Genomic DNA, 144179 nt, shown 5'->3' with positions numbered 1-144179 from the left:
AATCAGAGAAGGGTGGCTGGAGAAGGAGATCCGATGAGTTCCTTGGGCAGCAACTTGAGAGAGGAGAGAGGGAAAAAGAAGTACACGGGATGAATGGGTAAGGGGGGAAAGAACCGCCGCGTGCCGTAAAAAACCCGTGAGGTCGTGGCGGCGCGGTAGTACCACTGTCATTGCGGTAGTACCGCTTGGCCAGCGATAGTACCACTCGCCCAGCGATAGTAAAAATTTACTACCGTGCTGGGGGCGGTAGTACCACTGGTAGAGCGGTAGTACCACTCGCCCAACGGTAGTAAAATTTTACTACCGTGCCGGGGGTGGTAGTACCGTGCCCCAATCGACAAAACAACCCAGAAAACTTGCTCTACTCTCCTCAACAATAAAGAGGACTAGAAATTGGCTAGTGGATGAGAAAAAACACGGAAAACCCAAACGAAGACAAGAAGAGATGCGTATGCATTGGAACACAGAATCAAAACTTCTGATGAAGAGAGGGCGGTGGCCGAAGCCACCAATGTTTGAGACAAATGGCATGAAACCGTGAAGAACTATCCTTGGGTTCATGACCACATCTCGTCTTTCAAGCACAAGTGCCATCAACAATTGCTAATGTGAAAGACTAGATTAATTTATGCATAATAGGGGGAGGAGGAGTTCATTGAGATAACAACACACCCCCTATATCCATGCCTACACCTAGAGCCAAATATAATGATGAGTGAGGTGTGGTGTGCTTGGTTTCAATCTACATGCCTTAACTCGCGAAACCTTGCTTCATCTAGAGGTTTGGTGAATATATCTGCAAGTTGCTCTTGAGTGTTGATGAAGAGGACCTCAATATCTCCGTAACTGATATGATCTTGAATGAAATGATGACGTATATCAATATGCTTGGTCTTGCTATGTTGCACCGGATTAAGAGATATCTTGATGGCACTCTCATTGTCACGCAGAAGAAGCACTTTGTCAGAAGTGACACCGTAATCCTTTAAAGTTTGCCTCATCCATAATAATTGAGCACAACAACTTGCGGCAGCTACATACTCAGCCTCGGTGGAAGAAAGTGACACACAGTTTTGCTTCTTCGAAGACCATCTTACCAAAGAACGACCAAGGAATTGGCATCCTCCAGAGGTTGACTCCGTTCCAACACAGTCTCCAGCCCAATCAGAGTCAGAGTAACCTACTAAACAAAGCTTGCTCCTTTGGGGTACCATAAGCCAAAGTTTGGGGTATGAGACAAATATTGAAAGATTCGTTTCACTGCCGCATAGTGTCTTTCCTTTGGTGCGGATTGAAACCGTGCACAGATTCCCACACTCAGCATGATATCAGATCTAGATGCACAAAGGTAAAGCAAGGATCCAATGATGGAGCAATATACCTTTTGATCCACGGCTTTACCATTGGAATCACTGTCGAGCTTGCATTTGGTTGGCATGGGAAATTTGAATAGCTTGACGTCCTCGAGCTCGAACCTCTTGAGCATGTATTGAGTGTACTTGGCTTGTTTGATGAAGGTTCCTTCTCTTCCTTGTTTTATTTCAAACCCGAGAAAGAACTTCAACTCTCCCATCATCGACATCTCAAACTTCATGGTCATTAGTGCAGCAAACGCTTCATTGAAAGATTTGTTAGGAGAACCAACTATAATATCATCAACATATAGTTTGCATATGAACAAGTCCCCTTTGACCTTCTTGGTAAAAAAAGTGGGATCAATTTTCCAATCTCAAACCCACGATCTTGTAACAACTCGATTAGGTATTCAAACCAAGCACATGGGGCTTATTTAAGACCCTAGAGTGCCTTCCTGAATTTGTATACATGAGTGGGGAACTTGGGATCCTCGAATCCCGGGGGTTGTTTAACATATACCAACTCATTTAATGGACCATTAGGAAAATAACTCTTCACATCCATTTGTTGCAATTTAAAGTCATGATGAGAAGCAAAATCAAGTAACATGCGAATAGATTCAAGATGAGCGACAGGAGCAAAGGTTTCACCGTAATCGATAACCTCGACTTGGGAGTAGCCTTGCGCCACCAGTCTTGCCTTGTCTCGAATGACAACACCATTTGCATCATGCTTGTTCTTGAAGATCCATGTGGTTCCAATGACATTATGTTCCTCTGTTGCTCTTGGCACTAATTCCCAGACTTGATTGCGCTCGAAGTTGTTAAGTTCATCATGCATAGCTTCAAGCCAATCCTCATCATCGAGCGCATCATGTACCTTTTGGGGTTCCAAGCATGAAACAAACGTGTGATGCATACAAAAGTTTGATAATTGTTGAGAAGTGGATACCCCTCTATTGAAGTTGCCAAGCACATTCTTGAAGATATGTTGTCGAACTCGGAGCCTGTTGGCTATCTTGGCAGCACGACGCTTCATGACTTCCCGACTTGATAATTTAGGGGTTTCTACTTGAACACTTTGGGCACTGTCTTGAGCTTGCTCACTAGATTGCCCTTGATCTTGTGGTTGCACTTGATCTTAGGGTTCCACTAGATCTTGAGCAGGCTCAGAATCTGGAGCATGATCTTGGAAATCATTTGGTACGACACCATCTTCATGAGGTTGATCTTGTCGTTGATCAGTTTCATCAAGTTGAGGACTTTCACGTTGTTCTTCGGAAGCGTGTGGGCCTAGAGAGAGTGATGGCTCCACTTGATTAGAGCATTGACCTTCTCCTTCGGACACAAGGGGTTCCTCAAAGGGGAGCATTTGATCAATCCCCATTCATCTTATGGCTGGAGGAGGAATTTCATCACCTACATCACAAATACCACTTTGCTCCACTTGGGAGCCATTATTTTCATCAAAGTCCATGTTACACATCTCCTCAATGAATTCGGTGGACTTGTTGAGAACACGGTAAGCATGAGAATTTGTAGCATAACCAATAAATATGCCCTCTTGAGCTCTAGCTTCAAATTTGGACAAACGAAAACTTTTCTTGAGTACGAAAGACTTACAACCAAACACCGGGAAGTACTTGAGATTTGGCTTGTTCCCGGTAAGAATCCCATATGGAGTCTTGTTCAAGCCTTTGCGGAGGTAGAGGTGATTGGATGCATGACACATACTACTAATGGCTTCGGCTCGAAAGTTGTACAAAGATTTTAATTCCGCCATCATGGTTCTTGCCGCATCCATCAATGTCCGGTTCTTCCTTTTCGCAACACCGTTTTGTTGGGGGTATAAGGTGCTAAATATTGATGCTTGATCCCCTCGTCACTAAGGAACTCATTTAAGGTGTAGTTCTTGAACTCAGTGTTGTTGTCACTTCTAATCATCAATATCTTTGCTTCATGTTGACGTTGAACTTCATTAGCAAAGTCGATGACAATTTGTTGAGTCTCACTCTTCCTCTTGAAGAAACATACCCAAGTGTATCTTGAGTAGTCATCCACAATCACCAAGAAATAATTTCTTCCCCCAAGACTATCAAAAGAAGGAGTACCAAAGAGATCCACGTGAAGGAGCTCCAAAGGCCTTTTAGAGTAGATGACAGTTTGTGGGACGTTGAGTTGTTTCAAGAAGCTTTCCTTCAATACAAGCACTACAAGCATGGTCTCTGGAAAAACTCACATTTGTTAGTCCACAAACATGGTCCCCTTTTAGGAGACTTTGCAAAGATCTCACATTGACATGGGCTAGTCTGTGATGCCATAGCCAACCCACATCAACCTTAGCCATTAGACAATTCGCGATCTTAGTAGGTCACTCCGAAAAGTTCACTACATAGAGACCGTTCTCGACATATCCAACAAAGGCTACTTTAAGAGTCTTGCTCCACAAAAGGGCCACGGTATCAAGATTAAAGAATGTGGAAAATCCCATAATTGCAAGCTGACGAACGGAAAGCAAATTGTATGCAAGGGACTCAACAAGCATGACCTTATCTATAGATAAATCTTGAGAGATGACCACCTTATCAAATCCCGTTACCTTAGATGTTGAAGCATCAACAAATTGGACATGGGTGGGAATAGAGGGTATTGGATGCACATCCACTACCAAGTCCTTGCTCCCGGTCATATGATTTGTTGCTCCACTATCGAGCAACCATGACACTCCACCGGAAGCAAACTCCTGCAAGAGATCAATGCTTGGATTTAGGTACCCATTTTTGAATGGGTCCTTTGATGTTAGAAACAAGGGTCTTAGGAACCCAAATAGCCCACTCACTGTACTCATAATAAGAACCTACAAATTTTGCATAAACATGTCCATCACTAGCACGGCATAAAATATAAGAGGGGTTAAAATCGCCGACAGTGTTGGTGGGAGTAGTTTTGCCCTTCTTGGCATTGTCACCCCCTTCCTTGTTCTTCATCTTCTTATGAGTACTCTCACCCTCTTTGACAAAGATGTCCTTGAGAGAGGAAGATAGCTTGGTCTTGTTTTTCTTTTTCTTCTTAGACTTGGGTGCAAACCCAAGTCTTTCCTTTCCTGCAACTTCCTTTTGATTACTCAAAATATCATTTAGATTTTTATCGCCTTGGATGCACGTCACAAGGCTCTTTTCAAGCTGTTCTTTCAACTTGGCATTCTCCTCCACAAGATGCACATGCTCACAACAAGGGTTAGTAGCACAAGCATTATCAATTAAAACAAAAGGAGGACAAGTAGAAATCTCCTTGGTTAGTTTTACTTGGAGTTGGGCATGAGACTCCTTAAGGGAGGAATGAGCACTCTTCAGGACCTTGTGGGCCTTGTCAAGTATGTCAAATTCTTCCTTGAGTCTATCATGACCAACCCCAAGTGCAACCTTCTCAGATTTAAGCACACGAGTAAGAACACAAGCATGACCAAGATATTTTTGTAACTTAGCATGATCAACGTTGTGTGACTCCTCAAGAGCCAAACGAAGACCACACTCTTCTTCTAGAGCAAAGGATAGTTCTGCTATCTCATCAGCGTAATCACGGCTATGTTCTTGCAGCTTGGAGATAGTATCCTTATGGGTCTCAATGAGATCATTGGCTTCACCAAGTTGTTCCAAAAGAGCAACAAAGTGTCTTTTGGTTTCACCTTTGATATTACACAAGAATTTATCAAACTCATTTTCATCAAGTTCCACTACCTCACTATTATCAACACAGTCTAACAAAGAAGGAGAGGTAATGAGAGTGGTCTTGATGGTCGGGGTTACCTTAATGATACCTTTGTCCATGAGGCACTTGGAGATATGGTTCTCGTTGGTGGCGCCGAAGAGAGATACCTTGGGGGAGGAAGTGGCCATGGCGACGGTAGCCGTTGCCATCCCCTCACGGCTTGTATCGTATTCATCATCATTGGAGGTGTACTCTTCATGGGCCACCAAGCCCCTTGTATGAGTCTTCTTGGTGAAGGTGTTCTTGCTAGGTAAATACTTGCGCCTGTCCTTGCGAATGAGCTTGCCCCCATTGTCTTCTCTCTTCTCATAAGGACAATCTGCCACAAAGTGACTCACATTGCCGCACTTGTAGCCTGTTCGTACTCATTGTTTGTTATTGAACCCACTTGAGTTGTCATTGGAGAAGTTGGGCCTTGAGTTTATTTTGTTTCCCCAAAACTTCCTTGAAGCAAGAGCCATGTTCTCATGATAAGCGTATTTTGTGTCTTCGGGGCAGCCATCTTCTTCCTCTTCTTCTTCATCAACAATGGCCTTGGTATTTAAGACAAGGTTGGGTGATATTGTTTTCGACTGAACACGAGCAAGGGCATTGTCAGCGGTCTTGTTCATAATATCCATAGCAATGAATTCATCCAACACTTCGCCTGAGGTAAAGGAGTGGAAATCTGGTCTTTGCCGAATGACGGGAGACATGGCTTTGTTGAAAGGCATGATGGCCTTGAGAAACTTGCACTTGATCCAAGTGTCATTCGTATCTTTGCTCCCATGGTCTTGGACATCAACAGTGAGGGCAGTCACCCTTCGATAGAGATCACGGGGGTCATCATCTTCTAACATCACAAACTCATCCGCGTGATCAAGGACCACTTCAAAGTTAGATTGTTGAATGATTGAGCTCCCCTTGTACAGCACCATGATGTGCTCCCAACAATCCTTCGCACGATTGAAGGGGCACAAGTGTGCGAGATATTCTAGTGGAACCGCGGATTGAAGGATGAACAATGTTGAATGATTGTATTGGTTGTCCACCTCTTCTCTTGGAGCAACGCTCTGTGGATCATGAGGGTAATAGCCTTGTTCGATGATTCTCCAAAGATTTGTTGAGCTGTGATTCAAATGAGAATTGATAGAAAAAAACTCAACTAGCGAAATCACCTTTAACAAGTTTTGGAGGAGGTCCTAGGTTATTAATATGCGGTGTAGGAACCGGTTCTCCATAGAGCGGGGGAGGGGGAACCGAGGCAAAAGCACCCGTCCCATTCATGTCATGAGGGGAGGAAGTTTGAGTACCTTTGGCCGCTTCCTTGTCAGAATTGGCCTCCGAGACCGATGAGGTGGGTTTAACCACAAGCAACGGGTCGGGAGAATTTTTCATCCCCTCAAGTAATTCTTTAAGCATGGATTTGACTTCGGTCGTCACGGACGTCTTGAGTGAAGCCACGTCATCATTCAATTTGTGTTGTGTGACCGAAACCAACTCCACAGCCTTGGACCCTTCGGGCCGAACCTCACCATCGTCAACCGTACTCTTCGGGTGGCGAAGCCCTTAATAAAGAGACGTGGCTCTGATACCAATTGAAAGGATCGATATGGTTGACTAGAGGGGGTGTGAATAGGCAACTACCAACTCTTAGCTTGTCTTAACAAACTAGCATTAGCAAAAAAAAGTTTCTCTATGTGGACAACTAGGTGAGCAACCTATATGATGCTAACCACAAAGATAACAAGAGCATGCAAACAATACACCACAACAATAACAAGTACAAAGTAAAAGTCAGAGATAACCGGAAGTCGAACCGGTGGACACGAGGATGTGTTACCAAAGTTCCTTCCCTTTGACAGGAAGTACGTCTCCGTTGGAGCGGTGTGGAGGCACAATGCTCCCCAAGAAGGCACTAGGGCCACCGTATTCTCCTCACGCCCTTACATAATGTGAGATTCCGTGATTCCACTATTGGTACCCTTGAAGGCGGCGATCGGACCTTTACAAACAAGGTTGGGGCTATCTCCACACAAAGCTTGGAGGCTCCCAACAAGACCACGAAGCTTCACCATAATGGAATGTGGCTCCAAGGTGACCTCAACCGTCTAGGGTGCTAAAACACCCAATAGTAACAAGATCCGCGAGGGATTAGTGGGGGTAATCAAATATCTCTTGGTGGAAGTGTAGATCAAGGCCCTCTCAAGAAATACCTAGAAAATCAACAAGTTTGATTGGCTAGGGAGAGAGATCGGGCAAGAATAAGCTTAAGGAGCAACAATGGAGCTTGGAGAGATAAGAGGTGAGCTTCTAGAGCATGAAGACACCTATATATAGTGGGGTTAAAAACCAACCATTACCCACCCATCACAGCAATAGCCAAGCGGTACTACTGCTGTGGGAGAGGTACTACCGCTGCTAAGAGCGGTACTGCCGCTCTGCATCTCACCAACCATGGTAGTAATAAAATACCACCGTGCTTACTACTGTGGGGGAAAAGTATGCGAAAAAGTCCGACGGAGCGGTTGTAAAAAACTACTACACCCCAAGGGTGGTACTACCGCTTATGGAGCGGTAGTAAAATATTACGACCGCTCATAGAGCGGTACTACCATTGTGCTAGCGGTACTACCGCTGACACCAGTGGTACTACCGCTGGCCCTTTTGCATAAACATGAAAGATAAGGATGGAGCTCCATAGTAGCAAGGGAAAGATGGTGCACTAAATGTGTACCTCATGATTCCACCCAAACCTTTCCGACGCGGACCCACTCTTAATAGTATGGCTTTCCTACGACTCAAGTCCACCAAAGAGAAACATAGAAAGCAACCGTCTTCGAGAGATTTCGAGGGGCATCGAATCGTATTGTGCCTAGACATGAATTATCTGAAATGCTCGATGCACATGATTAGTCTGCACATGCATTGTCATCAAAAACTAAAATCACTTAGGGAGAAATATGCCCTAACACAGGGGCGCCGCTGCCGGCAAGCTACCTAGGCATGACCGACCATGTCAGTGCGTACAGCCCCGCCGCGAGCGCTCGAAGGTACAGGTCGTGGGCAGCATGCTGGAGGTGTAGCTTCCGGCAAGGTGTCATAGCGCGGTCAGTACAACCGATAAACTTTTGTTGAGCGGACTCAAAACAAAGCAAGGGTGCAACCGACCGGGACAAGCTTCCTCTTGCGTGCATGTATTTCGTATCGAAAAGGGTGAAACCTACCAAGGAAAACATCCGCTTCACTGGGACCTTCCGACGCGGCTAGTCCTGCCACGAGCGCTTTGAGGAGCGGATCCTCGGCTACCTGCTGGAGGTGCCGCTGCCGGCAAGACTACTTGGCACATCCAACGCTGCCGCTTAACTTGTCGAGCGGTCTCGAAGCAAAGCAAGGGCACGCTGGATCACGCCAAGTTTACCTCGCGAGCAAGTCTCCAAAACTAGGTGGTTCGTCGACCCTTGTCGGAGAAAATCGGCAAGAACTACGAAATGCTTAACTCTTATTATGTTGTGCACAGGATTGTGCTTGGCTTTATGCCAAGGTTTACATGCCTAGCTGGCAAGACTTGCGCAAAGGGTGGTTGCCGGGAGCCCCCGACAACTATACTTCATGGTCCGCCAGCAAGGGTCCTGTCGACTTGGAAGAATCTAGGGTGGTGCTGGGCATCCAAGGGAGAGGCGAGCCCTAGCAAGGATGCAACGTCTTGCTGAGGGAGCTCCCCACATCTCCTCGATAGCTACGCTACACTCCGAGGAGGAGCGCTTGCCGGAGCGAGCGCCTGGGGTCTTGCCGGAGCCCCCTGGCACACCCTCGACAGCGGTGCGTCACTCCTGGGTAGGTGCACATGCTGGAGCCGGTGCCAGAGGTCTTGCTGGAGCCCCTGGCGTGCACTCGACAGCAACGCTGCACTCTGGAGGGAGGTGCGTCCGTTGGAGTGTGTGGAAGCCTGGGGCACTTGCCTCCTTTGCCTTCGTCCGAACCACCGCCGGTCTACATAGTTCCGGGCACGGTGGTCGCGGATAGATTAGCCGCCACTGCTGCTCTTCCCTTGAAGGCCGCGGAGGTGGTGTGATGACAAAACTGATGCCCTGATCTCCTTATCATGTTAGCGCACCCTCTGTCTCCCCTACCTAGCGTGTCGGAGATGTCGGGAACGACACCTATGGGACCTGGAGGGGTACATTGTGGTTCGGCGGGGGACACGGATGCACCAAGGGCAGACCAAATGATCGGGGCGATTAACCCAGGTTCAGGCCGCTATTCAAGCGTAATACCCTACTCCTGCTTTGCGTGTATTAATCTGGTGAAAGGTGATGAACTCTTAGTTGTGTCCTGGCTGAGTGACTAGCTATCCTTTTTGGCTGAGTGACAAAAAAACCTTTTGTGCATGCCCAGGGCCTCCTTTTATAGGTAAAAGGGGTCACAAACAGCGGCATCACATGGTTCTCACGGGGTGCACAATGAAATAGTGCTCCCACGAGATATATAGTGGATTACAGTGTTCCTGGCGTCTTAGCAAACACATTTAAAGTTTCGTCAGGTGCCACAGAGATGGGACAGGGGTGCGTCCTTCGGCATTGTTCTCCCCATATACCACTCAACATGCATCGCGTGAGCCGACACATATCAAGTGGCGAGGGGCAGCTGGCCGCTGTGCTGGCACACCGGCGCGTCGTGATCTTGTCAGGGGCGAACCGCACTGGATTGCTGCCGACTCTCCCGACAAGGGTCTTGTCGGGACTTCGCTGGCTTCCCTCGACGAAGGGGCTTGCCGGGGGTTACAAATTCGGTCTTTTGGCTCGTGGCTTTGGGTGCCTTTGTGGTAGTCTCCCGTGGGCTCCGGCAAGGCTTGCGAAGGATATGGCTCTGAATGCCCGATCATTGTCTTGATGGGGGACTCTGTATGCCCCCGCCCCGACTTTGCTGGGGCTCTTCCCTTCTGGTCGCCCTACCTGCTGTCGAGGCGATTTTCCGAGGGCCTCACGTCTGCTTCCCGTCGTCCCCGGCAGGGCTTGTCACGGGCATGCCTACTACCGTCCATGCACAAGTCATGGGTGATAAAGGCCCATTCTTTAGCGCACCAACAGTAACCTACACGTGGAGAGCAAATAAGGTTGATGGTGGAAGTGGGGCATGGGCAGGGGTGGCGACTATGATGAGCTAGCTTCGGTTCGAGCAAGGGAGGAGTTGTGTGGGGGGAGGGGGGCTAGGTGGTCTTTGAGAAAATGTCGTGGCTACTGAAATTTTACTTGAACGGAGTGAAAAGCCGGGTTAACTGAAATTTATATGAAAGGGTTGAAGTTGCTCCGGAGGAGCAAACATCGCACGCACCCCAAACATAATACTTGTGTACAATTCAAAGAGAAAAACTCATGAAAATTCCAATGTTTAAATTGATCAAGGCGGGTAGCTATTTTTACGATTTCTCTAGGTGGGTTGGTGCAAAGGTAGAAACGAGTGCCTTACATTATGGTTAATCGCACACGATACACTGTGTGCATATGCACACTCCGTTTAAAGATGACAGTCGTTGTGGTGTTTGTCATGTTTTCATTGTACACATGGCCCAATTACAGTGGTTTGCGCTTGCGAGGGAAGCCCCATGTTAGCCTGGCCCATTGTGTTTGTATACCAACTCCATTGGTTGGTCTGTGAGAATCATGTATACTGCCTCCACCACCCCACATGATTGTCTCATTCGACCCGTTTTCTATTCATATAACAACATTGAAAAAAGCAAGAAAGGGTCGTCTACTTCTAAACTACGTTGGGATTTTCCCCGAAGAGGAGGGGAGATGCAGGACAATAGAAATAAGTATTTCCCTTAGTGAGAACTAAGGTTACCAAACCAATAGGAGAACCACGCAAGTTACTGTTTTCCTCGCCTATACACAAAAGAGCACACACTTGCACCTAACGCGGGCAAGAGGGTTCTCAATCCCAATGAACTCGTTACTTGCAAGCAATAAGTCGTGATAGATACATAATATAAATGTAAAATAAAATAACATTTAATAAGAGGCAACAATATTTTTGGTGGTTTTGTAATATGATTTGTAAATATCCGGGGGCCATAGCTTTCACTAGAGGATTCTCTCTCGAAGAAAGCATTCAGTGGGTAAACAAATTACTGTGTGGCGATTGATAGAAAAATGCATACTTACGCAATATTTATTCACGACAATGATCATATATATAGGAATTTATACTTGCGAACTTTGTTGGGATTTTCACCAAAGAGGAGGGGATGATGCAGCACGGTAAAATTAAGTATTTCCCTCAGCGAGAACCTATGTTATCGAACGAATAGGAGGACACAATGCGCACAGGAGGGTTGTCAATTCCCTAGAACTCGTTACTTGCAAGCTATAAGTAGTGATAGATAGATCATTTGATCAATATAAATTGAAAATAAAAGGAAAGTAAATAATGGCAACAACGTATTTAGAGTTTCTATAATTATATTTTTGAAGAGACCCGGGGGCCATTGTTTTCGCTAGAGCTTCTCTCTCAAAGAAAGCATACGATGGGTACACAAATTGTTGTTAGGCAATTAATAAAAAGTGCATAGTTATGCAATATTTATTCACATCAATGACCATGGATATAGGCATCATGTCCATAAGCAAGTAGTCCGACTCCTGTCTGCATCTACTACTATTACTCCACCCATCAAACATTATCCAACATGCATCTAGAGTATTAACTAAAAACATAGTAAGCCTGGAGGATGATGGCATCATCGACACAAAGTAAATCTGATTAACTTGAATGAACCACATCGTTTTACCCTTAAAGGCAGCAATACAATACGTGCCAAGTCCCTTTCTGTCATTGGGATTGAGCACCGCAAGATTGAACCCACTACAATGCACCTCTCTCACTCAAGATAAATCAATCTAGTTGAACAAACAAAACCGATAGATCAGAGAGAATTACGCATCAATAACAATCATGCATACAATAATTGATATAAAACAAAAATATTTATTCATGAATAATCTGAACATAAACCCATAAGTCATCGGATCCCAACAAAAACACTGTAAAAAGTGATTACATAAGATAGATCACCACATGAACCTTGGTGATCTTGGCCATGAAGAACATAGGGAGAGAGATAGCCATCTAGGTACTAACTACGGACCCGTAGGTCTATGGTGAACTACTCACACATCACCATCGGAGCAGCAAGGTTGATGTAGAGGCCCTCCGTGATCCATCCCCACTCCAATAGGGCACCGAAAAAGGGCAGCAAATGGCCACATGGAGGAATAGAGACTTGCGATGGTGGAAAAAGTGTTTGGGCGGGCTCTCTAGGGTTTTGAGGATATATGAGAATTTATAGCAAGGAGATTAGGGCTAGGAGGGTTGGGAGGTGGCCTCAAGCCATCAGGTCATGACCACCCACGTGGGCGCGTCCTGTTAGCTTGGCCGCACCTCGTGTGCCCTCTTGTCTTCCTCTGAAGCTTCCAGGTCTTAATTTTGTCCAAAAACAATTATCAAAAAGTTTAAGGTATTTGGACTTTGTTTGGTCCAGTATTCCTGAAAGGCCAAAAACATGCAGAAAATAACAAGTGGCACTTGGCACCGGGATAATAGGTTAGTGTTCAAAAATAACATAAAACAACAAATAGACGCTTAAAAAGTATCCTAGAATGATAATAAAATAGAATGGAACAATCAAAAATTATAGATACGTTGGAGACGTATCAGCATCCCCAAGCTTAATTCCTGCTCGTCATAGAGTAGGTAAATGACAAAAACAGAATTTTTGATGTGACATGATACCCAACATGTAATCTTTTTTAGGTATGATCATTGAGAAACGATGAATCACCAAACATCGACATAGTAGTATCCATAAACATGAGTAAGACAATCATCAACTTTCAAAATATATGATCCTTAAAAAATGTTTACCCCCATTCATTTTTTATCATATTAGCATGGCATTGCTTCGTCTTCACCACATAAATACAAATGTTAAGCAATACGATGTTAAGCCAAGCAATTGGATCATACTTTTTAATGTGCTTCAGCATTTTATACCTCACCCAATACATGAGCATGAACCATGGACATAGCATATAGGTGGAATAGAATATGATTATAGGTTTCAAAGGGGGTAAAAGTGGAGAAGAAAGTCTTGCATCAAGTAGGCGGATCAACGGGCTATGGAGATGTCCATCAATCGATATCAATGCGAGCAGTAGGGATTGCCATGCAACGGATGCACTAGAGCTATAAGTGTATGAAAGCTCAACTCAAGCTAAGTGGGTGTGCATCCAACTTGCTTGCTCATGAAGACCTCGGGCAATCGAGGAAGCCCGTCATCGGAATAAACAAGACAATTTCTATAATGAAAAATTCCAACTAGCATATGAAAGTGACAAAACATGAGACTCTCTATATGAAAAACATGGTGCTACTTTGAAGCATATTTGTGGAAAAGGAGATTGTGGCACTCTCCCTTCTCTATTTTCTCTCATTTATTTTTATTTTTCTTCTTTTTTCTTTCTTTCTTTTTTTCTTTTTTCATCTAGAATCTTATACCGACCTGTGGGGGAATTGTTATCTCCATCATACTTTACTCACCGAGAGGGTGCTCAAACAATTAAAAACATCACGCTTCTATTTACTTACAACTCGATATGAAAAACTACTAAACAAGATGACTATACGAATGCCTCCGGTAGTGTACCAGGATGTGCAATGATCTAGCATAACATGTAAACAATGATGAATGGTGGCTTTGCCAAAAATACTATGTGCGCTACATGATCATGCGAAGCAATATAACTATGAACACTCAAGTCATGAGACGTAACGGTGGGAGTTGCATGGGAATATATCTCGAAATGGATATGAAAACGCCATGATAGGTTCTGGGGACCCTGACTTACGAGTAGAGATCGTCGAATGAACGTGCTGAGTGATCCCAGAAATGAATGCTCACCGAACACACAAATGTTTAATATTAAGAGTCTTACATCCAAGTACCGAATTATTGCAACACACGACCGAATGGTCAATTTCACAAGGTAGGGCATATAAGGCCAAATCACACTGATACGACTAGTAGAGGAAATCTTAGGGCTAAGCGGGTGCCCATGCCATCAACCTACACCAACAGGCATTCTGACTGGGAAGCGTCCTAGTTCGCAGGGCCGTCTCCGAAGACATACTCTTCTCCAAACTCCGGTCCTTCCATGTCTGGTCAATAATATAACCAGTGAAAAGCCAATGAGTACTTTGAATGTACTCGCAAACAGCCCATGATATGAACAATGCAATTGGTAGAATAACAAGTGATATGCAGCTTTCGTGGATAGCAACTTAACTGTAAATAAACATGTTCATGGATATGCAACATAAGCTAGATGTGTTTAGAAGAACAGGTTACAGATATCAATATATCTGTTAAGGGTTGAACACTCTGGGTTCACCCGATATGCCAAGTCACCAAACTTAGTCATATCAACTCTTTCATATTAACACTATTAAAGACACACACACTTGGTTTAAGCGCAAACGACTGGACGTAGTTTAAGCAGAACCACCAACTGTCCTTGACCGTGGACACGGCTATTCGAATAGTTTTACACTCTGCAGAGGTTGTACGCTGTACCCACGAGATCCAGGAAATTTCCGTGTCATCCATGACTCGCGGTATATAACATACCCAAGGTAAGTACCAGATCAATGCCTTTCCCCTGACGATACTAGACAAAGAGGTCCACTCGATTGGTACCCAACCCACATGTTGTACGTCTTACGAGCACCAACTTTGGATAGTAGCAACCATGCGGGGACCAACGGTGTGCCCGGAACACGTAAAAACGGCATAGTCGTCCTACCTAGCTGTTGGAATTATGCCCTAGAGGCAATGATAAATAAGTTATTACTATAATTCCTGTATCAGGAAAATCGTTTATTATCCATGCTATAATTGTATTAAATGAAGACTTAAATACATGTGTGGATACATAGACAAAACATTGTCCCTAGCAAGCATCTAGTTGGCTAGCCGGTTGATCAAGGATAGTCAAGGTCTTCTGACTATGTACAAGATGTTGTTGCTTGATAACTGGATCACATCATTGAGTGAATCATGTGATGGACTAGACCCAATCAAGAATATTACGGAACGAGTAAAGATACTTGCCTGTAAACGAGATTGAAATAGGTGTGCGGATACTGACGATGGAATTTCGGGCAAGTAACATACCGAAGGACAAAGGGAATGACATACGGGATTATATGAATCCTTGGCACTGAGGTTCAATCGATAAGATCTTCGTAGAATATGTAGGATCCAATATGGGCATCCAGGTCCCGCTATTGGATATTGACCGAGGAGTCCCTCGGGTAATGTCTACATAGTTCTCAAATCCGCATGGTCTGCACACTTAAGGTTCGGCGATGTTTTATGCGTATTTGAGTTATATGGTTGGTTACCGAATGTTGTTCGGAGTACCGGATGGGATCACGGACGTCATGAGGGTTTACGGAATGGTTCGCAAACAAAGATTGATATATAGGATGACCTCATTTGATTATGGGAAAGTTTTCCGACATTACCGGGAATGTACCGGGAGTGGCGAATGGGATCCGGATGTTCACCGGGGGGCAGCCCACCCAAGGAAAGCCCATAGGCCTTAGGGGTGCCGCACCAGCCCTTAGTGGGCTGGTGGGACAGCCCAAGAGGCCGTATGCACAGGAGATAAAGAAATCAAAGGAAAAGATAAAAAAAAGGGAGGTGGGAAGGAAGGGAAGGACTCCACCTTCCAATCCTAGTTGGACTAGGATTGGAGGTGGACTCCTCCACCCTTGGTTCGGCTGACCCCTTGGGGCTCTCTTGAGCCTGAAGGCAGGACCCTCCCCCTCCCTCCTATATACTGGGGTATTAGGGCTGATTTGAGGCAACTTTGCCACGGCAGCCCGACCACATACCTCCACGGTTTTTCCTCTAGGTCGTATTTGTACGGAGCTCGGGCGGAGCCCTGCTGGGATAGATCACCACCAACATCCGGAGCGCCGTCACACTGCCGGAGAACTCATCTACCTCTCCGTCTCTCTTGCTGGATCAAGAAGGCCAATATCATCGTCGCGTTGTACGTGTGCTGAACGCGGAGGTACCGTTGGTTCAGCACTAGATCGGAGTGGATCGTGGGACGGATCGCCGGACGGTTCGTGGGGCGGTTCGCAGGGCGGATCGAGGGACGTGAGGATGTTCCACTACATCAACCGCATTTCTTAACGCTTCCTGCTCTGCGATCTACAAGGGTACGTAGATCGGAAATCCCCTCTCGTAGATGGACATCACCATGATAGGTATTGCGTGTGCGTAGAAATTTTTTTGTTTCCCGTACCACGTTCCCCAACAGTGGCATCATGAGCTAGGTTCATGCGTAGATGCCATCTCGAGTAGAACACAAAAGTTTTTGTGGGCGGTGATGTGCGATTTGCTGACCTCCTTAGTCTTTTCTTGATTCCGCGGTATTGTTGGATCGAAGCGGCTCGGACCGACATTACTCGTACGCTTACGAGAGACTGGTTTCATCGCTAAGAGCAACCCCATTGCTCAAAGATGATTGGTGAGTGGTTGAATCGGATTTGACCGAGGAGGTCCTTGGAGGAAGGTTAAATAACAATTCATACATCCCCGTTGTGTTGTTTGCGTAAGTAAGATGTGATCCTACTAGATATCCATGGCCACCACATAAAACATGCAACAACAATTAGAGGATGTCTAACTTGTTTTTGCAGGGTATGCTTGTGATGTGATATGGCCGACGATGTGATGTGATATATTGGATGTATTAGATGATCATGTTGTAATAGTTAATATTGACTTGCACGTCGATGGCACGGCAACCGGTAGGAGCCATAGGGTTGTCTTTAAACTAATGTTTGTGCCTGCATATGCGTTTACTATATTTCTAGGACGTAGCTTTAGTAGTAATAGCATGAGTAGCACGACAACCCCGATGGAGAAACGTTGATGGAGATCATGGTGTGGCGCCGGTGACAAGAAGATCGAGCCGGTGCTTTGGTGATGGAGATCAAGAAGCACATGATGATGGCCATATCATGTCACTTATGAATTGCATGTGATGTTAATACTTTCATGCACCTTATTTTGCTTAGAACGACGGTAGCATTATGAGGTGATCTCTCACTAAAATTTCAAGACGAAATTGTGTTCTCCCCGACTGTGCACCATTGCTACAGTTCGTCGTTTCGAGACACCACGTGATGATCGGGTGTGATAGACTCAACGTTCACATACAACGGGTGGAGAACAGTTGCACACGCGGAACACTTGGGTTAAGCTTGACGAACCTAGCATGTGCAGACATGGCCTTGGAACACATGATATCGAAAGGTCGATCGTGAATCATATAGGTGATATGATTAGCATAGGGATGCTTACCACTTAAACTATCCTCAACTCATGTGATGATTGGACTTGAGCTAGTGGAATTGGATCATGAACCACTAAAATGACTAGAGACATGTACTTTTTGAGTGGGAGTTTAGCAAGTAATTTTATTAGTTAAACTCTAATTATCTTGAACATAGTCTAAGTCCACTTTGAAAATATTTGTGTTGTAGATCAATGGCTCACGCGACAGTCACCTTGAATTTAAATACGTTCCTAGAGAAAGCTAAGTTGAAAGATGATGGAAGAAACTTTGTAGACTGGGCTCGTAATCTTAAGTTGCTCCTGCAAGCTGAGAAGAAGGATTATGTCCTTAATGCTGCGCTAGGAGATGAACCACCCGCCGGAGCTGACCAAGATGCTAAGAACGCTTGGTTAGCACGCAAGGAGGACTACTCAGTAGTTCAATGTGCAGTCTTGTATGGCTTAGAGCCGGGACTTCAACATCGCTTTGAGCATCATAGAACATATGAGATGTTCCAGGAGTTGAAGTTTATCTTTCAGAAGAACGCCCGGATCGAGAGGTATCAGACCTCTGATAAATTCTATGCTTGCAAAATGGAGGAGAACTCGTCTGTCAGTGAACATGTGCTCAAAATGTTTGGGTACTCAAACCGTCTAGCTGAGCTGGGGATTCAACTCCCGCAAGAGGCTATCACTGACAGAATTCTTCAATCACTGCCATCAAGCTATAAGAGCTTCGTGTTGAACTATAACATGCAAGGGATGAACAAGTCACCCGGTGAGTTATTCGCGATACTGAAAGTCGCTGAGTCAGAACTCCGTAAAGAGCATCAAGTGTTCATGGTGAATAAGACCACTAGTTTCAAGAGAAACGGCAAAGGAAAGAAGGGTAATTCAAAGAAGAGCGGCAAGCCTGTTGCCAATCCGATGAAGAAGCCCAAAGTTGGACCTAAGACTGAAACGTAGTGCTATTATTGCAAGGGTATGGGTCACTGGAAGCGCAACTGCCCCAAGTATCTGGCTAATAAGAAGGTGGCCAAGGAAAAATCTGGTATATTCGATATACATGTTATTGATGTGTACTTAACCAGCTCTCGTAGTAGTGCCTGGTATTCGATACCGATTCTGTTGCTCATATTTGCAACTCGAAACAGGAACTACGAAATAAGCGAAGGCTGGCGAAGGATGAAGTGACGATGCGCGTGGGAAATGGTTCCAAGGTTGATGCAATCGCCGTCGGCACAGTTTCACTTCAGTTACCATCAGGATTAGTTATGAACTTAAATAAATGTTATTTAGTGCCTGCGTTAAGCATGAACATTATATCTGGATCTTGTTTATTGCGAGACGGTTACTCGTTTAAGTCAGAGAATAATGGTTGTTCTATTTCTATGAGTAATATCTTTTATGGTCATGCACCGAATGTGAGAGGATTGTTCATATTGAATCTTGATAGTGATAATACACATATACATAATATTGAGACCAAAAGAGTTAGAGTTAACAATGATAGCGCCATGTTTTTATGGCACTGCCGCTTAGGTCATATTGGTGTAAAGCACATGATGAAACTCCATACTGATGGACTTTTGGAGTCACTTGACTTTGATTCACTTGACATGTGCGAACCATGCCTCATGGGCAAGATGACTAAAACTCCGTTCTCCGGAACAATGGAGCGTGCAAGTGACTTGTTGGAAATCATACATACCGATGTGTGTGGTCCGATGAGTGTCGAGGCACACGGCGGATATCGTCATTTTCTCACCTTCACTCACAATTTCAGTAGATATGGTTATGTCTACTTGATGAAGCACAAGTCTGAAACATTTGAAAAAGTTCAAACAATTTCAGAGTGAAGTTGAAAATCATTGTAACAAGAAGATCAAGTTCTTGCGGTCTGATCGTGGGGGTGAATATCTGAGTTTTGAGTTTGGTGCTCACTTAAGACAATGTGGAATTGTTTCACAGTTGACACCGCCTGGAACACCACATCGTAATGGTGTGTCCGAACGTCGTAATAGTACTTTATTAGAGATGGTGCGATCTATGATGTGTCTTACCGATTTGCCGTTATCGTTTTGGGGTTATGCATTAGAAACAGTTGCATTCACTTTAAATAGGGCACCATCGAAATCCATTGAGATGACACCATATCATCTGTGATATGGCAAAAGACCAAAGTTGTCGTTTCTTAAAGTTTGGGGATGTGATGCTCATGTCAAAAAGCTTCAGCCTGGAAAGTTGGAACCCAAAGCAGGAAAGTGCGTCTTCATAGGTTACCCAAAAGAGACAGTTGGGTATACCTTCTATCTCAAATCCGAGGGCAAATTGTTTGTTGCTAAGAACGGAGCTTTTCTGGAGAAGGAGTTTCTCTCGAGAGAATTGAGTGAGAGGAAGATAGAACTTGATGAGGTTGTTGAACCTCTCATCCCTCTGGATGGTGGCGCGGGGAAAGGGGAAAGCCATGTCGTTGCGACGCCGGTTGAGGAGGAAGTTAATGATGATGATCATGAAACTTCAGATCAAGTTCCTGTCGGACCTCGCAGGTCGACGAGACCGCGTACTGCTCTAGAGTGGTACGGTAATCCCGTCTTAGCAATTATGTTGCTGGAGAACAATGAGCCTGCAAATTATGAAGAAGCAATGGTGGGCCCGGATTCCAACAAATAGCTGGAGGCCATGAAATCCGAGATAGGATCTATGTATGAAAACAAAGTGTGGACTTTGGAAGTACTACCTAAAGGCCGCAAGGCTATTCAGAACAAATGGATCTTTAAGAATAAGACGAACGCTGACGGTAATGTGACCGTTTATAAAGCTCGACTTGTGGCAAAGGGTTTTTCACAAGTTCAAGGAATTGACTATGATGAGACATTCTCACCCGTAGTGATGCTTAAGTCCGTCCGAATCATGTTAGCGATAACTGCATTTTTTGATTATGAAATCTGGCAGATGGATGTCAAAACAGCGTTCCTTAACGGTTTCCTTAAGGAAGAGTTGTATATGATGCAACCCGAAGGTTTTGGTGATCCTAAAAATGCTAACAAAGTGTGCAAGCTCCAGCGATCCATTTATGGACTGGTGCAAGCATCTCGGAGTTGGAATAAACGCTTTGATGAGGTGATCAAAGCATTTGGGTTTATACAGGTGATTGGAGAATCATGTATTTACAAGAAAGTGAGTGGGAGCTCGGTGGCGTTCTTAATACTAAATGTGGACGACATATTACTGATTGGAAACGGCGTGGAGCTTTTGGAGAGCATAAAGGATTACTTGAATAAAAGTTTATCTATGAAGGACCTAGGAGAAGCTGCTTACATTCTAGGCATAAAGATCTATAGGGATAGATCAAAACGCCTGATAGGACTTTCGCAAAGCACGTACCTTGATAAAGTTTTGAAGAGGTTCAAAATGGAATAGTCCAAGAAGGGGTTCTTGCCAGTTTTACAAGGTACGAGATTGAGTAAGACCCAGTGCCCAGCAACTGATAAAGATAGAGAGCATACGAGTACCATCCCCTATGCTTTAGCCATAGGTTCTAGAATGTATGCAATGTTGTGCACTAGACCAGATGTTATCCTGGCCATAAGTATGGCGGGAAGGTTCTAGAGTAATCCAGGAGTGGATCACTGGACGGCGGTCAAGAATATCCTGAAGTACCTGAAAAGGACTAAGGATATGTTTCTCGTATATGGAGGTGACAAAGAGCTCGCCATAAAAGGTTACGTCGATGCAAGCTTTGACACAGATCTGGACGACTCTAAGTCGCAGACCGGATACGTACTTATTCTTAATGGGGGTGCGGTAAGCTGGTGCAGTTCCAAGCAACGCGTCGTAGTTGATTGTACATGTGAAGCGGAGTACATGACTGCCTCGGAGGCAGGTAAGGAGGGTGTCTGGATGAAGGAGTTCATGACGGATCTTGGAGTGGTGCCGAGTGCACTGAATCCAATAACCCTGTTTTGTGACAACACTGGTGCCATTGCCTTAGCAAAGGTAACACGGTTTCACACGAGGACCACACACATCAAACGACGCTTCAACCTCATCCGCGACTACGTCGAGGAGGAGGACGTGAATATCTGCAAAGTTCACACGGATCTGAATGAGGCAGACCCGGTGACTAAACCTCTTCCACGGGCAAAGCATGATCAACACCAGAACTGTATGGGTGTTAGATTTATTACAATGTAATTCGCATGACGATGTGAGGACTAGATTATTGACTCTAGTACAAGTGGGAGACTGTTGGAATTATGCCCTAGAGGCAATGATAAATAAGTTATTATTATAATTCCTGTATCAAGATAATCGTTTATTATCCATGCTATAATTGTATTAAATGAAGACTTAGATACATGTGTGGATACATAGACAAAACACTGTACCTAGCAAGCCTCTAGTTGGCTAGCCAGTTGATCAAGGACAGTCAAGGTCTTCTGACTATGTACAAGATGTTGTTGCTTGATAACTAGATCACATCATTGAGTGAATCATGTGATGGACTAGACCCGAACAAATGAACGTAGCATGTTGATTGTGTCATTTTGTTGCTACTATTTTCTGCGTGTCAAGTATTTGTTCCTATGACAATGAGATCATATAACTCACTGGCACCAAAGGAATGCCTTTTGTGTATCAAACGTCACAACGTAACTGTGTGACTATAAATATGATCTACAGGTATCTCCGAAGGTGTCCGTTGAGTTAGTATGGATCAAGACTGGGATTTGTCACTCCGTGTGACGGAGAGGTATCTTGGGGCCCACTCGGTAATAGAACATCACACACAAGCCTTGCAAGCAATGTGACTTAAGGTAAATCACGGGATCTTGTATTATGAAACGAGTAAAGAGACTTGCCGACAAACGACATTGAAATTGGTATGCGGATACTGACGATCGAATCTCGGGAAAGTAACATATCGAAGGACAAAGGGAATGACATACGGGATTATATGAATCCTTGGCACTGAGGTTCAATCGATAAGATCTTCGTAGAATATGTAGGATCCGATATGGGCATCCAGGTCCCGGTATTGGATATTGACCGAGGAGTCCCTCGGGTCATGTCTACATAGTTCTCGAACCCGCAGGGTATGCACACTTAAGGTTCAGCGATGTTTTATGAGTATTTGAGTTATATGGTTGGTTACCGTATGTTGTTCGGAGTCCCGGATGGGATCACGGACGTCACGAGGGTTTCTGGAATGGTTCGAAAACGAAGATTGATATATAGGATGACCTCAATAGATTATTGGAAAGTTTTTGGACATTACCAGGAATGTACCGGGAGTGACGAATGGGTTCCGGATGTTCACCGGGGGGGGGGGGGGGGCAGCCCACCCGGGGGAAGCCCATAGGCCTTAGGGGTGCCGCACCAGCCCTTAGTGGGCTGGTGGGACAGCCCAAGAGGCCCTATGCGCAGGAGATAAAGAAAGTGAAGGAAAAGAGAAAAAAAAGGGAGGTCGGAAGGAAGGGAAGGATTCCACCTTCCAATCCTAGTTGGATTAGAATTGGAGGTGGACTCCTCCACCCTTGGTTCAGCCGACCCCTTGGGGCTCTCTTGAGACTCAAGGCAGGTCCCTCCCCTCCCTCCTATATATACTTGGGTATTAGGGCTGATTTGAGACAACTTTGCCATGGCAGCCCGACCACATGCCTCCAGGGTTTTTCCTCTAGATCGTACTCCTGCGGAGCTCGGGCGGAGCCCTGCTGGGATAGATCACCACCAACTTCCGGACCACCGTCACGCTGCCGGAGAACTCATCTACCTCTCCGTCTCTCTTGCTGGATCAAGAAGGCCGAGATCAACATCGTGTTGTACGTGTGCTAAACGCGGAGGTGCCGTCCGTTCGGCACTAGATCGGAGCGGATCGTGGGACGGATCGTGGGACGGTTCGCGGGGCCGATCGAGGGACGTGAGGACGTTCTACTACACCAACCCCATTTCTTAACGCTTCCTGCTGTGCGATCTACAAGGGTACGTAGATCGGAAATCCCCTCTCGTAGATGGACATTACCATGATAGGTATTGCGCGTGCGTAGGAAATTTTTTGTTTCCCGTACCACGTTCCCCAACACTAGCACGACCCCGTCACGAGAGTGACCACACATCACTCCCCCCACTAGTAATGTGGCTCTTTGCTAGCAATGACCAGAGTAATCAACAAAGCCACGTCCCATAAAGGGTTAACGTGGTAGCACGTGTAAGGTTGGGATAGTCGACACATCATAACTCTAATCCCATTTCTGAAACTATACAAACACAAATTACCCGGTGCACCACTTCACCAAAAGTGGGCACCTAACTCATCATCATCCTCTGCAATTATTGGCACCCGACGGATTTTTCATAAACCTTTGATTATACCATCATCATGTTCATGCTTCTACTATGCTTAGCTCTACTTGTCAACATGATATTAGCGTGACCCTCATAGGTGGTAGGATCATGCTCAAAATGTAAGTTCTTCGGAGGAGCCATCGGTAACATCACTTCAATGATTTACCAATACTTATGATCACATGCGACGGAAATATTTGCTACACTAGCATGCAATATAACATATGCTCAAACATGGTCAAAGGGCTGCTTGACTAGATCAGCTAAGTATCCGGGGTCTTCGGGGTCTTCAAGTCCAACTCCTTCGTCAAATTGGGTTTCTATCGTCGTAGTAAATAAAAATCAATAAGTAGCTCACTCAAAAACAGATCACAAAGTCATTTTCAAAATCTTGTTTAATTCTGATAAATCCATATTGTTATTTTAAAAATATTTGTCTCCGGTTTTAGTGAAAGAAATATTTTTAAAATCAATTTAAGAGAAGCAAAACTATTCCAAATGGTATTTTAGTTATTATATAACAAATAAGTTATCCTAAAAATTTGTCTAACCTCATTTTTAGAAGAATAATGGTGGAAGAGTCATTAATTTCCAATGGTTCAATCTTTTTGTAAATATATTTTAAAACCATGTTTTAAAAATAAAAGAAAAAGGGCAACAACCGTAGCCTAGCTCGGCCTGGGGCTGGGCTGGCCCATATGGCCAGCCAACCAGCCTGCCCAGGCGCGCGCGCCGTCAAGTTTGAACCTGACACGTGGGCCCCTATGGTCAGCGGCTGCGGGGAGCGAGGGAGAGGTGGATGGGCCACTGACAGGTAGGGCACACCTGTCGAGGTCGTCTCCTACCTATGGACAGAGAGGAGGAGGAACACGTCGGCGTGGCTACTGACGTCCTCCGGCACTAACAACGGGGCGAATGGGTCCGGCGTGTCGTTGCCTACCAGCTGGTGGTCCAGTCGACGACGGGGGGGGGGGGGGTGGGGGGTCCTGGTTCACCGGCGACGAGGTGTCCACGACGGAGCAGTTTCGGTGAACGGTTGAGATGGTGGCTACGGGCACGGAATCGCTCGGGGAAGTGAGGGGAAAGGATTCTGGGGTCATGGGGATCTCGACCAACGGGGCTCTTCTTGCTCAATAGGGTGGCTAGGGAGCTGATTGGGGTCTAGGTGGAGTTGAGTGAGGGGTGCTGGAGCGAGGGGTGGCCTTATATAGGCCCGCGACGGTGCACCGAGCGGGAAGTTCTGGTGGTTTCACCGTGGCATGCAGAGGGGCACACAGAGAGGCTGGGTTCGAAACCATGGTTTCAGGACGTGGTTTTGGACCTCCCAGCTTACTGCGAGAGAGGGGAAGTGAGGAGTGGTGTGCCTGTGTGGCCGCGTTCCTTTGGCCGTTCCTGGTGCGCACGGGCACGCGTCGTACCAGCTCTTAGCGCGGGAAAGGAGGGGCCCTGGGGGCTGCCTGATGGAGAGGAGCTGTCAGGGGGAGAGGAGAGACACCGTGGGGAGGCTGGAACTGGCCGTGGGAGGTCGCCCCCACTCGGTTGCTCTCTGTAGCGCGCCCAGAGCGCAGCTTTGGTATGCCACGGCATGCTGGCGCGCTCTGGGGCGCCTTGGACGCATCTGGCGTGTCCTGGGCCCTTGCTTGGAGATGCCTAGCCATTTTAATCCCGTGGGAGCATCGGCTGATCAAAGGAGGGGTGGAAACCAGATGCTGTCAGCCTTGGGCTGAAGCTTAGATTGGGTTTTTTTTTGGATTTTCTACTTAGAACCAGAGAAGAGCCACTTGACTGGAGTTGGGCATTGGTGCTGGCCACCTAATCTAGGAGTTTGTGAGAAAGGGAATGGGTGTAGCTGGGGTTAAGAGGGGTTCTGCAAAACTATCAGAAGGTGCTCTATAGTGGTTTAGGGTGGTTGCACCCCACCACTGGCTAGGAAACTTAGCAGGACTAGGTTCGGTGCAAAAAACATGAGACTACACCAAGTTTGGGCTCCATTGAACAAGTTGAGCTATGTAATCTTGAAATTACTCCTAAATGGCCAGATCCGTCCCTTCCAAAGGGAGTGTGGGCAAATCAAGTCCCACAAATCCCATTCTTGGCATCGAGTACTCATTTGAGGTATTAGGCACTCTTGCGGCTCCATTGGATAAACTTTGCTATGTAGAGTTGCTCTAACTTCATACTAGACAGAAAGGGTTTTCGAATTATTTTGTGACCCTAACCACCTTGGATCAAGGTGAAACTTTATATGGGCACCAAATATGGCTTAGGGGGGTCACTCGAATTTCCTAGGAATTTATTGAGAATATTTCGTTTGGAAATATTCTAAAAGGTCAAAACAGACAGAATAGGTTTTTAGGGTTTCACTCAATTATATATAATATAAATAGGGGTTGAAAATCTTATGTATGGAAAATATATGTCCTCTGAGTAACTCCAAATTTTCTCAGATTTTTCTAAGGCAGAAAAGTATTTTTTCCATATAGGAATATCATTTCTGGCCTAAGAAATGGACATGCAATTAAAATAGGAAACTAATTTATAAAATAAATATTTTATGGTTTTGGTAAACTAAAATAGTTTTAGAACCAAGTCACCAACATTGGGTAAGTGCACTCTCTTGCCATCAAGGACTTGTAGTGCAACCCAAAGCAGGGTTTTGAAATTAACAGAAATAAGAAAAAGGATTTTGAGAACATTTAAATTATGAAAAAACATGGTTTTGATAAGACACAATCAAGCATACCAGCATACAATGACAACCATGGCACTCACATCATTGATTTTGGAAAAGTTTTAATAAACTCAGATTTTTGAATTACATTAAAAGTGACGTGAAAACAGGGTGTGACACACCTATCCCCCTTACAAGAATCTCGTCCCCGAGATTCCTCACCTAGGTGCTAAAAAGGTACGGAAATTCAGATCGGAGATAGTCTTCATGCTCCCATGTTGCTTTTGCTTCGGTGTGGTTGCTGCACTGAACCTTGAAATACTTGATGGTGCGGCTTCTGGTGCAACATTGTGCTTCATCCAGGATGCGGATTGGTCTCTCACGATGAGTGAGATCTCCCTGGAGGTCGATGGCTTGATGGTCAATGTCGTTATGAAGATCTGGACGGTTCGGCGCTTGCACACACTTCGAGAGTTGTGACACGTGGAAAAAGTTGTGCACTCCCGAAAGTTCCGGAGATAGATCTAAGTGGTAAGCAACTTCTCCACGCCTTGTCGTGATCTTAAAAGGTCCAATGAACCTTGGAGCAAGTTTCCCCTTGATGTGGAAACGCATGGTTCTTTGAGAGGTGTGACACGGAAGTACACCTGGTCTCCAGGAACGAACTCCACTTCTCTGCGGTGAGAATCCGCATAGATCTTTTGTCGTGACTTGGCTGCCTTCAAGTTTTCTCAGACAAGCTCCACCTTATCTTGTGCCTCTTGCAGACTTTTCGGCCCGAAAATCAACCCTTCGCCGGTTTCGGACCAGTTGAGAGGGGTGCGGCACTTTCGTCTATACAACACTTCAAATGGGGCCATCTAGAGACTGGACTGGTAGTTGTTGTTGTATGAGAACTCAGGGAACGGCAAAGAGTCTTCCCATTTGGCACCATGTGCCAAGACACAAGCGCACAACATATCTTCGAGTATCTGATTTAACCTCTCCGTCTGTCCGCCCGTTTGCGGGTGGAAAGTGGTGCTGAAGGAGAGATTGGTTCCGATGGCTTCTTGGAACTTCTTCCAGAATTTTGAGGTGAACTGCGTGCCTCGGTCAGATACAATCTCCTTGGGGACTTTGTAGAGACTCACAATACGATGGATATACAGACTAGCCAACTGGCTTCCATCATAAGTGGTGTTAACTGGAATGAAATGGGCCACCTTGGTCAGGTGGTCGACAATGACGCATATGGAATTGTGCCCCTTGCTTGATCTGGGCAACCCAGTGATGAAGTCCATGCCGACATTTCCCCACTTCCATTCAGGCACTTAGAGAGGTTGTAGCAGTCCAACAGGTCGTTGATGTTCAGCCTTGACCCTTTAGCACACGTCACACTTGGCAACATAAGTCGCTATTTCACTCTTCATGCCATGCCACCAGAATTTCTCTCTTGGTGCCACCAGGGTGAATAGAGTAGGGTGTATCATGGTATTCTTGTAGGATCAAATCCTTGAGTTCTACCTTGTTGGGTGCGCATAAACGTTTCCCAAACCAAACTACTCCTTGCTCATCCACCGAGAATTCTCGGGCCTTGCCTTCCTGGATCTTCTTCTTGATGCCTTCAATGCTCTTGTGGCCCTTCTAGGCCTCCTTGATGTCGCCTGCTAGCGTTTGTTTGACTTCGAGGTTAGCCAGGAATTCTGGTTCAACTAGCTCCAACCCGACGCTTTCCATTTCTTCATATAAGGCGGGTAGCCTTTCCTTGAACATAACATTCAAGGTGCTGGCCTTCCGTCTTAAGGCATCGGCCACCACATAGGCCTTACCGACGTGATATTGAATGCTCAGGTCGTAGTCTTTGATTAACTCCAATGATCTTCGCTGCCTCATATACAATTCTCTTTGAGTAAAGATATACTTCATACTCTTCTGGTGTGTGTATATTTCACATCGCTTCCCCAAAAGGCAATGTCGCCATGTCTTCAATGCATGCACTACTGCTGCCAACTTGATATCATGGGTGGCATAGTTCTCCTCATGTGGGCGCAGTTACAGTGACAAATATGCCACGACCCTGCCGTCTTGCATTAGGACTCCACCGAGCCCGGTTCTGGAGGCATCACAATATATCACAAACTCTTTCATGATATCTGGAGTAGCTGATACCGAGGCGGTAGTAAATCTATTCTTAAACTCCTGGAAGCTTGCTTCACACTCCGGCGTCCATTCGAGCTTCTTGCCTTTCTTAAAGAGCTGAGTCATGGGTCGAGTGATGTGGGAGAATCCTTCTACAAACATGAGGTAATATCTGGCGAGCCCGAGGAAGCTCTTGACATCCTTCACATCGATTGGCGACTCCCAATTGGTTACAATAGTAATCTTGGAAGGATCCACCGCCAATCCGTTTGTCGTCATGGTATGACCCATGAATCCAACTACGTGCAGCCAGAATTGGCATTTGCCGAACTTGGCATAAAATTGGTGCTCTCGAAGCTTTTCCAACACAAACCTCAAGTGTTTCTCATGCTCTTCTTCAGACTAGGAGAAGATTAATATGTCATCGATGAATACGACGACAAACTTATCCAGGTATTCCATGAAGACCTTGTTCATGAGGTACATGAAGTATGCTGGGGCATGATACGTCCATTTTGCATCATGTTTTTATGTCAATATTTATCTCTTTATGGGATGTTATTGCACATCACGGTACAATACTTATGCCTTTTCTCTCTTATTTTATAAGGTTTACATGAAGAGGGAGAATGCCGGCAGCTGGAATTCTAGGCTGGAAAAGGAGCAAGTTTCAGATACCTATTCCGCACAACTCCAAAAGCCGTGAAAATCAACAAGGAATTATTTTGGATTTTATAAATAATACTGGGCGGAAGAAGTACTGGAGGGGAGCCACTAGGAGGCCACAAGCCTGCGAGGCGTGGCCCACCCCCCTGGCCGCGCCTGGGTGGCTTGTGGGACCCCTGTTGCCCTCCAGCTCCCATCTTCTGCTATAAGGAGGGTTTCGTCCCAGAAAAAATCGGAGGAGGCTTTCGGGAGGAATCTCCGCCGCCACGAGGTGGAACTTGAGCAGAACCAATCTAGAGCTCCGGCAGGGCCGTCCTGCCAGGGAAACTTCCCTCCCGGAGGGGGAAATCGTCGCCATCGTCATCACCAACACTCCTCTCATTGGAGGGGACTCATCTCCATCAACATCTTCATCAGCACCATCTCAATTCCAAACCCTAGTTCATCTCTTGTACCCAATCTCCGTCTCACGACTCCGATTAGTACTTGTAAGGTTGCTAGTTGTTAATTACTCTCTATAGTTGATGATAGTTGGATTACTCGGTGGAAGATCATATGTTCAGATCCTTAATGCTATTCAATACCTATCTGGTCATGAACATAATTATGCTTTGTGAGTAGTCACTTTTGTTCCTGAGGACATGGGATAAGTCTTGCTATAAGTAGTCATGTGAATTTGGTATTCGTTCGATATTTTGATGCGATGTATGTTGTCTTTCCTATAGTGGTGTTATGTGAACGTCGACTACATGAAACTTCACCATTATTTGGGCCTAGAGGAAGGCATTGGGAAGTAATAATTAGATGATGGGTTGCTAGAGTGACACAAGCTTAAACCCTATTTTATGCGTTGCTTCGTAAGGGGCTTATTTGGATCCACTAGTTTAATGCTATGCTTAGACTTTGTCTTAATTCTTCTTTCGTAGTTGCGAATTCTTGCGAGAGGGGTTAATCATAAGTGGGAGGTTTTTCCAAGTAAGGAGAGCACCCAAGCACTGGTCCACTGGCATATCAAACTATCAAAGTAGCGAACGCGAATCATATGAACTTGATGAAATCTAGCTTGATAGAAATTCCCATGTGTCCTAGGGAGCGCTTTACCCCACATAAGAGTTCGTCCAGGCTTGTCCCAAAGTACAGAAGCTATTGGCCCATCTTGCTGCACCTTTGTTACTATTATGACTTGCTACTCGCTACGAATTATCTTTTCACACAACTATCTGTTACCAATAATTTCGGTGCTTGCAGAGAATACCTTGCTGAAAACCAGTTGTCACTTCCTTCTGCTCCTCGTTGGGTTCGACACTCTTACTTATCAAAAGGACTACGATAGATCGCCTACACTTGTGGGTCATTAAGACTCTTTTCTGGCGCCGTTGCCGAGGAGTGAAGCGCCTTTGGTAAGTGGAATTTGGTAAGGAAACATTTATGTAGTGTGCTGAAATATATTATCACTTGTCACTATGGAAACTAATCCTTTGAGGAGTTTGTTCGGGGTATCTTCACCTCGACCGGAAGCACAAGGAGTTGCTCCTCAACCTACTGGACGTACTGAAAATATTTATTATGAAATTTCTTCGGGTATGCTAGAGAAACTGTGGGCTAATCCTTTTACAGGAGATGGAACATCACATCCCGACTTGCATCTAATCTATGTAGATGAAGTTTGTGGTTTATTTAAGCTTGCAGGTTTGCCCGAGGATGAGGTCATGAAGAAGGTCTTTCCCTTATCTTTCAGGGATAAAGCATTGACATGGTATAGTCTATGTGATGATACTGGATCATGGGACTACAACGGATTGAAATTGGAATTTCATCAAAAGTTTTATCCTATGCATTTGGTACATCGTGATCGGAATTATATCTATAATTTTTGGCCTCGTGATAGAGAAATTATCGCTCAAGCTTGGGGGAGGCTTAAGTCAATGTTATATTCATGCCCCAACCATGAGCTCTCAAGAGAAATTATTATTCAGAACTTATATGCTCGGCTTTCTCATGATAATCGCACCATGCTTGACACTTCTTGTACCGGTTCTTTTATGAAGAGAGATATTGACTTCAAATGGAATTTATTGGAAAGGATTAAACGCAACTCTGAAGATTGGGAGTTTGACGAAGGTAAGGAGTCAGGTATGAATCTTAAGTTCGATTGCGTTAAATCCTTCGTTGAAACAAATACTTGTTGTGATTTTAGCGCTAAACATGGACTTGACTCTGAGATAGTAGCTTCATTATGTGAATCATTTTCTGCTCATATTAATCTCCCTAAAGAGAATTGGTTTAAATATCATCCTCCCATAGAAGTCAATGTAGTTAAAGCCAATCCAGTTGAAGAGAAAGTCATTGCTTATAATGATCCTATTGTTCCTAGTGCTTACATTGAGAAACCACCTTTCCCTGTTAGAATAAAGGATCATGCTAAAGTTTCAACTGTGATACGTAAGGGCTACATTACAACACCTACACCCCCTGAGCAAATTAAAGTTCAACCTAGCATTGCTATTATCAAAGATCTCTTGTCCCACAATGTTGATGGGCATGTTATTCACTTCTGTGAAGTTTCAGCTAGAATTGCTAAGCCTCATGCTAGAGACAAACATAAGCCTGTTGTTGGCATGTCTGCTGTTTCTGTTAAGATAGGAGATCATTGTTATCATGGTTTATGTGATGTGGGTGCTAGTGTTAGTGCAATACCTCGATCTTTATATGATGAAATTGAAGATGAGATTGCACCTGTCGAGATGGAATCTATTGATGTTACCATTCAGCTTGCCAATAGGGATACTATATGCCCTTTGGGAATTGTTAGAGATGTTGAAGTCTTGTGTGGTAAAACTAAGTATCCTACTGATTTTCTCGTTCTTGCTACCACACAAGATAGCTTTTGTCCCATCATATTTCGCAAACCTTTCCTCAATAGTGTCAATGCTCATATTGACTGTGAGAAGCAAACTATCACTGTTGGCTTTGAAGGTGTGTCACATGAATTCAATTTCTCCAAGTTTGGTAGACAACCTCATGAAAAATAATTGTCTAGTAAGGATAAAATTATTGCCCTAGCTTCTATTGTTGTGCCTCCTACTGATCGTTTAGAGCAATACTTGCTTGAGCATGAAAATGATATGCATATGGATGAAAGGAGTAAGATAGATAGAGTTATCTTTGAACAACAACCTATCCTTAAGAATAATTTGCGTGTTGAACTACTTGGAGATCCACCCCCACGAAAGGGTGATCATGTGTTTGAGCTTAAACAGTTACCTGATACTCTTGAGTATGCTTATCTCGATGAAAAAGAGATATATCCTATAATTATTAGTGCTAGCCTATCGGAGCATGAAGAAAAGAAATTATTGAAAACTCTGAGGAAGCACCATGCTGCTATTGGATATACTCTTGATGATCTTAAGGGCATTAGTCCCACTCTATGCCAGCATAAAATCAAAACTGATCCTGATTCCAAACCAGTTGCCGATCATCAACAAAGATTAAATCCTAAGATGAAAGAGGTGGTAAGAAAAGAAATACTAAAGCTCTTGGAAGTAGGTATTATCTATCATGTTGCTCATAGTGACTGGGTAAGTCCAGTGCATTGCGTCCCTAAGAAGGGAGGTATTACCGTTGTCCCCAATGGTAAAGATGAATTGATCCCACAGAGAATTGTTACTGGCTGTAGGATGGTAATTGATTTTAGGAAATTGAATAAAGCCACTAGGAAAGATCATTACCCTTTGCCTTTTATTGACCAAATGCTAGAAAGATTGTCTAAACACACATACTTTTGCTTTCTAGATGGTTATTCTGGTTTCTCCCAAATACCAGTTGCACAATCTGATCAGGAGAAAACCACTTGTACCTGCCCTTTCGGTACCTTTGCTTATAGATGTATGCCTTTTGGCTTATGTAATGCACCTGCTACATTTCAAAGATGTATGATGGCTATATTCTCTGACCTTTGTGAAAAGATTGTTGAGGTTTTCATGGTTGATTTCTCCGTTTACGGGTCTTCTTTGGATGATTGCCTGAGCAACCTTGATCGAGTTTTGTAGAGATGTAAAGATACCAACCTTGTCTTGAATTGGGAGAAGTGCCACTTTATGGTTAAGGAAGGCATCGTCTTAGGACATAAAATTTCTGAAAGAGGTATTGAAGTCGATAAGGCTAAAGTTGGTGCAATTGAGAAAATGCCATGCCCTACAGACATTAAAGGTATAAGAAGTTTCCTTGGTCATGCTGGTTTCTATAGAAGGCTCATTAAGGACTTCTCTAAGATTTCTAGGCCTCTTACCAATCTCTTGCAAAGAGATATTCCTTTTGTTTTTGACGATTATTGTGAGGAAGCATTTAAAATACTTAAGAAGGCCTTGATAACTGCACCTATTGTTCAACCACCAGATTGGAACCTACCTTTTGAAATTATTTGTGGTGCTAGTGATTATGTTGTTGGTGCTATTCTAGGACAAAGAGTTGACAAGAAATTGAATGTTATTCATTATGCTAGTAAAACTCTAGACAGTGCCCAAAGAAACTATGCTACTACTGAAATGGAATTTTTAGCAGTCGTGTTTGCATGTGAAAAGTTCACATCTTATATTGTTGATTCCAAGGTTACTATTCACACTGATCATGCTGCTATTAAGTATCTCATGGAAAAGAAAGATGCTAAACCTAGACTTATCAGATGGGTTCTGTTGGTACAAGAATTTGATTTGCATGTTGTTGATAGGAAGGGTGGTGAGAACCCCCTAGCAGATAACTTGTCTAGGTTGCAGAATGTTCTTGATGACCCACAACCTATTGATGATAGCCTTCCTGATGAGCAATTGAATCTCATTAATGTTGTAGTACACCATGGTATGCTGATTATGCAAATTATATTGTTGCTAAGTATTTACCACCTAGTTTCACATACCAACAAAAGAAGAAATTCTTCTTTTATTTGAGGCATTACTTTTGGGATGATCCTCACCTTTAAAAAGAAGAAGTAGATGGTGTTATTTGACGTTGTGTACCTGAGCAGGAACAGGGACAGATCCTACAGAAGTGTCACTCCGAGGCTTACAGAGGACACCATGCGGGAGATAGAACTACACACAAGGTATTGCAATCCGGTTTCTATTGGCCTACTCTCTTCAAGGATGCCCGTAAGTTTGTCTTTTCTTGTGATGAATGTCAAAGAATAGGTAATATCTGTAAACGTCAGGAAATGCCTATGAATTATTCACTTGTCATTGAACCATTTGATGTTTGTAGTTTTGATTATATGGGACGTTTTCCAAAGTATAACGGGTATACTCATATTCTAGTTGCTGTTGATTACGTTACCAAGTGGGTAGAAGCTATCCCAACTAGTAGTGCTGATCATAACGCCTCTATTAGGACGCTTAAAGAAGTTATTTTCCCTAGATTTGGAGTCCCTAGATATTTAATGACTGATGGTAGTTCACATTTTATTCATGGTGCTTTCCGTAAAACGCTTGCTAAGTATGACATCAACCATAGAATTGCATGTCCCTATCATCCTCAGTCCAGTGGTCAAGTAGAGCTAAGTAATAGAGAAATTAAACTAATTCTGCAAAAGACTATTAATAGGTCTGGAAAGAATTGCTCTAAGAAGCTTGATGATGAACTATGGGCTTATAGAACTGCTTATAAGAATCCCAAGGGCATGTTCCGTACAAAATGGTTTACGGTAAAGCATGCCATTTACCTCTTGAGCTATATCATAAGTCTTATTGGGCAATCAAAGAGCTCAACTTTGATTTCAAACTTGCTGGTGAGAAGAGGTTATTCGATATTAGCTCACTTGATGAATGGAGAACTCAGGCATATGAAAATGCCAACTTGTTTAAAGAAAAAGTTAAGAGGTGGCATGATAAAAGGATACAAAAACGTGAGTTCAATATAGGTGATTATGTCTTGCTATACAATTCTCGTTTAAGATTTTTTGCAAGCAAGCTTCTCTCTAAATGAGAAGGTCCTTACATTGTTGAGGAAGTATATCGTTCTAGTGCCATAAAGATCAACAACACGGGAGGTAATTTTCCGAGAGTTCTAAATGGGGAAAGAATCAAACATTATATCTCACGTACTGCCATAAATGTTGAAAGCAATATTATTAATACCATAACTCCGGAGGAGTACATAAGGGATATTTATCAGCCTGTTTCAGACTCCAAAAACGAAGAGGTATGTGATTGAGTAAGTAAACCGACTCCAAAACTTTTCCAGTAGCAATTTTTTCCGTTTTGGAATTTTTAGAAAAACAGAAAAATTAAAAGTAGTCCAGAAAGCGCACGAGGAGGCGACAAGCCTGCCACGCGCGACCTACCCCCTGGCCGCCCCTGGGGGGCTTGTGAGCACCTCGTGTGCCTCTCGGACTCCGTTTTCTTGTGGAATACTCCTTTTTGGTTGGGAAAAATTCATTATATATTCTCTCGAAAGGTCTGACCCTCGTATCACGCAAATATCCTCTGTTTTCGTTTCGAGCTGCCGTGCACACAGATCTAGATCGCTATGGCGTCCCCAACAGTTCTGAAGGACAAGTTCTTCGAGAAAGTCATCAATCCCTACCTCGCGGAAGGGCTATAACACCCTTAATCTATCGAGATGCATGAGGGTGTGCTGCACATCCGTGATGTTGAGGGGCCCAAGAAGACCGGAAGCATGGAGGCGAGGCTCGAAACAATGGAGCAGCAAGTCTTCAAGTGCCAAGGGATGGTGGAACGCGGACTCAACGCCAACCACATGATGATCATGGAGTTCACCAACAAACACAATATTGATGCCAATGACATCGGGAAGCACCTCTCCGGGCTCTATGATGGAATTGATCACCTCCAAGCCCAGATCTACGACCTGTAGAACCAAAACTGTGAGTATGAGTATAGATTTAAATCAATACGGTTGGCTGCAAATTTGAGGATTCCGGAGACTCGATCATCTTTCCATGATGGAGCACCGATGCCTTGGAAGACGAAGAATCAACCCGAGATTGCAACAACTCCACCACCAACACCTTCGAAGGAAGACAATTAAGAACGGGTATGGGCACTCCTCTTGGCTTGTACCAAGCTTGGGGGAGTTATCCCGGTATCGTATCACCATCACATCTTTTGCCTTTACCTTTTTCTTAGTTCGATCCTTTTTGGTTATATATTTTTCTAGTAGAATAAAGTTCTTAGTATGATCTAGGCTTGAGTTTAGCTTTGTGTTACCCCCAATGTATTCGAGTTCGTGAGTCATATAATAAAGATTGTTTTAGTTAAGGGCCTTGCTTCATGCCATGATCTAAAGAAAAGAATAATAAAAGAACAAAAGCATGAATGATCATGTAATGATCTTATGGGAAGTGATGGCTTCACATATAAAAAGAATGTTGATTGAAACTTGTTGTGGGTGGATAAACGTAGACCTTGGCCATTGTTGCAATTAATAGGAAGTAATAAAGAAAGAGATGTTCACGTATAAATATATCATCTTTGGCACCGTCAATGATTGTGAACACTCATTAAACTATTACATGCTTAGAAGTAGATGTTGGACAAGGAAGACAACATAATGAATTATGCTTGCTTGGTTCCGAACAATGTTATATGACTAGAGATCCCTTAGCATATGACGCTTGCTTCCACCTCATGTCAGCCAAAACTTCCGCACTAAGTAGAGATACTACTTGTGCATCCATAAACCTTCAACCTAGTTTTGCCACGAGAGTCCACCATACCTACCTATGGATTGAATAAGATCCCTCAAGTAAGTTGTCATCGGTGCAAGCAATAAAAATGGCTCCCTAAATGTGTATGATCTATTAGTGTGTGGAAAATAAGCTTTGTACGAACCGATGATGAGGAAGACATAAAAGCGACAAACTGCATAATAAAGTACTTTATCACAGGAGGCAATATAAAGTGATGTTCCTTCACATTAAGAGGTCACACGTCCAAACCTCAAAAGCGCATGACAACCTCTGCTTCCCTCTGCGAAGGGCCTATCTTGTACATTTACTTTTTATCGTTAAAAGAGTCGTGGTGATCAACACCAATTCCTTATTTCTCCATTATCTTGGCTAGCGTCATGTGCTAGGGAAAGGTCTATATTCATATGTCAACTTGGAAGTAAGTATTCACGAGTTATTATTGTTGACATTACCCTTGAGGTAAATAGTTGGGAGGTGAAACTATAAGTCCCGATCTTTCTTTGTGTCCAACTAAAACTTTGATCTCATGAGTACCACGTGATTTTTAGCAATTGTAGAAGACTAAAAGATGATTGAGTATGTGGATTTGCTTTACAAGCTCTTATTTGACTCTTTCCAATGTTATAATAAATTGCAATTGCTTCAATGACTAAAGGCTATTGGTTGTTAATTCTCAATAAGGTTCTTGATCCATACTATACTTTGTGAAGGAATTGTCACTTTAGCATAAGAGATTATATGACGCTATTGTTGTTCTAAATATGATCATGATGCGTGCATGTCCGTATTTTGTTTTATCGACACCTCTATATCTAAACATGTGGGCATATTTATTTATCTCGGCTTCCGCTTGAGGACAAGCGAGGTCTAAGCTTGGGGGAGTTGATACGTCCATTTTATATCATGCTTTTATGTCGACTTTATCGCTTTATGGGCTGTTATTACACATTACGGTACAATACTTATGCCTTTTCTCTCTTATTTTATAAGGTTTACACGAAGAGGGAGAATGCCGACAGCTGGAATTCTGGGCTGGAAAAGGAGCAAGTTTGAGATACCTATTTTGGACAACTCCAAAATCCGTGAAAATCAATGAGGAATAAATTTGGATTTTATAAAAAATACTCGGCGGAAGAAGTACTGGAGCGGAGCCACGAGGAGGCCACAAGCCTGCCAGGCGCGGCCCACCCCCTAGCCGTGCGTGGGTGGCTTGTGGGCCCCCTGTTGCCCCTCCGTCTCCCATCTTCTGCTATAAGGAGGGTTTCATCCCAAAAAAATAAGGAGGAGGCTTTCGGGAGGAATCGCCGCCGCCACGAGGCGGAACTTGAGCAGAACCAATCTAGAGCTCCGGAGGGCCGTCCTGCCGGGGAAACTTCCCTCCCGGAGGGGGAAATCGTCGCCATCATCATTACCAACACACCTCTCATCGGAGGGAACTCATCTTCATCATCACCATCTCATCTCCAAACCCTAGTTGATCTCTTGTACCCAATCTCCGTCTCACGACTCCGATTGGTACTTGTAAGGTTGCTAGTAGTGTTAATTACTCTTTGTAGTTGATGCTAGTTTGATTACTCGGTGGAAGATCATATGTTTAGATCCTTAATTCTATTCAATACCTCTCTGGTCATGAACATAATTATGCTTTGTGAGTAGTCACTTTTGTTCCTGAGGACATGGGATAAGTCTGGCTATAAGTAGTCATGTGAATTTGGTATTCGTTCTATATTTTGATGCGATGTATGTTGTCTTTCCTCTAGTGGTGTTATGTGAACGTCGACTACATGACACTTCACCATTATTTGGACCTAGAGGAAGGCATTGGGAAGTAATAAGTAGATGATGGGTTGTTAGAGTGACAGAAGCTTAAACCCTAGTTTATGCGTTGCTTCGTAAGGGGATGATTTGGATCCACTAGTTTAATGCTATGGTTAGACTTTGTCTTAATTCTTCTTTTGTAGTTGCGGATGCTTGCGAGAGGGGTTAATCATAAGTGGGAGGTTTTTCCAAGTAAGGACAGCACCCAAGCACCGCTCCACCCACATATCAAACTATCAAAGTAGCGAACGCGAATCATATGAACATGACGAAAACTAGCTTGACAGAAATTCCCATGTGTCCTCGGGAGCGCTTTCCCTCACATAAGAGTTCGTCCAGGCTTGTCCCTTGCTACAAAAGGGATTGGGCCATCTTGATGCACCTTTGTTACTATTGTTACTTGCTACTCGCTACGAATTATCTTTTCACACAACTATCTGTTACCGATAATTTCGGTGCCTGCACAGAATACCTTGCTGAAAACCACTTGTCAATTCCTTCTGCTCCTCGTTTGGTTCGACACTCTTACTTATCGAAAGGACTATGATAGATCCCCTACACTTGTGGGTCATCAGGGTATTCGTCAACCCAAATGATATGATAGTGCACTCGTATAGACCGTGCCGGGTCATGAATGTAGTCTTGGGTATGTCTTCAGGTCGGATCTTCAGTTGGTAATATCCAGATCTAAGATCGATCTTGGAAAATATCTTGGCTCCATTTAACTGGTCAAACAAGTCTTTAATCTTGGGGAGTGGGTACTTATTCTTGATCGTGACTTCATTGAGAGAACGGTAATCGACGTAGAGTCTGATAGTCCCATCCTTCTTGGACACGAGCAGAATAGGTGATCCCCATGGTGATGCACTCAAACGAATGAATCCCTTCCTGAGTTACTCATCCAGCTGCTTCTTCCGCTCTGCTGGCTCTTCGGATCCCATCCTATAAGGCTTCTTATAGATAGGCCTCGACCCGGGCATGAGCTCAATGATGAACGCGATGTCTCAATCGGGAGGCATCCCTGGTAGCTGATCAGGAAAGACGTCCGGGTATTCACAGACTATCGGCACTTGGTCCACCTCTTCTCCCGATAGGCTATTAACCTGCGGGACTCGAGCGGATACAGGCTCAGAGACATACTTGACTTTGACCCCTTGGTCGCTTGTCATGGTAATAGTCATGTTGGCACAGTCCAAGATTCTCTGGTGTTTGGCCAACCAATCCATTCCAAGGAGTACTTCTAAACCTTGCGGCTTAATGACGATGAGATCTGCTGAGAAGCTTATCCCATTAATATTGATCCCGACTACTCTACATCTTAGGTTGGTCCTTAGCACTACTCCCGGGGTATGTACTGCCATTTGCGTGTTAAGTAGCGTAGGCTTCAAACCACATTTTTCGCAAACTTATGAGTAACAAAAGAATGTGAAGCACCACAATCAAACAATATTGTTGCTGGGGTGGAGTTGACGAGGAACATACCCAGAAAGCAGTCCGGGTCGTCCTGTGCCTCTTGTGCGGAGATGTGATTAATACGTCCCCTGCTGTGGTACTGCTGATTGCGGGGAGCTTGGTTCCTTCCTGGTGCTCATTGACCTTGATTTGGCGCATTGGGGCGTGGTGCGTCGGGCTTCTTGTTGGGGCATTGCATGGAATGGTGCCCAGTTTTTCCACATCCAAAACATGTAACCTATCCCGTGATGTTGGTCTTGACTCCACTATTGTTCGGTGGGTTGAATGCTGGCTTGGTGCTGACTTGCTGCTGAGGCTAGTAGTTCTGGTGGAATGTTGGAGCCTCATACTGCTGCTGCTGATAACTGGGTCTTGCTGGAGATGACTGCCATGGGCGTGGCTTCGGATTACTGGGTCCTCCACTACCCATCAGCTTGCGATTACGGGTGTCGTCCATTGCACAACTCTTATCCTCCAACATGAGGGCCTTGTTAACCAGATCGCATAAGGTCCCGCATTCAGAAACTACCAGTTGCTAGAGTGACTGCTGCAGTCCTTCCATAAAGCGTTCCACTTTTGCGGCCTCAGTGTTGACGTCCTCTGGTGCATATCACGACAGGAGGTTAAACTTCTGCACATACTCCTTGACGGTTCCACTGCCTTGACTTAAAGCTCGGAATTCCCGCTTCTTAATGGTCATCATTCTGGGAGGAATGCGAGCAGCGCAGAATCCTTCCTTGAAGATTGCCCAAGTGATAACTGGCCCTACTCGCATGATCTGGAACCCGTCCCACCAAGATCTGGTCGTGCCTTCGAGACAGTCAGAAGCATAAAGGACTTTCTCGCGATCATCGGTGCACTTGACCAGTGTTCTGAGGTCTTCGATAGTGCGGATCTAGTCATCGGCTTCCAATGGTTCAATCGTGTCCGTGAATATAGGAGGTGTAGTCCGCATAAACTCAGATAGAGTAGAGCGACCGTTTCCATTTCCGTTTTGCGGTGGATTGTTCACCAGGACTTGAACCAGCTTTTGGATGGAAGCATTATTGGCTTGGCGTTCCTCTCGGAGAGATTGGAGGAACTGAGCCATAGTCAAGCTTTTCGGAGGAGGCGGTGGTGGTGGAATATTGCCTGGCTGCTGCTCGTGGTGATCTCCAGCTTGAGTGTCCCCTCCGATTCCCTGCTGCTGGCCAGAAGAGGCAGAGTTGGGTTTGCGAAGGTGCTGGTGTGAGTTGAAATCACCATCCTGTCGGGGGAGTAGACAGGTCAATCTGCCGAATTGGCCGTGGATCATAAGGAATGATGCTCTAATAAGGGGGTTGGTGTCGTGCTAGTGTGAGATTTTTAAACAAAGGTTTTTGGAAAAGGCGAATGCATTAAATTTAAAACAAGTGATGTACTCGCCTACAAGCTGCCTAAGGCAGAAGTGCGGCTTGCATTGTACATGTTCACACAACACACATGGTTCACATGAGCCGATACATGGACTCACTACGCTTGGGGAAGACTCCTAATTGCCTAAGTCATACTCCTAAGCGGCGGAATGCTCGGTCTCGTAGGCAGGTTCTATAGGGTCTTCGTCTTCATCTTCATCGGTACTTTCCTCCTTCAGGGGTGTGGGAGATGGATGGGGTCCATCACGGCGTCTCTTAGTTGGTGAAGCAGTGAGGAGCTAAGTGTACTCTTCCTCGGAATAGGAGTGGCCTGAAGCGGTGGTACTCCTCCTCGGAAGGCAATGGTTGACTGCCCTCCGGGTGCTCCTTCCTTCATGACCTTGCACGTCTTCATCTTCTCCAAGTGAAGTAAGTCCTTGACTTGGTGCAGTTCTTGGCGAAGCTTCATCGACTCCTTGACCAGAAGGTGAGTCAAAGTGTCGGAGGAGAGGCTGAAGTAGGTCTAAACCTTAGTGGTGTCCCGTCCTCTAAAGATGGGTTGAGTGTCCAACTCCCGTCAATCTCGTCCTTAATAAAAGGCAGATGACAAGTAGCTGGCCCGTGAGCTATCTCGGGAAGGATCTCATGGAGACGCACGAGCGCCTCTCGTGCGGCTATCTCCACTGCCAACATCAGGTCCTCCATTTGTGGTTCTTCAAAGAACCAACTAGTTGGGGGGTCGTTAGCCTTCACTATCACGTCCACGTGATATTCCTTGGTGTCGTCGTTGACCCAGTGCTCGTGGTAGAGGAAGATGGGCGTGCGGCGTACTTGACACTTCTCGAGGCTATCCCCCAAAAGTAGGGGAAAGCCCGTCTCCAGAAGCATCTCAGGTACGACGGCCATCTACAAGGTTGTAGGAGATAGTTAGAAAGTTTTTGGTGGGTGCAAAAATCTCAAGTGTAAAGGTTGAGTGTACTAATCATCTTGGCTATCATCCATGCTACCTAAGGCTTCCCACAGTCAGGATGGCTCTGATACCAGCTCTATGGGGACCCCGACTTTCTAGTTGAGGTCATCGAATGATCATGTTCAGTGATCCTAGAGATCAGTGCTGAATATTAAGAGTCTTACATCCAGGTACCAAATTATTACAACACATGACGGAATGGTCAAGTTCAAAAGGTAGGGCCTATAAGGCCAAATCACACTGATACAACTAGTAGCAGAATTCTTAGGGCTAAGCGAGTGCCCATGCCATCAGCCTACACCAACAGGCATTCACACTGGGAAGCATCCTAGTTCGCAGGCCCGTCTCCGAAGACGTACTCTTCTCCAAACTCCGGTCCTTCCATGTCTGGTCAATAATATAACCAGTGGCAAGCCAACAAGTACTTTGAATTTACTCGCAAACTGCCCATGATATGAAAAATGCAATTGGTAGAAGAACAAGTGATATGCAGCTTTGGTGGATATCAACTTAACTGTAAATAAACATGTTCATAGATATGCAACATAAGCTAGATGTGTTTAGAAGAACAGGTTACACATATCAATATATCTGTTAAGGGCTGAACACTCTGGGTTCACCCGATATGCCAAGTCACCAAACTTGGTCATATCAACTCTTTCATATTAATACTATTAAACACACACACACTTGGTTTATGCGGAAATGACTGGACGTAGTTTAAGCAGCACCACCAACTGTCTTTGACCGTGGTCACGGCTATTCGAATATTTTTACACTCTGTAGAGGTTGTACGCTATACCCACGAGATCCGGGAAACTTCTGTGTCATCCATGACTCGTTGTATATAACACACCCGAGGTAAGTACCCGATCAACGCCTTTCCCCTGACGATACTAGACAAAGAGATCCACTCGATTAGTACCGAGCAAACATGTTGTATGTATTACGAGCACCGACTCAGGACAGTAGCAACCATGCGGGGACCAATGGTGTGCCCGGAACACGTAAAAACGGCATAGTCCTCCTACCTGGCACGACCCCATGACGAGAGTGACCAGACATCACTCCCACCACTAGTAATGCAGCTCTTTGCTAGCACCGACCAGAGTAATAAACAAAGCCCCGTCCCATAAAGGGGTAACGTGGTTGCACATCTAAGGCTGGGACGGTCAACACATCATAAATCTAATCCCATTTCCGAAACCATACACATACAAATTACACTATGCACCACTTCACCAAAAGTGGCCACCGTTGGGGATATTACCTGCGGTATGACCCACCCTATTGGGCCGGGTCAGGAAAGTAGCGACTCATACATGCGTAGTCAATATAAGTCTTGGCCCAGGCCTAGGGCGTGTTAAGAGATCTTTGCCAGAAGGCCGCCAGGGTCCATGAGCCGGATGGCGGTTCAGGATTAATGAACAGGATAAGTCGCCGAGGAGTCTCTCTGGCTTGGCAAACACGGCGACTTAGAGATATGGAAGGCCACAATTTGTAACGTGGCCACGACTTTGGAAAACCTAGGGCCTCGACGTGTATATAAAGGCGAGCCTCTGGGGCAGATAGATCCGGTTACAAATCATCGACGGCTAGGTCAGGCGTTGTATGCCCTCCTTGTAATTGAATCCACCGTCAATATACACAAAGCAGGACGTAGGCTTTTACCTCCACACGAGGGGCCGAACCTGGGTAAATCTGAGTCTCTCTTCCGCTCACCCCCTTTGAGTCGCCACCAAGGTGCAATGGCTCCTTCACTAAGTCCTTTCACGAAAACACCTACCATGACAAAGCCACGACAGTTGGCGCCCACCGTGGGGCCCGCGCACGGTGGAGTTGAGTTCTCAAAGGGAGCCCTTCCAGGGTCAGGAAGCTACGCGTTCGGCATCATGACGCAGAGCCGCCGTGGAAAATACTACATCGACAACTCGCAGTGGGGACCAGAGGTCGATTCAATCGAAGCTGGATACAGGGTCCCCTTCGGCAAGATCCGCGTTTTCATCGGCAAGATTGGGGCACCCGTACCTGAGTCGAACACCTTCACCGACATTGTCGAGCTGGCCCGGTACGCCCATACCACCAAACATCAGGTCACGGGACGCCACGTTTTCTTTGGTTTGACGCAGGGAACCGACCTACCGGACGGGTCGGTAATCCAGGAGATCACACCCGTCAACTCGGATGGCGAGTCATCCATGGGCGACACAGATTCAATCTACCCTCTCCACGAGGGACAGCTCGGAGGGTTACCATAGGCAGTAACCTCTGAGGACTTTGAGGGGATGCACCAACAAGTCGCCATCTACATGGCGGGGGCAGTGCCGCCTCAACCAAACCCGGCAGGCAACAATGAAGCTGGCGGGTCGGGGAAGACTCGGGCTCAAGCCATGGCAGACCTGGCAGCACAGACAACCAAGCTCATGGCAGTCACTGTGATGGCAGAGAATCAGGAAACGGTCAACGCCGAACTAAAGAAACTAAGGGTGGAGATGGCCAAGATTCAGCGGGACGTAGAAGCGGAAGCCTCCAGGATGGCAACACAGCAGGTTCAGATCGCCACACAGACAGAATGTTTGTATACTGAAGGCTAGCGGCTTCAGGGACAGCAGCGTGCCTCCGATGTGATCCACCAGAGGAGACATCATGGCCGCTCTCCGGCCAATCTAAACCCAACTCGCCTCTTAGAGAGCCCGCATACCCCCGGGATGGAACCCAATCGTCCTTGGCAGGCCGCCCCAGGAGGTGATCCGGCTAGGCCACCACTTAACCCGCAGCCGCCTCAGCCAACGGAGGCTCGTGCACCCCGTTTCCAAACACCACGGGGTCACTTCTCGAACCCCGTGGATAATGTGTTGGCGGCAACCCGCCACCTGGAATCTCTCCCAACTCATGGAAACTCCCCGGCTGAGGTGGAGGCGAGAAATGCCATCGAGATGCTGAAAACGACGATGGTACAACATGCGCAATATTCACATAGCCGCGAGCGGCTACACTCCACGCCCGAGGCGAGTCACACCAGGAGTCGCCATGATGACCTGACTGCGGTGACCAGCGACCAACGGCGCTTACCGCAGACCAATCCGCCCGGGATGCCCGATAGACGGGCTCAAGATCTTGTGGATGCGGCGCGAGTCGCCCGCTTGATGGAAACGACAAATGTGGCGGGTCAAGGCTATCCGGCTTACACCCTGCCTCCTCCCACGTTGATCGAGTCAGGCGGCAGGCACGTCGGGGTGCCCTGTCTAACGCCCGCACTTCGCAACGAGCGTATGCCGAAAGATTTCAAAGGACCGCGAAAGGTACCCAATTACACACCAGATCTCGAGCCAGGGTCGTGGATCGAAAGTTACGAGCTTGCAATGTATATGCTCGACGTGAACGAGGCAGTCTGTGCTAAGTATTTCACCATGATGCTCGAAGGAACGGCGCGCACAAGGCTGAAGAACTTGGCGCCCAATTCCATCAACACCTGGGCCGAGTTGAAGGAACGCTTCGTCAAAAGTTTCCGAGGAACCTGTAAGCACCCGATGACCATCATTAACCTACAGCACTGCATGCAACGCCCAGCTGAGTTGGCCCATCATTGGACGCGGCGAGTTGCAGAAGTCATCCATTCATTAGATGGCATCTCGGTGGCCTAGGCCGTGCTAATTCTGGAGAAAAATTGTCATTACGAGCCTTTGGTGCTGAAGCTTCGGCGACTCAAACGTAAGGTGCAAGACATGGGCGAGTTGATGGACACCCTGACCAGGTACGCCGAGTCAAATGACACTGAAGATCCCGGGGAAGATGACGACAAAGTTAGCACCGCCAGGAGAGGCGAGTCGTCAAAAGGCCACTCCCAATTCCAACGGCGGAGAAACCACAACCACGCGAGACAAAGTTAAAGGAGGCAGCAGGAAGGCATCACGGGCTTCGTCGCTAACACTAACGCTGTCAACGGGAACCAACGCCACAGGAAAAGGGGCTTTAGCGGGAAGAAACCATGCAACTATCACGAGATGCTCAAAGGCCCTTGCCCACAACACGCCACAGCCGAAGGTCCGTCCACCCACTCTTGCGAGGATTGCTCTGTGATGTAGGAGTTCCGAGCTGAGGCGCTCAAAAAAGGTCAAGGAGGTAACCAAGGAGGACATCAGGAACAGTTTGGCACGCCCGGATCACACCGAAGCCCGTTCGGTGGGTTTCCTAACCCGAGCCCGCAGGGCGGGTCACAGTACAATGCCGGGCTGTACCACGTTCACAACAATCAGTGGTACAACACACAGGGCGTGTTTCAGCAACCGCCCCCGCAAGGTGATCCCCTGCGGCAGGATGACAATGGTAGCTTTCAGAATAATCCTAAGCAGCTGAATAGTGGGCAATATCACGTGTTCACCACCAGCACTTGCAAACGGGACCGAAAGGTGAAACACAGAGCTTTTAGCGTGGTTGAGCCGGTGCTCCCTAGGTACCTCAATTGGTCTGAACAACCCGTTATCTGGAGTAGGGAGAATCAGCCGCCCCGGGTTGATAATACCTTCGACTTGGTTTTGGTTGTGGCTCCCAGGTCGAGGGTTACACCCTTTCCGAAGTCCTTATGGATGGCGGTAGCAGCATTAACATCTTATATTTCGATACCTTTCGGCGGATGAATTTCTCAGAAAGCGACTTCATGCCATCCTACACGGTCTTTCATGGCATTGTTCCGGGTAAGTCGGCATACCCTGTTGGCCGAATCAAACTTAACGTAGCTTTTGGCACGGAGTCCAATTACATGAGCGAATCCCTCATGTTTGAGGTGGTCAAGATCAAGAGCCCTTACCACGCGCTGTTTGGACGGCCGGCTTACGCTCGGTTCATGGCCCGGCCATGTTATGTTTACCTCAAGCTCAAAATGCCTGGCCCTAAGGGGACTATCACGATCAACGGGGATAGGAAGATAGCTCAAGAATGTGAGGAAGGAGACGCGGCTTATGCCGAGTCGGCCTGCGCGGCCGAGGAGCTCAAGTTTCACCAAGCCAATGTTGACCCAGCAGATATGACACCACTCAAGAGACCCACAATCGACTTCGAGCCTCCCCTCAAGTTTAAGCCGACGGATGACAAGAAGGTGATAGATTTCACGCTTGGCGACCCAACCAAGCAGTTCAGCATTGGGACGGGTCTGGATCCCAAATAGGAAACTGTGTGCATCAAATTCATCCATAAGAATCGGGACATCTTCGCATGGAAGCCATCAGACATGCCGGGTGTACCGAGAGAATTCGTTGAGCACCATCTTAATATTGACCCTAAAATAAAGCCGGTTTGGCAGTATCTTCGTTGGTTTAATGAAGAACGACGTAGCGCAATTCGGGAGGAAGTCGCCTGGCTTTTGGCCGCTGGGTTCATCATTGAGGTTTTCCATCCTGAATGGTTGGCTAACCCGGTCTTGGTGCTCAAGAAGAATGGCACTTTCCGCATGTGTATGGACTACACCGACCTGAACAGGGCCTGCCCAAAGGACCCTTTCGCCCTCCCTTGCATTGAGCAAATCATTGACTCTACGGTGGGTTGCAAGCGATTGTGTTTCCTAGATGCTTACTCAGGATACCGCCAGATCAAGATGGCTGTGGGGGATCAGAAGAAAACGTCATTCATAACCCCCTTTGGAGCTTTTTGTTACGTGTCCATGCCGTTCGGGATCAAGAGAGCGCGAGCGACTTATCAACGTTGCATCCAGAATTTCCTGCACAGCCAGATCGGGTGCAATGTTCACGCCTACGTTGACGATATCGTGGTCAGATCCCAGAAGAACGAATCACTTTTGGAGAACCTCAATGAGACTTTTGACAATTTGTGTGTGTACCAGATGAGACTTAACCCTACCAAGTGTGTTTTTGGTGTTCCCGCAGGAAAGCTATTGGGTTTCCTGGTGTCAGAACGAGGCATCGAATCTAACCCGGATAAAATTGAAGCGATCACTTCGCTAGGCAAGCCGGTCAATATCAATCAAGTTTAGCGCATGGCGGGTCACATTGCGGATCTAAGTCGGTTCTTAAGTCGCCTTGGGAAGAAGGCCATCCCTCTTTATCAGCTGCTCAAGAAAACTGATCGCTTTGTTTGGACGGATGAAGCCAACGAAGATTTCGAAGCCTTGAAGCAACAGATTGCTAAGCCGCATGTATTGGCTGCTCCAACTGACAAATAGCCTATGATCCTGTACATCGCGGCCAATTCTAAAGCGGTAATCGTGGCAGTGGTCGTCGAGCACAAAGAAGAAGGGAAGAAATACCTCATTCAACGACCAGTCTATTTTATCAGCGAAGTCCTAACCCTCTCCAAACAACGCTATCGACATTCGCAGAAGCTGGTCTTCGGGGTCTTTATGGCAAGTCAGAAGTTGTAACACTACTTTCAAGAGCATCCTTTCGACATTGGTGAGTCGCCGGATGAAGGAGGTGAGACCTGATGAACAAGGTTTCAAGGATTGAATAAATTGCGAGAATATCTTACACAAGAAGGAAAGGATGCTTGAGGAAACATACCTCGCTTTGTCATTTTCGACCAATTGTTCTTTTAGGTAAGCAGGACACTAGGTCTCGAGAATGGCTTCGAGTATGAAATTTACGTGTGTAACTCGCCTTCTTCAAAAGGAAATTTGGGCCAGATGAGCATCCGGGTGAGACATGGGTACTTTCTTATAAATTCGCCTGGCCGCCTTGGGGAGAGAAGAAGTTGAGTCGAAAGAAATGGAAATTACCTCGACATCTACATCTTGGCTCTCATAGTCATCATCCTGTAAACAAAGGCGGTAAAGCATAAGTGCAAGTCAGAATGAAGCAATAAAGATGATAAATTTTACCTCTGGCCCCTCCTCAATGGCCCGAGACTCGCCAACGACGGATGACTCTTCGACTATAGCTTTGCCTTTGCTCTTCTTCTTTTTTGTCTTGGAGTTAGGTTTTGTTGTCTTCTTGACAATCGTCTTGGTTCTCTGGGTCCAGAACGCCGAATCCCTATGGTTAAACATGATGAAAGGCTCAAGACTTGAAACATGAATGAGTATATGAAAAAGATACATTTTGGAGCCGAGTTGTTTATCTCTAGAGCCGGGTTGGTGATGCAAAAGGGTTTAAGCCCAATTTTGGAGCAATTTTCAATAGGCTCGCCACATAGTGTCTTTATGATATCAACAATGTCTTTTTCCAAAAGCCTCACATTGTAAAAGAATTGGGGGTGGTTCAATTCGCCATCATACTCGCACATCAAACCATTTCCACAGCTTAAGGGCAGAATCCTCCATTCTACCCAACAGCGGATTAGATCCATCCCGTTGAGACCATTAGTGGTAAGGGCCCTCAGCTTTCCAAAGATAGGGACGGATGTGACTTCCTCCTCTTCAGTCAACTCTTCGGGCAACTCGAAGTCCATAGGTAGGCGATCTTCCCTAAAGCCTGGCAGAGGGTTCTCGTTGGATGGAGAAGTGTTGCGGCAATAGAACCAAGTCTTTGCCCATCCTTTGGGATGACTAGGTAATGTGACAACCGGAAACCCGCATTCGCGACGCCGTTGAATATTAACTCCACCTAGCTCTAAGCTAGGTCCGTGGACAAACTCTGTCTGGCGGTTCAGATAGAAAAACTTCTGGAACAACAACATGGTGGGTTCTATTTGCAGATAAGCTTCACACAAAACTTGAAACTAGCAAAGGTTACTAATGGAATTTGGTCCCAAGTCTTGAGGATGAATGTGACACCCCGAGGCCGATGCTCCAAAAGATTCCCCTTTTATTCCGTTCTCGTCGTGTGGTTCGTATGTCTGTCGCTTACATAATCACATCATGCGCATCATCTGCATTGCATCTGAACTTTGTTGCCGCCAGTTTTCAAAACCTGCATCCGTTATTAGTTGTTGGTTCTCTCCGTTCTCGTCGTTGCTCGTTTTGAGCCCGACCACACTCGCACGCGCCCGCGGCATCGTCAAACCTTGTTTTTAAAAGGGCATTGAAAATATTCGCGGATTGATATGAAACTTGGTGTGCGGTCTTATTTTGATATAGATAGGTCGCCTGCCAATTTTCGTCGCAATTGGAGTCTGTCTGGTACCCGAACAGTCGACCTTAGCGGCACCCTCTTCGGTTATTCGTTGGACGTGTTTCGGTGTTTTAAATCACGTTGCCGGTGTGGGGACCCCGACTTACCAGTCGAGATCGCCAAATGATCGTGCTCAGTGATCTAGAGATCAATGCTCACCGAACACACACAAACTGAATGATAAGAGTCTTACATCCATACATATTGTTTGATACAATAAATGATCCTTACGGTCGAGTATTACATACGTAGGGCCTTAAAGGCCAACACTCCAAACTGGACCAATAGCGGAATTATTGGTTGAAAGCGTGAACCCATGACATCATCCTTAACCTACACACATTCTGACTCGAAAGCGTCCTAGCTCGCAAGAACGTCACCGAGTTACTCTTCACCATATCCTGTTCTTTTATACCTGGTCAATGAAATAACCAGTGGCAAGCCAATGAGTACTTTTGATTATACTCGCAAATAGCCCATGACATGAACAATGAAGGTGAAGGATAACAATAACATGTATCTTTTGTGGATGTCTCTTGGTGGTAAATAAACCTGATCACAGGTATGCATCAAGTTAAAGAATTACTTTTGAAGAACAGGCTACATATATCAAAATATCTGTCGAGGGCTGAACCTTCCGGGTTCACCCTATATGCCAAGTCACCAAATTTGGTCATATCATTACTATCATAATAACTCCTTTTTCAACACAACTCACACACACTTGGTTTATGCAGAACCAACTGGACGTAGTTTAAGCAGGATTACCCAACTATCCTTGACCGTGGACACGGCTATTCGAATAGTTTTACACTCTGCAGAGGTAGTACGCTGGACCCACGAGATCCAGGAAACTTCCGTGTCATCCACAACTCGTGGTATATAACATACCCGAGGTAAGTACCCGAACAATGCCTTTCCCCTGAAGATACTAGACAAAGAGGTCCACTCGATTGGTACCCATCCCACATGTTGTACGTCTTACGAGCACCGACTCTGGACAGTATCAACCATGCGGGGACCAACGGTGTGCCTAGAACTCATAAAAATGACATAGTCATCCTACCTGGCACGGCCCCATCACGAGAGTGACCACACATCACTTCCGCCAGTAGTAATGTGGCTCTTTGCTAGCACTGACCAGAGTAATTAACATAGCCCCATCCCATATGGGGTAACATGGTCATACTGGTATGGTTGGGATGGTCGACACATCATAAATCTAATTCCATTTCCGAAACCACACTCACTCAAAATACCCGGTGCACCACTTCACCAAAAGTGGCCACCTAACTCATCATCACCCTCGGGCATTAGTGGCACCCGATGGGTTTTCATAAATCTTTGTTTGAACCAACAACATGCTCATGCTATATACTCTAGCATTACTTGTCAACATGATAATAGCGTGACCCTCAAAGGGGTAGGATCAAGCTCAATGCATGTGCTTCGGGGGAGCCTTAAGTAAAAATCACCTGAGTGATTTACCGGCACTTATGATCATATGCAACGGAAATACTTGTTATCTTAACATGCAATATAACATATGCTCAGACATGGTCAAAGGGCTGCTTGCCTTTTCTCACATAAGTCCTTGGGTCTTCGAGGTCTTCCGCTCCAACTCCGAGTACTCCTTCTACCCGTCAACTACCGTAGGAAACAACCACGGTAAGCCATACAGCACGCAGAAACAAAAGTGCTACAAAAATAGAAGTTGTATTTTTCTTGGACCTCTCTGGTCATAAGAAAAATACCTGAAGCTTGCCATTGGAGGTTTGGATCATTAGGGATTTTTGAATGGAGGAAAGGAGGAGTAGGGGATTCTTTATGAAGCCCACAGAAAATATTATGATAAAAATGAGTGGAGGCACTCATTTAATAGAGAACAACTTTCGAAATATTTAGGAAGTTGTTTCACTGGATTTGGAGTTGAAATGAATATTCTAGGAATTTTCTAATATCGAATAAATAGCAATAGGAAGCTATTTATTTAATACAACATAATAAAGCCTGATAAAAATGTTGAACAAGGCTTCAAAAATAGGGCATGATATTAGAAGGCTCTGGAATTTGGATCCACTCCATTTGGAGTTGATTGGAAACCTATAAGAATTTACAAAGGTGGTGCTTGGAATATCCAGATTTGGATTTAAATAAAAACACCACATAAAGGTTGGTTCGAAAAATGTGCAAGGCACGTATTTGAATAGGTTTTTAATTTAGGAACCTGTAGAAATTTGAATCATTAGAACCGGAGCTAAAATGAATTTATAATGGATTCTTGAAGTTTAAGCAAAAACAGAAAAGAAAAGAAAAGGAGCTCATCACTCGGGGCTATCCTGCGCTTAGGGCGCAGAACAGTCACTGGGCCGGCCCGACTGCGCGGACGCTGAGACGTTGGTGGCGCACTTCAAGAAATACGCCTTCCGAGTGGGAAGGCGGCAAGAGGGAGGTGCGCCTCCACTTACGGGCTGGCCCGACCTCGCTGCCACTAACGGTTGGGGCCTACCCGCCAGGTTCTTCCTCTACCTCGCGCAGGCAGAGGAGAACCATGGGGAGGTAGTCAACCACGCCGACATTTTCTCCCGACGGTTCAGGACGTTGCTGGCGCCACTCCGGCCGCCAGCACCTTCCGGGAAGAGCGCCGCACCGGCCTGGGATCCCATCCCCGCCGGCAGAACGAGGGCGAGCAGGCCCTGGCCGCGGTGGTCGGCCGACGGCGACCTTGGCTGCAGCCTCAGCCGAGGGAAGGAGGAGGAGGGAGGAAGAATTAGGAGAGGCCCGGGGCCCTTTGGTGGCTGAGGAAGCCTCAATGGAGAGGGGAAGCGCCCCTGGATTGGATCCCAGGAGATGGCCGGCGGGGGCATTCGGCCATTTGAGGACGGAGAAGCTTGGCGTTGCTCTGGGAGGCGCTCTGTAGATGCTCTGGGGAAGAGACAAGCAAGGGAGGCTCGGGTAGACCATATGGAGAGGGGGAAAGAGAAGGGAGAGCTCGGGAGCCCTCTCGAGCTCTTTGTGCATGGATGCCACACACCCCACACGGAGCTTGGAGGCTAGGTGATAGATGGAGATGCTTGGAACGGTCAAAATAAGATGTTGAGACATGCTTAGAGAAGCTGGTTCGACAAGAAATGGTCTGGAGGAAAGCAAGAAGGTGTAGAGCACCCATATTGCAGTCCAGATTGGTGGACACCACGGGCACCAGTGCCAACAGGGCCCTAATGACCAGTCAAAGTTGTCTGGGAGGTGGGGCATGCTATCTGGAAGATGAGTGAGGAGTTTGGTCTCTAGCGGAGTTGATTTGAATGGTTGTTGACTAAGGTTAAGTTTGCAGCAGCAAACTTAGGGCTAATGGTGAGGGCAACTACCTGAGAGGTAAAGGGGTAAAATCATGTCTAGCGGTCTTAGGCACGGAAGGACTACATTCCTGCAAAGTTTCAGCTCAAGCAAGGAAGTGTAGCTAGCGCTTGCTGTACAAAGCTACCTTTCCTCCAACAGAGAGGGTTTTGAGGGGCTTGGGACAAGTTCCTCTATTCTCCTTGATGCACCACTTGGTGTGGATGCATTATTGGAGTATCAGAACATGTCCACCAAATTTGAGCATAATTGGAGACACTTGACAATGAAGAGTTTTTGAAATTTGAATCTGGACAGATAGGGTTTTAGAATAATTAGGGGAGTCAAATCAACTTGGATTGAGGTGAAACTTGCCAAGATCATCAAACATATCATAGGTGATATGCTGGAATTTTACAGGAATTTATTGAGTATATTTCTTATAGAAATATTTCAAAAGCTTGAATTGGCAGGAAGGGTTTTGGAGGGGTTTGCCCAATAATTTGAACATGACCATGTGTTGAAACTCATATATATGGAATAAATATATCCACTGAGTTTCCCTAAAATTTCCTAAATATTTTGAAAGCAATAAAAATAACTTTCCTTCATAAGAGGCCATTTCTCGCCTGAGAGAAAGACATTTAAATAAAATAATAAAATAACTTTTAAAATATTAATACGGTGGTTTTTGGAAGACATTTTGATAATAGGTTTTAAATAAAATAATTGGTGCAAAATAAATTCCCTAATTTGAGGACTGGTAGTACAAACCTCATCTCATGGGTTTTGAAGGCTTAATTCAAAGAAATGCATTTTGGTAAAAATAATATTTGGTAAAGATAGTTTCTGGTCCTAAACACATGGCATGATCATTAGGCAGGAGATCATGATCAAGGAGGTGAGTTGAGGAATAGCAAGAATTACTGGGGAGCAACCACATGAATACAAGCAAGCAGGCAAACAAAAGTCACTTAAAGCATCACAAGCATTCACAAAAAAAATTGGTCCTAATTTTTGAAATAAGTTAATTACTCACGAAAGCTAAACATAGGGTGTTACACCCGGGCACGCTATTTCCTTCTCATCTCCGCCTAAGCCACCTTACACGGTCTAACCTAACCTTAGGCATTTCCGGAGCGTCCGATCGGGATCGGAGGGTCCAAAAACGCCCCATTTGGCAAACCCTAGCCCCAATTGCCTATAAATGGACACCCCGCGTCCAAAAATGGCCTTCTCCCACCTCTGCCTCGAAATCCGTGCCCCACCTAACCCTAGCCGCCTCCACCGTGTCTCCCTCCTCCAGCCGCCGGCCCGCGGGGCCTACTCTAAGCCCGCCCAAGCCCATCTGGGCCTGAGGCAACCGCAACCCCCGGCTCCCTGAGCTCCTACCCATGGAGTCCGACGCAGAGCCTCCTCCCGCGGCTCGCCGACGCCGCGCGCCGCCTTGCCCCGGAACCGCGAGCAGCCGTCGCGCCGGCTAGAGCCCGCCAGACCCCTCCTTCCTCTTCCCTTTCCTCTGCTCCCCATCTCCCTTCACCTCGCCCGCCCTCTCTCCCCACATGTCACCGGCGCCATGGACGCCCAGCTCGCCGCATAGAGCTTCGTCCTCACCGGAAATGGATGGATCGAGCGCTGCCGATCCAGATCTGCCCATTCCCCGTTGGGTCCCGTCGATGGGCTCGCTCGCCGGAGCCCCGAAGGACTATCGCCGCCGGCCTCCATGCTCGAATAGAACTTTAGGAGCCCGTGCCCTGCTCCAACGCGTCGTTCCCATAGCACTAGTGGGCCGCGCCCCGCCACCTGCTTGCTGCAGCCCATGGGCCGCGCCTGGCCAGCGCCCGGGCCAGGCCCACTCGCCTGAGGAGGCTGTTGGCCTCCTCACTGAGCCGGCCCAGGCCAGGTCGTCCCCTCCGAGTCGGCCAAGAGGCCCAAGGTGAGCAGCCTCTGAGACCCCTCTATCCCCCGCCTAGGCGTATCTTAGCTATTTGCGCCAACAGTTTCGGCCCATTAGTTTTTCCCATTTATCCGACAATTTAATATTTCCGGAAAGTGCTATATTTTCAAATGCCCGTAGTTTCCAAACCGTGCATCGAATCGGAACGAATTATATATGTAAGTCGTGTAGAATTTTGCATAGATTATGATCTTACAACTTGCATGCATGTTTGAAGTGGTTTGACCCGCCCTATGCCTAGATTTGCGTGTTGTCCTAATATGCTAATTATTCCGTAGCTATTTTCGTGTGTGTCCGGAGTGCTCAAACCCCGTAGTTTAAATGTTCATGTTGTTCAGGGCCCTTTGCCATGTATTTTAGAGTAGTTGTTTGCATTTTTGCATGTAGGTTCCGTCGCTAGTTGGTTATGTCGTGTGTAGGACATATTCTCGCATATACGTGTGGCGATATTTTTTATTTTGCAACCCCCTCATATTATACATGTTTTCGGGGTAGAAAAATCCATAGAATTTAACTATGCATTTAGTTTTAGCTTTTGAGCAAGTTAGTGCGTGTGATATTTTGCTATGTTGCCCTTTTGTTTATTTCGTGGAATTTATTCCGTGCATGATATGCATGAGTTCTCAACTACAGATATGCCCTTGGATGTGTAGGCTAGCCTCTAGTAATTCTGGTTGCAATAGAAATCCATGTTTAGGTGTTGTTTGCTTGTTTTCGACATGCTAGAAAAATAGTGCTGATTTGGAGGTGCTGAAATATTTTTAAGTCTGAAATCTATTATATTTTGTTGCTGTCTTGGCACGAGTTTTTCTGGTGATCTATAACTCTTTTGAGGTTGGTGCAATGGACTTAGTTGTAGTCCTTTAGATTCTCTAGCATGCCTTTAATTTTCATGCCATTTGATGCCCTGTAGCATATAGTTTTGCTGCTGTCAATATGTCTTCAGATCAAAAACTGCACAGTCAAAAACTGATATTTTCACTAAGTCTGAAACTGTGTGTGAGATGCCATTTTGTCAGTTCTTTTCCTAGTGAACCATGCTTCCATGCTAGATGTTATTAGTAGGGTGTTGAAGTGCATCTTGACCACTATTGCCTCATGTCTTGTTTGTGCATTTTGGATTTATGTAGGTTGTCGTTTTGGGGTGTAGAAAATGCCATGTTGCTGTTTTGGGCAGATTGTAGTGATTTCTTGTTTAGCTTATAGTTGTTGAACCATTGCTCCATTTTGATCATGTCCTACATGAAACTTGATTAGAATGTCGTGTAGTTTCTTATTAGGTTGCTGCCTTCTTGGGTTGGGATGCTTGTGACTGTCGTTGCACACATATTGCATTCATGCCATAATATCTTGTTGTGGCCGTATCTTTGGAACCGTAGCTCCGTTGGAGATGTTCCCTATGTGTAAATTGATTGGAACGACACGTAGAATCACGTGAACCTATTTATTTTTCTGTTTAACAAATATTAAAACGTGTTAGTTCAGATCTGGATAGAAATCTAAATTAACGTATGAGGTCATCTCGGAGATGATATATGTCGTTTCCGACCTCATTTAAAATGCTTAGATAAGTAGCTTATTTACGCTTCACCTCTTGCCATGTTTAACCAACATTTAATATTGTCGTGTACCTAATCGGGATAGAACTAAATAATTCGTATGTGGAGTTTCGTCAATATGCAACCTGTTGCATATTGAACTTCACTTAATGTGTAGTGTTTGATTGTTGTGAATTGCCATGTCATGTCTTGTATATATTCAACTGATCATGCATCATATGTGGGTTGCATCTTCTCATGCATGTGCCGTGGTGAATATCATGTGTTGATTCTTGTTTCGGTTTGCTTCGTCTCGATAGAGTTCCGCAAGCGTGTCGGGAAGTGAGGACACGTTCGACTACATCGGTTCGTCTGCTTCACGAGACATTCTTCTTTCAAGCGGGATCTCAGGCAAGATGACCATTTCCCTAGACACCATTACTATCATTGCCATGCTAGTTTTATCGTTTCTATCGTTATGTCTCGCTGCCTACCACCTGTTAAATATCAGCCTCCCAACATTGCCATGAAAACCTTCAACCTGTTGACGACCTAGCAAACCACTGATTAGCTATGTTACTGCTTGCTTAACCATGTGTTCGCGTTGCTAGTTACAGGTGCAGTTGCTTCCATGCGATAACATGGGTTTCTTGTTATATCACCATATTACTGCTAATTAATTTAATGCATCTATATACTTGGTAAAAGGTGGAAGGCTCGACCTTTCTAGCCTGGTGTTTTGTTCCATCTTTGCCCCTTAGTTTTGGCTACCGGTGTTATGTTCCATAAATGAGCGCTCCTAACATGTTTGGAGTTGTTATGGGGACCCCCTGGATTCTCGTTTTAGGTTAAAGCTCATATGGCAAGGCCCAACATTGGTTCTATATTTGCCCAACATATTAATTCTGTTAATACTAAAAAGCATAGGGAGTTAGCGCCACTCGAGGAGTAATTCAACATAATACAGGGGGGGCAGTGCTGATGGTGTTGGTCCCAAATGGTTTTCCTGCGGGGCAACCGTGAGGAAACTCGAGGTTTGGTTCTCGTAGCTAGTTCCATCCGGTCGTGTCCTGAGATTGAGATACGCGGCTCCTATCGGGTTCGTCGACACGCCGGCCGGCCTTGCTGAACTTGTTTTACCTTATTCGAACGTCTCGCGCGAGGGATTCCTAGGATGCTTTGAGCTAACTCGAGGTTGAGGTTTTTCCAATAGGGATCCGAGGAGATCACGGGTTTCCCTGATCGAGGTCATTCCGTCCCACCGTGTGGTAGTTTGTGATGGACTAGTTGGAGCACCCCTGTAGTGTTAAATCTTTCGGAAAGCCGTGCTCGTGGTTATGTGGCAACGTGGAAACTAACATCCGGTTCTAGATAACTTGAAATTAATTTAATAAAAATATGCCAACTGAGTGAGTAACCGTGAATGTCTCCTTCGTGAGTTCCTTCTCCGATCTAGGACACAATGGGGTTATGTCTGACGTAAGTAGGTGTTCAGGATCATTCATTTGATCATTAGTAGTTCACGTCCGTTATGCGTAGATCATCCCCCTCTTTTATTCTTGTACTCGTAAGTTAGCCACTAAATAATGCTTAGTCGCTTGTTGCAGCCTCACCACTTAACCATACCTCACCCATTATGCTTCGCTAGTCTTGATACCTTTGGAAATGAGATTGCTGAGTCCCCTGTGACTCACAGATTACTACAACACCAGTTGCAGGTATAGGTGAAGGCTTATTTGACGTGAGCGCGTTGATGGTTCATTTGGAGTTTCTTCTACTTCTTCATTGATCTAGGATGGGTTCCAGGCCGACAGCCTGGGATAGCAAGGATGGACGTCTTTCTTTTCTCGTTTGTTTTTGTCCGTAGTCGGACCCTGCTCTTCTTCGTGATATTTATGTATTCTACTGCTATGACTCTGATGTAACTAGTGGCGATTGTAACTCAATTCCATATTCTCTTCTATTCAGTACATGTACTTGTAAAGATATCCATTCTTGCAAAACGACGAGATGTGTTTCTATCCCCTTCGAGGCCTTCGCGCCAAAATAAGGATAGGATCGCAGCTTGGGCGTTACAAGTTGATATCAGAGCAGTACCGACCTAGGAGCCCCTTGATTGCGAGTCGAGTCTAGTGAAAAATTGCTTTGAGTCTAGTTATATATCGGAGAGTAGGATTCTTTTTTCTCCTCTTCTATGCTCTGGTGAGGATTCTTGACGTAAGATTTTAATTCTACTCCTCTTATCACTCAATTTTTTTAGTATCACGCGGATATTTTTGGAATCTATATGATGCCGATGCGACGGAGTTCTGTCTTGGTGCCTCCTGTCTGACTTGATTTCTTCCGGGGAGTTGAGCTCTAGGGGATTCTTGAGGACGTCGTTATCATTCAGATTTCTTAGTATCTCAGGACGAAGGATGTTCGAAATTGCTTCAATGCTAGTGGTGGCGAGAGGAGTCCGGCTTCCCCAGTACTGGTGCAGAGAGTTCTGGATGTATTGCCATACTTAGTATCACTGTGATTACGAGGATTTGAGATAGACTTGCTTTCGTCCGTAGTCGGACCGTGCTCTTCTTCGTGATATTTATGTATTCTACTCATATGACTCTGATCTAGTGTAATGCCCCAAGTGTAGAACCTACCCTTTTTGGACCTACTTCATGTGGGACCACCTTGTCAGAGATCATGATGTTAAGTTGGTACCATGTTTGCATGTGTGTTCCTTGCTATTTCCTTCTCATGCATGCATGCATAGCATATCATATCATTTCATGTGTTAGGTGTTGGTGCATGTGGTCATATGATTATGTGCTTCTTTTAATCTTGTGGTCATGTACATTGTGATTTCATGTGTTGATGCATAGGTGTTGTTGTGGTGTGAAGCAATGAGGGTGTGGTGCTTAGCATCAAATACAAACCCCCTTGTGTAGTTCCAAACCTTTTTATTTATTCTTTTTCCCAAGTTCAAATCCTTTTGCTCCTATGTTGTTGTAAAAATGTTGCACCTTTAGAGCATTTTGGTTGGTATATGGGTATGTAGCAGAGGGGTTTTTATACTTATCTCGTTTGGGGTTTCTCCTTTATTTTCAGATTATTTTAATCTGATTGACAATTATTTTTTAGTTGTAAAAATATTATTTTGGTATTTTAGAAATTTGGGCATAAATCCCTTGTGCCCAGGGGTATTTGTTTTTTTCTAAGGCCTTAGTTTTTCTTGGTGTATTATTTGCTGTGGTGGCATTTATATATATGAGAGGGCCAGATCCCTTTTTATTTTCGCCCTGGCGTTTGAGGCCCAATTCCTCCCGGGCCTAAGTCCCTCGCGCCAGCAGCCCGCTCGTCACACGTCGTCTTCCTCCCTCGATGTCACGTTGTACGAACAGCGCTCCACCACCGATCTCCCTTCCCGTTGATCTGGTGGTTCCAAGCTCGCCTCCCGAGACGATATAAGGAGCCCCGGTCCTCCTCCTCCTCCCTAGGGTTCCCTCTCCTTCTCCCCAGCGCCGCCACCTCCCTCCTTTCCTCTTCCCTCTCCCTGGTAAGCCTCTGTAGGAGTTAGCAGAGAGAGAGAGAGAGCAGTCACGCCACCGTCTACCCCGCCGTTTCCGTCGAGCAGCGCCGGTGGTCATGTCCAGCGGCACGAGGATGGTGCACGCGCCCCATTTTTGTCCTCGGTGAGGCCGAGGAGCGCCCTCACCTTCGACTAGGAGCCCGTCTTCGCCGCGGACCCGGAGCCCCTTTGTTCTGCTTCGGTTTTGCATCCAGGAGCGTCATCTTCGCCAACCTTCTTCCTCTCTGGTCTTCCTCCTCCTCCGATCGGTTCCTCCTTCCGTTCCAAGGTGAGCAGATCACCTCCCCTACCTTCTTCCTCCTCGGTTCCGTCTTGGATCCGCCGTGGTGGTGCGCCGTGCTTCTCTGGCAGGTAGCTGGCAGTAGGTGCAGGTGGTGTTCGTAGCGGTAGATCAGCAGCAGGTCGTGTAGGGTTTGTTGTGATTTCGGTGTCGCAGGTAGCATGGCTCCCTCCCCGCGTAGCTGTCGGCTAGTAGCAGCGTGCAACCACAGCAGGTTCAGGTCCGACCGGCGAGCTGTGTTGCCGGGCGTCCCTGTCCCGAGCAGTACAGTGGAGTTTGACGTGTGTTGTGCCTTGTCGTGCTCGTGATGTAGCTAGGTGGAGAGAGCTAGCGCTGAGCAGCAGCAGACAGTAGCGTAGAGGAGGTGTCCGAGTTGCCTCAGTGACGCAGCAGAGAGCCCCGGCGTCTTCTCTGTCGCCGGCGAGCAGAAGTTTTCGCGCACGGCATAGCAAGTCAGTTGGGAGTGTAGCTTACATGTTCCAGTTTCTCCCCTCTATCAGACGTCGTAGCTTAGCGCAGTGGCAAGTGCGTGGGATTGTCCTCGTGAGATCCAGGGTTCGAGTCCCAGCGGCGCAATCCCCCTTTTTTTCTAATTTTTTCCCTTTGTTTGCACCACATCACCAGGCAATTCCCTCTGTTCTGTCTAAAAGTTGGCAAGCAGCAGGGTGGATTCGGCCTTGGGGTTTATCCAGGGGATCCTGGGTTCGACCCCCCCCTTCCCCATTATTTTTTTTACATTCCTTTTTATTGCTCCTATTTTATTTCCTGTTTTAAGTGGGCTTTCTCTATAGCAAGTGAGGTGGGTGTTTTGGCTTAGCAGTAGTGTTCTTGACCTTAATGCTTTAACTTGTATAGGAAACCATGCATGTATTTTGAGAGCACTTATGTTGAGTGTGTGTAAGAAGCAAGGGGATGTGTGTCTAGATGAGAGTGTGTAGATATTTGCAAGGTAGTGTATGTGCATGTGTGTGTTCATTGGAGTGGTGTATGTGTATTCTCATGGGGTTGGCCACATGTGAGTGTGTGGTATAGTGATGCTTCTTAGTAGATGATCCTAGGAACGTATTAGTTAAGAGTAGATATAGCATGTGAAGATTCTTCTTTGTAGTAGGTTCTAGTAATTGTTGACTGCAATAGGTTGTGTGTGGGGGGGGTAGTGTGTTGAAATGTGTGTGTGTGGACCTTCCCCCTTTTTGCAAGTTGAACACCTCCTCATGTTTAATATGAGAGAGAGCATGTTGTGTGTGTGGGGTTGGCTTGTGACAAGCATTGGTGTTGTTGATGTGCATGACACAAACATGGGGTTCAAACCCCCATGTCACTTTGCCATTGTGCACATGAACTCTACCTTGGAAGTGGTTGTCTTAGTAGGGTGTTTTATGGAGTTGCAGATTCAGTTTTGTTGCAAGTTGGGTCTTTGATTCCATGGAATAGGTGGAGCCCAAGGGCATGAGTATTTGTGTGATAGTAGTAGGGGTTTTGCTCTACACCATAGTGGTGTCAATTACCTCTTGGTGTTATGTGTGTGCAAACTATGCCTAGACAAAGTGGGCATGTGGCTGAAAAGATTAGTGAACTCTGAAATTTCACCAAGTTTGGGATTCTGATAACATTTTCTTCCCCTGTAGATGAGGATGTGCTGGTCATTCTGTTGAGAACTGGCCTTAGATCAGTGCTAGGATTTTGAACCTGATGTGTTTGTCAAACTCCCTGTCAAATTTCAAGTCATTTGGAGTCCAGTAGGTTGTGTTTTGATTTCTGTCAAAAAGCTTTAGAACAGAGACAGAAACTCAGGTGCAGGAATTTTCACTAATGTCCGTGAGATCTGATGGTTTTGGGAAAGTTTGTGGCCTTGTATCTTCTAGAGTTTAATTCCTTTTGCTGTGATTCTTGCTGGTGCTTGTAGTGTTCCTGGTTGTCAACAACCACATATATTATTTGTCATGTTTGAAGACCTGTAGCTATGTTGCATGCAGCTCCCAAAGAGCTAAGATGTAGATTATGGCAGATTATGTAGTTTTGTCATTTTGATCAAAGTATGTGCTTAATTGATGTTGTGGTGTTCTACCTTGCTCCAATTCATTCATGTTGGGTTGTTACATGTCTTGGCATTTTCCATGTTTTGTAGTCCGTATCGGAACTACCTTGATTGTATCTGTGTTGTACTCTGAGTTTAATAAGAAGACAGTTGAATCCCGAATTGTCTACTTTTATTATTATAGCGCTATGTTACTTGCTTGCGAAACGCTTAGATGCGCTTCTTTCCTATTCGGGGGCCTCGACCCCCAGATCGGAAAGGACCGCGTCTTGGTTGTTACAAGGTGGTAATCAGAGCCTTACGACCATAGGAGCCTTTGTGTGATCGTATTTGGCCGAGTCGAGTCTAGAAAATGTTTTGAGTCTTAGTTATATCGGAGAGTAGGTTTACTTTTTCTCCTCTTCTATGCTCTGGTGAGGTTCCCGTATTAGGAAATCTTTAACTCCACTCCTTTTCTCGCTCAAATTTTTTTTTAGGATCACGCGGGTATTTGTGAAATCTATATGATTTCGATGTGACGGAATCATGTCATGGTGCCTCCTATCTGCTCTAAGTATCAGGGGAGTTGAGCTCCAGGGATTATCGCGCACATCGCCATCATTCAGATTTCTGAGTATCTAAGAACGGAGGGTGTTCGTTATTGCTTCAATACGGGAAGTGGTGAGATAACCCCGATGTCCCCAGTACTGGTGTAGATTGTTCGGGGGTACTACCACACTTTGTATCGTTGTGATCACGAGGATCTGTTGTAGATGAAGGTCCGAGATGCTAGTCGTGTGTTGAAGGATGTGATACAGGTGATGGGTTAGTTTAGGAGTTGTGTGAAATACTCCTTGTATCCGTGTGCGTGATTGCATGACCAGTTATTTCGGGAATTGATAGGTGGGAATTCAAGTAGTTACTTATAGGACAATCTTCCAACAAATGCTTGATGTTAGGTTGGGGTTCGACATCTAGTGGATTCGTTTGTTCACGGTCGACTTACAGCGGTACACGTTGTGTCTTAAAGAGTCCTTGTAGCTTGCTACGACTCAGGGACGCTTCGTATGTCGGGTGCACTGCCTTGCACTTGATGGCTACTGTAAAATCGAGCCCGTGCGATCATGTCCATGAAAATATCGGACGAAATCTTTCTCATAAGTTTGTTCTGGCTAATTGCAAGCCGCACCCTTTGTTTTGTTGAACTAGGTGGGATATCTAGTAGTATCTTATAGGACTATCTTCCTACAGACGCTTGATTGAGGTTTGGGGAAATCTTGATCATATGTTTGTTCCGAGCAGTTTAGCTCACACTTGTTTGCAGTGGCCCTTATCAGAATTTTGTCGTCTGTTACTTTGAGGATGCACTCTTGCTATGTTGTTCGAGTGCAATGATAAATTCTATTCAGATATTCTGTCTTTTGATTCAGCAATATCTTCAATTATTCTGTGGACTAATATGCTGTCCGTCTTCAGGATGGCTCCACCAACTCGTCAGACCCCAGCACGTGAGGATATGCCGCCTCCACCTCCTCCTCCTCCGCCGCCGCCGCCACCTCCTGCAGAGGCCTGGCAGGCGGTGATGGAAGCTACTAATGCGAACACTCAGATGCTGTTGCAGTTGATCCAGGAGAGAGCAAATCATCAGCAGGGCAATTTCCAGCAAAGTGGCATTCACTTCGCCAGTCTGGGTCAGTTCCTGTCAAACCAGCCTAAGACGTTCACTTCTTGCGACCAGCCGTTTGATGCGGAAGATTGGATCCGTGATATGAACAAGCATTTCGAGTGTAGCAATGTGCGTCCGGAGGACTATGTCAAGTTTGCAACGTTTCAGTTGAAGGGGCAGGCTTCTATTTGGTGGCAGCATCTTAAGGACTCCAGAGGTGGCAGGGCCATGACTTGGGATGAGTTTTGTCGTGACTTCAGGTCCCACTACATCCCTTCCAGCTTTGTTGAGGAGATGCGTGAGAAGTTCAGGCGTTTGAAGCAGGGCAGCAATTCTGTGTACAAGTACAATGTTGAGTTCCACGAGCTGGCCCGTTACGTGCTGCAGGATGTTCCGGATCAGAAGAGCAAGATCTATCAGTTCAGGGGTGGCTTAAAGGAGGATTTGCAGTTAGCACTTGCTTTGCACGATCCTAAGGAGTTTGACATATTCTACAACTTAGCTCTCAGAGCAGAGGCAGCCTTGCTCAGGGTGGAGAACTCCAAGAAGCGTTTCAGAGATTCCAGTTCTTCCTCGACTCAGGTGGTTCAGAAGCAACAGAGGTTTTGGGTTTCTCCTCCTCCTCCTCGGCACTCTCAGCAGCCGAAACACTCAGGTGGACGTGGTTCTTCCCACCTACCCAACCCTGGCTTCCAGCAGAGATACCAGCATCAGAAGCAAGGGCCTCCTCAGATTCAGTTCCGACAGCCAGCAGATGTCACTTGTCACAAATGTGGACAGAAGGGTCACTATGCCAACAAATGCACTTCTCAGCTCCGTCTGCTGCCTCCTCCTCCAGGCAAGCCTCCAAGCAACGCAATCGTGAAGTTCAACCCCAGATCAGCTCGAGTCAACATGGTGAATGCAGCTGAGGCAGAAAATTCATCAGATGTGATCATGGGTAACCTCCCCGTCAATGATATTCCTGCTAAAGTCTTGTTTGATTCTGGTGCTTCGCATTCCTTCATGTCTTACCCCTTTGCATTTGGTAATAATTTTGCGACCGAGTTCCTTCCCAAGTCATTGCAAGTTGTGTCTCCCGGTATGCGGATGAGCTCTCAGTTGTTCGTCCCAGATGTTTCTGTCAAAATGGGCAATTATGCTTTTCTGGCATCTCCGATTGTCTTGGGCAAGTTCGACATTGATTTGATGCTTGGTATGGACTGGTTGGCCATGAACAAGGCATCAATTGATTGTGAAGCTAAAGAAGTGAAACTGACCCACTCTTCGGAGGATGTGATTATATTCGCGGCGCGCGATGACACAATCCGCTTGTTCTCCTTGAATTAAAAGGGTGAGATCACTCCCATTGAGCAAGTTCCAGTAGTCTGCGAATATCAAGACGTGTTTCCTGAAGAGCTGCCAAGCATGCCTCCGCACCGCGAAGTGGAGTTCGTCATTGAGCTTGAGCCAGGCACAGAGCCAGTGTGTAAACGGCCGTACAAGCTGGGTCCAGAAGAGTTGACGGAACTCAAGAGGCAACTCGACGAGCAGGAGCATTTGGGTCTGATTAGACCAAGCTCGTCTCCGTGGGGATGTGGTGTTCTGTTTGTCAAGAAGAAAGATGGTTCGGACCGGCTGTGTGTCGATTACCGCCCATTGAACAAGAAGACAATCAAGAAAAAATATCCACTTCCGAACATAAATGAGTTGTTCGAACAGCTGAAAGGTGCTAAAGTATTCTCCAAGCTTGATCTCAGAATGGGCTATCATCAGATTCGCATTCGCGAGGAAGACATTCCGAAGACGGCATTCAGGACCAGTTTTGGCTCGTATGAGTATACGGTCATGTCTTTTGGTCTGGCTAATGCTCCTCCGACTTTTTGCCGATTGATGAACTATATTTTCTCGCCATTCAAGCATGAGTTTGTCTTGCTCTATCTCGATAACATTCTGGTCTTCTCTGAGGATGAGGAAGAACATGAGAAACATCTCAGGTTGGTGCTTGATAAACTGAGAGAATACAAGTTGTATGCCAAGTTTTCCAAGTGCGAGTTCTGGCTGAAAGAAGTGGTTTATCTGGGGCATATTATCTCTACCGGGGGCATTAAGGTTGACCCGTCCAAGGTTCAAGCCATTGTTGAATGGGAACCTCCGCAGAATGTGAAGCAGCTTCGAAGCTTTCTCGGTCTTGCCGGATATTGCAGAAGATTCATTGAGAACTTCTCCAAAATCGCCAAGCCGCTCTCTAGTCTTCTTCAGAAGGGTGTCAAGTATGTTTGGTCTCCAGAGTGTCAACTGGCTTTCGATACACTCAAAGAGAAGCTTACCTCCACTCCGGTATTGGCCCCTCCGGATGATTCCAAGCCGTACCGGGTCTTTTGCGATGCTTCTCTCCAGGGTTTCGGTGCAGTCTTGATGCAAGATAGGAAGGTGGTTGCTTATACCTCCAGGCAGCTGAAGCCTGCGGAGAAGAACTATCCTGTGCGTGATCTCGAGCTAGCAGCTGTTGTGCACGCCTTGATGACTTGGAGACATCTCTTGTTGGAACGTAAGGTTGAAGTTTTCACCGATCACAAGAGCCTCAACTATATCTTCACTCAGCCTAACTTGAATCTTCGGCAAACACGTTGGGTGGAAATGCTCCAGGATTTTAATCCGAGTGTTGAGTACACGGCAGGCAAGGCAAATGTTGTGGCAGATGCATTGAGCAGGAAGGCATATTGGAACAGTCTGATTCTGCAACCTCTCCAGCCGGGTCTTTCTGAGTCTTTCAGGAAGCTCAATCTTCAGCTGGTTCCTCAGGGTTTTCTTGCGAACCTTCAGATCTCTCCTACCTTGGAAGATCAGGTCAGAGCAGCTCACCTACTTGACGCTATGGTGAAGAAGGTCAAGATTGGTGTGGGAAAGAGCCTTCCCAAGTATAAGTGTTTCACTGTTGATGCCAAGGACACTTTGTTTTTCGAGGACCGCCTTGTCGTCCCGAAAGGTGATCCCAGGAAGGTGATCATGGAAGAAGCTCATAACTCTCTGCTTTCTATTCATCCTGGAAGTTCCAAAATGTAATATGACTTGAAGCAGACTTTCTGGTGGACCTGTATGAAACGTGAAATTGCACAATTCGTAAACGAGTGTGATGTATGTCGAAGGGTGAAAGCAGAACATCAAAGACCAGCGGGTCTCTTGCAGCCTTTGCCGATTCCCGAGTGGAAGTTCGATCACATTGAGATGGACTTCGTCACAGGGTTTCCGAAGTCCAAGAAGGTCAATGATGCTATCTTCGTCGTCATCGACAAATTGAGTAAAGTGGCGCATTTCCTTCCAGTCAAGGAGTCCATTTCAGCAGCTCAGCTGGCAGAGTTGTACACCTCGAGGATTGTCTCGTTGCACGGTGTACCTATGATGATCTCGTCAGATCGCGGAAGTATCTTCACTTCCAAGTTCTGGGACTCCTTTCAGTCTGCTATGGGCACGAAGATCCGTTTCACCACAGCGTTCCATCCTCAGACTAGTGGTCAAGTGGAGAGAGTGAATCAAGTTCTTGAGGACATGCTGAGAGCCTATGTTATCTCTTTTGGCATGAAGTGGGAGGATTGTCTACCTTTCGCGGAGTTCTCGTATAACAACAGTTATCAAGCTAGTTCTGGCAAGGCTCCGTTTGAAATTCTCTATGGCAGGAAGTGTCGTACTCCGCTCAACTGGTCCCAGACAGGCGAGCGTCAGATCCTTTGCAATGATATGATAGAAGAAGGTGAGGAGATATGTCGGGTCATTTGCGACAACCTCAGAGCAGCTGAGTCTCGTCAGAAGAGCTATTACGATAGCAAGCACCGTGACATGTCGTATGAGCTTGATGATTTTGTCTATCTCAAGGTGTCGCCTATGAAGGGTATGCAGCGTTTTGGCATCAAAGGCAAGCTTGCGCCTCGTTTCGTTGGTCCGTTCAGAGTGGTTGGAAAGAAGGGCCACCTCGCGTACCAGCTCGAGCTTCCGTCAACCATTGCAAATGTCCATGATGTGTTCCATGTTTCTCAGCTCCGGAGGTGTTTCAAGACCCCTGAGCGCACTGTGCATCTTCAAGATATCGATCTTCAGCCTGACCTTTCTTATCATGAGCATCTAGTTGCGGTTTTCGAGGCGACTGAGCGCAAGACCCGTAACAAGTCTGTCAAGTTTCTCAAAGTGCAGTGGTCACACCATTCCGATAAAGAGGCTACGTGGGAACGCGAGGATCACCTACGTTCCGAATTTCCCGATTTCTTTCAGTCTTAGATCTCGAGGGCGAGATCTTCTTTGTAGTGTGGGAGAGTTTGTAATGCCCCAAGTGTAGAACCTACCCTTTTTGGACCTACTTCATGTGGGACCACCTTGTCAGAGATCATGATGTTAAGTTGGTACCATGTTTGCATGTGTGTTCCTTGCTATTTCCTTCTCATGCATGCATGCATAGCATATCATATCATTTCATGTGTTAGGTGTTGGTGCATGTGGTCATATGATTTCATGTGCTGCTTTTAATCTTGTGGTCATGTACATTGTGATTTCATGTGTTGATGCATAGGTGTTGTTGTGGTGTGAAGCAATGAGGGTGTGGTGCTTAGCATCAAATACAAACCCCCTTGTGTAGTTCCAAACCTTTTTATTTATTCTTTTTCCCAAGTTCAAATCCTTTTGCTCCTATGTTGTTGTAAAAATGTTGCACCTTTAGAGCATTTTAGTTGGTATATGGGTATGTAGCAGAGGGGTTTTTATACTTATCTCGTTTGGGGTTTCTCCTTTATTTTCAGATTATTTTAATCAGATTGACAATTATATTTTAGTTGTAAAAATATTATTTTGGTATTTTAGAAATTTGGGCATAAATCCCTTGTGCCCAGAGGTATTTGTTTTTTTTCTAAGCCCTTAGATTTTCTTGGTGTATTATTTGTTGTGGTGGCATTTATATATATGAGAGGGCCAGATCCCTTTTTATTTTCGCCCTGGCGTTTGAGGCCCAATTCCTCCCGGGCCCAAGTCCCTCGCGCCAGCAGCCCGCTCGTCACACGTCGTCTTCCTCCCTCGACGTCACGCTGTACGAACAGCGCTCCACCACCGATCTCCCTTCCCGTTGATCTGGTGGTTCCAAGCTCGCCTCCCGAGACGATATAAGGAGCCCCGGTCCTCCTCCCCCTCCCTAGGGTTCCCTCTCCTTCTCCCCAGCGCCGCCACCTCCCTCCTTTCCTCTTCCCTCTCCCTGGTAAGCCTTTGTAGGAGTTAGCAGAGAGAGAGAGAGCAGTCACGCCACCGTCTACCCCGTCGTTTCCGTCGAGCAGCGCCGGTGGTCATGTCCAGCGGCACGGGGATGGTGCACGCGCCCCATTTTTGTCCTTCGTGAGGCCGAGGAGCGCCCTTACCTTCGACTAGGAGCCCGTCTTCGCCGCGGACCTGGAGCCCCTTTGTTCTGCTTCGGTTCTGCATCCAGGAGCGTCATCTTCGCCGACCTTCTTCCTCTCCGGTCTTCCTCCTCCTCTGATCTATTCCTCCTTCCGTTCCAAGGTGAGCAGATCACCTCCCCTACCTTCTTCCTCCTCGGTTCCGTCTTGGATCCGCCGTGGTGGTGCGTCGTGCTTCTCTGGCAGGTAGCCGGCAGCAGGTGCAGGTGGTGTTCGTAGCGGTAGATCAGCAGCAGGTCGTGTAGGGTTTGTGGTGATTTCGGTGTCGCAGGTAGCATGGCTCCCTCCCCGTGTAGCTGTCGGCTAGTAGCAGCGTGCAACCACAGCAGGTTCAGGTCCGGCCGGCGAGCTGTGTTGCCGGGCGTTCCTGTCCCGAGCAGTATAGTGGAGTTTGACGTGTGTTGTGCCTTGTCGTTCTCGTGATGTAGCTAGGTGGAGAGAGCTAGCGCTGAGCAGCTGCAGGCAGTAGCGTAGAGGAGGTGTACGAGTTGCCTCAGTGACGCAGCAGAGAGCCCCGGCGTCTTCTCTGTCGCCGGCGAGCAGCAGTTTTCGCGCAGGGCATAGCAAGTCAGTTGGGAGTGTAGCTTACCTGTTCCAGTTTCTCCCCTCTGTCGGACGTCGTAGCTTAGCGGAGTGGCAAGTGCGTGGGATTGTCCTTGTGAGATCCAGGGTTCGAGTCCCAGCGGCGCAAGCCCCTTTTTTCTAATTTTTTTCCCTTTGTTTGCACCACATCATAGTAACTGCAGTTAGCAGCCATACCAGGCAATTCCCTCTGTTCTGTCTAAAAGTTGGCAAGCAGCAGGGTGGATTCGGCCTTGGGGTTTATCCAGGGGATCCTGGGTTCGACCCCCCCTTCCCCATTATTTTTTTACATTCCTTTTGATTGCTCCTATTTTATTTCCTGTTTTAAGTGGGCTTGCTCTATAGCAAGTGAGGTGGGTGTTTTGTCTTAGCAGTAGTGTTCTTGACCTTAATGCTTTAACTTGTATAGGAAAGCATGCATGTATTTTGAGAGCACTTACGTTGAGTGTGTGTAAGAAGCAAGGGGATGTGTGTCTAGATGAGAGTGTGTAGATATTTGCAAGGTAATGTATGTGCATGTGTGTGTTCATTGGAGTGGTGTATGTGTATTATCATAGGGTTGGCCACATGTGAGTGTGTGGTATAGTGATGCTTCTTAGTAGATGATCCTAGGAACGTATTAGTTAGAGTAGATATAGCATGTGAAGATTCTTCTTTGTAGTAGGTTCTAGTAATTGTTGACTGCAATAGGTTGTGTGTGTGGGGGTAGTGTGTTGAAATATGTGTGCGTGGACCTTCCCCTTTTTGCAAGTTGAACACCTCCTCATGTTTAATATGAGAGAGAGCATGTTGTGTGTGTGGGGTTGGCTTGTGACAAGCATTGGTGTTGTTGATGTGCATGACACAAACATGGGGTTCAAACCCCCATGTCACATTGTCATTGTGCACATGAACTCTACCTTGTAAGTGGTTGTCTTAGTAGGGTATTTTATGGAGTTGCATATTCAGTTTTGTTGCAAGTTGGGTCTTTGATTCCATGGAATAGGTGGAGCCCAAGGGCATGAGTATTTGTGTGATAGTAGTAGGGGTTTTGCTCTATACCATAGTGGTGTCAATTACCTCTTGGTGTTATGTGTGTGCAAACTATGACTAGACAAAGTGGGCATGTGGCTGAAAAATTCCAGATTTGTGAACTCTGAAATTTCACTAAGTCTGGGATTCTGATAACATTTTCTTCCCCTGTAGATGAGGATGTTCTGGTTATTCTATTGAGAACTGGCCTTAGATCAGTGCTAGGATTTTGAACCTGATGTGTTTGTGAAACTCCCTGTAAAATTTCAAGTCATTTGGAGTCCAGTAGGTTGTGTTTTGATTGCTGTCAAAAAGCTTCAGAACAGAGACAGAAACTCAGGTGCAGGAATTTTCACAAAGTCCCTGAGATCTGATGGTTTTGGGAAAGTTTGTGGCCTTGTATCTTCTAGAGTTTAATTCCTTTTGCCGTGATTCTTGCTGGTGCTTGTAGTGTTCTTGGTTGGCAACAGCCACATATACTATTTGTCATGTTTGAAGACCTGTAGCTATGTTGCATGCAGCTCCCAAAGAGCTAAGATGCAGATTATGTAGTTTTGTCATTTTGATCAAAGTATGTGCTTAATTGATGTTGTGGTGTTCTACCTTGCTCCAATTCATTCATGTTGGGTTGTTACATGTCTTGGCAACCTGGGAATACCAGATTTGTGCCAATTGTGAGTGTGGTGTTGAATCTTTCACGTAGAGCTTCATATCTTGTTCCGTTGTTTCCCGTTGATCCGTAGCTTCGTTTGCAATGTTCTTTATATGGTTTTGCACCGTTTTCACGAGCCGCATCTGTTCATGTCATTCCCATGCATGTCAAAATAGCTTAGTGTTCAGTTCTGTCCAGAAACTTGCAGTAGTTTATTTTGCTTGTGCTAGTGATAGAATAGTGGTGCATGTTCAAATTTCATCTCATGCATCATGTGATTGTTGCATATTGTGGTGCTGATGTTCATTGGCTGTTATTTTTATGTTGGGTAGCACTGGGATCGGAGAACGAATACGTGGAGTCAGGAGAGTACGTGCAGGACGAACCAGAACCATTCCAAGCTGAGGATATCACAGGCAAGATGATATGACCTTGATTCCATCTCTAGACTTGTTATGTTAGTTTCATTTCCATGTCATATTGCTCGCTGCCTACCACTGAAATTAAATTGCCTCTTCATATGCCATAAGCCCAAACACCGTACTCCTTCCTAGCAAACTTGTATGGCTAAGTAGGCTTGCTCAGCTTCTAATGTTAGCTTTGATAGTTGCAGGTATTTGACTCATGTGATAACATGAGCTTGATATCATTATTTTAAATTCTGCTATTTATTTGATGCACCTATATACTTGGTAAATGACGGGAGGCCAGCCTTTTGTCGGGTTCTTTGTTCCGTTATTGCCGCCTTAGTTACCGGTTACCGGTGTTTGATTCCATAATGATCGCTCCTAACACGTTCGGGGTTGTTATGGGGACCCCCTTGATAAATCGCGTAGTGCTAAGGCTTGTCCGGTAGGACCCAACATTGGTGTTAATTCGCTAATAACTTAATAATAATCTGCATAGGGAGTAGCTACCCCGAGGATCTTTAATCAACAAACCCGGGCCAGTGCTCCTCATGAGTGTTGGTCCAAACTGGTCTGCCTGCGGGGCCACCACAAGGAAACTTGAGGTTTGGTACCTGTAGCTAGTTCCATCCGGCGTGTCCCGAGACTGAGATACGCAGCTCTTACCGGGGTCGTCGACACGTCGGGAGGTCCTGCTAGCCTTGCCTTACCTTAGCGGTATATCTTGCGTATAGGAATCCCAGTGAAGCTTTGGGTTCCCCTAGAGTTGAGGTTTTCCCCTAAGGAATCCGACGAGATCATGAGTTTCGTGATAGAGGATGCCTTTGTGGCCTGTGTTTGTTTGTGATGGACTAGTTGGAGCACCCCTGCAGGGTTTAATCTTTCGGAAAGCCGTGCCCGCGGTTATGTGTCAACTTGGAATGTATTGTTAACATCCGGTATTAGAGAATTTAAACATAAATAAATCAAATTGCCAACTGTGTACATAACCGTGACTGTCCCTACGAAGATCTCTCTTCGATCGGGAACACGGTGGGCTTATGAATGCCGTAGGTAGGTTTTCAGGATCACCTAGTGATCAAGTAAATCCGACCGCTAGAGTAGACCACCTTTACTTCTATTTTGCGTAAGTTAGCCACTTAATCAAACATAGGTTGCTGCAGCCGGATACACTTCATCCCTACCTTACCCAATAACATGACTAGTTCTGGCACCAAGGTCTTAGATTGCTGAGTCCCCGTGGCTCACGGATTCCTCCGAAACTCCCAGCAGGTACAGGTACCCCAGAGACAGATGATCCCGACGTCACCCATCTGGCGTGGCAGTACGACGAAGAGACAGACCGCCTCTACGTGAACTATCCAGAGGACTGAGGCGTGGTCGTGATCGTGGGCCTGCAGCAGGGTAGCATAGCATTTTCCATGTTTTGTAGTCCGTATCGGAACTACCTTGATTGTATCTGTGTTGTACTCTGAGTTTAATAAGAGGACAGTTGAATCCCGAATTGTCTACTTTTATTATTATAGTGCTATGTTACTTTCTTGCGAAACGCTTAGATGCGCTTCTTTCCTATTCGGGGGCCTCGACCCCCAGATCGGAAAGGACCGCATCTTGGTCGTTACATGTAGCTTGTGGCAAGTGTAAGCAATTCCATATACTCTTCTCTTCAGTACATGTACTTGTAACGATATCCATTCTTGCGAAACGACGAGATGCGTTTCTATCCCTGTCGAGGCCTTCGCGCCAAAATAAGGATATGATCGCATCTTGGGCATTACAATGAAGGTGGAAGAAGTGCAGGGCGTCTCTAAAACACTTTGAGTCAGGCGGCTTGAAACCTCGCTCCAGGTGATCAGCAAATACGACTACCTCTCCTTCAGCAGGTTGAGGAATTGTTTACCCGAAGGCAGTTCGCCACCCAATGACTTCCTTGGGATCTAGATTACCCCTTTTCACAAATTTAGCAAGATAGGCATCGTTAACCTCTGTTGGCAGCCAGTTGCATTTCGAGATAGTGCCCATAACTACAAAAAGAAAGTGCAGGGCGGGTTGTCAGGAACTACAGAGTGGCAACTCGCCAGCTAAGTGATCGAAGATGTGTCTAGAAGGATATTATAACTCGCCATGGCGAGAGGAGGCGGGTTACGGCTCTAAAAGGTTTCCTTAGGAAAATTCTCGGTTGAAGGACAAACAGGTTTTCAACATCAAGCGATAGTTTATGGATCTACGGGTGATTCTGAGGGAGAAAATAATGTTGGCCGAAGGATCAAACACTAAAAACATGAAAGGACACTACGAAGAATAATGTGATGATCCATGAGCAACGGCGGAGGAACGACGAATCACTGGGAATATCTCAATAACTACCGCGACTATAATTACATATATGGATCTACAATGCCATATCCGGATGGGTTAAAAGGCAAGGGGATACGATTTTCGTGGAGTTCTGCCGCTGCCCTAAGAAGTACACAGGTTCGGGATCTACTCCTAATGGTGGAAGGATACTTACCTAAAGGAAGGGGGATATGTCATGTCGGGCGAAGATTGAGGAAGTCCTGCGATGGCGGTCGCACCCTCGATCGGCCCGGGAAGCAGCTGGACCACGACGACCTGCGACGGGGCTTCAGAGGCGATGAGATGGTCGAGCTACGGGCTTGAAGAAGAAGATACGGCCGAGGGGAAGAAATGGGGGTAGGTGGCGGTGCCCTCCCACTCCCCTGCGGCTATTTAAAGGCCTAGGCCAAAAGAGAAAATGACAGGCGCGGGAATCGAGGCGACAGATTGAAAACCGAAGATAATGGTGCCTAAATTTTTGGGATGACAGGATAAGGACGAAAAAAGATCCATTGGAAAGTGATGTCACTGAAATTCCGGGAATAGTGGAGAAGGTGACGTCACCGGCAAATGGCCTCGTGACTCAAGCAAATTGAGGAAGCTGGCGGCTTGTCACTCTTTGAAGGAAAGACGGAGGTAGCATGAGTCATCGAAGATAAGAGTAAAGGTTTGTTGGCGTGAATAAATTCAAGTCAAACTGCGGCCTAATGTTTTGGATATTACCTGTGGTATGACCTGCCCTATTGAGTCGGGTCAGGAAAGCGACAACTCATGCATACATAGTCAATATAAGTTTTGGCCCAGGCCTGGGGCGTGTTAAAAGATCTTTGCCAGAAGGCCACCAGGGTCCATGAGCTGGATGGCGGTTCAGGATTAATGAAGAGGATAAGTCGTCGAGGAGTCTCTTTGGCTTGGCAAACACGGCGACTTTGCGATATGGAAGGCCACGATTTGTAACGTGGCCAGGACTTTGTAAAACCTAGGGCCTCGACCTGTATATAAAGGCGAGCCTCTGGGGCAGATAGATCTGGTTAGAAATCATCGAGAGCTAGGTCACGCGAGTTATGTCTCATCCGTGATCCCTACTAAAGTATAGCAAATTTGTGCTCATGTCTTCTTCTTTGCATCCAAGAAAAAAAAGGAAATGAAATCAGAAGCAAAACAAAGAAAACAAAAGCAAACCCTAGCAACTCTTTATTCAAAAGCTTTTCAATTTTGGTGGCAAATTAAAAATTCCAAAATGGCCAATGGAAAAGTTCATCATTTCTCATAAATGTTGAAAACAAAATGTCAGGGGTGAAATATATTTTCAAAGTGCTTTTGGCATTTTAAATTAAAGTTAAAAGCTACTCAAATCAACTATATAATTGATTTCAAATAATCCAAAGTTTTCAAAAATGCTGAAACTTTTATATATGTTTGGAAATATTCCAAATAACATTTCAGCATGTTTCAAACTATTTTAGGAATAGTTTGGAGCAAAAAATAAAACAAAACAAAGTCAGAAAGTAATTAACAGAAATAGAAATGAAAATAATAGGAAAAATCTTATCTGGTGCTTACCTTGGCCCAGGCCCGGCCTCCCCTGTCGTCTACCTTCTGCCAGTCGGCAGCAGGAGGTGTCCGCCGCCTCCTCCGGTGCGGCCACGCACCTGCGTGCCTGCCCTAGCCTCTCCCCCTCCTCATTCGCCCCTGTTCTCTCCCTCTCTCGGCCGCCATTGCTGCGAGCTCAAGCTCGAGCTAGCCTTCGCTCCGGTCGTCCTCCCTTGCCTCTGAGTGTGCCATTCGCTCCGCCTTGACGAGCTGGTCATCCCTGCCAAAGGAGAAGATCCCCCGAGCCCTGCAACGCCCTCGTCACCGTCGTCTTCAACCTTCGGCAGCTGGCAATGCACCATCGATTCGTCGGATCCAGTGCCTCCTCGAGCATCATGAGCATCCCTTCGTCACCGCAGTGAGCTCCGAAGTGTTTCCCCTCATTTCCCCCTCTCTTTCACGAGCTCTAGGCCCATTTCCACCCGAGCCCGACGAGGACCGCCGTTGTAGCTCGTCGGCGGTGACCCTATGGTGACCGGTTGGTCTGTCTGAGGCCTACAACAGATTCAGCTCGTCGCGTAGGTGCTTTAGGAGCCCAGCCCCGTGCGATTTGCCCTTGTTTTCGATAACCTTGATGATGGTCGAGCTTCGGGCGCCGCCAAGCTCGTCGCCGGAGTCGATTCCATCCACCCTAGCCCCTGGGGTTTGCTCCATCGTGCGCGTCGTCTAGTGGCCGTTCTCCATGTGGCCTCTGTCGTGCGATTGGTCATCGGAGACACGTTTCCGACGCTCTCCGCCGTCTGTGGTGCTGCCGGAGGTTCACCGCCGGCGAGGTCGACCTCGTCGCCGGTGGGTTCAACCACCGTGACCCTATGACAAGTGGGGCCAACCCCTGAGTAGTTAAGTTAACTTAATAAAAATAAATAATTAATTAAATCCTTAACTAGTCACTTACATGTGGGTCCAGTCCTGTTAATTAGCTAATTAAGTTTAAACTTAATCTAAAACTGGCCAAAGTCACTAACTAGTGGGTCCCACTCGTCAGGTTTGACTTTCAACGGCCAGCTGACCTGCTGATGTCATGCTGATGCAATAAATTTAATTCTGGATTCAATATAATTCCAGAATAATGGCAAAACTTTGAAAATTCATAGATAATTGAATATAACTCCAAATCATACAAAAAATATATGAAAATTGATTCGAAAAATTCAATGAACACAATGGTGCTACTTTCATGGATGAAAAATAATGTTATGAAACAGCATCAGGTCAAATCAATTAAATGATCAAAATAAATATGCCATTTCAAATATTATTTGAATTTGGATTCCAAACCATATGCAAACTAAGGTTTCACCAACCACATTGAAACATATCACCCTTCATTTCATGCCATGTTCATGCATCATGATTGTTGCATATGATTGATATTGAGTGTATGTTGTTATTCGGTAGGACCCGCCCCTTCGGATACGGCTGATTATCCGACTAGTGGATATCACCCCTCTGCTGAGCAACAAGGCAAGCAACCATTTTGATCATCCCGATAAATCCCATGTTCTCGCTCCTGCTCTTACTTATTGCATTAGGTCAAATACACTTTCAATGCTTTTACCACGTTAGTTGAACCCACTCCTTTGCATGACCTGTCCTTGTCACAGTAAATAGCTGAACCTTGCAACCTAGCATACCTAGTAGATGCTTGAGCCATGATGTGCCTTATCCTGCTATGCATGCTATGCTTAGAGTTGTGTATGGTCTGTCATCTGGGTGATGAACAGGATCGTGAGAATGTGTTTAGTTAATAAAGGTTGTGTGTTGTACCTGATTTTGTAAAGGTACCGATGAAAGGCTATGTAGGACTACATTGCAGGTTGTTTCATTGGAACCGTCCTTAGGAACTGAGTTCCGTGTATGTAATCCAAGACAAGATACTACCACATGCTGGGTCTTGAAATATGACCCCGCTCGACTTATTAATCACTTAATACTCGGTCCAGGAGTTGCAAGTAGTTTCTGGTGTTTATAGTCATGCTGGAGGCCGTGCATAGTGCTGACATTAGAGGTGAGCTATGATGCGGTTGGCAGTGGCACGGTGTACCAAGTGGCACCCACATAGTGGGCTTGGGAACCCTGCGCACATCGTTTGGGGCCGTGGCGGAAACCTCGGCTGGACTTCTGTGCGGGTTACCCTCAGATAGGCGATAAACCTGGACTAGGTATTAGCATGGTTAACGGTCGTGGCCGACTCCCTTGCTGGGCTTCCGTTTGAAGGTTGCCGAGGTGCATGACGTGCACATAGCTATAAGTGGCGAGAGCGTGTGTGAAGAAGTACTCCTTTGCAGGGTTATGATCTATTTGAATAGCCGCGTCCACGGATATGGACTACTAGGAAACATATGTTGTTCATAGACAACTATAATGGCTACTCATAAAAATGTCAAGATAAGTGTGAGTTTCATGGTTGGCATTTCCGTAGGGTGACGGAATGATTCGATGATGGTGTATTGATGTGGAGTTAGTGGACTCGTGTACGAGAAAACAAAGTTATTAAAACTATTTAAAATTGTAGTTTGTCTAGCCAAGAGTCAAAGCTGGCTTTCTGCATGAAACCCCACAACCCCTTGTTGATACATTGCATGAGTAGATAGATTATCTTAAAGACTTGCTGAGTACTTTTGTACTCACGTTTGCTTAATAATTTGTTGCAGAGGTTGTTAGTGACCCTAATGGTGGTTTCTATCTAGACGTTGACGACGACGAGTAGCTGGTGTCCTAGCTATGATCTGGCCCTAGGTTAGGTCTGTAGATAGTCAGGCCATGTGTCTTTTACCTTTCCATCTGTCTATACTCACACAGCTTTAATCTTCCGCTGGCTTGTAAGACTTGTTTGAATGACTTGTGATGATGGTCGTGAGACCCCTACCTGTGTAATATTATGTGTGAGGCTCTTCTGAGCCTTCTAAATAAAGTTTGAATGTTAATGGTTATGTAGTGATGCCATCGATGTATCTATGCATATCGGGTATGCCATGCATACGTGTGTTGTACTTGATATGTGTGGGGTTCGAACACCTAGTCGTATGCCTTAGTAGCACTCCTTACGGGGAAATGCCCCTTTGTGTTTCCACTGAGCCATGGTAGTTCGCTACTGCTCCAGACAAATTGGTTCACCGGCATGTGTCCTTCTTAGTTGATGTGTCTGTCCCTTTGGGGAAATGTCACGCGGTGTAATGGAGTCCTTGTAGCTTGCTACAATTCATCTACACTCGCTGATGACCGAGACTTGCTTTGCTGGGTCATGTATGTCTGTCCCTGTATGGAACTACCACTTAAGTTTATGACTAGACATGTCGACCCGGGTTCTTTGACATCGGAATGCTAGCGACACAATTGCATACGCGAGTCAAAAGGCGCAAACGGCCCCGGGTAAGGTAAGGCTGCAGCCGTGGGGATAATCGTGCGTGAGACCGCAAAGAGATGTGATGTGTTACAGGCTGGATTACTATGGCTTAGGATCGGGGTCCCGACAGCGTTGGTATCAGAGCCTGACTGACAGTAGGATTACTAAGCCAAACTAGTCGAAGTTGAGTCTAGAATTGATTTAGTTATATATAAGGGAATTGTTTGTGGAAGGGAACGTAAGATTCTTGCTTCTCTTCTCAGGTCATTATATTCTAGCCATCCTCGTCTTTTCTACGGGGATTAAGAACTAGGTTACTTATCTTTCTCTCAGGATCGTGTATTACTGATCGGTAGATTATAGGACAATGAGTCGAGAGTTACTCCGGGTTTCTTTTATTCCAAAGGAAAGAAAGTAAGTTTTGATAGTTTTTTAGCATTTACAGCCGTTATGCTGCCCAATTTTGTCTCCAGAGCTCTAATGCCTTTGCATTACTCTCTATTTTCATATGCCTGGCCGTCCCTCTCGTCAGGTGGTCCGACTGACTAGGTGCATTGATGTGTCGGGTCACACGGCCATGCTAGTCAGGATGATTTCAGTAGCCGGTTACCGCTGGTACCCAGAGTATACAGTGGAGGAGCGGTATCGGGATTTTAATCAGAGTCAGTATATGTGCACTGTTAGGGTATTCCCAGATTACCCTGGAGCTGAGGAGCCGATCCATTGGTCTTATGGATTGGGGGTTATTGTTGACATGGCAGTACAAGATGCTGCCTATACAATGCTGACCATCATGAGGGCCGACATGCGCTGCTGCAGAATTCAGAGTTCTTCTATGTTCCTGCCTCTCAGCCAGGACAAGAAGGATACCTCAGTGTGGTCTACTTTGATTCCTCTATGGAGGATCCGCTGCTGCAGTCTACCGCCGAGATGCTAGAGAATAGAGACAGGGATGCTCGTGCCCTTCGTATGGAGCTCTATGCTACACGTGCCCGCCTGTGGACGGCTTTGACACAGCTGGCACCGGTGGTCCAGACAGGGTATGGACATATGGAGATGCTGAACCCTGTTAGGACCCATCTTCCGGCTCATGTTGACTAGCCTTCTATAGGAGGATTCACCCCACTTCGGGGACCTCTACAACCACCAGTAACGGGACCAAGGCCACACCCGTGTCCTTACGGTTCCCACGGGTCTCATGCTCGAGTATTTCTTGATCCGCAGGTTGAGCTCCCAGGCCATGGAGGCAACCTTTATGAGGTGTTCTATTCGGATGCCTGAACCCGTGAGTGGAAGAGTTATATGGTAGTAGGTGTACTTCCACAGTCATGTGTGTCTTGTGGAGTATGCTTGTGTCGTGAGATGAATTCCGGAGGCATACATAAATAATGTATAGGAAGCTTGGAAGCCTCTGATGAGTAGTATCATCTTTTCCGTAGTTTTCTCTTCGGGTTGAGGTTGTACTGAACTATGTAATCGTGTGTATGAGCCATGGTGTATATATAGCAGTTGCTTGTTACCAAGTTGTTCGGATGTTCATTTCCGCATTCCATGTGTTCAGTGCATTCTTAATCCATAGCTGTTATTGATGTTGATATTGGTCTAAGCTGTGAGTTTGTTTGTCAGGATGGTGTTCACCAGGTTGAACTGTGCCCCTGCCCATGACCAGGGAGAGGGTAGCCTAGCACCGCAGGAGGAATTGCCTCACCCGCCTTCTCTAGCTGAAGTTATGCTTGAGGCGGAAAGAAACAAAAGGGAGACCAATCGTCTGCTTGAGCGTATTGAGCAACATACGGCTCGTCAGCCGAGGAATGTTGTAGTGTCCCTGAGTGACTTCGTGAAGATGAATCCTCCGAAGTTCCATCACTCCGTCGATCCCCTTGACGTTGATGACTGGTTGTGCAGTATATCGCGCAAGATTCGCTCTGCAAATGTTTCTCAGGCTAACAAGGTGACCTTTGCAGCGTACTTTCTGGAAGGACCTGCTAATCTGTGGTGGGAGAACTTTGAAGCTATGCGTCCTGCCGACCAGCAGCCACAGGGGCAGACTTTAGTGCAGCCTTCCGTCTGCACCATATTCCAGAGGGTCTGATGGACAGAAAGAGAGAGGAGTTCTGTGCATTCACGCAGGGAAAATTGACCGTGGATGCTTATAGCCGCGAGTTCGATAACCTCGCCCGCTATGCAACTGAAGAGGTGTCAACTGATGCCAAGAAGCAAGCAAGATTCCGCAAGGGTCTGAGCCCTGAACTTCATCGTGACCTGCGCCTCCACGAGTGTACAAGCTTTCAAGCTCTTGTCAACAAGGTGATCAGTGCCGAGACTATTCATACCGACTATGAAGCCACGAAGAAGCACTCCCGTCACTCTAGCTCCTCATCAGGTTCCGCGTTTCCAAAATGAAGGTTGTGGGTTCCAAATAGCTCTCTGCCGCCAAGATATACTCCGAGGCCATCCTATGTGGCGCCTTAGGCGAATCAGACCAACCCTCCAGCAAAAACCTACGGTGGTCCAGCTAGCAATATTGCACCACGTGCTAATCAGGTGATCTACTATAGTGTGGAGAACCAGGGCACTATTCACGAGAGTGTCCTCAGAATATGGGTGCCAAGCAACCTCGAAAGTCTATTGGGCAAGGCAAGTTGGGCAAAGCTTACTATGTGAAGCCAACTCCTGCACGTGGTCGTGTGAATTATGTTTTAGCAGAAGAAGCTGCAGAGGATCCCGACGTCATATTGGGTATGCTCCTTGTCAATCATCATCTAGCGTCTATTCTTTTTGACACTGGGTCATCTCATTCCTTCATTTCAGAAAGTTATGCACAGTTGCATAACATGTCCTTTTGTGATATGCCGATCCCATTGGTTGTCCAAACCCCTGGTAGTAAGTGGCAAACCTCCAGGATAACCTCTGACAATGAGATTCTAGTAGACATGCTAGTTTTTCAAGCATCTTTGATAGCCTTGAAATCTTTGGATCTCAATATCATCTTAGGTATGGACTGGATGTTGGCCCATTATGCCAAGATTGATACTCATTCTAGAAATGTTTAGCTTACCCATCCCTCGGGTGAGATAATTAATGTCTCTACTCGAGTTGCCAAATGCCAACTCTATTCCCTCAATGCCAACCCTCTTCCGGAACTTGAAGACATTCCGGTATTCTGTGACTTTCCCGATGTTTTTCTAGAAGAACTCCCAGGAATTCCACCTGACAGGGATGTAGAGTTTGTGATAGACCTTGTTCCGGGAACCGTTCAAATAGCTAGAAGACCTTATAAGATGGCACCCCTGGAGTTGGCCGAACTTAAGAAGCAACTAGATGAGGCCTTGAATAAAGGTTTCATTCGTCCTAGCTCTTCTCCTTGGGCTTGCCCCGCCCTCTTCGTCAAGAAGAAAGACGGAACGGATCAGATGGTTGTAGATTATTGACCAGTTAACCTAGTCACCATAAAGAACAAGTATCCGCTCCCCAGGATCAACGACATGTATGATCAGCTTGTTGGATCCTCAATCTTCTCCAAACTGGATTTGAGGTTGGGTTACCATCAAATCAAGATCAAGAACGGGGACATTCCAAAAACGGCTTTTGTCACTCGTTATGGCCAATACGAGTACACCGTCATGTCCTTCGGTTTAACCAATGCCCTAGCCACCTTCTCTCGTTTGATGAATTCAATCTTCATGGAGTATTTGGATAAATTCGTCGTGGTATACCTCGACGATATTCTCATCTACTCGAAGAACGAACAAGAACATGTCGAGCATCTAAGGCTGGTATTGATGAAACTTCGAGAGCATCCCCTTTATGCCAAGTTTTCAAAATATCAATTTTGGTTACCAGAAGTGACCTATCTAGGCCACGTAATCTCTGGTAAGGGTATTGCTGTCAATCCCGAGAGAGTTCAAGCCGTCCTTGATTGGACTGAACCTGAATCGGTTAAGCAAGTTAGGAGTTTTCTTGGTCTAGCGATCTCTTGTCGCTGCTTTGTCGAGAATTTCTCCAAGGTTGCAAAGCCTCTAACTGAACTCCTCAAGAAATATAAAAAGTTCGAGTGGACACCATAGTGTGAGCATAGTTTTCAGGAACTGAAAAGACGCCTGACTTCCGCACCTGTGTTGCTACCACCAGATTTTTCTAAGGACTTTGTTATCTATTGCGACGCCTCGCGACAAGGATTAGGTTGCATTCTCATGCAGGATCATCATGTGATTGCATACGCATCTCGAAAGTTGCGTCCACATGAGGATAATTATCCCACACACGACCTTGAGCTTGCATCTGTAGTCGATGCACTTAAAACCTGGCGACATTACCTTCTTAGTAATCGTTGCAAAATATTCACTGATCACCAAAGTCTGAAATATATCTTCACCCAGCCGGATTTGAATCTCAGGCAAAGATGGTGGGTTGAGTTGATCACAGATTACGACTTAGGGATCACTTACACCACGGGGAAGGCCAATGTTATGGCTGATGCACTAAGTCGTAAGTCTTATTGTAACAACCTGATGCTACAACAAGGTCAACCACATCTCTATGAGGAATTTCGGAAGTTAAATCTTCACATTGTTCTTCAAGGATTCCTTCCTAACCTGGTAGCGAAGCCTACTCTTAAGGATCAAATCATAGCTGGCCAGAAGCGTGATAAGGGTATATCACGGATGAAGGAGAATGTCATTAGCGGAAACGCTAAGGAATTCTCCATAAATGATCAAGATGTTGTGTTCTTCCAGAATCGTCTAGTGGTTCCTAAGAATCCACATCTAAGGCAGTTGATCTTTAAGGAGGCTCATGATACTCCTTTCACCATTCATCCTCGTAGTACTAAGATGTATCAGGACCTACGCCAGAGGTTTTAGTGGACTAGGATGAAGAGAGAAATTGTTGAGTTTGTTGCTAACTGCACGTTTGTCGTCGAGTTAAGGCAGAACATCAAAGGCCTGTTGGCACGCTTCAACCTTTAGCTATTCCTAAACGGAAATGGGATAAAGTCAGTATGGGTTTCATCACTGGATTTCCCAAGACCAAGAAAGGAAATAATGCTATCTTTGTGGTCATTGATCGTCTTTCCAAAGTAGCTCATTTTCTTCCAGTTCGTGAGAGTATAACAGCTAGCGAGCTAGCAGAGTTATATATCTCTCGAATAGTGTCTCTTCATGGTGTTCCTCTCGAGATTAACTCAGACCGTGGAAGTATTTTTACTTCTCACTTCTGGGAAAGTTTTCAGAATGCCATGGGGACTCACTTATCTTTTATCACTGCTTTCCATCCTCAATCGAGTGGTCAAGTATAAAGAGTGAATCAAATCCTAGAAGATATGCTCCGAGCTTGTGTTATATTGTTCGGTATGAATTGGGAGAAGTGCCTTCCGTTCGCCGAATTTTCTTATAACAATAGTTATCAATCAAGCTTGGGCAAAGCTCCTTTTGAAGTTCTCTATGGACGAAGATGTCGAACACCTCTTAATTGGTCAGAAACCGGAGAGAGGCAACTCTTTGGTCCGGATATGATACAGGATGTAGAAGAGCAAGTTCTCATTATTCGTGAAAAGATTAAAACAGCCCAGTCTCGTCAAAAGAGTCAATATGATCGTCATCATAAAGCTGTGACCTTTGAAGTTGACGAGAAGGCTTACCTTCGGGTTACACCTCTGAAGGGTACCCATCGTTTCGGTATCAAGGGCAAGTTGGCTCCTTGTTATATCGGTCCTTTTCGCATTCTTGATAAAAAAGGAGAAGTTGCGTGCCAATTGGAACTTCCTCCGCATCTTTCCAAGGTTCATGACGTATTCCACGTCTCGCAACTCAGGCGTTGCTTTTCGAATCCTATCCGTGAAGTGGACCACGAAACGCTTGTTCTCCAAGATAACCTTTCATACCGAGAATACCCTGTTCGTATTCTTGATCAAGCTGAGCGTACCACTCGACGTCGAAACCTCAAGTTTCTTAAGGTTCAATGGTCAAATCATTCTGAAAAATAGGCAACATGGGAAAGGATCGCCTTCGACTTGAGTATCCCGCGCTATTCCCGACGACTTCCAAATCTCGTGACGAGATTCTTTTGAGTGGGGGTGAGTTGTCACACCCTGATCCCTAATAAAGTATAGCAAATTTGTGCTCATGTCTTCTTCTTTGCATCCAAGAAAAAAAGGAAATGAAATCAGAAGCAAATCAAAGAAAACAAAAGCAAACCCTAGCAACTCTTTATTCAAAAGCTTTTCAATTTTGGTGGCAAATTAAAAATTCTAAAATGGCCAATAGAAAAGTTCATCATTTTTGATAAATGTTGAAAACAAAATGTCACGGGTGAAATATATTTTCAAAGTGCTTTTGGCATTTTAAATTAAAGTTAAAAGCTACTGAAATCAACTATATAATTGATTTCAAATACTCCAAAGTTTTCAAAAATGCTGAAACTTTTATATATGTTTGGAAATATTCCAAATAACATTTTGGCATGTTTCAAACTATTTTAGGAATAGTTTGGAGCCAAAAATAAAACAAAACAAAGTCAGAAAGTAATTAACAGAAACATAAATGTAAAAAAAATAGGAAAAGTCTTAGCTGGCGCTTACCTTGGCCCACGCCCAGCCTCCCCTGTTGTCTACCTTCTGCCAGTCGGCAGCCGGAGGTGGCCGCCGCCTCCTCCAGCGCGGCCACGCACCTGCGTGCCTGCCTAGCCACCACTTCGCGCTGGCGAGGAAGGGATAAGCCTCCCCGAGCTCATTCCCAGCCTCTCCCCCTCCTCATTCGCCCCTGTTCTCTCCCTCTCTCGGCCGCCATTGCTGCGAGCTCGAGCTCGAGCTCGAGCTATCCTTCGCTCCGGTCGTCCTCTCTCGCCTCTGAGTGTGCCATTCGCTCCGCCTCGACGAGCTGGTCATCCCTGCAAAAGGAGAAGCAAGCCCTGCAACGCCCTCGTCACCGTCGTCTACAACCTTCGGCCGCCGGCAAGCCACCGTCGATTCGCCGGATCCAGTGCCTCCCCGAGCAGCGAGAGCATCCGTTCGTCACCGCAGCGAGTTCCGTAGTGTTTCCCCCCATTTCTCCCTCTCTTTCCCGAGCTCTAGGCCCAGTTTCATTGGAGCCCGACGAGGACCGCCCTTGTAGCTCGTCGCCGGTGACCCTATGGTGAACGGTCGGTCCGTCCGAGGCCTACAACAGCTTTAGCTCGTCGTGTAGGTGCTTTAGGAGCCCAGTCCCATGCAATTTGCCCTTGTTTTCGATGACCTCGATGATGGCCGAGCTTCGGTCGCCACCAATCTCGTTGCTGACGTCGATTCCGGCCACCCCGGCCCTTGGGGTTTGCTCCATCGTGCGCGTCGTCGAGTGGTCGTTCTCCCTTTGGCCTCTGTCGTGCGTTTGGTCATCGGAGATGCGTTTCCGATGCCCTCCGTCGTCTCTGGTGCTGCCGGAGGCTCACCGCCGGCGAGGTCGACCTCGTCTCCGGTGGGTTCAACCCCCCTGACCCTATGACAAGTGGGGCCAGCCCCTGAGTAGTTAAGTTAACTTAATAAAAATAATTAAATAATTAAATCCTTAACCAGCCACTGACATGTGGGTCCAGTCCTGTTAATTAGCTAATTAAGTTTAAACTTAATCTAAAACTGGCCAGAGTCACTGACGAGTGGGTCCCACTGGTCAGGTTTGACTTTCAACGACCAGCTGACCTGCTGATGTCATGCTGATGCAATAAATTAAATTCTGGATTTAATATAATTCCAGAATAATGGCAAAACTTTGAAAATTCATAGATAATTGAATATAACTCCAAATCATACAAATAATATATGAAAATTGATCAGAAAAATTCAATGAACACAAAGGTGCTACTTTCATGCATGAAAAATAAAGTTATGAAACAGCATCAGGTCAAATCAATTAAATGATTGAAATAAATATGCCATTTCAAAAAATATTTGAATTTGGATTCCAAACCAGATGCAAACTGAGGTTTCACCAACCACATTGAAACATATCACCCTTCATTTCATGCCATGTTCATGCATCATGATTGTTGCATATGATTGATATTGATTGTATGTTGTTATTTGGTAGGCCCCGCCCCTTCGGATACGATTAATTATCCGACTAGCGGATATCACCCCTCTACTGAGCAACAAGGAAAGCAACCATTTTGATCATCCTGATAAATCCCATGTTCTCGCTCCCGCTCTTACTTATTGCATTAGGTCAAATATACTTTCAATGATTTTACCACGTTAGTTGAACCCACTCCTTTGCATGACATGTCCTTGTCATAGTAAATAGCTAAACCTTGCAACCTAGGATACCTAGTAGATGCTTGATCCATGATGTGCCTTATCCTGCTATGCATGCTATGCTTAGAGTTGTGTATGGTCTGTCATATGGGTGATGAACAGGATCGTGAGAATGTGTTCAGTTAATAAAGGTTTTGTGTTGAACCTGATTTGGTAAAGGTACCGGTGAAAGGCTATATAGGAGTACATAGCGGGTTGTTTCATTGGATTCGTCCTTACAAACTGAGTTTCGTGTATGTAATCCAAGACAAGATACTACCACATGCTCGACCTGAAATATGACCCCGCTCGACTTATTAATCAGTTAGTACTCTGTCCAGGAGTTGCAAGTAGTTTCTGGTGTTTATAGTCATGCTGGAGGCCGTGCATAGTGCTGACCTTAGAGGTGGGCTATGATGCGGTAGGCAGTGGCACGGTGTACCAAGTGGCACCCGGATGGTGGGCTTGGGAACCCTGCGCACATCGTTTGGGGCCGTGGCAGAAACCTCGGCCGAACTTTCGTGCGGGTTTAATTGGCATTTCCGTAGGGTGACAGAATGATTTCATGATGGTGTATTGATGTGGAGTTAGTGGATTCGTGTACGAGAAATCAAAGTTATTAAAACTATTTAAAATTGTAGTTTGTCTAGCCAAGAGTCAAAGCTGGCTTTCTGCATGAAACCCCACAACCCCTTGTTGATACATTGCATGAGTAGATAGATTATCCTAAAGTCTTGCTGAGTACTTTTGTACTCACGTTTGCTTAATAATTTGTTGCAGAGGTTGTTAATGACCCTAATGGTGGTTTCTATCTAGACATTGATGACGACGAGTAGCTGGTCTCCCAGCTACGATCTGTCCCTAGGTTAGGTCTGTAGATAGTCAGGCCATGTGTCTTTTACCTTTCCATCTGTCTGTACTCAGACAGCTTTAATCTTCTGCTGGCTTGTAAGACTTGTTTGAATAACTTGTGATGATGGGTCGTGAGACCCCTACCTGTGTAATATTATGTGTGAGGCTCTTCCGAGCCTTCTAAATAAAGTTTGTATGTTAATGGTTATGTTGTGATGCCATCGATGTATCTATGCATATCGGGTATGCCATGCGTACGTGTGTTGTACTTGATAGGTATGGGGTTCGAACACCTAGTCGTATGCCTTAGTAGCACTCCTTACGGGGAAATGCCCCTTTGTGTTTCCACTGAGCCATGGTAGTTCGCTACTGCTCCGGACACATTGGTTGACCGGCATGTGTCCTTCTTAGCTGTTGTGTCTGTCCCTTTGGGGAAATGTCACGCGGTGTAATGGAGTCCTTGTAGCTTGGTACGACTCGTCTACACTCGCTGATGACCGACACCTGCTTTGCTGGGTCATGTATGCATGTCCCTGTATGGAACTGCCACTTAAGTTTATGACTAGACATGTCTACCCGGGTTCTTTGACATCGGAACGCTAGCGACACAATTGCATACGCGAGTCAAAAGGCGCAAACGGTCCCGGCTGAGGTAAGGCTGCAGCCGTGGGGATAACCGTGCGTGAGACCGCAAAGAGATGTGATGTGTTACAGGTTGGATTCCTATGGCTTAGGATCGGGGTCCCGACAAGTTATGCCCTCCTTGTAATTGAATTGACCATCAATATACACAAAGCAGGACGCAGGCTTTTACCTCCACACGAGGGGCCGAACCTGGGTAAATCTGAGTCTCGCTTCCGCTCACCGCCTTTGAGTCCCCACCAAGGTGTGATGGCTCCTTCACTAAGTCCTTTCACGAGGACATCTGCCATGACAAAACCACAACAGCCACCTAACTCATCATCACCCTGGGGCATTAGTGGCACCCGACGGGGTTTTCATAAACCTTTGATTTATACCATCATCATGCTCATGCTTCTACTATGCTTAGCTCTACTTGTCAACATGATATTAGCGTGACCCTCATAGGTGGTAAGATCATGCTCAAAATGTAAGTGCTCCGGAGGATCCATCAATAACATCACTTAAATGATTTACCGATACTTATGATCACATGCAACGGAAATATTTGTTGCACTAGAATGCAATATAACATATGCTCAAACATGGTCAAAGGGTTACTTGCCTTGATCAGCTAAGTATCCGGGGTCTTCAAGTCCAACTCCTTCGTCAATCGTGGTTTCTATTGTCGTAGTAAATAAAAAACAATAAGTAGCTCACTCAAAAACAGTTCAAAAAGTCACTTTAAAAATGTTGTTTAATTCTAATAAATCCATCTTTTTATTTTAAAAAATATTTGTCTCTGGTTTTAGTGAAAGGAATATTTTTAAAATCAATTTAAGAGAAGCAAAACTATTCCAAATGGCATTTTTAATTATTATAAAATAGATAAGTTGTCCTAAAAATTTGTCTAACAGTTATATTAAATACTCCTCATTTTTAGAAGAATAATGGTGGAAGAGTCATGAACTTACACTTGTTAAATCTTTTTATAAAATATTTTACAACAAAGTTTTAAAAATAAAAGAAAAAGGGCAACAACCCTGGCCTGTCTAGGCCTAGGGCTGGGCCAGCCGAGATAGCCAGCTAGCCTGCCTGCCCAAGCGCACACGCCGTCAGGTTTGAACCTGACGCGCGAGCCCTGCGGTCAGCGGCTGTGGGAAGCGAGGGAGAGGTGGATGGGCCACCGACAGGTGGGGCACACCTGTTGGGGTCGTCTCCTACCTTTGGACAGAGAGGAGAAGGAGCACGCTAGCGTGGCTACCGACATCCTCAGGCCTTAACAACAGCGGGAATGGGTCCGGCTCGTCATCGCCTCCCTGTTGGTGGTCGAGTCGACGACGGGGGCGTCCTGGTTCACCGGTAACGAGGTGGTCGCGGCGGAGAGATTTTGGTCAACGATGGAGATGGTGGCTATGGGCACGGAATCTCTCAGGGAAGTGAGGGGAAAGGTTGCTGGGGGTCACGGGGAGTGTATAGGTGGGCAGAGGGACGTGAGAACCGACGTGTAGGCAGAGATCGACCGGAGCTCCGAGGCGGAGAGGCCTCGGATGATCTCGATCATCGGGGCTCTTCTTGCTCAATGGGGTGGCTAGGGAGGGTGATTGGGGTCCAGGTGGAGTGGAGTGAGAGGTGCTGGAGCGAGGGGTGGCTTATATAGGCCCGCGACGGTGCACCGAGCGGGACGCTCTGGTGGTTTCACCGTGGCATGCAGAGGGGCACAGAGGGAGGCTGGGGTCAAACCACGGTCTCAGGACGTGGTTTTGGACCTCCGAGCTTACTGCGGGAGAGGGGGAAGTGGGGAGTGGCATGCGTGCGTGGCCGCGTTCCTCTCGCCGTTCCTAGTGCGCGCGGCCACGCGTCGCAGCGGCTCTCGGTGCGGGGAAGGAGGGGCCCTGGGGGCTGCCTGATGCAGTGGATCTGTCGGGGGAGATGAGAGACACCACGGGGAGGCTGGAACTGGCTGTGGGAGGTCGCCCCCACTCAGTTGCTCTCTGTAGCATGCCAGAGCGCAACTTTGGCATGCCACGGCATGCTGGCGCGCTCTAGGACACCTTGGACGCGCCTCGTGTGTCCTAGGTCCTTGCTTGGAGATGCCTAATCATTTGAATCCCGCGGGAGCATCGGCTAGTCAAAGGAGGGGTGGAAACCAGATGCTGTCAGCCTTGGGCTGAAGCTTAGATTGGGTTTTTTGCATTTTCTACTTAGAACAAGAGAAGAGTCACTTGACTGGAGTTGGGCATTGGTGTTGGCCACCTAATCTAGAAGTTCGAGAGAAAGGGAATGGGTGCAGCTGGGGTTAAGAGGGGTTTTGCCAAACTGTCTGAAGGTGCTCGACAATGTTTTGGCGTGGTTGCACCCCACCACTGGCTATGACACTTAACAAGACTAGGTTTGGTGCAAAAACAAGAGGCTACACCAAGTTTGGGCTCCATTTAACAAGTTTAGCTATGTAAACTTGAAATTACTCCTAAATTGTCAGATATGTCCCTTCCAAAGGGAGTGTGGGCACATCCAGTCCCACCAATCTCTTTTTGGCATGGAATCCTCATTTGAGGTATTAGGAACTCCTGCACAGTTTCAGCTCCCTTGGATAAACATTGCTATGTAGAGTTGCTCTAAATTCATACTGGACAGAAAGGGTTTTTGAATTATTTGCTGACCCTAACCACCTTGGATCAAGGTGAAACTTCATATGGGCACCAAATATAGCTTAGGGAGGTCACTGGAATTTCCTTTCAATTTATTGAGAATATTTCCTTTGGAAATATTTCAAAAGGTCTAAACAAACAGAATAGGTTTTCAAGGTTTTACTCAATTATTTATAATATAAATAGGGGTTGAAAATGCTATGTATGGAAAATATATGTCCTGTGAGTATCTCCAAATTTTCTCAGATTTTTCTAAGGAAGAAAAGTTTTTTTTCCATATAGGAATATCATTTCTGGCCTCAGAAATGGACATGCAATTAAAATAGGAAAATAATTTATAAAATAATTATTTTATAGTTTTGATAAACTAAAATAGCTTTAGAACCAAATCACCAACTTTGGGTAAGAGCACTCTCTTGCCATCAAGGACTTGTAGTGCAACCCAAAGCAGGGTTTTGAAATAACCAGAAATAAGAAAAAGGATTTTGAGAATATTTAAATTATGAAAAACGTGGTTTTGATAATACACAATCAAGCATACCAGCATACAATGACAACCATGGACTCACATCATTGATTTTGGACAAGTTTTAATAAATTCAGATTTTTGAATTACAGTAAATGTGAAGTGAAAACAAGGTGTGACATAGGTAGGTATGGTGGCTGTTTTGAGGAAGATATAAGGTGGCTTATGTGCAACAGAGTGTATAATGTCATGGGGTTTTCATGGACCCATGAAGTTTGCACCGATCCTCGAGGTGAGAATGGGCAATGCACGGTATCGAAGATGCTAGAAAATATGAGGAGGTGAGAGTGCGTACATCCATGATTTCACATTAGTTATAAATAACATACATACTTATTGCAAAGCTTTATTAGCTCTCTCGAAGCAAAGTACTAAACACATGCCCCTAAGGAGAAGGTTGGTAGGAGTTACCATCGTTCACCCCCGACCTAGACAACACTTGGATTTCAACGAGGAATAAGAATGCTCACACATCATCACCATGCCGTAACCAATATTTAGATGAACAACAAGTTAACACTCTTTAACTAGCGATATTTCTACTAACCAACAACCATGCACTCATGCCCTTTCATATTACCACATCATTATCACTAACCCACTATTACTCTTTTATGTGGTACATGAAGGTTTTGATTAAGCACTCCTTGAATACCTATTATTTTTAGACTAGTCTTGTAACACATGCAAGTTACCATCGGTACTTATTAAACTCTCAAACAAATTTAAGTGAAGAATTAGAGTGCATATATTTCTATAAAATCTATATGCCTCCATGCTCTAGAAGTTATAAGTGAAGCACTAGAGCAACTGCTTAGCTCAAAAGATATAAATGAAGCACACAGAGTATTCCAACAAATCATTGTGACCATGTGTGCCTCTCAATTAGGTGTCTCCAGCAAACAATGATTGTGTAAAACTAAAACAAGACACATACCATGTGATGAATAAGAATGCTCATAGTGACATACCGATGGATTGATGAATAAAAATCTAGCTCCAAGTGACATACCGATGGATTGAGACAAAAGAGGGGATGCCTTATGGGGCAACACCGAGATTATATGCTTGAGTCTTCCTAGAATATACCTTGGGGTGCCCTGGGTATCCCCAAGGTTAGTCTCTTTGTCGCTCCTTATTCCTTCATCCATCGTGATCGCACCCTGATACATCTCCAAATCATCGATAATTTATGCAGTATTCATGCCATATTTATCTATGTTTACAATAATTTTATATGGTTTTGATGCACTTTTATGATTTAATTAGAACTAACCTGGATTGAAGATGCTTTTAGCAGAATTACCCTCATGTTGTTTTTTGTGTAGAAAATGGAAGTTCTCAGAATCGACCGAAACTTTTTGATGATTTTTTCTAGAACATGTGAGCAATATTGGAGCAAAGAACCACTAGAGGGGATCCTCCTATGGACCATGAGGTAACAGGGTGCAGCCACCCCTGGTCGCGCCCCTGTTGTGTAGTGAGGCCCACGTGGCTCTATTTGGCGTGTTTCCAACGCTGAAAAATCATGTATATACCAAAACCCTGAGAAATTAGGGGAAACTTCCGCTTCGCTTCCGCAACTCTCTGTATCAAAGAGAAACCCATATAGAACCTTTCCAGTACCCTGTCGGAGAGGGGAAATCATCACAGGTGGCCATCTCCATCATCCGAGCGTTGTCCGTGACCAGGAGGGAGTAGTTCACTCTCGGGGTTGAGGGTATGTACCACTAGCTATGTTTTTGATCTCCCTCTCTCTTGTGTTCTTGAGATGGCACGATATTGACGTATCACGGGCTTTGTTAATATAGTTGGGTCATAAGGTGTTCTTCCCGTGCCATCTTGTTGTGATGAATTGAATCTTTCCCTTTGAGATCTCATTATGTTGGTGTGAATATGTTGCGTTTGAGATCACTTGATGTATGTCTTGCATGTGGATACCCTTGTGAAAAAGGGGTGTTCTATTGATTCACTTGCTGTATGTTTTGGTACTCAACTCACAGAATCTCGAGGTGACATTTGGGTAATCTATGCATAGGGGTTGATACACGTTCTTGTCCTACTTTCTTCGATAGAAATCTTGGCGTACTCTTTGAAGTTCTTTGTGTTGGATTGCATATGATGAATATGAAATTGTTCATGCATGCATGCTGAAAAACTAACCCACGGATACTTGAAGTGACATTGGAGTGTCTAGGTGACATTAGGGTTGATTGATATGTATCATAGGTGTTATTCTAGTATGAACTCTAGGGTTGTTTGTCACACCTATAGGAATAGCCCAAAAGATTGATTTGAAAGAATAACTTTGAGTTGGTTCGCTACCTTCAACAATTTCATCTTATGTTCTATGCTAGTTATGCACTTTGGAGTGATTCTTTGTTGCACGATGAGGGATGATGATATCAATCTCTTATATTAGCATTGTTGAGAGATTGCACTAGTGAAAGTATGGACCCTATGCCTTATTTCAAAGAATTTATACAACATTTTTCTTATTGTTTACTAGTTTCTATTTTTATTAATTTAGACTACAAAAAACTATATCAGCTATCCATACTACACTTGTATCATCATCTCTTTGCTGAACTAGTGCACCTATACAATTTGCCATTTTATTGGGTGTGTTGGGGACACAAGAGATTTCTTGTATTTGATTGCAGGGTTGCTTGAGAGAAACCATCTTCATCCTACACCTCGCACAGATTGATATACCTTAGATCATCCACTTGAGAGAAATTTGTTGTTGTCCTACAAAACTCTGCACTTGGAGGCCTAACAACGTCTATAAGAATAAAGTTGCATAGACATCAAGATCTTCTCTTGGACTGTTGCGAGGGAGGTGAGCGCTTGAAGGTAGATATTTCGTGTTACAATTAAATCTTTTACTTTCTAATTTTTGACTATTTTGGTTTATAAAAACAAAAGTACAACAAAATGGAATTTAGGTTACCTTGTTTGCTTCGTCTTTATAATGTATTTCTTGAAAATGATGGTTTAGAAAGTTGTGCAATTGTCAGAGGAAGAATTTATAAAAAATTCCTAATGTTAATTCCTTGAATGATGAGCATGATAGTAATATTGTTAGTATGAATTCTCTGAATATACAATATGCTAATGATATGCAAAGCCACAAGCTTGTGGATGCTATGTTTGATGAAGATGATATTTTTAGTCCCCCAAGTTTTGATTATCAAATTTATTATGATGAAAGCATGCCTCCTATTTATGATGATTATATTGATTAAACTAAGTTCGGACGAGTGTCGACTCTAGGTACTAATGATCCCACTATTTTATAGCGTGTTGAACCTTTTCATAACGATAAAAGTTGATTTGGAGAAGTCGTGGCTTTATTTAGTGAAGAGTCCACTTTTTTGGAAGAGGCTTCAGTTGACAACAAAGTTGCTATCTATGATGATTATGGTGATTCCATGTACGTTATAAAATGTAAAGTCTGTCATCATGATTTTAATTTTCAATTGGATTATGTCACTCAAATATCACATGATAGTTATTTTGTTGGGTTTGCTCCCACTATTATGAATGAGAAGAAATTTGCATATGGGGAGAGTAATAATTTTTCTATGCTTGTGCATCATTAAAAGAATGCTTTATGTCATAGTTATATTGTTGAATTCCTTCATGATGCTATCGAAAATTATTATGAGAGAGGAACATATGCTTGTAGGTATTGCAATAATATTAAGTTTCCTCTCGATGTGGTCAAAATGTTTGCCTTCCTATGCAAGTTGATTCTTACTACAATAAAAAAAATCTTGCAAAATACCTATGCATAGAAAGTGGGTTGGACTTAAATGGGCTTGTCATGTGATTCATTATGATCTTTTGCACGTTTCAGTTACTATTCTTATGTGACCATCATTGAAATCATCATTCCTAGCTAAAATACATTAAAGATAAGCGCTTGTTGGGATACAACCCAATTTTTATATACAAATTCTCTACGTTGTTCTACTTGTTTAGAATTTTTGGAGTTAGGGAAGTATGGTGTTCATTCAGATTTTCACAGATTGTTCTTTTTTTGACAAATTCTGTTTTGCATGCATAGTTTACTTATTTAAATATTTCCATAGCTTATATTGATTGACATAAATTATGGTATGATATATTCTAGTATGTATTATGTGATAACAATTATGAATCTTGTCTTGACAGTACCTAAGTGAATGATCTATCTTTATTACACTAACTCGTCTCACAAAGCTCTGTTAACTTTTGTTTGATTGAAGATTTCAAGTTTTGGGTGAGATACCGATACGAGCTTAATAAGGAGAAGAAAGTACCTAATCTTGGGGATTCCCAATGCACCCCAAGGTAATATCCAAGGAAGAATCAAGCGTCTAAGCGTGGGGATGCCCCGAAAGACATCCCCTCTTTCATCTCCAACATTATCGGTATACCTTACATGGAGCTATATTTTTATTCATCACACAATGTGTGTTCTTCTTGGAGCGTCATTTTATTCGTTCTATGTTATATATTAGTTATAATCTTTTTCTCAATAAAAATTTCAAAGAATTGCCTTTTGAATGCTTGAATTGCTTGTGTGATGTGGGTTGTACAAAAACAGAAACTTTTGATGTAGTGTTTAAATTATCAGATTTTACTGGAACATGGAAAGTTTCTGAAATTACTACACACTAATTTCATACAAATCATTTATGATTTTAAAAAAAATCATAATTTTTGGAGTACATAAGTACATGTTTTAAATTAATTATTACATATTGTTATGTTCGGATAGATTGTTGTCATAGTTTTGTTATCTATTTATCCTAGAATTTTCATGGATTATATTAGTAGATATAGGTTATGGAAATGATAGTATATAGTGCCTGATGTTTGAATAATATTATGCAACTTGTCTTCACGGTACATGAAGTGTTGATTTATTCTTATGTGTACTAAACTATCTCACGAGTTATTTTCGAGTTTTTGTGGATGAAGTTTTTGAGACTTAGGTGAAACCGTGATATGAGAGGAATTAATGAGACATAAAAGATAAAGCTTGGGAACGTCCAACGTAACCCAAGTAAATATTTTAAGAAGTGCCGAGCATCTAAGCATGGGGATGCTACGCATCCCACCTCTCCTCATAAAACAAATATCGATTAGCCTCTGTTCAGCCCAAATTGTTTTGTCCACATGATTTTTTCTATTCTTGGAGTGTATTTTTGTTTTGTTTGTTGATTGAATAAAAATAGCAGATCTAGAAATATTTATTGAGAAAGAGTCCTCACATAGCTACTTAATTGTTTAACTACTCATTGATCTTCACTTATATCTTTTTTAGAGTAGTTTGATGTTTACTCTTATAATACACTTATATTCTAATAGTAAATTGTGAATGAATGAAATACTATAAATCTGAAATTATCAATGCGCTTTATGACTTGTAGTAGTTTCAAATTTGGTTTAGAAACTATCAAATTTGACAATCACAACATTGGTCATAGAAGCAATTCATGAAAGATCAGTATAAGAAAGAGAAGTTTCACATACAAATATATTATCTTGGACATCTTTTATGATTGTAAATACCCATTAGTTATTTTCAAAGTTGATCAAATTGTTGAAGTCAGACTATGAAGACAATGTATTGGTTATGATTGGGTATATTTGCATATAAGTTATATTGTTATGGATCGTCGAACGTGTGGTGGTTGTTTAGAACCTTTTGCTAGCCAAAACTTTGTACCAAGTAGAGATACTACTTGTGCATCCAAGTGCTTGAGCCAAGTTTCTTCCATAAGAGTCTTCCATACGTACCTATATATGGTATTTCACTCCCATTCCAAGTAAATCTGCCTGTGCCACCTCTAAAACCTTCGAATAAACATCAGTTTTGTGTGCCCGTACCGCTCATGGAGCGATCAGGGCGATTAGTATCTTCCATGCTAAGGATGTTATTATCATGATGAGTGTTTATTAACTTGTAATTTCATGAGAGAGGCTGGTAAAAATGATTCTTCGTCCTGCATAATACAAAAAAAAAATAAACAAGAACTCCCCCTAGAAAGTTGATTGTTTGGAGGGCACCCGTGGATCGTTTAGCCATGGAATGTGTTTGAATGGTTGAAGGGGAGTGAAATTTCAATTCTGTTTGGGAACCGCCAATAATGTGATTAGCATGGAAGATAGTAAAATTCCTTGTTGTAATGTTGACACTAAAGTCACACCACTCAAGATTAAATATTCACCTCCTTTTTAAACGAACTTTAGCACCTCTGCAAATCCCTACTTCGTTATGCGAAGAGATAAACTATTTACTTTCATGTTATTTACTATTGTTGTTGAGTCAACTTCTTATTTGAAACTCAATGTATTAGTCAGAAAGCACTATGTGGTGGGGAAATATCCAAATACATATATCTAGTCAAATATATTTGATCATGATTCATCATTGTTGACAATTATGTTCATGATAAGTACGTTGGGAGGCAAAAAAAATAAGCCCCTATCGTTCTTTGTGTTCGATGGATGATGTATGTTCTAAAACTATGCTTTGTGTTTTAGTAATCATAGAAGACTATATGATAATTGACTATGTGGATCTCTTACTTAGTCTTGTGGATCTCTTACTGAGAACATATGTTATTAAGTTTCAAGAGAATGCATTGTTCGAACCATGATGTGTGAATTGTTTGCTATGATGCTACAAAAGTTGTTGGTTATGATGCTAAAAAAGTGACTAAAATTATCAATGATCAAAAGTACTCACTATTGGACTTCGTCACCGGCCTACCCTGGTCTAGCAGAGGCCATGACTCTATATGGGTCATCGTCGACCATCTGACCAAGGTGTCTCACTTAATTTCGGTCAGTACCACCTATGGTGGAGACAAGCTGGCTAGCCTCTACATTGAGGGTATTGTGGTTCTTCATGGAGTTCCGAATAAGATCGTATCTGACCCAGGCACGCAGTTCACCTCAAGATTCTGGAAGAAGTTCCAAGAAGCTCTCGGAACCAAGCTCTCTTTCATCACCGCCTTCCACCCGCACACAGGCGGACAGACGGAGAGAGTGAATCACATACTTGAAGATATGCTCCGCACTTGTGTCTTGGCACATGGGACCAAATGGGAAGACTGTCTGCCGTTTGCTGAGTACTCATAGAACAACAGCTACAGTCCAGTCTCCAAATGGCCCCATTTGAAGTGCTATACGGACGAAAGTGTCGCATCCCGCTCAACTGGTCCAAAACTGGCAAAGGATTGATTTTTGGGCCGGAAGTTTTGCAAGAGGCAGAAGACAAGGTGCAACTTGTCTGGGAAAACTTGAAAGCGGCCAAGTCGCGACAGAAGAGCCATGCGGACTCTCACCACAGGGAATTCGAGTTCAACCTCGAAAACTAGATGTACCTCCGTGTCACACCACTCAAGGGGACCAAGCGTTTCCACGTCAAAGGGAAACTTGCTCCAAGGTTCATTGGACCTTTTAAGATTGCGACAAGGCGTGAAGAAGTTTCTTACCAATTAGAGCTACCTCCGGAACTTTCGGGTGTACACAAGGTCTTCCACGTGTCACAACTTTGGAAGTGTCTGCAAGCGCCAAACCGTCCTGATCTTTATAAGTACATTGACCATCAAGTCATCAACCTCCAACCAGATCTCACTTATCGTCAGAGGCCAATCCGCATCCTGGATGAAGCAGAACGTTGCACCAGAAGCCGCACCATAGTGTACTTCAAGGTTCAGTGGAGCAACCACAGCGAAGCAGAAGCAACATGGGAGCGTGAAGACTATCTCCGATCTGAATTTCCACACCTTTTTAGCACCTAGCATAGGAATCTCGGGGACGAGATTCTTGTAAGGGGGATAGGTCTGTCACACCCTGTTTTTACCTCACTTCCACTATAGTTCAAAATCTGAGTTTATTAAAAACAATTCAAAACCAATGATGTGAGTGCCATGATTGTCATTGTGTGTTTGTATGCTTGATGAGTGGGATCAAAAACCATATTTTCATAACATGATTATTCCCAAATATTCTTTTTTTGATTTTTGACTATTTCAAACCTTGCTTTGGGTTGCACTACAAGTGCTTGGTGACAAGAGAGTGCTCTCTCACATCCCTAGAATTCTTATTCGTGTTTAGTTGATTGTGCTTCATATTTTATTTTTGCATTAAAGATGAAATAGGGATTTAAAGAAACCCTAGCACCTCACCTTGATTAAACCAATTTAATTAGTGTGTGATTTCAATGAACCCAAAATGTCCTTCATAAAAGCCCACCCTTTTTGATAAATATTGGAAACAATATTTCAGGGGTGGATATTATTTTTAAAATACTTTTGGCATTTTAATTAAACCACAAAAGCCACTGATAATACCCAAATAATTGATTTTAAATATTTCAAAATATTATAAAATGCTGAAACATTTTTGTGAATTTGGAAATATTCCAAATAACACCCCACAATTATATTTCCTATATTAGGAATAGTTTGGAGCCAAAAAAATAAATTAAACAAATGTTAGATTTGTAAACAGAAAACAAATAGAGAAAAAGGAAGAAGAAACATATCTAACGCTTACCTGGCCCACACCATCTGGCACTGCCGCCTTCTTCAACCTCGTGCCAGTAGGCACGAGGGCGTGGCGCCCGCACAGGAGGCGCGGCCACCTCCTGCTGGTCGTCCCCGAGCCTATCTCTTCGCAACGAGAAGCCCCGAGGCATCCTTCTTCCATTTCCCTCCTCTCTGGCCTCTCTCTCACCGCCTCCTCGAGCTCGTTTCTCCATCTCGAATCTAAGAACCACCGCCGTCGTTGCCCGTGACTCCAGCCACCACAACGCCTCCCCGAGCTTGCCGTCGACTCCACAAGAAGCCCCTGATGGTTTTCCCTCTCTCCCCTTACCTTCTCGCGCCCTCCAGCCACCACCCGCCATGGCCGAGCTCCGGCAGCCGCCATGGCTCGTCGCCGGTGCTTCTCCGGCGACCCAGCGCCCCCTTGAACCCCCTGCGAGATGCGGTCGAGCATGGGCTTCGTTCCAGTGCCTCCAGCGCATCCAACCGAGCCCCGTAGCGAGTTTTAGAGCAACTCCAGCGAGGAACCGCCGCGGGTTTGGTCGCCGCCTGCGAGGTTCCGGCGGGCGATGATGTTGCGCACTAATTAAATTGCTAAGGAGCCCGTTCTCTCGTTGATAGTGGGCCCTAGAGGTGGGTCAAACCCACTTAGGGGCTGGTCAACATGGGATTACCCCATGGGTCACTGACTAGTGGCCCCCACTGGTTAGTTTGACCATACCCAGGCGTTGTTGACCCAGTGATGTCACCATGATGCAGTAAATGAGTTTCTGTGAATTAAATAATTCCAGAAAATGCTGAAAACTTTGAAAAAACATAGAAAATAAAATATAACTCCAAATTTAATAGATAATATATGAAAAAGTATTAGAAAAATTCAATGAATACAATGGTGGTACTTTCATGCATGACAAACTAAGTTATGAAACAGCATGAGGTCAAATCAATTAAAGGAATTTAATAAATGTCCTACTTTAAATAATATTTGAACTTTGAATTCAAATCAACATCAAACCAAGGTTTTGATAGCCACACTAGCTCATGCTACTTTTCATTTCATGCCATGATCATGCATCATATTGTTGCATCTGTATGATATTGATTGTTGCTATTATTACGGTAGGCTGCTCTCCACAAGATACCCAGGAGTATCCGTCTGAAGGAGTGTATCCTTCCGCTGATCTTCAAGGCAAGCACCATTTTTTATCATCCCGATAAAATCCCATGTTCCTGCTCCCGCTCTCACTTATGGCATTAGGACAAAATATTTCAAATGCTTTACTTCAGTAGCTGAACCCATTCCTTTGCATGACCTCTCATTGTCACAGTAAATAGCTAAACCTTGCAACCTAGCATACCTGGTAGTTGGTTGAGCCATGATGTGTCTTATCCTGCTATGCTTGCTATGCCTAGAGTTGTGTCAGGTCTGTTTCATCTGGGTGATGAATAGGAATGGAAGAATGTGTTCTAGTGACAAATAAATAAGTGTGGAACCTGATTTGGTAAAGGTACCGATAAAAGGCTATGTAGGAGTACATGGCAGGTTGTTTCATTGGAACTGTCCTTAGGAACTGAGTTCCGTGTATGAAATCCAAGACTAGATACTACCACACGTTGGGATACTTAATTGACCCTCTCAACTTATTAATCGCCTAGTACTCGGTCCAGGAGTTGCAAGTAGTTTCTGGTGTTTGTAGTCATGCTGGAGGCCGTGCATAGTGCTGACCTTAGAGGTGGGCTATGGTGCGGTAGGCAGTGGAACGATGTACCAAGTGGCACCCGTATGGTGGGCTTGGGAACCCTGCGCACATCGTTTGGGAACGTAGAGGAAACTTCGGTCGGACTTCCGTGCAGGTTCACTCTCAAATAGGCGACAAACCTGGACTAGGTATTAGCGTGGTTACCTGTCGTGGCCGATTACCTCGATGGGCGGGCTTGAAGGTTGCTGAGGTTCGTAAAGTGCACATGGCGATAAGTGGCGAGAACGTGTGTGAAGAAGTACACCCCTGCAGGGTTATGATCTATTCGAATAGCCGCTTCCGCGGATATGGACTACTTGGAGACATATGTTGTTCATAGATAACTTTAATGGCTACTCATAAAAGTATCAAGATAAGTGTGAGTAACATGTATGGCATTCCCGTAGGGGGACGGGAAGGAATCCATGATAGTGTATTGTTGTCGTGGTAGTGGACTCGTGTACGACTTATCAAAGTTGTTTAAAACTATTTAAAGTTGTAGTATAGGCTAGCCAAGAGTCAAAGCTGGCTTGCTGCATGAAGCCCCACAACCCCCTTTATTGATACATGTGCATGAGTAGATAGATCTATTCTAAAGTCTTGCTGAGTACCTTTGTAATCATGTTTATTTAATAAATGTTGCAGAAGACACCCACGAGCCAACAAGTGGGTTCTATCTAGACGTCGATGACGACGAGTAGCTGGTGTCCCAGCTACGACCTGGCCCCTTTCAGAAGGGATCTGTAGATAGTCACGCTTTATGCCTTTTCCTTTCGTCTGTCTGTACTCAGACAGCTTTAATGCTTCCGCATGGCTTGTATGACTTGAGTGTCGGGTCATGTGACCCCTACCTGTATGCATTTATTATGCAAGGCTCTTCCAAGTCTTCGAAATAAATGTTGTGATGTTGTATGGTTATGTTGTGATGCCATTGTTGTATCTATGCATATCGAGTATGTTATGCGTACGTGTGATGTACTGTGATATGTATGGGGTTCGACACCTGGTCGTATGCCCTTAGTAGCTCTCTATACAGAGAAATGCCCCTTTCTGCTTCCACCAAGCCTTGGTAGTTCGCTACTGCTCCGGACACACTGGTTGATGGGCATGTATCCTTCTTAGTTGTTGTGTCTGTCCCTACGGGGAAATGTCACGCGATGTAATGGAGTCCTTGTAGCTTGGAACGACTTGTCTACACTCGCTGATGACTGACACCTGCTTTGCTGGGTTATGTATGCATGTCTGTGTACAGCTGAGCCACTTGAGTTTATGACTAGTTATGTCGACCCGGGTTCTTTGACATTGGAATGCTAGCGACACAATTGCATGCGCGAGTCAAAAGGCGCAAACTGTCCCGTCTAAGGTAAGGTGGCAGCCGTGGGGTTAACCGTGCGTGAGACCGCAAAGGGATGCGATATGTTACACACTCGATTCTTATGGCTTAGGACCGGGGTCCCGACATGCTCTTAACTAAAGATGGTAATCTGGTTTTAAAACTATTTTAACTTTCCAAAATCATAAAATAATTATTTTACAAATTATTTTCCTATTTTATATGCATGTCCATTTCTGGGGCCACAAATGATATTTCTCTATGAAAAAATACTTTTGTGCCTTAGAAAAAACTGAGAAAAATTGGAGATACATAGAGGACATATATTTTCCATACATCAGATTTTCAACCCCTATTTATATTCAAAATATTTGAGAAAAAACTTGAAAGCCTATTCTTTCTGTTTTGATCTTTTGAAATAATTCCAAAGCAATAAAATCCTAGAAAATTCCAACAACCTTCCCAAGCTATATTTGGTGGCCACACCAAGTTTCACCTCATTCCAAGGTGATTTGGTTCACCAAATAATCCTAAAACCCTCTCTGTCCAGAACCAAGTTGAGACATCTCTACATTGCAAAGTTTATCCAAATGGCTTGAAACTTTGCAGGAGTGTTCAACACCCCAAATGAGGAGTCTCTACCAAAAATGGGATTTGCACGGGGTAATCTACCCACATTCCCTTTGGAGGGGACAAATTTGTCCATTTGGGGGTGATTTCACGTTTGCATTGCCAAACTTCTCCAATGAAGCTCAAATTTGGTGGAGTATCCTATTTTCGCATCAAACTTAGTCATGTTAACTCTGATCACCAGTGGTGAAGTGTTGCTATCCCAAACACCTCTCGAACACCTTCTGCTATATTAGCCAATCAGTTCCTACCTCACTCCACATCCATGCACTTTCCTCCAAACCCTTTGACTAAGCCGCCAGCACCACTCCCCAACTGCAGGAGAGTGGCCTCTCCTTAAATCCAAGAAATAGAGCCAAAAACCCCATTCTATGTTCTGGTTCAAAGCCGGCATCCCTCCTTTAATCACACCCCACTGCAAATAGAGAGTTCCTCGGCTCTCAAACGACTAGGCATCTCCAGACCCAGTGTAATGCCCCAAGAGTGTAACTTGCCTTTTTTGGAACCTTCTGTATGTGCATCCATCTTTTCAGTGCCATGAGAGATCAATGCATGTGTTATTTCATGTGATGTCACCTTGTCTTGTTTTCCCTTTGCATTCATGCATCCATTCATCCATGCCTATTTGTGTTTGTTGCCTTGTGTATCCATGTGATCGAGGGTATGTGATCATGTGTATCTGGTGTGATGACATGTGATGATATGTGGTTCTATGTGAAGTGTTGTGGAGTGGTGCAATTGTAAGTAGGAAGCATCTATGTTAGTTGCAATATGTTTTATAAAACTCCCCTTCTCTATTTTCTCAAGCTCAAGATTCTCTTGCTCCATTCTTGTTTCAAAAATGCCCATGTTTTAGTATGATTTGTGGTGGGTGTGATGCTATGTTTTAATTGTTTTGAAACTTTGTTTTAGTGGTGCAAATATTCATAAAATAGGTCAATTAATTCTGTTTTATAAATATTTAAAGGCTCCAAATTTTCCTTTTATATTTTATTTAAATAGGTCTTAATTCCTTATTGCCCAGGGCCATTTTGTTTCGTTTTTCTTAGTCCATAGATTTTTCCTAGGGGTTTATTTGTTATGACTTTGTTTTATATTGCAAACCAGTAGGTTTTCCTCCTTTCTCTATTTGGAGCCAGCATGGGCCTCTTTCCCTCCTGAGGCCCATCTCTCCTCCCTACTTTCCTAGCGGCAGCCCACCGTGCGCTCCACCTCCTTCCTCCTCACGGTGTTGTCCCCGTGTATGCTTTCCGTCTATTGCTGCAAAGAGAGAGCGAGGGAGTTGACGGCATGTGTGCCATCTCCGGCCCTTATATTCTCGGCGTGTGTGCCCTATCGCCTAGGGTTCCGCGTCCCCCTCCTAGCGCTGCCACCTCCCCTCCATCTCCTTCTCCCTCCCCCAGGTAAGCTCGATGTAGATCAGGGTAGCAGAGAGAAGCAGTAGCACGCCGCCATCGTCCTCCGCGCATTCCTCGCCTCTGACGCTGGAAAATATGTTCGGGAGCTCGGGGGAAGCCTCCACGTTCCATTCTCGTCGTCGTTGAGGTCGGGGCGCGACCACATCGACGGGCAAGACCTCGTCTCCGGCGTGTTCCTCGCGGACCGTACCCCTGCTTCAGTTCTGCATCAGACCATCTTCAGACGACTTCAGGCGTCTCTCTCCGATCGAGACTCCCCTCTTCTTCTTCCCTTTGGTGAGTCGTGCTTCTTCCTCCCTTCCCCCTATGTAGATGCGCCTAGATGATCGTTGTCGTGTCTCTGATCGTAGATGAGTATGGTGGTTCCATGTGTTGTGTTGTGTGTGTGTGCTCTGCTCGTCCCGATGCTCATGGCAGCTGATTCCAATGAGGTAGGAGTGGTAGCCGTAGATGATTCCCTCTGGCGCAACAACAGAAGTAGAAGGCCGCTCCGGTGAACGTCGCTACTGTCGTCTCTGTGCAGAGCAGAGCAGGGTGGCTCTTGTGTAGTTGATCTTGTTAAATTTCGTTGTTCTGTCGAGTCCCTGTTTGTAGCCCAGTGGTTTGTTGTGTGTGTGTTGATCAGGTGGTGTTGGGTTCGAGTCCTGCATCGCCACCCTTTTTGCTATTTATCTCTCAGGCACAGTAGCGCATAGGGAACATCTTACCCTGCTCCCCTCCTTAGCTCTGTCAAGTGCATGTTCCGTAGTGCAGTGGTGTTGGTTATGTGAGTTGAACCAGGGGGTCTTGGGTTCGATTCCATCCCAAGCCCCTTCATTTTTTGCCTTTCCTTTTTTTCTGTTTTTCATTTGGTTGCTATGCTAATTGTTGTGGCCTGCTAGGACAACATGTGTGATAATTGTGCTTGCCTCCTACCAGCAGGTGTCCCTAGTTGTTTTGCTAGCATGTAGTGATGCATGTGTAGCGATTTGAGTTCATGTGGTGTGATATGCATGTGTAGGTGATATTAGTATTGTTGTGCTTTCAACTATATGCATGTGTCTATGCTTGTTGTGTGTAGGTGATCATGTAAGTGTGCATGTGTTTATAGGGGGGTGCAACCCTCATGAGGTGTGCTTGTGTGGTGCAAGAACCCTAGTGCATATGGGATGTAGTTTGTCCATGTAGGTGTGAGGGTGAGCCCACTAGCATGTGGTGTTGTGTGTGTGTGTGTGCATGTGTGTGGTGACACCCACATGCCAAGGCATGGCATTGCCTTGAAAAGCACTTCTGTGCAAGTTTGTATGTGTAGGTGTAGAAATGCAAGATGTGAGTGTAATTTTGTGTGTGTGCTTTAACTAGCATGTGTAGGTGCTTGTTATATGTGTGCTTGATGTGTGTGTGTGTGTGGTGGTGTGCTAAGGGACATGAACATGAGGTCTACCCCTCATGTGCATCAATGGAGTGATGATAGTGTGCAAGTGCATGTGTAGGTGATGCTCTAGTGAGAAGCATGTGATAAAGCACTATTCACCACTATGTGATTCCATGTATATTTTCTTCTTAGCTTTGTGCCCAATTGTTCTATGCAAGTACCTAGGTATTACATATGTTTTTGGGGTAGAATCATCCCAGGAATCCAATGGTGAAATCTGATTCCACTTTGGAACACTTTCTGGGAATGTCATATTTCTGTTTTGTTCAATGTTTAGAGCTTGGTTCCATGTGATGTGGTGAGCCCAAGAGGTTGATTCCTTGTTGTGGCAGTAGAGGGTGAACCCCTCTACAGCATGGTGCTGTTATTTCATGCTTAGGAGTTTTCATGTGCAAGTTGTGCCTAGTCAAAGTTGGCATGTGGCTGAAAATTTCAGTTTAGCGAAAATCTGTGATTTTCACTAAGCCTGAGAAACTGTTGTTATTTTCTTCCCTTGTAGTTGTGCTTGCAAAAGTTCATGTGTTGGGAATGAGCCCCTGCATTCAACTGGAAAGTTGTAGCTTTTGTATTTGTCTAGCTCCCTGTCAATTTTCATTCCATTTGGCTTCCTGTAGATATTGTTTGGGGTGCTGTCAAAATGCTTCAGAGCATAAACAGCTAGTGAGAATCTTAGAATTTCACTAACTCCCTGAAAACTGGTATTTTTGTCCAAGTTAGCATCTGTAGAACTTTCTGTGTGAAACTCCTTTGTATTATCTTTTTGCTCATGCTTGTATAGCTTCTGATTAGCTTCTACCATATATCTTATTTGGCACATTTGGGTGGCTGTAGGTGCTTTGCATGTAGCTCTGAAACTGCCATGATGTTGTTTAGGACAGTATGTATAGTTTTGATGTTTTGATGCTTGTGAGTGCATAGTTGATGTTGTGGTGATATTCCTTGCACCACCCCATCCATACTTGTTTGTTTTGTGATATGGCAACCTGGAAATACCAGAAGTGTGTTGTTATGGATTTGATCCATAGGACTCCATTTCTTGTTTCGTAGTTTCCGGTTGATGCGTAGCTCCGTTCGTAACGTTCTTTATATGTTTTTGCATCGCGTGACGCATCTGTTCATGCCATCTTCATGCATGTCAAGATAGCTTAGAGTGCATTTCTATCCAGAAGTTTGTAGTTTCTTCTCATGCATGTGCAAGTGACTAGAATAGAGTTGCATGCTACATTTTCATCTCATGCATCATGTGCTTGTTGCATCTTGTTGTGTTGTTGTTCATTGGATGCTATTTTTATGTTGGGTAGCACCGGGATCGGAGAACGAGTACGTGGATCCGGAAGAGTACGTGCAGGACAAACAAGAGCAGTTCCAAGCTGAGGACATCACACGCAAGATGATATGACCTTGATTCCATCTCTAGACTTGTTATGCTAGATTCACGTTTCCTTCGTCATATGCTCGCTGCCTACCACTGAAATAATTGCCTCCTAATATTGCCATGAAAACCAAACACTTTTCCCCTCCTAGCAAATATTGAATGGCTAAGTAGGCTTGCTCACCTTCTAATGTTAGCGTTGCTAGTTGCAGGTGCATTCGACTCATGTGATAACATGAGTTGATATCATTATATTAAATCTGTTATTTAATTAATGCACCTATATACTTGGTAAATAACGGAAGGCCTAGCCTTTTGCCTGGTGTTTTGTTCCGTTATTGCCGCCATAGTTTCCGGCTACCGTTGTTTGATTCCATAACTGATCGCTCCTAACACGTTCGGGCTTGTTATGGGGACCCCCTTGATAAATCGTGTAGTGTTAAGACTTGTCCGGCAGGACCCAACATTGGTGTTAATTTGCTAATCACTTAATAATAATCTGCATAGGGAATAGCTACCCCGAGGAATTAATCAACAACCCGGGCTAGTGCTCCTCATGAGTGTTGGTCCAACCCAGAGCAGCTTATTACGCTCCCCGGGGCAACTCGGTGTTTTGGCGTGGTAACCATCGCTCATCCGTCGTGTCCTGAGACTGAGATATGCGGCTCTTATCGGGGTCGTCGACACGAAGGGAGGTCCTGCTAGTCTTGTCTTGCCTTAGCGATATATCTTGCATATAGGAATCCCGGTGAAGCTTTGGTTCTCCCAAGAGTTGAGGTTTTCCTCTAAGGAATTCGACGAGATCACGAGATTCATGATAGAGGATTACTTTGCGTCCCGTGACCGTTTGTGATGGACTTGTTGGAGCACCCCTGCAGGGTTTAATCTTTCGGAAAGCTGTGCCCGTGGTTATGTGGCAACTTGGAATATTTGTTAACATTCAGTTCTAGATAACTTGAACTAATTATAATAAAATTGACAACTATGTGCGTAACCGTGACTGTCCCCTTTGAAGACCTCTCTTTGATCGGGAACATGGTGGGGTTATGATTGACGTAAGTAGGTGTTCAGGATCACTTAGTGATCAGCTAGTCTTCGCCCGCTAGTATAGACCACCTTCAATATCTTGTTCTACGTAAGTTAGCCACCATAAATGCTTAGGGTGCTCCAACCTAAAGACTGAACCTTCCTTACCTAATAACTTGACTAGTTCTGGCACCGAGGTCATAGATTGTTGAGTCCCCGTGGCTCAAAGATTACTTCAACACACCAACAGGTACAGGTACACCCGACACAGGTGATCCCGATGGCACGCAGCTGGCGTGGCAGTACGATGAGGAGAACGACCACCTGTACGTGAACTATCCAGAAGACTGAGGCGTGGTCGTGATCGTGGGCAAGCATGCAGGGTAGCATAGCCTTTTCTCATGTTATGTAGTCCGTAGCGGAACTACCTTGTCTGAATAAATGTGTGATGTAAACTCTGATATTATCTATGAGATGGCAGATGATACCCTATTTGTCATTCTATTATTATGTATGTGATATGTTACCGTGCTTGCGAAACGCTTAGATGTGCTTCTTTCCATTTTTGGGGCCTCGTTCCCTAAATCTAAAAGGACCGCATCTTAGACGTTACAAGTTGGTAATCAGAGCCTTGCGACCATAGGAGCCTTTGTGTGATCGTACTTGGCCGAGTCGAGTCTAGTAAAATGTTTTGTGTCTTAGTTATATCGGGGAGTAGGATTCTTTTTTCTCCTCTTCCATGCTCTCGTGAGGTTCCCGACTTAGGAAATCTTAATCCTACTCCTCTTCTCGCTCAAAAATAATTTAGGATCACGCGGGTATTTTTGAAATCTATATGATATCATGTGACGGAGTTCTGTCTTGGTGCCTCCTGTCTGCCTTGATTTCTTCTAGGGAGTTGACCTCCAGGGGATTCTTGTGCACATCGCCATCATTCAGATTTCTGAGTATCTCGGAATGAAGGGTGTTCGTAATTGCTTCAATACTAGTAGTGGCGAGATAACCCCGATGTCCCCAATACAGGTGCAAATTGTTCAGGAGTACTGCCATAATTTGTATCGTTGTGATCACGAGGGTCTATTGTAGATGAAGGTCCGAGATTCTGGTTATGTGTTGACGGATGTAATACAGTCGACGGGTTAGTATAGGAGTTGTGTGAATATTACTCCTTGTATCCGTGTACCAGATTGCATGACCAGATATTTCGGGAATTCATGGGTGGGATATCAAGTAGTAACTTATAGGACAATCTTCCTACAAATGCATGATGTGAGGTTGGGATTCGACATTCAGTGGGTATGTTTGTTCACGGTCGTCTTGCTGCGGTTCTCGTTATGTCTTAAAGAGTCCTTGTAGCTTGCTACGACTCAGGGATACTTCGTAAGTCTTGTGCACTACCTTGCACACGATGGCTACAACAAATTTGAGCCCGTGCAATCTTATACACGAAGATACCAGATGAAATCTCGATCATATGTTTGTTTCGAGCAGTTCTAGCTCATATTTGTTTGCAAGTGATCTTAATCATAATTTTGTCGACAGTCACTTTGAGGAAGCATTCTTATTATTTTGTTCGAGTGCAATTGCTAATATTCCTGTTCAGATATTCCAGCCTTTTGATTCAGCTATACCGTCAATATATTATGTGGGCTAATGTGTTGTCCGTCTTCAGGATGGCTCCACCAACTCGTCAGAATCCAGGTCGTGGGGATGTGCCGCCACCACCTCCTCCTCCGCCGCCGCCTCCTCCTGCAGAGGCTTGGCAAGCGGTGATGGCTGCTACAAATGCAACCACTCAGATTTTGATACAGTTGTTGCAAGAGAGGACTAATCAGCAGCAAGGCAACTTCAATCATGGTGGCGATCAGTTTGCTAATCTGAGTCAGTTCCTGCCAAATCAGCCGAAGACTTTCACTTCCTGTGACCAACCGTTTGATTCTAAGGATTGGATCCGCGACATGAACAAGCACATTGAATGTAGCAATGTTCATCCAGAGGATTTCGTCAAGTTTGCAACATTCCAGCTGAAGGGGCAAGCATCTATCTCGTGGCAACAGTTGAAGGATTCCAAGGGTGCTAGAGTGATCACTTGGGATGAGTTCTGCCATGACTTCAGATCCCACTACATTCCGTCCAACTTTGTGGAGGAAATGCGTGAGAAGTTCAGGCGCTTGAAGCAAGGTGGTAACTATGTGTAAAAGTACAACGTCGAGTTCCATGAGCTGGCCCGATACGCCTTCCAGGATATCCCTGATCAGAAGAGCAAGATTTATCAGTTCAGAGGTGGCTTGAAAGAATATTTGCAGTTAGCTCTCGCTTTGCACGATCCTGAGGAGTTCGATAAGTTCTACAACTTAGCTCTCAGGGCTGAGGCAGCTTTGCTGAGGGTGGAGAATTCTAAGAAGCACTTTAGAGATTCCAGGTCGTCTTCCTCAACTCAGGTGGTACAGAAGCAACATAAGTATTGGGTGTCTCCTCCTCCTCTTCCGCACACGCAGTAGTTCAAGCATTCAGGTGGCCGTGGTTCTTCCCACCCACCCAACCCAGCTTTCCAGCAGAGATTCCAGCAGCAGAAACAAGGGCCTCCTCAGGCACAATACCGTCAGCCAGCAGATGTTACTTGTCACAAGTGTGGGCAGAAGGGTCACTATGCCAACAAGTGCACTTCTCAGCCCCGTATTCCACCTCCTCCTCCAGGCAAACCTCCAAGCAATGCTCTCATCAAGTTCAACCCCAGGTCTGCTCGAGTCAACATGGTGAATGCGGCTGAGGCAGAAAACTCGTCAGATGTGATCATGGGTAACCTCCTCGTTAATGATATTCCTGCTAAAGTGTTATTTGATTCTGGTGCATCGCATTGCTTCATCTCCAAGCCTTTCATTGCTAAGCATGATATTCCCGCAATTCACTTCGATAGTCCCTTCCGTGTGGTTTCTCCGGGCATGCGTATGAGTTGTCACATGTTGGTTCCGGATGTTTCTGTCAAGATGGGTAGTTATTCTTTTCTGGCGTCTCCTATTGTCTTGGGCAATTCCGACATTGATTTGATCCTTGGTATGGACTGGTTGGCCATGAACAAGGAATCGATTGATTGTGAAGCTAAAGAAGTGAAGCTTACTCACTCTTCGGAGGCGGTGATTATATTCACGGCACGTGATGACACAATCTGTCGGTTCTCTTTGAATGAAAAGGGTGAGATTAATCCTATTTCGCAAGTCCTAGTGGTATGCGAATATGAAGATGTGTTCCCAGAAGAGCTGCCAGGAATGCCTCCACACCGAGAAGTTGAATTTGTTATTGAGCTTGAACCAGGTACTGAGCCTGTGTGCAAACGACCGTACAAATTGAGTCCAAAAGAGCTGAAGGAACTTAAGAGGCAACTCGATGAGCAGGAGCGTTTGGGTCTGATCAGACCGAGCTCGTCTCCTTGGGGTTGTGGAGTTCTGTTTGTCAAGAAGAAGGATGGCACGGACCGGTTGTGTGTCGATTACCGTCCATTGAACAAGAAGGCAATCAGGAACAGGTATCCACTTCCGAACATAAATGAGTTGTTCGAATAGTTGAAAGGGGCTAAGATCTTCTCCAAGCTCGATCTCAGAATGGGCTATCATCAAATTCGCATTCGCGAAGAGGATATTCCGAAGACTGCTTTCAGGACTAGTTTTGGCTCATATGAGTATACGGTCATGTCTTTTGGTCTGGCAAATGCTCCTCCGACATTTTGTGGAATGATGAACTACATATTCTCTCCGTTCAAGAATGAGTTCGTCTTGTTGTATCTCAACGATATTCTTGTCTTTTCAGAGACTAAGAAGAACATGAAGAACATCTGAGGCTGGTGCTTGATAAGTTGGGAGAGCACAAATTCTATGCAAAGTTTTCCAAGTGTGAGTTATGGTTGAAAGAAGTCGTCTATCTTGGGCACATCATCTCTGCCGAGGGCATCAAAGTTGATCCGTCGAAGGTGCAAGCCATTGTTGAGTGGGAGCCTCCACAGAATGTGAAGCAGCTTCGAAGCTTTCTCGGGCTTGTAAGCTATTGTAGAAGGTTCGTTGAGAACTTCTCCAAGATTGCTAAGCCTCTCTCAAGTCTTCTTCAAGAGGGTGTGAAGTATGCTTGCTCTCCAGAGTGTGAGTTGCCCTTCGACACACTCAAAGAGAAGCTCACCTCTACTCTAGTCTTGGTTCCTCCTGATGACTCCAAACCTTACCAAGTGTTCTGCGACGCCTCTCTTCAAGGTCTTGGTGCAGTTCTGATGCAAGAGAAGTGAAAGTGCGTTATATTGACTAGAGGGGGCTGAATAGGAGATTTTTAGAATCTCATCATTGAGGAAATTCCTTTTGAGGAAATTCCTCACTGATGACTAACTTGCAGCGGAAACAGCAAAGGATCAGAAGTGCAAAGTATCACTACAGCTGTGGGGACCCCGACTGGTAAGTCGAGATCGTCGTGCCCAGTGATCCCAAGGATCAATGCTCACTGGACACAGATACTGAATAATAGAGTCTTACATCCATACATACCATTTGATACAATAAATGTCCTCTTCGGTCGAGTCTTACATACACAGGGCCTTAAAGGCCAAAGCACCAAACTAGACCAATAGCGGAATTATTGGTTGAAAGCGTGAACCCATGCCATCAGCCTTAACCTACAGGCATTCCGACTGGGAAGCATCCTAGCTCGCAAGAACGTCACCGAGTTAATCTTCACCGTATCCTGTCTTTCACACCTGGTCAATGAAATAACCAGTGGCAAGCCAGTGAGTACTTTGAATGTACTCGCAAACAGTCCATGATACGAACAATAAAAGTGAAGGATAACAGTCTCATGCATCTTTATGTAACTCATCTGGGTGGAATGATCATGTATATGCATCAGGTTAAAGAATTACTTTTGAAGAACAGGTTACAGATATCGACATATCTGACAAGGGTTGAACACACCGTGTTCACCCTGTATGTCAAGTCATCGGACTTGTCATAACCTCAATACATTAAGTAAGGGTTAAACCATCCAGGTTCACCCTATATGCCAAGTCATCAGACTTGTCTTAATCTCAAGGTATTAATGAGGGCTAAACCATCCAGGTTTACCCTATATGTCAAGTCACCGAACTTGATCATATTATTGTGATTATCATGATTATAACAACACCTTTTTGACACCACACACACACCCTTGGTTTATGCGGAAACTCTGGACATAGTTTAAGCAGCACCACCCAACTGTCCTTGACCGTGGACACGGCTATTCGAATAGTTTACACTCTGCAGAGGTAGTACGCTGGACCCACGAGAAACGGAATACTTCCGTGTCATCCACGACTCGCGGTATATCACATATACCCGAGGTAAGTATCCGATCATCATCTTTCCCCTGACGATACTAGACAAAGAGGTCCACTCGATTGGTACCCAGCCCACATGTTGTACGTCTTACGAGCACCGACTCTGGACTGTATCAACCATGCAGGGACCAACGGTGTGCCTGGAACTCATAATAATGGCATAGTCGTCCTACCTGGCACGACCCCATCACGAGAGTGACACCGATCACTCTCGCCACTAGTAATGTGGCTCTTTGCTAGCACCGACTAGAGTAATCAACAAAGCCCCGTCCCATAAAGGGGTATCGTGGTCGTACTGGGTAAGGTTGGGACGGTCGACACATCATAAATTTAATCCATTTCCGAAACCATACTCACACCAAAATCACCGGTGCCTCACTTCACCAAAAGTGATCACCAACTCATCATCACCTTCGGGCATTAGTGGCACCCAACGGGGTTTTCATAAACTCTTTATTTAACTCCACATCATGCTCATGATAGAATGCTCTATTATTACTTGTCAACATGATGTGCCTTAACATTACTTGTCAACATGATAGTATCATGACCCTCACGGGGTAGGGTCAAGCTCAATGCAGTGATTAACTCTACTAGACAACATGACAGTAGCAAGATCCTCGTAGATGGTAGGATCAAGCTCATCATGTTTGTGCTCCGAGGAGCCATGTGAAATCACTACTATAATGCAAGGGCTTCGAAGAAGCCTTCGGTACCATCACATCAATGATGAACCGGCATCGTGATTACATGCAACGGAAAATACTTGCTATTCTAGCATGCATCATTTTACTTAAGTCATGGCAAAAGGGCATGCTTGCCTTGCTCACGTAAGTCCTCGGGGTCTTCGAGGTCTTCCGCTCTGTCCCCGAGTACTCCATCTACCATCAACTACGTCGGAAATAACCATAGTAAGCCACATATCCAGCAGAATAAAAGTTCTCTATAAATAGAAGTTATATTTTTCTTGGACCTCTCTGGTCAAAAGAAAAATACCTGAAGCTTGATATAGGATATTTGGGTCATCAATGATTTTTGAAGGGAGGGAAAGGGCAATAGATGGTCATAGAATAAGCCAACAGAAATATTTGTGTTAAAAATGAGTGGAGGCACCCATTTAACACAGAACGATTTTAGAAACATTTAGGAAGTGGTTTCACTGGATTTGGAGTTGAAATGACTATCCTAGAGATTTTACAATGAGGAATAAATAGCAAAAAGAGCTATTTATTTATTGCAACGGAAAGAAGTCACACAAAAATGTTGACCATGGCTCTAAAAATGGAGGATGATTTTAGAAGGCTCTGGGCATTGGAATCACTCCATTTGGAGTTGATTTGGGACCTATAGGAATTTTGAAAGGTGGTGTTAAAAATGTCTAAATGGGCATTTAGATATTTTTGTCACAGAAAGTATTTTGGAAAAAAAGTGGCAATGCCTAGATCTGAATAGAATAGGATTTTTGAAACCTGCAGAATTTTGAATCAATAAATTTGGAGTTAGTATGAATTTGATATAGATTTTAGAAGATATGAATAAAAGAAAAAGGAGAGAGGGGCACTTATCCTGGAGTTAATAAGTGCCTGAGGCGGCAGATAGGCGAATGGGCCGGCCCGGCGGCTAGGCCTGGGCACAAGGTGGCCATGCAGGAGACGTATTCACTGGAATACGCCTCCGGCTGGGAGGAGGCACAAAACGCGTGCGGCGTTTCCACTTATCCGGTGGGCCTCTGCCCTAGCTCCCTGACGAGGGGGCCCTGTCTGCCAGGTCTTCTTCCTCCTTCGGCTCGCATGCAGGGAAGGCACGGGGGAGTAGACCAGCCACGAGAGGAGCTCCCCCAGGTGGCTCTGGCCACCCCCCGGCGGTGTGCTGGCCACCCGCATGCTCGGGGGAGTTAGCCGCCCCCGTTCCCCTACCTGGCGTCTGTAGGGGAGGGCCGCAAGGTGCGGTCGCCGTGGTTGCAGGGAGGCCGCGAGGAGAGGAAGTGGGGCTGCGCGGCGCCGCGTCTCCTGCCGTTCCCGGCCCGAGGAGGAGCACCGACGAGCTCGAAACACCTCGCCGCCTCCATTCCCCCACACACGGCCTCTGCGGAGGGCTGCCATGGGGAGCCATCGCGCACCCACGGGAGGCCGACGACGCCGTTGCCCTCGGCGCCTGTAGCGAAGAGGAGAGCCCGGAGGGGCTCGAGGGAAGGGGTGCGCGGCCACTGCAGCTCACCAGAGAGTCTAGGGGCAAGGAGAACCCCCTGGGTTGGCTAGGCTCGCGCGGAGGTTCTCGGGAGCTTCGGCCATGGCTAGGGCAGTAGGAGGAGGGAGCGAGGGGAGGGAGCAGGGAGGATGAGAGGGCTCCAGGGAGAGACGAGGAGGGCTTGGGAAGCCAGAGATGCTCGGGAGAGAACATATAAGAGAGGAGGGAGAAAAGGAAAGCTCGGGAGCTCTCTGGAGCTCTCGGTGCATGGCCGCCACGCATGCCTGAGGAGTCTTGGAGGCTAGCCAGCGTCGGGGAGCCGTTGGACTGGTCAAGGGGAGCGTCCTGGCACGCTGGGACATACTGAAGCTGTGGGACACGAGCTAGAGAACAAGAAAATGGCGCAGAGCACCATTAGTGCAGGCCAGAGTGGTGGTCACCACGGGCACCTGTGTCTATAGGGTCCATATGGCCAGTAAAACTTGTCCAGCACTTAAGGCACACACGCAGGAGAGTGACTCTGGAGTTTGGAAGCATTTGAGGCTGGTTAAGGATGGGTTTGACTGCTGCTAAGTTTGCAACAGCAAACTTAAGGTGGGTAGATAGGGCACTAACTTGGGAGATAATGGAATAAAAACATGTCTAACACTCTTGTTTATAGAAGGACTACAAGACTGCAAATTTGCAGCTCAAGAAAGCAAGTTTAGCTAGTACTTGCTGTTCAAAGCCACATTCCTGCCAAAAAAGAACTTGTAGATGTGCTCCTCATTTTTCCTACATGAGCATGCCTTAACTTGGTTCCAAATGATGCTTTGGCACACAAGGAAGGCTCTGGAAAGAATTGGGGGTCTTGGGTTAAGCAGAAGTAAAACAAGAGGGTAAAAACAGTGGTTCCATGGGTAAAAATGAGAGAAGTTACAAAGAGACCTTCTCCAATAATTGACCAGTGGCCATGGAAATGTTACTGGAGATGAAATGTAACTATGTGAGGCTGTGGTAGAAAGTTGAGATCAAGGGTAAAAGTAGAAGGGGCAGTAAAAGCCTAATTAGTGAGTGCACACAAGGTGTTTGATCTGTGGTTAGGCTACCAGATGGATTCCAATGGCTGTGAACCTTAACAGGATCAAATAATAGATGAAAATAGGCTTGCACACCAAATTTGGAATTTGCTGGATAAGTTTTCCGATGTAGACTTGGAAAACCCTAGATATGGGCAGAAATGGGTTTCTGCTTAGAACCCTATTCAAATAAATTCCCACAAATCCAATATTTGGTGTAGGGGCATCATTTGAGCATTAAGGCAGGCACAAAAAGTTTGAGGTCAATTGGACAAACTTTATAATGTAAAGTTTGTCAAAGTCATAAATCAACAAAGAGGATTTTTAGGGTTTTAGGACAAGTTCCTCTATTCTCCTTGGTGTACCACTTGGTGTGGATGCCTCATTGGAGTACTGGAACATGTCCACCAAATTTGAGCAGAATTGGAGACACTCCACAATGTAGAGTTGCTCAAATTTGATTCTGGATAGATAGGGTTCTAGAGTGATTAGGGGAGTCAAATCAACTTGGATTGAAATGAAACTTGGCAAGATCCTCAAGAATATCATAGATGACATGCTAGAATTTTACTGGAATTTATTGAGAATATTTCTTACAGAAATAGTCCAAAAGCTTGAAATAGGCAGGAATGGTTTTGGAGGGTTTTGCCCAATATTTTGAACATGACCATGTGTTGAAACTCATAAATATGGAATAAATATATCCACTGAGTTTCCCTAAATTTTCTTAAATATTTTGAAAGTAATAAAAATAACTTTCCTTCATAGGAGACCATTTCTGGCCTCACAGAAAGGCTTTTAAATAAAATAATAAAATAACTTTTAAAATAATAATATGGTGGTTTTTGAAGTTCATTTTGATAATGAGTTTTAAATACAACAATTGGTGCAAAAGAAACTCCCCAATTTGAGGACTTGTAGTACAAACCTCATCTCAGGGGTTTGAAAGTTTAATTGAAAGAAAAGCTTTTGGGTGAAAATAGTATTTGGTAAAACAGATATCTTTCCTAAACACATGGCATGATCATTAGGCAGGAGATCATGGAATGAGAAGATGATTAGGAGAGTGGCAAGAATTAATGGGGATCAATCACATGCAAATCGAACAGATCGACAATAGTCACTCCAAGCATCTCAAACATTCACAAAAAATTTAATTGGTCCTAAATTTTGAAACAAGTTACTTAGTCAGGAAAGCCAAAGTTTGGGGTGTGACAGACCTTACCCCCTTAACAGCATATCGTCCCCGAGATTCCTGGGCTAGGGGTTGGTGAGATATAGAATCTTGAGTTGGAGGTAGTCTTCATGTCCCCATGTTGTTGTGGTGGTCTTGAGGTGCTTGATGATACAACTTCGATTGTCCGCACGTCCATGACTGATCGTGAGCGGGATCTGGCAATAAGTTAGGCTTGACCGAGGTCAAGGGCTTGGTAAGCTAAGTCGGTGCAAGGTTCTGGCTTGCGAGTGTATTCCAAGTGAGAATACATGGCAAGATGGTGTGTCTAGGATCTGGTCCTGGGGTTTCGCATGCCGGTTAGTGACATCAAGATGTCTCGTGTTAGAACGCACTACCAAAGTATTCGCATGGCTTCCTGCTTACGGGGAAGTCCTTGACTCCCTTTCAGCAGTCAAGCTATGGTCGCAAATAGTCTTCGTAGGCTTCTCGTGAAAGGTCCGGGTTGGGTCTCACCTACGAGTCTAAACTCGGAGGCTCAGGTCCCGAACAGGTCCTGCCATCTTGGGAGTTGTGAGGGTTTCTGGATAAGTTGGCTACCCAAGATTATAGACCAGTCATCCATTCCCAAGGTCTGCGACTCGGCAAGCGGGAGTCACCTTTAGCAGGTTTCCACCACGACTCACTAGTACTCTCGTCCTTGATTTGGACCAAGGAGAGGTCGTCTGATCCTTTCGCTTGTCGAAGGGCTTCATCATCTTGAATCGTCGCGGTTTCTTGACGTCGTTGATGTAGTCGGTGCGCGGTCGGTGGTTGACTTCTTGTTGCTTCATTGTCATTGTCGTGGCTTCCTCGTCACGGCGGTTCTTCATCTTGACTTGCGTAGGATAGTCTTCCGTTGTCTTGGGATTGCTTCAAGAAGTCCACCTTCTCGAGATATCACGGAACCCTCGAGAGGTATAAAGATTGACGTTCCTGGGGCTCGTCCAAACAGGACTAAGGTGCGTTCTTCCTCCTACTGGGTGAGTAAGTACGTCATCGGTGAGGATGACAACCTACCTTCCCAAACATGACATAAGCACAGTGCTCAAAAGTCAGGTGAGGAGAACGGGACTTGCTATGGGCGGGTACTGGCCACATTTCAATGACTTAGAGTCGTCTTCTATGGTCGTAGTCCGTCCATCTTGTGGCTCAGCGAAGCTTTAGGGTCTCAAGGAATTTAGGATGTGGGCGAACAGTTATCATCTCATCTCTAAGCACATTCCTTAGATGCCAGTAGTTCGACCGCTAACTTGAGACAACATCACCTCATCTCATCAAGGATACCATCCTATGTGGGTCAACTCCACACCGCTCATGCTAGTCAACTCCGGGTTGAGGGAAGAACTAATCCCAAACACTTACAAGTATGGCGTAGCCCCAACTGTACATGCATTACTATGCAAGGACCTTGGGGAGACATACAGCTACCACGATTGAATCTGAGGCACAACAAATCCAATTGTCCTCCTAAGTCATCCAATGGACCGGGTACTATACTTCTATATTAAGGAAACACATAATAGACCAATCCAATAATTCGTTTCCTTCCTATGAATCCGGTCAAGTAATCCATCAATCTGACCAACCACGACTAGACTCACCGCTCCTACAAATCCAACATTGACGAGATTCTACATAATCTCTTAGAGTCCTCATAATTCACAAATTACTGCAAGAATTTCGTCATAGTATATCCACCAACTTCGATAATCATGGCCATCTAATCTCCAAGGCCAAACCACATAGGTTGTAAATTAATTGACAACTCCAAGTATAAGCACTCTATATCCATCGAGAAAACATGGTGTCATGATCGAGATTAACGAGCTAAATCCAATTTACTCCGAACCATGTGGCCTTTGTCATCCTCAATACTCTATTAAGATTACCTATTTAAATCCAAGACTCAATCCAATAAGAAGTCTACTTGATACCCCAAGTCATCATGGTAATGATCTCCAACCATGCCAACTACTGGCTAAAGTCATGTATACCACCAAGAAATATGTTCGAGATCATAATCATCCTACTAAATCCAATCTTACTCCAGATTATGCAGGTTATACTACTGTATCAACTCATTCCACCAAATTCACCTACTTTATAAGGGTCTCACGATCCACCAAAATAGTCTAGCTATATCCTCAAGACATCTATTATTATCACAACAATCTTAGTCTAATGCTCTCATATCGGAGATCGGTCCTCTTATGGCATCAAGGTTACAGTGCTAGCTTAAGATGAAGGGTACTTGTTCATGGTGATCACTTGTTCCACAAGGAACCCAGTGCTTAGCGGGGTTTGTCGAGGACCTACACGTGTTCTGGCAAGTACGTGTGCTAGACACGTGACCAGAAAATTTGAGCCGGAAAGGCTTGTGGAGGTTAGTCCGGTCTAGTGTGGTTAAGCGTAGCACAGTCAGTGTCTTCAACGTCAGCCGTCCTTCGAAGTGGATCCTTGGCGCATCTTGCCTTGCAGTCTTCAGTTGCCGAGAGGGTGAGAGAAAGAGAGCATGGAGGGGAGTGTCTAAGGGTCTCAGTGCAATCAAACAAGCGTTGAAAAATCAACTCAAACAAGTGCTAAATTTTTTTTGAACATCAAAATAAGACAAATGATATAACTGCATGCTTGTTGCCTATGCAAAAGTGCGACTTATATCAAAGCACAAACAACAAAAACAAACAACACACAACATGGTCCATCCGAACCATTCACCGGACTCGACTTCGCATAGGGGATTCACGACTCATCCTATCCTAGGTTCTGGGACTCGACAGTCGTGCTTGCTTCTTGCTCCGGAGAGGAGTCCGCTAAGTCTTCTGGACCTTCTCGGGGTGTTGTCACGTCTCTTGTTGTCGCTTGCTGAAGCAATTCGCTTGAGTTGTAAGGAACTCTGGTTGTCTTCTTGTCTGGAAAGTTGCTGACGAAGGTGGTTCTTCATAGCTGTCACTGACAGGGTCTTCTGTTGTCTTCATGATCTTGTCAGCATCTTCTTTTCTTCTGAGGCTTCAAGAGTCTCAGGTGGACACCTTCATGCACCGATATTTGCATGACATGATAGAGTTCTGATCTATCAATTATACTAATTGCGATATCGACACCTAGAGCGGGGGGATGAAGAGAACCGTTTTCCTGCTCACTAAGGTGAGGCGGACCAAATGGCAAGATTCTCATCCACCGGTGGTGGTCGACACAATTATTTATAACTGACACGGTCGCTCTATTAGTGATGCAGATCAAGGTTTGCGTATATTATGTCCAGATTATCATAGGCGAAAGTGGCATCACTCTAGAACACCGCCCAGGGTTTCACCATCTTCTAAGCCTCGATGTCCTCGTTCCTCTTAGAGGTACTACTGTTGGTGTCGTCTGGTCGTAGAGTTGTCTTCTCTATCCTTCAGCATAGGTGTTTGCATGGAAAGGTTACTTCCTTCCGGGTTGCCCACGAGGATTTCAATTTATCCCGTGGTCAGAGGGCATAGGGTACTAGCGACTATTAGCAAGTTTTGAAAACTAGACGAGGAGTGTCAAAAAATAAGAGTGGAAGGCTAGAGCTTAACCTTCAATTTATTTGAAGTTTTAGGAGAGTTGAAAAAATATATAAGTTTGTAAGTATCTTTGAAAGATCTGGAAAGCAGTTTTGTCCTAACTAACATCCATGCTAACTAAAGGCTTCCAACAGTCAGGATGGCTCTGATACCAGCTCTGTGGGGACCCCGACTGGTAAGTCGAGATCGCCGTGCCCAGTGATCCTAAGGATCAATGCTCACTGGACACAGATACTGAATAATAGAGTCTTACATCCATACATACCGTTTGATACAATAAATGACCTCTTCGGTCGAGTCTTACATACACAGGGCCTTAAAGGCCAAAGCACCAAACTAGACCAATAGCGGAATTATTGGTTGAAAGCGTGAACCCATGCCATCAGCCTTAACCTACAGGCATTCCGACTGGGAAGCATCCTAGCTCGCAAGAACGTCACCGAGTTAATCTTCACCGTATCATGTCTTTCACACCTGGTCAATGAAATAACCAGTGGCAAGCCAGTGAGTACTTTGAATGTACTCGCAAAAAGTCCATGATACGAACAATGAAAGTGAAGGATAACAGTCTCATGCATCTTTATGTAACTCATCTGGGTGGAATGATCATGTATATGCATCAGGTTAAAGAATTACTTTTGAAGAACAGGTTACAGATATCGACATATCTGACAAGGGTTGAACACACCGTGTTGACCCTGTATGTCAGGTCATCGGACTTGTCATAACCTCAATACATTAACTAAGGGTTAAACCATCCGGGTTCACCCTATACGCCAAGTCATCGGACTTGTCTTAATCTCAAGGTATTAATGAGGGCTAAACCATCCGGGTTTACCCTATATGTCAAGTCACCGAACTTGATCATATTACTGTGATTATCATGATTATAACAACACCCTTTTAACACCACACACACACCCTTGGTTTATGCGGAAACTCTAGACGTAGTTTAAGCAGCACCACCCAACTGTCCTTGACCGTGGACACAGCTATTCGAATAGTTTACACTCTGCAGAGGTAGTACGCTGGACCCACGAGAAAAGGAATACTTCCGTGTCATCCACGACTCGCGGTATATCACATATACCCGAGGTAAGTATCCGATCATCATCTTTCCCCTGACGATACTAGACAAAGAGGTCCACTCGATTGGTACCCAGCCCACATGTTGTACGTCTTACGAGCACCGACTCTGGACTGTATCAACCATGCAGGGACCAACGGTGTGCCTGGAACTCATAATAATGGCATAGTCGTCCTACCTGGCACGACCCCATCACGAGAGTGACACCGATCACTCTCGCCACTAGTAATGTGGCTCTTTGCTAGCACCGACCAGAGTAATCAACAAAGCCCCGTCCCATAAAGGGGTATCGTGGTCGTACTGGGTAAGGTTGGGACGGTCGACACATCATAAATATAATCCATTTCTGAAACCATACTCACACCAAAATCAACGGTGCCTCACTTCACCAAAAGTGATCACCAACTCATCATCACCTTCGGGCATTAGTGGCACCCGACGGGGTTTTCATAAACTCTTTATTTAACTCCACATCATGCTCATGGTAGAATGCTCTATTATTACTTGTCAACATGATGTGCCTTAACATTACTTGTCAACATGATAGTATCATGACCCTCATGGGGTAGGGTCAAGCTCAATGCAGTGATTAACTCTACTAGACAACATGACAGTAGCAAGATCCTCGTAGATGGTAGGATCAAGCTCATCATGTTTGTGCTCCGAGGAGCCATGTGAAATCACTACTATAATGCAAGGGCTTCGAAGAAGCCTTCGGTACCATCACATTAATGATGAACCGGCATCGTGATTACGTGCAACGGAAAATACTTGCTATTCTAGCATGCATCATTTTACTTAAGTCATGTCAAAAGGGCATGCTTGCCTTGCTCACGTAAGTCCTCGGGGTCTTCGAGGTCTTCCGCTCCGTACCCGAGTACTCCGTCTACCGTCAACTACGTCGGAAATAACCATAGTAAGCCACATATCCAGCAGAATAAAAGTTCTCTATAAATAGAAGTTATATTTTTCTTGGAGCTCTCTAGTCAAAAGAAAAATACTTGAAGCTTGATATAGGATATTTGGGTCATCTATGATTTTTGAAGGGAGGGAAAGGGCAATAGATGGTCATAGAATAAGCCAACAGAAATCTTTGTGTTAAAAATGAGTGGAGGCACCCATTTAACAGAGAAGGATTTTAGAAACATTTAGGAAGTGGTTTCACTGGATTTGGAGTTGAAATGATTATCCTAGAGATTTTACAATGAGGAATAAATAGCAAAGAGAGCTATTTATTTATTGCAACAGAAAGAAGTCACACAAAAATGTTGACCATGGCTCTAAAAATGGAGGATGATTTTAGAAGGCTCTGGGAATTGGAATCACTCCATTTGGAGTTGATTTGGGACCTATAGGAATTTTGAAAGGTGGTGTTAAAAATGTCTAAATGGGCATTTAGATATTTTTGTCACGGAAAGGATTTTGGAAAAAAGTGGCAATGCCTAGATCTGGATAGAATAGGATTTTTTAAACGTGCAGAATTTTGAATCAATAAATTTGGAGTTAGTATGAATTTGATATAGATTTTAGAAGATATGAATAAAAGAAAAAGGAGAGAGGGGCACTTATCCTGGAGTTAATAAGTGCCTGAGGCGGCAGATAGGCGAATGGGCCGGCCCGGCGGCTAGGCCTGGGGCACAAGGTGGCCACGCAGGAGACGTATTAACTGGAATACGCCTCCGGCTGGGAGGAGGCGCAAAACGCGTGGGGCGTTTCCACTTATCCGGTGGGCCTCTGCCCTGGCTCCCTGACGAGGGGGCCCCGTCTGCCAGGTCTTCTTCCTCCTTCGGCTCGCATGCAGGGAAGGCACGGGGGAGTAAACCGACCATGGGAGGAGCTCCCCCAGGTGGCTCTCGCCACCCCCCGGCGGTGTGCCGGCCACCGGCGTGCTCGGGGGAGTTAGCCACCCCCGTTCCCCTACCTGGCGTCTGCAGGGGAGGGCCGCAAGGTGCGGTCGCCGTGGTTGCAGGGAGGCCACGAGGAGAGGAAGTGGGGCTGCGCGGCGCCGCGTCTCATGCCGTTCCCGGCCCGAGGAGGAGCACCGACGAGCTCGAGACACCTCGCCGCCTCCATTCCCCCACACACGGCCTCTGCAGAGGGCTGCCATGGGGAGCCGTCGCGCACCCGCGGGAGGCCGACGACGCCGTTGCCCTCGGCGCCTGCAGCGAGGAGGAGAGCCCGGAGGGGCTCGAGGGAAGGGGTGCGCGGCCACTGCAGCTCACCAGAGAGCCTAGGGGCAAGGAGAACCCCCTGGGTTGGCTAGGGTCGCGTGGAGGTTCTCGGGAGCTTCGGCCATGGCTAGGGTAGTAAGAGGAGGGAGCGAGGGGAGGGAGCAGGGAGGATGAGAGGGCTCCAGGGAGAGAGGAGGAGGGCTTGGGAAGCCAGAGATGCTCGGGAGAGAAGAGATAAGAGAGGAGGGAGAGAAGGAAAGCTCGGGATCTCTCTGGAGCTCTCGGTGCATGGCCGCCACGCATGCCTGAGGAGTCTTGGAGGCTAGCCAGCGTCGGGAAGCCATTGGACTAGTCAAGGGGAGCGTCCTGGCGCGCTGGGACATACTGAAGCTGTGGGACACGAGCTAGAGAACAAGAAAATGGCGCAGAGCACTATTAGTGCAGGCCAGAGTGGTGGTCACCACGGGCACCTGTGTCTACAGGGTCCATATGGCCAGTAAAACTTGTCCAGCACTTAAGGCACACACGCAGGAGAGTGACTCTGGAGTTTGGAAGCATTTGAGGCTGGTTAAGGATGGGTTTGACTGCTGCTAAGTTTGCTACAACAAACTTAAGGTGGGTAGATAGGGCACTAACTTGGGAGATAATGGAATAAAAACATGTCTAGCACTCTTGTTTATAGCAGGACTACAAGACTGCAAAGTTGCAGCTCAAGAAAGCAAGTTTAGCTAGTACTTGTTCAAAGCCACATTTCTGCCAAAAATGAACTTGTAGATGTGCTCCTCATTTTTCCTACATGAGCATGTCTTAACTTAGTTCCAAATGATGCTTTGGCACACAAGGAAGGCTCTGGAAAGAATTGGGGGTCTTGGGTTAAGCAGAAGTAAAACAAGAGGGTAAAAACAGTGGTTCCATGGGTAAAAATGAGAGAAGTTATAAAGAGACCTTCTCCAATAATTGACCAGTGGCCATGGGAATGTTACTGGAGATGAAATGTAACTATGTGAGGCTGTGGTAGAAAGTTGAGATCAAGGATAAAAGTAGAAGGGGTAGTAAAAGCCTAATTAGTGAGTGCACACAAGGTGTTTGATCTGTGGTTAGGCTACCAGATGGATTCCAATGGCTGTGAAACTTAACAGGATCAAATAATAGATGAAAATAGGCTTGCACACCAAATTTGGAATTTGCTGGATAAGTTTTCCAATGTAGACTTGGAAAACCCTAGATATGGGCAGAAATGGGTTTCTGCTTAGAACCCTATTCAAATAAATTCCCATAAATCCAATATTTGGTGTAGGGGCATCATTTGAGCATTAAGGCAGGCACAAAAAGTTTGAGGTCAATTGGACAAACTTTATAATGTAAAGTTTGTCAAAGTCATAAATCAACAAAGAGGGTTTTGAGGGTTTTAGGACAAGTTCCTCTATTCTCCTTGGTGTACCACTTGGTGTGGATGCCTCATTGGAGTACTGGAACATGTCCACAAAATTTGAGCACAATTGGAGACACTCCACAATGTAGAGTTGCTCAAATTTGATTCTGGATAGATAGGGTTCTAGAGTGATTAGGGGAGTCAAATCAACTTGGATTGAAATGAAACTTGGCAAGATCATCAAGAATATCATAGATGACATGCTAGAATTTTACTGGAATTTATTGAGAATATTTCTTACAGAAATAGTCCAAAAGCTTGAAATAGGCAGGAATGGTTTTGGAGGGTTTTGCCCAATATTTTGAACATGACCATGTGTTGAAACTCATAAATATGGAATAAATATATCCACTGAGTTTCCCTAAATTTTCTTAAATATTTTGAAAGTAATAAAAATAACTTTCCTTCATAGGAGACCATTTCTGGCCTCACAGAAAGGCTTTTAAATAAAATAATAAAATAACTTTTAAAATAGTAATATGGTGGTTTTTGAAGGTCATTTTGATAATGAGTTTTAAATACAACAATTGGTGCAAAAGAAACTCCCCAATTTGAGGACTTGTAGTACAAACCTCATCTCAGGGGTTTGAAAGTTTAATTGAAAGAAAAGCTTTTGGGTGAAAATAGTATTTGGTAAAACAGATATCTTTCCTAAACACATGGCATGATCATTAGGCAGGAGATCATGGAATGAGAAGATGATTAGGAGAGTGGCAAGAATTAATGGGGATCAATCACATGCAAATCGAACAGATCGACAATAGTCACTCCAAGCATCTCAAACATTCACAAAAAATTTAATTGGTCCTAAATTTTGAAACAAGTTACTTAGTCAGGAAAGCCAAAATTTGGGGTGTGACAAGAGCAGTTTTTCAGGGTGAAGAATATGAAAAACAGTTTTCACAGTATGCAGCACGGAGAAAACTGGATTAACTCGCGTGAAGAATTTGGGGTTGAGGAATTTTGGAGAAAGTCTTCAGCAAATTCTTCAAACAGTGACAATGAAAATCATCAACATACAATCTGAGGAATGTAAAGAGTTGAAGAGATAGAACCCGTTTCACACCGAAGACAGTGGTTGATGACCCAGTTCCAACTGTTGTGACAGTTGTACATCTGGTTTGGAGCGGCTTGGTATTGAAACCAAAGGACACACAGTCCCGGGACACACAGTCCCTACCGTATTCTCCTTGGGCTAAGAACACACATTCCTCGCCCAGCCTTCAGATTGATTTTCTTTAGGACGCACCGAACTCCTCATTTTCAATATCTTCATGAGGAATATCAATTTCTTCGCGATTCAGTTCTTCAGCTTCAGACCAATTTCTTCAGTCGAAGATATACATTATTAGGGGCCGATATTCATCGAATATTTCAAACTCCTCAACGACTTATAGATCATGTGTACACTCACGAACACATTAGATACTTAACCTATAAGTCTTCAAACCACCAAAATCACTAAGGGGCACTAGATGCACTTACAATCTCCCCCTTTTTAGTGGTTGATGACAATTAGGTTAAGTCTTCAACGAGGATAAAAATATGAAGTGTAAATACTCATTTGAGGAATTTGAAATCAAGATTCAGAGATACTCCCCCTGAAGATGTGCATATCCTGAGGATTTTGCTTTTCACAGCAAATGCACATTGATGATTTATATCATGGAGATCTCCCCCCGAGTCTTGTAAATCAAGCATACATACGACATATAGTATGAAGAAATTGAGGATGCATGATGACAAATGGTATCTAACGAATTCCAGCATGTGTGCATTAAAATTTTGAGGAATAAGCATGCGAAGAAAAACGTTCGAAAGCGTCAGAGTACCATCAGGCTTAAGTTACAACTCATTACATAAAACACTTCAGAAGAGCCAAGAGTTTGTATCTTAAATAAAGTTTATAAGCCCCCAAAATATCCCGTGTAAAGACTAACGCTCAAATTTCTCCCCTTTGTAATCAAGTGACAAAAAGGGACAAACTGAGGAATAACGCCCGTGAATACTTTCACTTCTTGGCAGTTGAGGAAGACGCGTGAGGATTCTTGGGAGCAGACTTCCTCCTTGTACCATTGGCAGTATCTTGTTGATCTTCATCTGATTCGGTAGTGCGGAATGAAGAAAATGAACTGTCCTCAAGGTCTGGAACTGGGATTGGCCTGAATTTCTTCTATGGTGGCCACGACCAGTCGAAGTCCTGCACAAACTCCAATTCTTCAAGTTCTGCTGGAGTCTTCAAATGAGCCAGTGTGGCCCAGGTGCGATCAAAAACCTCATGAAGATAATGATGGTTAAGCTTCACTGCATTCTGTGTTTCATTGAGGGTTTTCACAATGGCGCCGAACTGGCATTTGACCCACTTATGATTCTGATCCACCTTTTGGTGAAGACTGAGAAGAAGCTCTCTGGTATTCATCACCCTTGGAGCAACATGACTTGAAGGATGGGTTTCAGTGTCATCCCATGAGGAATAAGCATCTGGCTCTTGGAATTGGCCATCAAGGGGCCGACTGCCTTCATCAATGACAGACTTGCCTTTTCCTTCAACAGGCTCGAAAGTCTTCTTGTTGACCCTTAGAAGAGGCATATAACCTGTATGATTGTTGAAATCAGCGTGATAGTTTATGCCTGACCCGCGTTTGATGAATCTCATGATCCATGGAGCGTAAATCTTCAGGTCAAAAGGGGACATAGCATTTTCCACCAGAGTCCTCAAGAAGAAATCATGGATGTTGATGGGAATGCCATGTATGATGTTGAAGAGGATATTCTTCATGATGCCTACGATGTCTTCTTCATCATCATGACCCTTGATTGGCGCAAGAACACTGCAGAGGATTCTGTAAACCGTCCTGGGTTCATACTTCAGCTCATGGACTAGGAAGGTTGTTCTTGGTGGTTGCCCCTTAGCCAAAGGCTTCATGAGGACTTCCATCAACTTGTTTCCCAGCTCACGTTCATCATACAACTTTACTGTCTGCTCTGAGGGAATTGATACTGGAAGTTCACGCAGCAGCTCATTTGCAAGAGCCTTGAAGTGTGTGTTCTGCGTCATCCAATCCAGCACCCAAGTGTTGATGTCTGTTGGATCTCCAGAGATGTACAGAGTTGCATACAATTGAAGAACAATGTCATTGTTCCAATCGCAGATATGTGAGCACATAGGAGCAGTCCCGCTTCATAAAGAATGTTGAGGACTGGGGCGAAGCAAGGAATTTCTTCAAGCTCAATGTGAGGAATGTGCCTGTGCTGGAAAATCTTGTTTCTTCCACACAACACAGATGGGTAGTAGTTGAGCTGTGTCCTGGTCCAAAACTTCACATGCCTGATGCGAGGCTTATCATATGGATTTTCTCCGATGAAGTACATGCGTTCTTAAAAGAAGGATTCCTTTTGAAACTTCGGCCGCTTGGAGACCGGCTGACACTGCATGGGCTGAAGATTTTGCGTCTTGCCTTGAGGGGAGACAATCATCGCAGTTTCTGGATTGATGACGACAAGAGCATTCTCTGGATCTGGTGCATTTTCCTCGGCATGTTCCTCAGGATGAGGCATCTCATATGCTTGGGCTTCAGGCTGAGGAGCTTGCTCTGGTTGAGAATTTCATCAACGGGAGCTTCTGGTTGAGGATTTTGCTGTGGAGGAGGAATTGGTTCATCCTGAGCCTCAGGTTGAGGATTCGGCATAGGAGGAGGAATTGGTTCATCCTGAGCCTCAGGTTGAGGATTTTGCGCAGGATTTTGAATTTCATCAGGCTGAGGATTTTCACTTTGCTTTTCCTCAACTTGAGGGGCTTGCTTGGTGGAGGAGCCAGATTCATCAGCTGGTGCAGCTGATCCTTGAGCAGTTTCTTCACGAGGAATGAAGGTCTGAGGACTGTCATCAATTCGAATTTCCTCATCAGTGTGTTCCTCAGACTCGGCATTCTTCATTTCCTCATTAGCCAAGTGCTCTTTGTCTTAGCTTCCGAAGGGAGTCATCTCATAAGATGGAGCAACGTTGAGAGGCACAAGATCCAGAGGTGCATTTTCATCAAGAGATTTGAGGCGCTTGGCCTCAGTTGATTCTTCTGCTGAGGAAGCTTTTCTCTTCTTGGCTTCCTTTCAGCAGCTTTGGTCTTCTTCACGTCTGATGCAGACGGAGTCATTTTCTTCACCTTTGAAGCTTTTGGTGAAGGCGTTTTCTCAGCTAAAGCAGTTTCATCAGCTGGAGCAGAGTCATCAGCTGGCTTGGAAGCAGCTGGAGCAGTTTCACCAGCTGTAGCAGAGTCATCAGCTGGATTTTCCTTGATAATTTCCTCAATAGCCGGTTCATCAACACGGCTTTCTTAAGGGATTTCCTCAGCATGAGTAGTTTCATCAGCTGGTTCCTCAATCATAGGTTGAGGTGTTGTTGCTGGAGGGGCAGCCTTCTTGTTGTAATCATCAACTACGTCAGTAGCAAATTTGATGAAAGTGCTTTTGAGCCTTTGACGATCAAAGAGCTTAGTGTACTTGTGAGTCAAAGTCTTCAATTCAGCTTGTGTTGACACAAGTGCACCAGGCGTCAGGTTGAGGAGATTCTATCTGAGGAATTTCTCCTTTTTGAGCTGTGCAACCTTAGCTTGTTTCGCTTGCTGCTCTTTCCACTTGGCCTCGTTGATGAATGTGGCCACCATGTGGCTGATGCCTGGAGGAAGCTTCAAATCATCGATGGGAGTGTTGGGATCCTCATACCAGATGTTGATGTAATCCAAGAGGACGTTTGGGTCCATGTCCAAAGGAATGGAGTTGCCTGAAGCTTGTGCTACCATCTCCTGCTTGTATCTGATGGTTGCTTGCACAGTCCCATCATCATATTCATCACTACCCTCTGATGCAGACGGGACTTTGATGATTTTGCTAGGACTTGGTCTTGTTCCTCTCCCAGCAGTCACCTTAGTCATCAGGGGAGTCGGTGAAGACTTTGTCTTGGAGCTTGTTGCAGACGGAATAGAGGAACTGGAGACAGTGGGCAGTTGCTTCACAATCTGCTTCTGTTCAAGCTTTGAAGCCTTTGGTCGTGCTGAGGGTTTTGGTGCGGATGTTGGTGCAGCTTTCTGAGGCATTTTCTCTTGAGCCTTTGAAGCCTTTGGTTTCGATGGCACAAACTTCATTTGAGGAATGGCCGTACCAGAAGTTTCAGCTGCACAGGAGGTGGCGGCAGTTGCAGCAGCAGCAGATTCTTCATTGAATTTCCTCACGGCGGCTTCTGCTTGCTTCTGAAGCTTTGACAAATGTTTTGACTTTTCTTCAGGATAGTCATCAATTGTCTTGAGGCTTGAGGGGTGTCCATCCTGATAATCCTCAAGAGGAGGCCGTTTGCCAGGAGGCTTCAGAGCGAATTTCTTCGCGTACTTGGGAGTGACAAATTTGTATTCCTCCACTCCTTAGCCCACCTGTGTTCTATCTTTTGAAGCCTTATCTTCCTCTTGGGCATAGTCTCTTGTTCATCAGGTGTGCAGTATTCCAAGTGTATATCCTCAGGGATATCTATGGCAGTGTTCTGCTCGATCTTCTTGCCACCCTTTTGCTTCCTTTCATCTTCCATTTTCTTCAGCTGAGGCTTTTGCTGAGGAAATTGAACTCTTGAGGATTCTGATGAAACTTGCAGATTTTCTTCAGGAAACGCTGCAAATGTGTTAAGTTGATGAGAACCTAGAGATTCATCAGCTGACATGTTTGTACCTGTGAACAGAGTATAGTTGCGAGGAATTTGGAGAGGTCATATGTGTTCTCAGATTTGATCAAATGAAAATTGTTGAAAGTTGGGGAATTTGACCAGTGGATGAGGAATTCGTCTAAGCACACTGTTCTTGGGTTCCAGAGTTGTACAGATTCGAAAATTTGCACAACTGAGGAATCTCGTGAAAATTTTAGATGCTTAGTGAAGTTCATCAATAGTTGAGGAATAAGCAGTGTTTGAGGAAACAAAACTGATGGATACTTGAGGAAAAACAGATTTCACATCTCTAAGGTAAAATAGTAGATCAAAAGAGCTATGAAAATAGGGTTCTTATTTACCCTAGATAGCACGCACGAAGAACAGAGAAGGAAGTAGGAGTAGATGCCCTTCGGTGCGAGTCCAATGCGCCCTAACTCGGCAACAGAGGACAGCTATGGCGGCGACGGACGAAGATGGTCCTATTCCGGCGTGGTTTCGGCAACGGAGAGGTCGAGGCAGTCAAGCTTTTTCTCGCCGGCGTCGACACTTCTAGCAGTGGCGCTAGGGCCTTTGAGCTTTGCTGTAGCAGGAGGGCGATGGGACGAAGAAGATTTTACTGAAGGGAGATGGGGACATATTTATAGACAGGTGGTAACTGTTGGCGCGAAAGTATCGGACCAAATAGCCCCTGTCTCTACGTATTCGTGCTACGGCAACAAAAGTACTTCCCTGACGCTTAGGAATTATTCTTGTTACTTATCTGGTTTGCGTTGGTTTTTCCCTTGAAGAGGAAAGGGTGATGCAGCACAGGAGCAGTAAGTATTTCCCTCAGTTTGAGAACCAAGGTATCGATCCAGAAGGAGGGCCTCGTCAAGTCCAAAGTACCTGCGCAAACACAAACAAGCTTGCACCCAACGCTTCAAAGGGGTTGTCAATCCCTTCAAGATTGTTTGCAAAGTGAGATCTGAAGGCGGAAAGTGCAACGAAGTAAAAAGTGTAAGGCTGAAAATATGGTGTGGAGTAGACCCTGGGGGCCATAGTGTTCACTAGAGGCTTCTCTCATTATAGCAAATATCACGGTGGGTGAAGAAATTACTGTCGAGCAACTGATAGAACCGCGCAAAGTCATGACGATATCTAAGGCAATGATCATGCATATAGGCATCATGTCCGAGACAAGTAGACCGATACTTTCTGCATCTACTACTATTACTCCACACATCGACCGCTATCCAGCATGCATCTATTGTATTGAGTTCATGACGAACAGAGTAACGCTTTAAGCAAGATGACATGATGTCGAGGGATAATCTCAAGCCAATGATGAAAACCCCATCTTTTTACCCTTGATGGAAACAACACGATGCGTGCCTCGCTACCCCTTCTGTCACTCGGTGAGGTCACCGCACGGTATGAACCGAAAACCAAGCACTTCTCCCATTGCAAGAATCATAGATCTAGTTGGCCAGACAAAACCCACAACTCGAAGAGAATTACAAGGATATGAAATCATGCATAAGAGAGATCAGAAGAAACTCAAATAAGATTCATAGATAATCTGATCATAAATCCACAATTCATCGGATCTCGACAAAGACACCGCAAAAGAAGATTACATCAGATAGATCTCCATGAAGATCATGGAGAACTTTGTATTGAAGATCCAAGAGAGAGAAGAAGCAATCTAGTTACTAGCTATGGACCCGTAGGTCTATGGTGAACTACTCACGAATCATCGGAGAGGTCATGGTGTTGATGAAGAAGCCCTCCGTATCCGAATCCCCCCTCTGGCAGGGCACCAGGACGTGCCCCAGATGGGATCTTGCGGAGACAGAAGCTTGCGGCGGCGGAAAAGTGATCGCGATGTTCTCTTGATTTTTTCTGGAATTTATGGGATTATAAAGGCGAAAGATCTAGGTCAAGGGACCTCCAGGGGGCCACAAGCCTGGATGGCGTCCCCCTGGCCGCGGGGTGGGGGCTTGTGGGGCCCCTGGAGCTCCTCTGGCTTGGCTCCCAAGTTCTCCGATCTTCTTCCATTCCAAAAAAAATCTTTTCGGGGATTTGTCTTCCGTTTGGACTCCGTTTCAAAATCTCCTCTGAAAGGGGTCAAAAAAATGGAAAAAAACAGGAACTGGCACTTGGCACTGAGTTAATAAGTTAGTCCCAGAAAATAAATAAAAAGCATGCAAAACATCCAAAGTTTGACAAGATAATAGCATGAAACCATCAAAAATTATAGATACGTTGGAGACGTATCAAGCATCCCCAAGCTTAACTCCTTCTCGTCCTCGAGTAGGGAAGTGATAAAGAATGAATTTTTGATGTGGGATGCTACCTAGCATAGTTGTCCTTTGCAACTTATTTCACGTGGCATGAATGTTCACATCCGTAAGATTCAAAACAATAGTTTGCTATTGACATGAAAACAGTAATACTTCAAGCAAACTAGCAAAGTAATCATGAACTTTCAAAATAACAAGGCCAAAGAAAGTTATCCCTACAAAATCATATAGTCTGGCTATGCTCCATCATCCTCACACAACTAATGTAAATCATGCACAACCCCAGAATTGCCCAAGTAATTGTTTTCGCACTCTTACTTTCTCAAACCTTTTATAACAATCACGCAATACATGAGCACGAGCCATGGATATAGCACTATAGGTGGAATAGAGTGTGGTGGTGGTTGTGAGACAAAAAGGAGGAGATGGTCACACTGACTCGGCGTATCAATAGGCTATCAAGATGCCCATTAATAGATATCAATGTGAATGAGTAGGGATTTCCATACAAGAGATGCACTAGAGCTATAAGCATGTGAAAGCTCAAGAGGAAAACTAGTGGGTGTGCATCCAACTTGCTTGCTCACGAAGACCTAGGGCAATTTTGAGGAAGCCCATCATCGGAATATACAAGCCAAGTTATAAAACGAAGATTCCCACTAGCATATGGTAGTGACAAAGCAAGAAGCTCTCAATCATAAAGAACATGGTGCTATCATGCAGCACAAGTGTGGAAAAAGATAGTAGCATTGTCCCTTCTCTCTTTTTCTCTCATTCCTTTTTTGGGGGGCTCTTATGCCTCTTTTTTCTTTTCTTTTCTTTTCTCTTTTTTTTGGGGCTCTTTGGCCTCTCTTTTTTTATTTCCTCACATGGGACAATGCTCTAATAATGATGATCATCACACTTTTATTTACTCACAGCTCAAAGATCACAATGATGATGACTCCATAGGAAATGCCTCCGGCAGTGTACCGGGATGTGCAACGATCTAGTATGGAGTATGACGTTGAAACATCTCGCTAGCTATCTTACGATCATGCAATGGCAATATGAGAGTGACGGCACAAGTCATGAGACGGAACGGTGGGAGTTGCATGGCAATATATCTCAGAATGGCTATGAAAATGCCATAGTAGGTAGGTAAGGTGGCTGTTTTGAGGAAGGAATTTGGTGGGTTTGTGCACCGACGAGAATTGCGCGGCACTAGAGAGGCTAGCAATGGTGGAAGGTGAAAGTGCATCTATACCATGGACTCACATTAGTCATGAAGAACTCACATACTTATTGCGAAAGTTTTTATTAGTAATCGAAACAAAGTGCTAAACGCATACTCCGAGGGGAAGGGTTGGTAGGTGTAAACCATCGCGCGATCCCGACCTCAACACAAAGGATGACAATCAATAGATCAATTATGATCCTACTTCCTAACATAGCGGTTCACCATACGTGCATGCTACGGGAATCACTAACTTCAACACAAGTATCTCTAGATTCACAACACCCTACTAACATAACTCTCAATATTACCGAATCCACGTCTCAAAACTAATTGAGAGGAATCAAAACTTCTCTTTCTACTCAATGCACATGAAGATGGAGGTTTTTGCATCCTCTTTGGGTACCTAGAACATTTCAGACTACTTTCATAGCATAAGACAACTACCAGATCACGCACCACCGTGCTCTAAAGATATAAGTGAAGCACAAGAGCAAAAGTATCTAGCTCAAAAGATATAAGTGAAGCACTAGAGCAAAAGTATCTAGCTCAAAAGATATAAGTGAAGCATTATGAGCATTCTAGCAAAATCACGATGAGTGCATGTCTCTCTCTCTCTCAAAAAGGTGTGCAGCAAGGATGATTGTGACACAACAAGAAGAAAAGACTCCTAAGATACAAGACGCTCCAAGCAAAACACATAGCATGTGGTGAATAAAAATATTGCTCCAAGTAATGTTACCGATGGATTGAAGACGAAAGAGGGGATGCCTTCCCGGGGAATCCCCAAGCTTAGGCTTTTTGGTGTCCTTGAATTTGGCTTGGGATGCCTTGGGCATCCCCAAGCTTGAGCTCTTTCCACTCCTTATCTCTTTGTCCATGAGAACATCACCCAAAACTTGAAAACTTCACAACACAAAACTTAAACAGAAACTTGTGATAACATTAGTACAAGAAAACAAACTACCACTTCTTTTGGTACTGTAGCAAACTTGAGTTCCATCTATATTGATGATGGGCTACTGTATTCTCACTTTTCCATGGCTATTACCCCCCTATACTAACCATAGTTTCATCAAAACAAGCAACCAACTCAACAAAAACAGAGTCTGTCAAAAACAGACCAGTCTGTAGCAATTTGTATACTTCGTATACTTATGTTACCTCAAAAACTCTGAAAAATTACGACTGTCTGGGGAAAAAGCATATAAATCAGCAGCAAAAAGAATCAACTCAAAAGCTCTTTCTGAATAAAATAAAAAATCATCTCGTGAGCAAAAAGTTTCTGTCTTTTTCCAGCAGGATCAAACAACCATTACCAAGACTAATCATAAAGGTTTTGCTTGGCTCAAACACAATCACAACAGAATTGTGAAAGCGTGGACGCAAAAAAACAGAAAGAAAAAGATAAATTCATTGGGTTGCCTCCCAACAAGCGCTATTGTTTAACGCCCTTAGCTAGGCATAGGAGCGATAGAATCACGTATCGTCGTCTTTGGTGCTCAAACCATAAGTGGCCCTCATCATGGATTCATAAGGCAATCTTATTTTCTTTTCAGGAAAGTGTTCCATGTCCTTCCTTAAAGGAAATTGAAATCTAATATTCCCTTCCTTCATAACGATGATAGCACCAATAGTCCTTAGGAAAGGTCTACCAAGAATAATAGGGCATGTAGGATTGCAATCAATGTCAAGCACAATGAAATCCACGGGTACATAGTTCCTATTTGCAATAATAAGAACATCATTGATCCTTCCCATGGGTTTCTTGATAGTAGAATCAGCAAGATTCAAATTAAGAGAACACTCTTCAATCTCATTAAAACCCAGAACATCACATAAATACTTTGGAATTGCAAAAACACTAGCACCCAAATCACACAAAGCATTGCACTTATAGTTTTTGATTTTGATTTTGATGGTAGGTTCCCACTCATCATGAAGATTTCTAGGGATAGAGACTTCCAATTCAAGTTTCTCTTCAAGAGATTTTATCATAGCTTCGACGATATGATCGGTAAAGGCTTTGTTTTGGCTATAAGCGTGTGGAGAGTTCAACATGGATTGCATCAAAGAAATGCATTACATCAAGGAGCAACTATCATAATTGAATTCCTTGAAATCCACGGTAGTAATTTCATTACTACTCAAAGTTTTAACGTCTTCTACTCCACTTTTAATGCTTTTAGCATAGATGGACTCCGAATCATTGAGGCACAAGAAAACAAAGATTCAATGGGAGTCACACCAAGCACTTTAAGGTCTTCGTGATTCTCGTCACGAGAACACGCCTTTTTAAGCCATTCATGTCTAGCACGAATTTGGGCAGTTCTTTCTTGGCTCTCAATCATGGAAACACGCATAGCATTCAAAGTTTCATCCATGTTGATTTTGGGAGGAGCACATCTAACTTTCAAAGCATCAACATCACAAGAAATCCTATCAATGCTCTTAGCCAAATCGTCAATTTTGAGTAGTTTTTCTTCTATGGACGCATTGAATTTTTTTGAGAGTTGATGAACTCTTTGATATTACTCTCAAGATCAGAGGGTTATCTATTGTAATTTACATGAGTATTGTTGTAGGAGTTGCTAAAGTTATTAGAGGAATTACTAGGAAAAGGCCTAGGAACATAGTTTCCTCTAAAGGCATTGTTGTTGCCAAAGTTATTCCTACCAACAAAATTAACGTCCAACCAAGCGTTGCTACTCTCAATCAACAAAGACAAAGGCATATCATTAGGATCAAAAGGAGCACTTCTACTAGCAACCAAATTCATTAACTCATCCATCTTAGCACTCAACGAGTTAATTTCTTCTATAGCGTGTACCTTTTTACTAGTAGGTGACCTTTCACTGTGCCACTGAGAGTAGTCCGTCATGATGTTGTCTAAGAGCTTTGTGGCTTCTCCTAACGTGATTTCCTTGAACGTTCCACCTGAGGCGGAGTCCAAGATATTTCTAGAAGCGAAATTCAAGCCAGCGTAAAAGATTTGAATAATCATCTAAAGACTCAAGCCATGAGCGGGACAATTTCTAATCATTAATTTCATTCTCTCCTAAGCTTGTGCAACATGTTCATGATCAAGTTGCTTGAAATTCATGATATCATTACGGAGAGAGATGATCTTAGCCGGCGGAAAATACTTGGATATATAAGCATCTTTGCACTTATCCCAAGAATCGATACTATTTTTGGGCAAAGAAGAAACCCAAGTTTTTGCGCGATCTCGCAACGAGAAAGGAAAAAAGCTTCAATTTAATCACGTCATTACCACATCTTTTTTCTTTTGCATATGGCAAACCTCAATGAAGGTATTGAGATGGGATGCGGCATCTTCACTACGAAGGACAGAGAATTTCTCTTTCATAACAAGATTCAGCAAAGCGGCATTGATTTCGTATGACTCCGCACTAGTGGCGGGAGCAATCGGAGTACTAATAAAATTATTATTATTAATATTCGAGAAGTCACAAAGTTTGGTGTTTTCGTTCATGGTGACTTCAGCAAGCAAGCAAGCACACAAGAAAACAAAAAGCAGGCGAGAAAAAGGGCGAACGAAAAGGCAAACGAAAAAGGCAAATTGGTGAAGTGGGGGAGAGGAAAATGAGAGGCAACTCGCAAACAAAGTAAATTCAAGAGATGAGTTTGTGACACCTACTTGGATGAGTCCTTGACTTGATCAACGGCGCCAGAAATTCGTCTACTACGGCAACAAAAGTCCTTCCCTGGTGCTTAGGAATTCTTCTTGTTACTTCTCTGGTTTGCGTTGATTTTTCCCTTGAAGAGGAAAGGGTGATGCAGCACAGGAGCAGTAAGTATTTCCCTAAGTTTGAGAACCAAGGTATCGATCCAGAAGGAGGGCCTCGTCAAGTCCAAAGTACCTGCGCAAACACAAACAAGCTTGCACCCAACGCTTCAAAGGGGTTGTCAATCCCTTCAAGATTGTTTGCAAAGTGAGATCTGAAGGCGGAAAGTGCAACGAAGTAAAAAGTGTAAGGCTGAAAATATGGTGTGGAGTAGACCCTGGGGGCCATAGTGTTCAGTACAGGCTTCTCTCATTATAGCAAATATCACGGTGGGTGAACAAATTACTGTCGAGCAACTGATAGAACCGCGCAAAGTCATGACGATATCTAAGGCAATGATCATGCATATAGGCATCATGTCCGAGACAAGTAGACCGATTCTTTATGCATCTACTACTATTACTCCACACATCGACCACTATCCAGCATGCATCTAGTGTATTGAGTTCATCACGAACAGAGTAACGCTTTAAGCAAGATGACATGATGTAGAGGGATAATCTCAAGCCAATGATGAAAACCCCATCTTTTTACCCTTGATGGCAACAACACGATGCGTGCCTCGCTACCCCTTCTATCACTGGGTGAGGTCACCGCACGGTATGAACCAAAAAACAAGCACTTATCCCATTGCAAGAATCATAGATCTAGTTCGCGACACAAAACCCACAACTCGAAGAGAATTACAAGGATATGAAATCATGCATAAGAGAGATCAAAAGAAACTCAAATAAGATTCATAGATAATCTGATCATAAATCCACAATTCATAGGATCTCGACAAACACACCGCAAAAGAAGATTACATCGGATAGATCTCCATGAAGATCATGGAGAACTTTGTATTGAAGATCCAAGAGAGAGAAGAAGCCATCTAGTTACTAGCTATGGACCCGTAGGTCTATGGTGAACTACTCACGCATCATCGGAGAGGTCATGGTGTTGATGAAGAAGTCCTCCGTATCCGAATCCCCCTCCGGCAGGGCACCAAGACGTGCCCCAGATGGGATCTTGCGGAGACAGAAGCTTGCGACGGCGGAAAAACGATTGTGGTGATCTCTTGATTTTTTCTGAAATTTATGGGGTTATATAGGCGAAAGATCTAGGTCAGGGGACATCTAGGGGGCCCACAAGCCTGGATGGCGCGCCTCCCTAGCCGCGGGGTGGAGGCTTGTGGGGCCCCTGGAGTTCCTTTGGCTTGGCTCCTAAGTTCTCCGATCTTCTTCTGTTCCAAAAAAAATCTTTTCGGGGATTTTCTTCCGTTTGGACTCCGTTTCAAAATATCCTTTGAAATGGGTCAAAAACATGGAAAAAACAGGAATGGCACTTGGCACTGAGTTAATAAGTTAGTTCCAAAAAAGAAATAAAAAGCATGCAAAACATCCAAAGTTTGACAAGATAATAGGATGAAACCATCAAAAATTGTAGATACGTTGGAGATGTATCACTCCGCAAGACACGTGTAGCCCACGACCGGAGCGGTGGAGATCGTGGAGATTATGGTTATCCGAACGGTGAAAGTGGGGTTCAGTTACTTTGTTACAAAATCATCAGCGGACAAGGACGCTGTGAGGATTTTGAACAAAGTTTCAAGTAGAACGCATATGAAGAATTGAATAGAATGGGTGAGAGTAGCATAGAGAGAAAGTAGGGTCCGATCACATTGACTTAGATGAAATATCAAATTGAAGAAATAGCTATAAGTGAATGTTGTTGAGGACTTTCAAATCACACTCTATCTAGGTAAACGAAAATCATCAAGTGTTTTTCAAGATTTTGATTAACTTGAGGATTTTGTGAAAAAGCGTCATGATGATGAATTTCAGTTTTGAAGAAGAACAAGTTTGAAGAACAACTGTTTTGAAGAAAATCAACTTTTGAAGAAATTCAACTTGAGGAATTTCAAGTTGGGTGGTGGCGTGACCCATCATATAAGAATGTTGATTTTAGACGCCGCGTACAATTGTCGTAGGGCCCTGAGAATCAATTTGTTCGTTGATTTCCTCACACTAAGAGTGATATTCTTCATTGGTTGAAGAAAATCGATTCATCTTGTGTTGCACATCTAAGTCATAAATTTTGCATAAGTGTTAGGATGTGTGCATGTTTTTACAAACCATTTGAAGATTCTAAGAATTTTTCTCACACCGCAACTTGCAAAACCTTTTCTCATCCAAGGGCTTAATGAAGATATCTTCCACTTGATCGTCAGTCTTCACATGGTCGATGAGGATATTTCCCTTGAGGACATGGTCCCGAAGAAAATGATGACGAATCTGGATGTGCTTGGTCTTCGAGTGATGTACTGGGTTGTATGCAATCTTGATTGCACTCTCATTGTCGCA

Source organism: Hordeum vulgare, chromosome 2H (assembly GCF_904849725.1).
Source record: "Hordeum vulgare subsp. vulgare chromosome 2H, MorexV3_pseudomolecules_assembly, whole genome shotgun sequence".
Classification (NCBI taxonomy): Eukaryota; Viridiplantae; Streptophyta; class Magnoliopsida; order Poales; family Poaceae; genus Hordeum; species Hordeum vulgare.
Note: the sequence above shows the minus strand (reverse complement) of the source record.